Source organism: Diceros bicornis, chromosome 31 (genome assembly GCF_020826845.1).
Source record: "Diceros bicornis minor isolate mBicDic1 chromosome 31, mDicBic1.mat.cur, whole genome shotgun sequence".
NCBI classification, from domain to species: Eukaryota; Metazoa; Chordata; class Mammalia; order Perissodactyla; family Rhinocerotidae; genus Diceros; species Diceros bicornis.
Window position 1 is genome coordinate 6,798,316 of NC_080770.1, and position 137,249 is coordinate 6,935,564.

General features: G+C 50.7%; 8 protein-coding genes across 15 annotated transcripts; 4 read left to right on the forward strand and 4 right to left on the reverse strand.

Moving 5' to 3' along the window:
- Window positions 1–12,425: 12,425 nt before the first annotated feature.
- CTSF (cathepsin F) lies at window positions 12,426–17,352 on the forward strand. The gene is given in 14 exon segments (XM_058526319.1): window positions 12,426–12,668; window positions 12,892–12,990; window positions 13,279–13,374; window positions 13,376–13,513; window positions 13,642–13,717; window positions 14,307–14,420; window positions 14,542–14,687; window positions 14,776–14,872; window positions 14,952–15,032; window positions 15,832–15,951; window positions 16,036–16,100; window positions 16,201–16,291; window positions 16,668–16,726; window positions 16,807–17,352. Coding segments are annotated over 14 exon segments (1,467 nt in total). The 5' UTR covers window positions 12,426–12,458; the 3' UTR covers window positions 16,882–17,352.
- Window positions 17,353–17,487: 135 nt separating this feature from the next.
- Window positions 17,488–30,874, reverse strand: ACTN3 (actinin alpha 3). 2 transcript variants are annotated; one of them, XM_058526318.1, is made up of 21 exons: window positions 30,645–30,874; window positions 26,851–26,965; window positions 26,555–26,674; window positions 26,134–26,220; window positions 25,962–26,049; window positions 25,415–25,493; window positions 25,257–25,338; window positions 24,391–24,476; window positions 23,977–24,069; window positions 23,291–23,521; window positions 23,018–23,165; window positions 21,524–21,674; window positions 20,777–20,885; window positions 20,539–20,679; window positions 20,086–20,268; window positions 19,485–19,619; window positions 19,224–19,403; window positions 18,665–18,811; window positions 18,512–18,577; window positions 17,828–17,986; window positions 17,488–17,746 (listed from the first exon to the last, which is right to left on the reverse strand). In XM_058526318.1, exons 1-21 carry the CDS (start codon window positions 30,792–30,794, stop codon window positions 17,588–17,590), a joined length of 2,709 nt encoding a protein of 902 aa, XP_058382301.1. In that variant the 5' UTR covers window positions 30,795–30,874; the 3' UTR covers window positions 17,488–17,587. The 2 variants fall into 2 exon arrangements, with proteins under 2 accessions (XP_058382301.1, XP_058382300.1); XM_058526317.1 differs by having other exon boundaries at window positions 18,512–18,811.
- Window positions 30,875–31,681: 807 nt separating this feature from the next.
- Window positions 31,682–39,222, forward strand: ZDHHC24 (zinc finger DHHC-type containing 24). The gene is made up of 3 exons (XM_058526324.1): window positions 31,682–31,999; window positions 33,131–33,408; window positions 36,637–39,222. The coding sequence occupies exons 1-3, from the start codon at window positions 31,719–31,721 to the stop codon at window positions 36,930–36,932; spliced, it is 855 nt and encodes a 284-aa protein (XP_058382307.1). The 5' UTR covers window positions 31,682–31,718; the 3' UTR covers window positions 36,933–39,222.
- A 3,881-nt stretch (window positions 39,223–43,103) lies between these two features.
- Window positions 43,104–61,731, reverse strand: BBS1 (Bardet-Biedl syndrome 1). Of its 3 annotated transcripts, none has more exons than XM_058526322.1 (17): window positions 61,684–61,731; window positions 61,248–61,321; window positions 61,100–61,134; window positions 57,910–58,182; window positions 57,751–57,797; window positions 57,570–57,608; window positions 57,376–57,448; window positions 55,163–55,294; window positions 54,311–54,417; window positions 52,536–52,656; window positions 52,213–52,371; window positions 51,008–51,077; window positions 50,369–50,527; window positions 47,461–47,594; window positions 46,299–46,433; window positions 45,502–45,588; window positions 43,104–45,258 (listed from the first exon to the last, which is right to left on the reverse strand). In XM_058526322.1, the coding sequence occupies exons 1-17, from the start codon at window positions 61,728–61,730 to the stop codon at window positions 45,172–45,174; spliced, it is 1,779 nt and encodes a 592-aa protein (XP_058382305.1). In that variant the 5' UTR covers window position 61,731; the 3' UTR covers window positions 43,104–45,171. The 3 variants fall into 3 exon arrangements, with proteins under 3 accessions (XP_058382305.1, XP_058382304.1, XP_058382306.1); XM_058526321.1 differs by having other exon boundaries at window positions 61,248–61,324; XM_058526323.1 differs by lacking the exon at window positions 46,299–46,433 and having other exon boundaries at window positions 61,248–61,324.
- Window positions 61,732–62,427: 696 nt separating this feature from the next.
- DPP3 (dipeptidyl peptidase 3) lies at window positions 62,428–93,254 on the reverse strand. Of its 4 annotated transcripts, none has more exons than XM_058526332.1 (18): window positions 93,237–93,254; window positions 91,787–92,064; window positions 82,288–82,377; window positions 81,538–81,675; window positions 80,862–80,936; window positions 80,127–80,220; window positions 76,887–77,017; window positions 76,644–76,774; window positions 76,509–76,567; window positions 73,956–74,150; window positions 73,628–73,740; window positions 73,171–73,263; window positions 71,519–71,581; window positions 71,298–71,422; window positions 71,065–71,185; window positions 69,777–69,956; window positions 66,048–66,210; window positions 62,428–62,917 (listed from the first exon to the last, which is right to left on the reverse strand). In XM_058526332.1, the coding sequence occupies exons 2-18, from the start codon at window positions 92,054–92,056 to the stop codon at window positions 62,745–62,747; spliced, it is 2,214 nt and encodes a 737-aa protein (XP_058382315.1). In that variant the 5' UTR covers window positions 92,057–92,064; window positions 93,237–93,254; the 3' UTR covers window positions 62,428–62,744. The 4 variants fall into 4 exon arrangements, with proteins under 4 accessions (XP_058382315.1, XP_058382316.1, XP_058382317.1 ...); XM_058526333.1 differs by lacking the exon at window positions 93,237–93,254 and adding an exon at window positions 92,899–92,971 and having other exon boundaries at window positions 91,787–92,061; XM_058526334.1 differs by lacking the exon at window positions 93,237–93,254 and adding an exon at window positions 92,440–92,794.
- A 2,913-nt stretch (window positions 93,255–96,167) lies between these two features.
- PELI3 (pellino E3 ubiquitin protein ligase family member 3) lies at window positions 96,168–105,660 on the reverse strand. Its single transcript, XM_058526357.1, has 8 exons — window positions 105,554–105,660; window positions 104,268–104,420; window positions 103,650–103,721; window positions 101,438–101,567; window positions 100,688–100,789; window positions 99,706–99,900; window positions 99,193–99,381; window positions 96,168–97,857 (listed from the first exon to the last, which is right to left on the reverse strand). Exons 2-8 carry the CDS (start codon window positions 104,417–104,419, stop codon window positions 97,288–97,290), a joined length of 1,410 nt encoding a protein of 469 aa, XP_058382340.1. The 5' UTR covers window position 104,420; window positions 105,554–105,660; the 3' UTR covers window positions 96,168–97,287.
- LOC131395881 (uncharacterized) lies at window positions 104,639–105,811 on the forward strand. Its single transcript, XM_058527687.1, has 2 exons — window positions 104,639–104,726; window positions 105,048–105,811. The coding sequence occupies exons 1-2, from the start codon at window positions 104,639–104,641 to the stop codon at window positions 105,809–105,811; spliced, it is 852 nt and encodes a 283-aa protein (XP_058383670.1).
- Window positions 105,812–124,467: 18,656 nt separating this feature from the next.
- Window positions 124,468–127,378, forward strand: MRPL11 (mitochondrial ribosomal protein L11). Of its 2 annotated transcripts, none has more exons than XM_058526353.1 (5): window positions 124,468–124,630; window positions 124,995–125,090; window positions 125,529–125,622; window positions 125,708–125,867; window positions 127,083–127,378. In XM_058526353.1, exons 1-5 carry the CDS (start codon window positions 124,508–124,510, stop codon window positions 127,186–127,188), a joined length of 579 nt encoding a protein of 192 aa, XP_058382336.1. In that variant the 5' UTR covers window positions 124,468–124,507; the 3' UTR covers window positions 127,189–127,378. The 2 variants fall into 2 exon arrangements, with proteins under 2 accessions (XP_058382336.1, XP_058382337.1); XM_058526354.1 differs by having other exon boundaries at window positions 125,708–125,891; window positions 127,083–127,149.
- Window positions 127,379–137,249: the final 9,871 nt, after the last annotated feature.

Genomic DNA, 137,249 nt, shown 5'->3' on the forward strand with positions numbered 1-137,249 from the left:
CTGGGACAGACATCATCAGGTATATCCCAGCCAGGGAGTCATAAGTCCCAGCTTTCCTACTCATTGTTCTTGTGACCTTGGGCAAGGAACTCCATCTCCTTTTCATTCATTCATTCATCACACATTTGATGAACACTCCCTCTATGGCTGTGCTAGGCACTGAGGCTACATCAATGAGCGAAGCTGACATGGTTTCTGCCCTCAAGGAGCTCCTATTCGGGTGAATAGAGACCACACATAGAGGTGGAAGTAAAGGGGCAGAGAGGCATGGGGAGGCCTGTGGGTCACCCACGACCTGGAGCCTCAGGGACATCCCTTCCTGCCCCGAGAGGCTCAGCAGAGTGTAGGTTCTGTCTGAGCCCAACCAAGCCCTGTGATCTGGGCTTTCTGTGCCTCGTTTCATTTCACTCCCATCCCATCCCTGTGAGACATCATTATGCTCACTCTGCAGATGAGGAAGTGCTCAGAGAAGCAGAGCGATCTGCTGAAGGTCTTATAGTTAACAAGTGATAGATAAAAAATTTAAAACTTGTGCTTCCATGGACATCATAGAGAAAGTGAAAGACAGCCCACAGGATGGGAGAAAATATTTGCAAATCATATCTCTCATAAGGGAATTGTATCTAGAATATATAAAAAACTCTTACAACTCAATCATAAAAAGATGAATAACCCAATTTTTTAAAAGGCAAAGGATTTGAGATGACATTTCTCCAAAGAAGATATATAAATGGCCACCAAGCACATAAAAAGATGCTCAATGTCATTATTCATTAGAGAAATGCAAATCAAAACCTCAATGAGTTACCCCTTCACACGCACTAGGATGGCTATAATAATGATAATAAAAGGACAGTAACAAATGTTGGCAAAGATGTGGAGAAACTGAAACCCTCATACGCTACTGGTGGGAATGTAAAGTGGTACAGCCATCTTAGAAAATGGTCTGGCAGTTCCTCAAAGAGTTAAACGTGGAGCTACCATATGACCCAGCAATTCCAACCTCTAGGATAGACCCAAGAGAAACGAAAACTTATGTCCTCACGAAAATTTGCACCTGAATGTTCAGAGCAGTGTTATTCATAATAGCCCAAAGTGGAAATAATCTAAATGTCCATCAACTGATGAATGGATATAAGAACTGTGTTATCTCCATGTAATGGAATATTACTCAGCCATAAAAAGGAATGAAGCACTGGTACACACTACAACATGAATGAACCTTGAAAACATGCTAAGTGGAAGAAGCCAGAGTCATATGATCACATATCATATGACTCCATTTATATGGAATGTGCAGAATAGGCAAATCCATAGAGAGAGAAAGTAGATTAGTAGTTGCCATGCGCTGGGGGCAGTTGGGGGGAAATGGGGAGTGACTGCTAATGGTTTATTTGGGGGATGATTAAAATGTTCTAAAATGGATTGTGGGGATGGTTATACAACTCTGGTAATATACTAAAAGCCATTGTTTATATATTTTAAATCTTATACTTTAAATGAATGACTTGTGTGGTATGTGAATTATATCCCAATAAAGCTGTTACATAAAAACACGTGGTAGAGACTAGGTGACTCCAGAGCCTGTGTCTTTCTGCTACCATGTGGGGAGGGAAGAAAAAGGCACCACAAGGTTCTTTTTGACATTGGTGCCCCATCGGCTGTACAGAGAGCCCCCACTGCCTCCCCCTACCATTAAAGTCTTCTGTCCTCCAGGCTCCTAATTTGTGTCAGCCCTGAACCCTGAACTCAGCTAAGAGACTAGAGTGCAGCCTGGGAGGGAAGAAAGAAGAAAAACCAGCTCTATCGAGCACCTACCATACGTCAGGCAAGTCACTGTGCCAGGTAGGAGGTTTCCCACAATCCTCTATTTAATGCTCTCAAGGACCCCCTATCTATGGGCTCCTGTCCTTTTCACGGGGCCAACCTGCCTTGAGGGTAGGTGACCTGAGCCTTACTTCTAGGTCTGCCATTTAGGACCTGGGGTAAATCCCTTCTCTTGGTTTACATCTGTCAGTGGAGGGGGTGGCTGTGGACCATCTCAAAGGTCCGTTCCAGCTCAGACCTGCTGGATCTCCGTGAACAATTCAATGAAAGCTACTCACGAAAGAGTGAAGGATTCAGGATGTAATAACAACTAATGTTTTGAAGGGTTTACTACACGCAGGGCCCTGTTCTGAGGGGTTGCAGGCATTAACTCCTTTACTTTTCACAATAACCTGCATAAGGACCAACATCCGTGGTCGGGAGCCTCCCTGGTCCCAGTGTAGACAGCATGCTGCAGGGGAAGGAACACAGACTTTGAGGGAGATTCCCTGTAGACCTTAGATGACTTAGTCAATCTCTCAGAGTCTCAGAGGCCACGAGCTCAGGGGAATGAGGCTCTGGTGACTAAGGAGCGCTCCCCAAAGCACGGGCCTGGCTCAGGTGTTGTTTGGAGATCTGTCCATTTATAGTGAGACACCTGCTGGGGACCAAGATTTGGCGCCTGGGGAAGGAGACCACTGCCTGGAGTTTGGAACCAGCCTGGGGAATAGGGCAGCAGGTGAGGAGGCTGGCACTGAGGCATACCTTGGGAGTACAAGGGAACCCAGCCCCCGACACTCTGGACCAGAACTTGGGGATGAGTGTGCACTGTGCTAATCCCCACAGACGGAGGCCAGGGGAGGGGGCCTTGCAAGCTGCTCTCTGACTACCATGGCCCATGGGTCTGTGTTCCCCCACCCCAGGAGGGTCTGCGTGCCACCCCACCCCACCACCTTTGGACGCCTGTAACTTGGCCTGTGACCGTTTCCCGCCATACCACAGGACACTGGGTTTCCTTGGACAAACTTAGATTTCTCAAAACTCTCGCATCACAGGCTCGCCTACCCCACCCCACAAATGGTGGTATTGGCCTGGGCTTGGGTCTAGTTTCAGGTTTTAAATTGCTACACCTCATCTGACCAAACTCCCCAAAATAACAACTTGGCGGCTGGGTAAGGCAGAGATTTAAGTGGGTTCCACTGAGGGAGTTCTTAAGATGTCAGCCTCTCCTACTTCTAGGCCTGAAAGACCTGGATCACCTGGAGATGATTAAATTAAAAGATTAAAAGATAATTCCTGTGCAGGGTGTAGTACAGGACATGAAGTAAGCACTGGCTGTGCGTTATTATTATTGTTGTTGTTATTATTGAATGACTCCTCTGAGCTACGCCACAGTGAGGTGAGTTGGGTCATTCCGGGATTAGGGTGTAACAAGAATTTTGCAGGGCTCTCTAAAGCTGCTGTACCCTGATATCTTGGCCGCAAAGCAGTGAGGAAATGAATCAATTTATGCATGAAGCTCTGGAGCCCTTGGGGGTGGGGGTGGGGAAGGTCAGTACCCTAACTTTTGTCCTAATGATTCAGCTGGGGAGACCAGGAGGTGGACTAGAGCTGCTCACTCAAGGCCAAGAGTTGGCCCCTGGGATAAATTCCTCTCCAGGAAAGGAGTTTGGGCTTGAGATCTGTGGTGCAGAATCTCCATCCATGCATCCATGCATCCATGCATCCATCCATGCATCCATGCATCCATGCATGCATCCATCCATCCAATCATTCAAGAAATATTAGGGCAAGCACACTAAGGAGCAAGGCAGGGTCATTTTTTGACCCTTTTTGGTCTCAGTCCCTCAAACTTTTGGGGGACCCACCCCATTTCTTATCAATCTGATTAAATGCACCTATGCCCCACATTAAATAATATTTTGCTGTAAAATTTTTTGAAAAGAATTTTGTAGTTTTGCTTTTCAAATTATCTGACTTCACATAACTTATTTAAATTATGATTTGCTGTCATGTTTTGTGTGTGTGTGTGTGTGTGTGTGTGTGTGTGAGGAAGACCAGCCCTGAGCTAACATCCATGCCAATCCTCCTCTTTTCGCTGAGGAAGACTGGCCTTGGGCTAACATCTGTGCCCATCTTCCTCTACTTTATATGGGACGCCGCCACAGCATGGCTTGACAAGCTATGCGTCGGTGCGCACCCGGGATCTGAACCCCGGGCCGCCGCAGCGGAGCACACGCACTTAACTGCTACGCTACCCGGCCGGCCCTGCTGTCATGTTTTTAAGCAATCATCCTGTATACTTTAGACGGTCTTAGGTTGAGAAATTCTAACTCAAATCCTTCTCAGTTGTACCCAAATTTTTATGAATATTCAATTTAACAATAAAGTCAACAAAATGACTTTATTCTATAGGCATTTAATTAAAAAATAGCAATTTCTATTTTTAAAAAATTTTGGACTCAATAAAATTTTTTTCCAGTCTCCAACGTTTTCATAGCCCCTAGAAAGCTCAGAGGCCTCTGATGTCTCATGGAGAAAATGGCCCCGAAGGTCAAACATATGAGGGATAGAAACAGATGGGAAAGGGGCTGGCCTGGTGGCGCAAGCGGTTAAGTGTGCGTGCTCTGCTGCGGCGGCCCGGGGCTCGCCAGTTTGGATCCCGGGCGTGCACCGACGCACCGCTTGTCAAGCCATGCTGTGGCCGTGTCCCATATAAAGTAGAGGAAGATGGGCACGGATGTTAGCTCAGGGCCAGTCTTCCTCAGCAAAAAAAGAGGAGGATTGGCAGATGTTAGCTCAAGGCTGATCTTCCTCACAAAAAAAAAAAAAAAAAGAAACAGATGGGAAAAACAAGGCAGTCAAGGTCCTGCTCTCAGAGGTTTAGAGTCCAGCAGGAATAAGCAAAATAAGGACATGGTCTGATAAACGCTGAAGGATATAAAGTGTTCTGAGATAGAGGGAGGGGGGCTCCTTTAGATAAGGTGGTTCTTACTCTGAAGAAATAGCATTTAGGCTGAGACTGGACAGCTGGGAAGGAACCTGACCCCTACAGAGCAGGGGAAGTCTCTCCAGGCAGAGGGAACAGCCAGTGCAAAGGCCGTGAAATAGGAAAACGCTTAGCTTGTGGACAGGAAGGAGTCACTGTGGCAGGGGCATAGTGAGGGGCGGTGAGAGGGCATGAGATGAGTTCAGACAGGAGGGCAGGGACCAGATCACGCCCAGCCTCACAGGCCATGATAAGGAGTTTGGATTTTATTCGAAGTGCAGGGTGTCACTTAGGTTGGGCTCCCCGGGGAGCAGATTCTGAGATGGGGATCGGCAGGTGGGAGGTCTGTTAGGGAGTACTCTCAGGATCAACACCAGGGAAGAGAAGGGAAGGAGGCAAGTGGGAGGTCTGTTAGGGAGTACTCTCAGGATCAACACCAGGGAAGAGAAGGGAAGGAGGCAAGAATGGGCAGAGGGAGAAGTTCAGCTGCCATGTAGTCTCAATGGGGGCCTCCCCTGACCCAGCAGGGAGTTCTGAAGCTGGGATGACCCTTCAGATTTGTCGTTAGATGCAGCTGCCTGGGGGATGGGGCATGACTCTTTAGCCGAGGCAACCTCCGAGGGGCTGGCAGCACTCCCAGTAGCTGGGCACCAAATCCATTCCTGAAGGAGAATCTGGTCTGAGCATCACAGCCCACACCTGTCCAGTTTATGTTTAAGGAGGTCCCTCTGGCTGCTGCTTGGAGAGGGAATTATTGGAGGCAAGAGTGGATCCAGTCAGGGAAGCAATGATGGTGTGGCCATGAACCGTGGCCTTGGGAATAGAGATAAGTGGACAAATTTGGGAGATATTGGGACCTGGGATCCAGCACACCTGAAGACGGGTTGGATGTGGGACGTGAAGAGAAGGGAAGAATCAAGGACATTTCAGGTCTCTGGACTGAACAGCTGGGGGAACAGTGATGCCATATGCTGAGCTGGGGGATTCCTGAAGTGTGCTGGGGATGAAAATGATATGTTAAGTTTGAGATCCAAGAGTTGATGTCAAATAGGTGGTATAAGCTCAGAGGCCAGATCTCTGCTTTAATTTTGAGCTGCATCTAGAGGATGTACATTAGGGCTGATTTTCGTCCACTGATGCCGGACTCTTCTCTGGCCCTGCCTCCCTGGCCCGGTGGTTGTGCTTTGGAGGGCAGTGTCTGCGTGAGAGGTGAGAGGGCACAGACAGCGCACCCCTCAACTTTTGCCAGGGCTTGCGACGCCCAGAATGTCCAGGACCAAACTCAATAGCGCCACTGTGTGGCGGTGAGAAGTCATAACCGCAGTGGAGTCCCAGACTCCATCCCCTGCGTCGTGGGGAAAGAGGTCAGACCACAGCCAGTGCCCTTAGAAACCACTTTCCATGGTGTGCTCTTTTGAACTAAATAAATCACTGAAGATTCTGGACAACTTAGAGGTGGGAGGGAGAGGAAGAGCCTCAAAAGAAAGAGACAGCTAGGCAATGGAGTTTCAGGAATTATTTAAGAAAGATAAAAGGGTGTTACTGTACCCGTGCCAAAAAGGAATCAATTATGACAGCTACCGTTCAGTGAGCAGATATGAGAGGCTGTGTGAGCTCGTGCAGTCCACAAGGAAGCTGAGGTTCAGAGACGTCACATAGCGGTAGATGGTGGTGGAGTTAGGATGGAAACCGGGTTAGCCTACCAGTGGATCTCACGCCATTTAACAACAAATATTTTACAATGCCCTCTTTACATCCCCAGCATCTAGATTGTGGCTGATGCACAGTATGCACTTGGTCAATATTTGTTAAACGAATGAAATGAAATTCATAGATAATATCCTACCTACCCACATAATTTTAAAAATCAAGGGAAAATAAAAGGAAAGTAATTTGTGCCAAAGAAATCTGCATCTCCACACGTACATGCTGGGTCAGGATCACACTAGAAGAGACGATGAAGTGATCACTGTGAACTGGGACCGCTCCAAATACAGACTGACAGGCATGTTGCCTTCAGAGACTCAGCCTTCTGAAATGGTGAATGCCCTCTGTAAAGATCTCAGCTCATGCAAGGAAAATTATCCCCTTGATTTACACTTCAATAGCATTCCTGGGAAATTCAGTGTATACTAAAACTGTGCACGTAATATTATGTGTTTACATATAACCGAGTTAGGGTTCTTGGTGCAGATAATTATAAACAGGTTTTTCCACTTGCATAAATGACGAGTAGGACATTAGAAAGTTATGCAGGACGTGGAACAATTCTCGGTGATATGGGACTGTCCCAAATATTGACGGATGTCTAGCATCTCTGGTCCCTGTCTGCTAAGGACCAAAAGAGCCCCTATCAATGATAACCACAAATGCCCCTACAAATTTCAAATCCAAATTTCCAGGGACAGTAGCTCTCCCTTTGAGACCTTCAGTGCATGTAGTTAAAGCCCAGCCACCTAAGCTTTGTTTTATCGGCCTTCTCTTCTTTTGGGGCCCTGCAAAGACCTGGGCTTCCACATCCTCACTTCGCCCCTCCCTTTAGGACTCTCTCTGCAAGGTTTTTTTTTTTTTTTTTTTTTTTTTTTTTGCTAGAAGGTTAGAACTGATGTGATAAATGAGGTACATTTCTTTTTTTTTTTTTTTTTTTTTGGTACATTTCTATCCTCTTCCTATTTCTACAAAATGCTCAGAGAGGTGAAGTAACTTGCTCATAGTCACACAGCCAATTTGAAGTGGCAGAATCAGAATGACAACCAAGGTCAGTCAGTCTGACTCTAAAGCCTGTGATTTTGCCATCTTTTCTAATTCCTCCTCACTGTCTCCCATCTCCCAGTTCCAGAATAAGATTTCTGTTATCTTGGGGAACCAAGGCTTAGAAACTGAAGTATCTCACTTACCGGGTAAAATTTTTATAAGTTGTCCACCATTCTCAAAAGTCAGGAGGTGAGTCGTAGGAGTCTGGAATGGATTCAGACCATACAGTTGTTAACTGTCACTCTCATAAATCAGGTGAACATTCCCAGAAGGAAACTCGGCTGTTTGCCCCAGCTTGTCCTAGAAGGATCACTTCCATCTGGCCATGTCTTGGATTTTGGGCCATCCCCTAGAAGTTTTCATTGCTGGGCAGCATTTGCCTCAGTGTAAATGGCACAGACCCTCTCAAACCCTAGTAGCAGAAGAGGGTGAAATCAACTCGTTACCCTGGGACCTGGGGATGAGCTGCAAGCAACCGTCATTTCATTGAAAGCTCAGGTCTTGAAAGAAGTCTCACAAATTTTGCACACTATCCCAAATATTTTGCAGGCCTGTGCCAATAGAAAATAAATTTAAAATAAACTTCACCCCAGTGTAGAAATTGACGTATAAGGGCACACTTTTCAAACACAAGTGCTGATAAGATTCACCTACATATTCCAAGTTCCTCACCTTGGAACCTAGACCTCCCGAAGCAGAAGCGGAGACCGTGCATTGTCATCCCCTCCCACCCCTCACCCCCCACCCCCCGCCACTGGGAGACTGATCTGTTTAGTCCACTGAGCGCTTGGAGGAACAATGCTCTGTTTATCTTCTGGCTTTAAATGGCATGCCTCGTGTACCCTCCGGGTCTGCAGAATCTTTATAGGTGTTACAACTGGATTCAAATCCTGCTTCTATCATTGACCATTTCTGCAACTTGGACAAGTTACTGAATCTCTGTTGCTTTAGTTTCCTCCGTTGCATCACACTCGTCTCATGGGGTTGTTGTGAGGTTAAATGGGCTGATAAATGTACATGCTGAGAATACTGAGTGCCTAGCATGTAGTTAGTGCTATTAAACGTTGGCCATTAATATTGCTGTGGTTAATATTTTTATGTGCCAGGCACTTTTCTGGGGAGCACCAGTTGCAGACAGACACTAAGGCAGCCCCGATGATTCTCACCTCCTGATATTCACATCTCTGGGTAATCCCCTCCCCTTGAGTGTGGGAGGGACCTGTGATTGCTTCTAACCAATAGATTACAGCAGAGGTGATCGATATGTATGATTACGTGTATGTAATTATATTACACGAGATTGTAATATCCTCGATTTCCCTTTCTGGCTTTGAGGAAGCAGGTGGCCATGTTGGGAAGGCCCATGTGGCAAAGAACTGAGGCCCCAGTCTGGCAGCCCACCAGGAACTGAATCTGCCAACAACCACGTCAGCTTGGAAGCAGATTCTTCCCCAGGCCAGCCTCTGATGAGACTGCAGCCCTGGCCAGCACCTTGATGGCTAAGCTGTGCCCTGACTCCTGACCCATAGAAACTGATTTAATAGATGTGTTGTTTTAAGCCATTCATTTCATGGTAATGTTTTACACAGCAATAGATAATTAATACACCACCCCTCACCTTTCAAGCTCTTTGTTCCTGCCATTCTCCTCTCTCTCTCCTGAATCATCAACATCTCCCTTTCTATTTGGTCATTCCCATCAACCCATAAGCATCTAGTGTCTCCCTCTTAAAAACACTCTTTAGATGCCCATGCCCCCTAGTTATCACCTTGTTTCTCTACTCTCCTCCAGGGCAAAACTTCTGGAAATCTTTGTCTCCAGTCATTGTCCGCATTTCTCACATTCTCTCCTCAACCCAACACTCTTTTTTTTTTTTTTTTTTTTGTGAGCAAGATCAGCCCTGAGCTAACATCCATGCCAATCCTCCTCTTTTTTTTTTTGGCCGAGGAAGACTGGCCCTGAGCTAACATCTGTGCCCATCTTCCTCCACTTTATATGGGACGCCTGCCACAGCATGGCCTGACAAGCAGTGCATCGGTGCACACCCGGGATCCGAACCTGGGCCACCAGCAGCGGAGCGTGCGAACTTAACCGCTACACCACGGGGCCGGCCCCAACCCAACACTCTTAATGAGGTCCCCGATGACATACATGTTGCCCAATCCAAAGGCCACCTCTCTCTCCTCATCTTACTTGCCCTCCCCATGGCATCTGACACAGCCAGCCTCTCCTGTTTCTTGAGATACACTCTCTTCTTCCACTTTCTTGGCATCACCCTCTCTGAGTCCTCCTCTTCACTCAATGTCCATTTCTTCCCAGTCTCCTCTGCTGCCTCCCCTTTTTCAGCTCAGCTTCTGAATGTTAGCATGCCCCTGGTTTCAGTTTCCTTATTTGTAATTGTACAATTTCTCTCTCGAAGGTTGTTGTGAGAATTGCCCGAGGTAATACGTGTGGCTTAAAAAAAGATTTCTCCTCCCAACTCCATTAATTATAATTATGCTCTCTTGCCTCACTCTGGTGAGAAGATGAACCACCCTTTTCCCCAGACACTTGTCAGGTGGGAACAGACTTTGGGAAAGATGACTGTTTCCCACAAAGGCCAAATATGACACTCACGTGGATCTCTGGAAACCTGGATCTAAGAAAACCCCTAGTCCTGCTGCCTCTGCTGGGGCCTTAGGAATTCCTGTTTTTAATTCATTCATAATTAACTTATTTAATTCATTTAGATCTTTAAGGAGACGAAGTGTATGAGGGTGGGTATGTAGCTTTCCACAGACACAGGGAGGGGTCCTGGGTCAATGACGGCAGGCTTTCTGAGATTCTTCTTCCAGGACCATGAGGGCCATAGTCACAGGCTCCTTCCTTCTGGAAAGTGAAGCTACGCATTAAACAACAGTTGAGGGCCGGCCCCATGGCTTAGCGGTTAAGTGCACGCGCTCCGCTACTGGCGGCCTGGGTTCGGATCCCAGGCGTGCACCGACGCACCACCTCTCCCGCCATGCTGAGGCCGCGTCCCACATACAGCAACTAGAAGGATGTGCAACTATGACATACAACTATCTACTGGGGCTTTGGGGGAAAAGAAAAGGAGGAGGATTTGCAATAGATGTTAGCTCAGAGCCGGTCTTCCTCAGCAAAAAGAGGAGGATTAGCAAGGATGTTAGCTCAGGGCTGATCTTCCTCACAAAAAAAAAAAAAAACAGTTGAGTGACATCACGCCCACTTCAGAGAATGCCAAGGGAGTCACTAATTCATTCAACAAACAGTTATTAAGCAGGTATAAGTGGGCCAGGCACTGTGCTAGGCGCTGAGGAAACAGCAATGAGCAGAACAACAAGGTCTCTGCCCTAATGGGCTCCAGGCCCAGTGGAGGACACCCACACATGAACAGGAAATTGCAGTCCAGCGTGAGAGAAAGTTCCTGGGGCTAGAAGTCTAGGAGTATGCAGGCAGCGGCATCGAGCTCAGACAGGGACAGTGGGGATGGGTCAGGGCCGCCTTCCTGAGGTAGTGACCTCTAAACTGAGAGCTGGAAGGTGTCTGGGAGTTAGGCAAGCGAAAAACAGTGTGAAGGTTCTGAGGAGTGCAAGGGCTTGAACTTCTGAGGAGATGCACAAGGAGTCAGCTGGAGAGTCAGATGCACAGCATGGGGAGAGGACCGAGTTGAGACTGGACCTTGGGGGGCCGTAGAAGCCCCGTTGAGGACTTGGGACTGTCTCCTCTAAGAGAGACAAAGGGAGCCTCAAAGAGCTTAGACTGGGGAGAGCACCAGCAGGCAGAGGTCGGCATCTGCTGGACCTCCTCAAACCTCCCCTCCCCGACCTCAGCCAGGAGCTCAGAGATAGCCCTGGTCTGGCTCCAGCACTAATTTCTGAGTAATTGGAAAGTCATTTCACCTTTTCAGACCTCTGACTTGTAAGAAGTCATGTTTGGACTAATATCAGTTCTCCGCACTGTCCAAGCCCAAACTAACCCTCCACCCTCAGCTGTGATTTCCCCGATTCCCTGAAACTCTCTCTCCCGTTTCCTCTCCCCCAGCTGCAAACATCATGGAGCAAAACGTCTTTCTCTCCGTCTCACCAGACTGTGAGCTCTGAGCAGGCAGCACTGTGCCTCAGGCATTTGTTCGTGCCTCTTCTTGCTAGGCCCTGGAACACAGCCGTGAACGCTGGAAGGAGAAAAACAACAGTCCCAACCCTGTGCACAGTGCTTTAGTGGTTCCCGAATGCTTGCTTGTTTGCGTTTGATCCTCACAACAGCCTGAGGCCAGTCCAGGGAATATTATCTGCTGTTTTGCTGATGAGAAGAGGGGCCTCAAAGAGACAATCGAGCTGTGAACCCAAGTTCTGAAGCCAGCTCCCCGGGGTTCAGGGCCAGCTCTATCACTTAGTAGATGTTTGGTAAATCACTTAATCTCTCTAAGCCTCTATTTCCTCAATTATAAAATGGGGATAACACTCACTTCACTGGATTGCTACGCCTATTAAAGGGAGATGGCATATAATGCGTAACATGTAATAAGCATGCAATAAATGCTAGTTATTTTTTCCTCTCAGGCCAGCAACATGTCCCCTCCCCAAACAGCGGCTCCAAGACCTAACAGGATTATTCCAACGTCGGAATCATTCCCAGGCTTGGGCCGCCTGTCCCCAAACAGGGCAGACGCGAGGCTGCGTCGCTGCCCGCGGGGCTGGCGCCGTCCCGCCTGCGCCGCCAGCGCGCCCCACGTGCCTCGCGTAAATAAGCGAGCGCGCAGGCGCCGCCGGCCGGCGCCCATTGGCCGGCGCCCCGCCGCCCAGGAGCCGGGGGAGGGACGCAGGGCCCTCCGGCCGCCGGCTGCTGCGCCCCATCGGTTGGTCCGCGCCTCCGTGGGTCCGTGCGTGCGGTGCCCGGCCTCGCCCTCGCCATGGCGCCCTGGCTGCAGGTGCTGTGGCTGCTGGGGCTGCTCCCGGGCGCTGCCCCCGCCCCGCCCGGCCGAGCAGCCGGCGCTCAGGCCTGGGAGCCGGCGTCCCCGGAGCTGCTGGGGCCCGCCCGCTTCGCCCTGGAGATGTACAACCGCGGCCGGGCGGCCGGGATGCGGGCCGTGCTGGGGGCCGTGCGCGGTCGCGTCCGCCGGGTGAGGACGCGCCGGGGGTGGGCGCTTATGGCTGTGCGGTGCGCGGGGGCCCTGGTCTGAGGGGCGGCAACTTGGGCCTTGACTTGGGGTGGGGGTGCTGGACGCCTGAGAGTCGAACCTCTGGTGATTGAGGAGGGGTGGCGGCACCGGAGGGCTGTGGGCCCAAAGAAGGATGGACTGAGGAGGGAGCGGATGTGCCTGCCTCACCCGCCCCTCTGTCCAGGCGGGCCGGGGGTCGCTGTACTCCCTGAAGGTGACCCTGGAGGAGCCGCCCTGCAACGACCCCACGGTGTGCCAGCTCCCTGTGTCCAAGAAAACCCTGGTGAGTGGTGGGGCTCCTGCGATTCCCCGCCCCCAGGCTGAGTCCCGGAGCAGTTGAGATGATGGGTCAAGCCAAGAGGAAGGGATCTGAGGCAACAGCTACCCCACCTTGAGTCACTTCCCAGGCCCTGAGGGCCAGAGACCATGCTGTTAAAGGGAGAGTGTCGGGGTGTTGGCCGTGCCTCAGTCTCCACTGTGGGGGTGATTGCCTTGGGGGTGGGTCCTCATCTGCCGGCCTCCAGCTCCATCTTGCCAAGACCCCCAGACTGGCTTCCTCCTCTCTCTCCAGCTCTGCAGCTTCGAAGTCCTTGATGAGCTAGGAAAACACATGCTTCTGAGGCGGGACTGTGGCCCAGTGGATACCAAGATTACAGGTGCTGGGATAACCCAAGGATGCTGGGATAGCCCAGATCAGACTTCACTCGGGTTCAGCCTTGATTTCTTTGTTCCAACCCTATCCAGATGACAGAAGCGAGACTTTCAGTTCAGTCCTTCCACTGTTGAACAAGGACCCCCTGACCCAGGTGAGGAGGCTCTCTCTCTCTGGGGAGCTGGCTGCTGCCTTTTTCGCCCTTTCTTCCCCTCACCCTGGCCTGGGGCTCCCTTGTCAGTCTGAGAGGGACTCCTTGTAAAGACCCCTCTGCCTTTCCAGGACTTTTCTGTGAAGATGGCTTCAATCTTCAAGGACTTTGTCACCACCTATAACCGGACATATGAGACGAAGGAGGGTGAGGACCCAGCCTTGGCTGTACCTTTCCCAGTCAGATCAGGGCTTTCCCCCCAACTTGGCACCTTGGTGTTAGGGAAGGAAAGGACACAAAAGGCAGTGCGTCTTTTCAAGGGCCCCTAGATCCCCAAGTTCTTGCCCAGCTTCCCAGGACTGGGCAGCCACTTCAAGTGCCTGGCCCCTTCTCGTATCTGATTTTCCTGGTCAGAAACCACGGGCTTTCATCATTCTGGGTAGAGTGGGACAGGGGCAAAGGCCTGATTTTCTCTGCTGGAGGCCCCCCGCATGGTGGCTTTTTGCCACGGCCTCCTGTCTGGGGATGCTCTTTGGAGCCCATTTCAGTTCTGCCATCACACATGCGAAGTCACCTCAGTTTGGCCCCAAAAGTTGATCACACTTCCCACTCTTATCACTTGCAGGTCTGGCCCCCCACCCCTACCCATCCCAGGGTTCTGTCCTTCTTGAAAAGAGCTTCAGGACTGAACCAGAGGCCACCTATTCCCCAGGGAAACCTCTACCTGTTAGCCCCAAGCCCCTCTTATGATCTCCTTGGGGTCTGAGCCCCCCCTCTCCTGCTCCTTGGTCCTCAGAAGCCCGGTGGCGCATGTCCATCTTTGCCAGTAACATGGTGCGAGCGCAGAAGATCCAGGCCCTGGACCGTGGCACAGCTCAGTATGGAGTCACCAAGTTCAGTGACCTCACAGGTAGGGGTGGTGGCCAGAGCCCTCATGGAGCCTAGAAGAGAGAGAGCCTGCTCCCAAGGCCCCTGGTCGAGGCTGGCTTAGAATACCCTTCCCCCCATCCCCTGACCACCTTTGCCCACAGAGGAGGAGTTTCGCACCATCTACCTGAATCCCCTCCTAAAAGAGCAACCAGGCATGAAGATGCGCCGAGCCAAGTCCGTTGATGACCCCGCCCCACCTGAGTGGGACTGGAGGAGTAAGGGGGCTGTCACTGAAGTCAAGGACCAGGTTGGACCCCTAAGAAGTGAGGGTGGGACGTAAGGACTGCACCGGGGTTGCAAAGGGACCCAGGCCTGACTCTGCCGGTCTCTTGCAGGGCATGTGCGGCTCCTGCTGGGCCTTCTCAGTCACAGGCAATGTGGAGGGCCAGTGGTTCCTGAAACGGGGGGCCTTGCTCTCTCTCTCGGAGCAGGGTGAGCATCCCGCTCTACGTCCCTGTCCCCAGCCCAGCCCCTCTGGAGGGCTCCTCTGGACTGGCCTTCTGTCTCCTAGAGCTCTTGGACTGTGACAAGGTGGACAAGGCCTGCCTGGGCGGCTTGCCCTCCAATGCCTACTCGGCCATCAAGACTCTGGGTATGCATTAATGGGGTCAGGAGGGGCAGCGGGAGCCACTGCTCCCTCCACAAGAAGTCACTGTATGAGGGAGACACTGTGTGTGGGAGTGTGAACTGGGTTCGTGTCTTAATGCTGACCCTGATTGCCTCAAGACCTTGGGCAAGTCAGCTCTCTCAGAGCCTTAGTTGCCTCATCTGTGAAATCGCCCACACCTCATAGGATTGCCTTAAGTAGCAAGTGAGGAAATAGGTATGTGTCAAGTTCCTGGTGCGGAGCAGGGGATGTTGGTATTTTCGCTGGTTGGAGATGTGTATTTCTGTAATACTACTAAACCAGGTAGCGACAGACCTCACCCTTGAGGGGAGGTATTGGCCTAAACTGGCAATTCAGTTCAGCTGTGGCTGCAGTGGCAGAAGCATGAGGGGCTGAGGGACTGAGATGGCTGTACAGAGACTGGTCCGGAAGCCTGGCAGGGCTCTGGGCCAGGCTGGGAGCAGACTGTCAGAGCAGGACAAGCAAGCCCAGGTCAAGAGTCCCAGGAGTGCTGGGACGAGCGAGGAGTGAGAAGTGGGGAGTTGAGTTCCATCTTGGCCACGTTTCTCATTGGTTACTCGCCCACCCCCCTGACCTTCAGTCATGTCATCCCTAGAATGAGGCCGTTCCTCAGAGTGGTGGCCTGTGGCCTGGGGTGGATGAGGAACGGGGGAGCTCATGTATAAGGGGCTTAGCACAGCCCCTGGCTGGGAGAAGATGAGTGTATGGTAAACCGGGGTCCATGTTTTCTCTACCTCCCCAATCCACCCCCACCATTTCCTAGGAGGGCTGGAGACAGAGGACGACTACAGCTACCATGGCCACTTGCAGACCTGCAACTTCTCTGCAGAGAAGGCCAAGGTCTACATCAACGATTCAGTGGAGCTGGGCCAGAATGAGCAAAGTGAGTGAGGGATGGGGTGAGGACAGGCCAGGTGGGTGGGGCTGGGGCCTGGGTGTCCTTGACACTGCCCCTCCCCTGTCTCAGAGCTGGCGGCCTGGCTGGCCAAGAAGGGCCCCATCTCCGTCGCCATCAACGCCTTTGGCATGCAGGTAAGGCCCCAGCCCTGCTGCGCCTGCTCCGTCTCTCTCTGACTACTCCTCCACTTCTCCTTGGAGTTGGCTCCCTGCTCCTTATTCTCCCCCCACCCAGTTCTACCGCCACGGGATCTCCCACCCACTGCGGCCCCTCTGCAGCCCCTGGCTCATCGACCATGCTGTGCTGCTCGTGGGCTACGGCAACCGTGAGTTCTGTTGACCCCCTCTCGGCCTATCCACCCCAGGGCACAGGCAGAGGTTAGACCACAGCATCTCAGGACCTCTGGAAGGGAAAATGGGGGGAATGCCTAGGGACCCTGTCCTTACCCTGCCTCAGGCTGTGGGAAAACTGAGGCAGTGGGAAGTTGAACTGTTATGGATGAATGACCTGCTAGAGGTGGGTGGATGGGTGGATGGGTGGGTGCCCTCCCCAAACCCGAGCTGCACCAGGTCTCCAGGAGGGTGGCAGGTGGGCCTCTCTTGCTTCCTGCTCTTTTCCTAGTACCCATCACACAGTAGGCCCACAGCAGGTACTTGCAGAGTGCGTGGGGCCCTGACTCCTGCGCTCCGCACTGCTCCCAGGCTCCACAGTCCCCTTCTGGGCCATCAAGAACAGCTGGGGCACTGACTGGGGTGAGGAGGTGAGTCTCGCCTGCTTGGCCCCTGGCCCTCCAGCCCCCGTCCTGCCCTTGGGCCCTCACCACCCCCTCCTCCCTCCCAGGGTTACTACTACCTGTATCGTGGGTCCGGGGCCTGTGGGGTGAACACCATGGCCAGCTCAGCGGTGGTGAACTGAGGAGTGCCAGCTCAGGACGCAGTGCTGACTAGAGCAGCCCCTTCCCCAGCCTGCCCCGCATGTCCAGGCCCCTCCCCAGGAGGCACAGCTGGCTGAGGGACAGGCACCAGGTACCTCAGGGTGAGCAAAGGGCACTGGGCTATGGGCATGGCCCTACGGCCTCCACCCCACTCCCGCCCCGAAGTTCCTCAGCTGCACCTTTGCTGGATTGTGGTAGCTAGGAGGAACTTGGGTGAAGGATGATGTCTTAGCAGCCGAAGCTGGGGCAAGAACCCTGGGCTTGGGTCAGGAGCAAGTGCGAAGAAATCATTCTGGTCTTAAACTCAGCTCTGTCCTCAGCAGGCCCTGGCTTCCCGCCCTGGCTTTCCTCTGTCTGATGTTCTAAATTTTCTGGTCCCCCTGGATCTGGGGACAGTGTTCCCTTCCACATTGTAACCACCCTTCCTAACAGCAATAAAGACGTGTCCTGGGCCCTAGTGTAGTGTGAATGCTCAGTCCCTGAGGGCAAGGAGGGGTGGGGGGGCCCCTGGAGGGTCACGTTCGGGCAGCTGCTCCTGCCCAGGAGCCTGAGGGCCCAGCTTCTGCTCCAGGAACCAAAAGGAGATGGACAGAGGCCCCTCGATGGATCTTTATTCATAAACACTTGGGATCAGCCAAGAGGGAACACCCTCTCTCTGACTTGCGTGGAGAACCTCAGGGGTCGAGGTCAGAGGTCGCTCTCCCCATAGAGGGCGCTGGAGAAGGCCACATAGTCCAGGGCTCCAGCAGGAGCCCCGGGTCCCTTGTAGGACGCCATACGGCGGATGCAGTACTCAGCCTGCTCGGCTGGGAGCTCCCGCCGCAGCTCCTCAGGGGTGATGTAGTTCTGGGGGAGAAGAGGTGTTGAGGCCCACAGGTTCTGTTCCCTGCCCCAGCCCGCCAGCCCCCTCCCCTGCTGGGGACTCACCTTGTCTCCCGCCAGGATCTTGAAGGAGGCCACAACTTGCTCAGCCGTGTCAGTCTCGGCTGTCTCTCGGGTCATGAAGTCGATGAAGGCCTGAAAGGTCACGACCCCGGCTGCATTGGGGTCCACCATGGTCATGATGCGAGCAAACTCCACTTCCCCCTGCAGGGATAGAGGGCGGGCACCGCGCCCATGGGTGCTAAAGCCAGGAGCCCTCCTGATGTCCCCTCCTGGGGACTGACTGTCCAGCCTTGGCTTGACAACCCCAGTGACAACGTGCTCCCTTTCTCATAGACCATCTGCTGCAGCCTTAGCCAGCTCTGGCTTTCAGAAGTCCTTTCTACTAGGCTGAGATCTGCTTCCTGCCGTGGCAACCTGCCCTGTGGCCCATTGGTTCTGATCTTTTTTCTAGGGCTTTCTGTAGTGCTGTTTTTCTGAGGTAAAAATGTTGCAACCTCAGGCTTTGGAGTCACACAGAACTGGGTCCAAATCCTAGCTGTGTGTCTTTGAGCAAGTTAATGTACCTCTCTGAACCCTCGATAGCCCCTGTGTGAAATCGGGTAATTCTACCCGGCCGCATGGGTGTGATGAGCAGGAAATGAGATCACATATGTGAAAGTGGGAGAGACACAGTAGGTGGTCAGTATGTAGGAGAGGGGCACTGAAGGGATGCTGGGGGACACTCACCAGGTCGTAGCCCATGGAGATGAGGCAGGCCCGGAAGTCGTCAGGCTCCATCATACCGTTCCGCTTCTGAAGTGGGTGAGTGGATGTCAGGCTGGGCCCCAAACCCCACCAGCCCCCAGGTCCACCACCCCACAGGGTTGGGCCCCTGCTGACCCGGTCAAAGTGGTTGAAAGATGCCCGGAACTCGTTGAGCTGCTCCTGGCTCAGGCCCTTGGCGTCTCGGGTCAGTACCTGGTTCTCCACCTCGTTGATGGTGCGAGCGATGGAGGTGAGCAGCTGCTCCCAGCCCACGCGGATATGCTGGGAGAGCAGGAGACAGGCCAAGTCAGGGGGCGGCCAGTGCCTGGCCACTAGCTCTAGCTCCCCGCCAACCACTGTGTGACCCTGGTCCTCCTCCTCTCTGGGCCTCTGTCCCCACCTGGAGGTTCCACTGAGTGATCTCCAGTGGCCCTTCCTGCCTTAAAATTTGATGACGTTATGTGTTAAGTATTGATCAACCAGCCATGGCCAGTCCTGGCCTGGTTTTAACTGCTGTGTGACCGGACAGGTCACTTTCACTCGCTAGGTCTCAGTATCCCCGTGGTTACATTGGGGGACCTGGCCAAGCCACACTGGGGACCCTCCTGGGGCAGATGCGCTGTGTCCAACTGTGGCGCCCCCCGGCTTCCCTGGCCAGTGCCGCCTCCCTTCTCCTGAGCGGGTGTGGCCCCACCTCCATGCTGTAGACGGTGTGCTTGTTGTCGAACACCAGGCTCTCCTGCAGCAGTTGGTGGTCACCCTCCAGCCGGTCAATGTTGCTCTTGTAGTTGATGATGTTCTGCTCCTGCTGCCGCAGCCCAGCCATCTGCTCCTCCAGAGAGCCTACCATCCCTGCTGCCAGGCGCCCCACCTCCTGCAGGGGGACCCAGGCAGGATGAGGGCTCCCAGCTCCCTGTGGCCTGGCCCTGGCCCCACTCCCCCATCCGAGCCTTACCTCCACCTTCCCCTGGATCCAGGGCCCGACGGCATTGGCCTGGGCTGCAAACTGTCGCCGGAGCCTCTCGTTCACCTGCTGCCGTGTCAGCTCCTCCTGCAGCGTCTGGTCACGGCTGGGCACCAGCTTTCGGACCTGAGAAGGAGGGTGGTTGTGCCAGGGGCAGCCCTGGGGGCCGGGAGATGGCTTTGAGGGGAGATGGGCTCCAGTCCCCTGACCCTGCTGCTCTCAGCCAGACTGTCTGGGCTGTACGGACAAGCTCTTGGGCGAGTTACTCAACCTCTCTAGGCTTGTTTCCTCGTCTGTGAGATGGGGCCAATGCATCATTTATAGCTAATTTAGGTGGTTTCGTAAAGGATGTCCACACACCAGATTTAATTCTACTTCACATGAGGCCTGACAGGAAAATGCTGCAGTTATGGCCATTTTACACATGAGGCCAAGCCAGGCAAAGTGACTTGTCCGACGCTACGTGGAGTCTGGCAGACTCCAGATCCAAAGGTAGACTTGATTCTCCAAGTCTGGGGACACCTGAGGTTCAGGGTGGCTAGACTGCGCAGGAGCGGCTGGGAGGCAGGGGAAGACCCCAGGTGGCACTGACCGTGTCCCACTTGTTGTTGATGTCCTGTGGGCTGAGGTTGATGTAGGGGTTGGTGGTGCTGGGCCGCAGCCCGTATGTCTGGCAGATCTTCTGGATCTCGCCCTGGATGCCCAGGATGGCACCTCGCTCTCGGTCAGCCTCGGGCAACGTTGCCTTGAACTGCTCATGTGCTGTCAGCAGGCTCTGGGGGTGACAGGCAGGAAGCATCAGCCAGTGCCCCCTACTTCCCACAGGCAACAGAAAGGGCAGCAATGTGCCCTAGGCCATCCATCCAGTCCAGGGCAGGGCTGGCTTGTGAAGCCAGGCCTCCTGTCTCCCAGCCCAGCACTCGAGAACTGGGGTTTTCCTCCTGCCCCCATTCCCCAGGAGCCCAAAGGAGTGGCTGACAGGATTTTAGGCCAGCTTTCCTGTCATCCCATCCAGCCCACCCACACCCGGAGACCCTGCAGCCACCTGGGTTTCCTCCACCGAGTGCACCAGCCACACGTCCTGCAGGTCCTCCACAGCGCCATCCAGCCAGTTGTTGAAGGGCGCTGCCCGCCGGGCAAACTCCAGCTGCAGCTGGTCGATGGTCTCCAGGAGCTTCTCCATCCTCTAGGGGCAGCAGGGATGGCAAGTCAGCAGCCTGCCCAGCAGGCTCCCTCACCTGCCTCCAGTCTCCAGCCCCCAGCTCCCTGGCTCCCAAGCTCACCTCTAGCGCATCCCGCCTCTTCTGTGTCAGCGTGCCCAGGTTGTCCCACTGGTCGCAGATAGCCTGGCAGCGGCTGTTCACCGAGGCCGCGTCGTGGTAGTCCAGCTCACTGGGGGCGAGAAGCAGGGTGACTGTGGGGCCAGACCCCAGCCCAGATTTCCTCCTGCCTGCCCTCCCAGGGCTGGAACCTGTGCCCTGGGTGGTGGTGAAGGCATGAGAGTCAGGGCAGGTGGGAGTGAAGCAGGGCTTTCCTGGGGGGGCGTGGGGCGCCAGGGGTGTGTGTGGGGGGTGCAGGGGGTGGTCCCAGTGAGTTCCTGGGGGGAAGGGGAGCTCCTGGCTGGTCTTCCACTCCCTCAAGTAGCTTGGATGGAGGAGCGGAGCTTTGAGTTTTGGGGGCCACGTTATGCGAAAAGGGGCGGGTTTACAGGAGGAGGTGGCGAGGCCAAGGCTGATGGAGAGGACTGAGGGGAGCAGACCCGGACGGCTGCTGAAGGGAACGGGCAGGCTAAGCGCCAATGGGGAAGAGTATGGGTAGCAGAGCGGGGTCCGGAGATGGGGAGGGGGTTACAGGAGGAGGGACGCGGGACAAGTGGTGATGGTGAAGGCCATGGGTACCAAGGCAGGGTAACTGAACCGGGGAGAACGAAGTCTCTTGGCAGTGGAAGTGGGGCGAGGATCGGCGCTGAGTGGCGGGACCCGGTAGGGGCGTTGTCACCGGGGGCGGGCCCCGTAGCAGGCCACGCCTACTTGAGCTCCTGGGCCAGGGCAGCGATGTGCTCCACGCGGTCCTGGTGCGCAGCCAGGTCGCTCTCAAAGGCCTCGTGGCGCCGAAGCAGCGCCCGCACCTCCTGTAGTGACGCCGACTCGTAGTCGCGCTGGCTCAGCATATCCTCCTTCCCTGCTCGGAGAGAGACCCGGCTTCGGTCACCCAGCGGCCGCCACGAGCGGAGCAGGGCGTTTGAGTCAGGCTGTGTGACTGCGGAGAGTCCTCATCTGTGAAATGCAGGTGATCACACCTGCCCAACCTACCCTAGGGGTTTGGTCTGAGGCGCTAGTGTGATAAAGTGAAGTGAAGCTCCGATTCCAGGGCATGGCCCATAAATGACGTCAGCATCCCCTCCCCGCTTCGGGTGGCCTTTGGGACAGTTTTGGTAACTACCTCCGGATGACTCTCTGGGCCTGCTGAGCCCCTGACCCGGTTTCCCTTGCTCACCAGTGTCCCCAGCACCTGGCACGGTGCCTGGCACTTGGTAAACCTTTGATGAATATTTGTTGGATGAATGAATGATGAATATAAAAGTGCTTTGAGAATGACAATTACCATAATCACGCAAATAAAAACTATAATTATTATCATTGCGCAGTGACCATTTGTTGAGTGCCTCTGCATTTTGCAGTTTTAGAGGCTCACAGACCTCCTCAGGGTCCCATCAGTGGCTGTATATGTAAAGAATTCTTATTAGATCAAACATTGTTATTCATTATGCCTATAATCCATTATTAGTGTTTGTTCAGTATCTTTAGGCAAGACTCATTCATTTGTAGGATTAAAACCCCTAATGAAATACAGAATGAACATTTCATACGGAGTGATATATTTGACTCATGCAATATTTTGGCATTGGTCAACTTTGAGTCAAACATAAGTGTTGGGGGGCCGGCCCCGTGGTGTAGTTGTTAAGTGCGTGCACTCCGCTGCTGGCGGCCCAGGTTCGGATCCTGTGCATGCACCGATGCACCGCTTGTCAGGCCATGCTGTGGCGGCATCCCACATAAAGTGAAGGAAGATCGGCATGGATGTTAGCTCAGGGCCAGTCTTCCTCAGCAAAAAAAAAACAAAAAAAAGAGGAGGATTGGCATGGATGTTAGCTCAGGGCTGATCTTCCTCACACACACAAAAAATAAGTGTTGGGGACTCACCTTTGGATACCTGCTACATAGACAAACAAAATGCTAAATGACAAATTAATCAGAGCAGACTTGCAGAAGGCCGACAAATTAATCAGAGCAGACTTGCAGAAGGCCAGAGCCAGGAGGGAGCTGGGGCCTGAGTTTACAGATAAAGAGACTGTGGCCCAAAGAGGTCCAGTGACTTGGCTGCACAAGTCAGGGTGGGACCAGAAAACGGGTCTCCAGCCTCCCAGCAGAACACCTACACCTGACCTGTGCATTTTTGCCAGGACTCGGCCCCCCACCAGTCTCCACCCCAGGACACAATCAAGCGCCATGAGGGGTACCTACCCCGGGTCCAGGCCTCGTGCAGGGAGGCCTTCTGCTGGAACTTCTCAGCCAGGTGCTGGAGCCGCTGCAGGCGCCGGATCTCTGAGAGCAGCCAGTCCTCATAGCCCTTCTCCACTTGCTCCAGCCCCCGCCACGCGTTGGCGATGTCCTGTGGGGCAGGCAGAGGTGCCCTCCATCACGGTTCACCCATTGTACAGATGGGGACACAGAGCCCAAGGTCACCCAGAGGATGTGGGCAGAGCTGGGGTCACCCCCATCCCCAGCGTGGCTCACCGAGACCAGCTTGCCCTCAGAGGGCATGAAGGCCGGCCGGTGGCTCAGCCGCAGCTTGGTCTGCAGTGTGTTGAAGTTGATCTCCAGCTGGCACTTCTCCTGCACGCGGGGCGGCTTGTGCAGGCGCCGGTAGTCACGAAAGTCCTCCAGCTTGCGCTGCATGGCACTCATGCTGGGCTCGCCCACGCGGTTCTCCAGCCACGGGATGGTGCGGCGGATCCATTCCAGCAGCTGCCAGGGCCAGGCAGGGGGAGAGCAGAGAGCTCTGAGCCGGCCTGCCCACCTCACCCACCCCTCTCCACCTACACCCAGGCTGTGGCCAAAAGGCCGGGCCTCAGGCAGAGTGGGGGGCTGGAGGGCAGAATGGGGGGCTCCCCACTAGACAGGGAAGGAGTAGGATGGTTAATTTCTGAATCCGGGGACCAGTATAGGTTGGCGCAGAGCAAAGGGCCATGAGACTGCCTAAATATGAGTGAATGGATAAATGAATGAATGATGAGTAAATCAGTGAATGACCAGGAGCTTGGATAGGCAGAAACGGGCAGGGGATGGGTGAAGATGGCAGGAGAAGGCTGGGGGAGGTCAAGGCTGCTTGGAGGAGGGGGAAGCTCTGCAGACCTGGGGTTAGCCGGGGTTGGGAGAGCCCAGGTCGAGGAAGGGGAAAGGCCCTCTGGCCCCAGTCTCACCTCACTGGCAAGCTTCTCGTACTCCTCCATCAGCTTCTCGTTCTCCTGGTTCACGGCCAGCACCTTGCAGATCCTGTTGGCAGCTGTCTCTGCCTGCGGTGGGAGTGGGCAGAAGGGCTGGCATTAGAACAAGCTGCTGTGGACACCCCCGATGCAGCCTCCCTCTGTAAAGCCCTAAAACCCGGGCCCATGCAAAGGAGGGAATGGATGAGGGGAGCACATCTTTTACGGTGAGGAGGGAGCTTCCAGACCAGACACCTCTGCTCCTGAGTTCCCTACGGACTGAGTATGTGCAGCTGGGACAGTGGCACTCCCACCCACGTGGGGCCTGGCACCTCCAAATGTTGGGATGCTGCCCAGGTTGGGCCCGTGGGTGCAAAGCCCAGCTTAGCAGTGGCAGTTGAGGCCCTTTACCTGCTCGGCCCCAGCGAAGGCATGGTAGAAGCAGGAAACGTAGGTCATGATGGCCTTCTCATCGGGCTTTGGGGTGTTCACGATGTCTGGGGGATGGCAGCGAGGTGTTTATTGGCCAAAGCCAGGGGTGGGGCATGGACTCAACCAAGGCAGAGAGCTCCCTTGGGACGGGGTGGTGTGGAGACATTTAGTCACAGCCACCAGCTGCCAGCTACCCCAAACCCAGGGTCTTCCTCTTTCCGGAAGCCCTTTCTGATCACCCCAGAGCCCAGCAACCTCCCCCTGCGTGGGACGAGGAAGAGGGGATGAGTGAGCTGACACTGTGGCCCTCATGAGGCACCAGTCCACACCGCCTGGTGTCTCAAACCCTCCCATGACTCTGTCTGTCTGTCTTTTCCCCAAGTCCATGAACCCCTCAGAGGCCAGACCACGTTCTCATCCATCGGTGCCCACACCTCCAGGGCACCAGGCACAGGAGGTGCTCAGAAAATGTTTGCTGCTTCAATTGACTAAATGCCTTATTTGGGCAAAGGGACCAGAGGCAGCCCCTGCCCAAGAGGAGCTCCCAGTCTTGAGGCACCAACATGCTCCCAGGTGACCCAGGTAACCGGGATATGAGGCAGAGGGCAGAGCCATTACATAAGGGGAGAGGCAGGAAAGGCTGATTCCACTGGGTGGAGAGGGGCAGGGGGGTGAAGAGAGGGCTCCTGGAGACGAGGCCTGTGGCAGGAAGGATTCTGACCGGGGAGCGGCATGAGGGGCACAGCATTCCAGGAGGAGGGAAGAGCAGGCACAAAGGTGTGGAGGTTGGACCATGCCGACTGGTAAGTAAGTAGAGTCCTCGTCCAGGCTAGGCTTCCTCTCACCTTCTGCATCCAACATCTTGGGGATGTCCAGGTATTTCTCTGCCACCTCGAAGGCGGTGTTCAGGTTGCCGATGGGGTCATCCTAGATGGGTATGAGAGGTGAAAGGTCAGCTGAGGGCAGAGGTTGGGGAGTTGGGGCTGGGGTGGCGGAGGCCTACCTTGCGCAGTTTGGCGTAGTCAATGAGGTCTGGGCGGTGTCGGTGGATGAGAGCACAGAGGGCCAGGCCATCCTTCCAGCTGGACAGAGAGAAGGGGGGTCAGCCCGGGTTCAAGCTGAGGCTCTGTTCTACCCTCCCCCCAGCAGCACGTCTACCAAGACAACCTCATGTGTAAACCGGAGTAAAGTCCAAACTCTTTAGCTTGGCATTTGAGGCCCTTCATTACTTGGACCATCTCCTCCTAGCCCATCACAATTCCTTCACATACCCTCAGCCTGGGCCACACCAATTTCTAGATGTTTCTGGCCTCCAAGTCTTTGCTCACAAGGTTCCCACTGGCTGGACTACCCTTCCAGGGATGTCTCCAACGCTCCCTCCCGCAGGGATCCTCCCTTGCCCTCCTGGATTCAGTTCAACACTGACTGAGTCCTCTTAGTTTCAGACACTGTTCTAGGAACTTGGCTGTGACCTTTCCTCCCCTGTGGCTTGTGACGGGGCCCCAGAGCCCAGCAGAGGCCTGTGTGCGTGTGCTGACCAGCTGACAGACCTGGTGTGGAAGTTCTGCACGTTGACGTTGCGGTACGGCGCTGTCTTCCGCTGGCACCACAGGAGCAAGCCCTCCTTGGCCGAGGTTTCTGGGTGGAGATGGGGGGGGGGAGCATTAGCTGGGGAGGGGTCTGGGCCAGTCCTCTCGCTCTACCTGCTTCCCCACCGCTCACCCTCCACAGAGATGTCCTGGATGGCGAAGCGAAGGATGATGGTCCAGATCATGCCCAGGGTCATCTTCAGGTTCCCATCGACGATCTCTGCAGGGCAGGGGTGGGGACAGAGTCCACCTTGCATTCTGCTAGGCCTCAGCAACCTCCCTGCTGCCCATCCTCTGGCCCTTGTCCCCATCCCAGGGCTGGCACTTAGTAGGTACTCAATCATTCTACTTAAAAATGAGTCATCGAACACCTACTAGGTGTCAGGTCCTGTGCTAGCACTTTGGGTACATTTAGTCCCTACAGTCCCTCCTGTGAGGTGTGGGTGGTTATCCCCATTGCTGAGATGAGGACACTGAGGCTCACAGAGGTGACTTGTTGATGTCAGGAACGCCGCCCTACCCCCCGCCCAGGCCTCCTCCTGCCACCTTCTCACCTTCAGCACCAATGGACACCAGCTTAACCCCCTTGCTGGCAATGAAGTCCAAGGCCTTGTTGACATTGGCGATTTTGTGGAAGCGCATCTTGCCTTTGTCTGGCCTGGGCAGCCTCTCTCCTGGGTGTAAGAGGAGAGGTCAAGGGATCGAAGGTCATGAGAGGAAACTGAAGATATTGTCCTCAAACTTCCCTGTCCACCACCAAATTCCCTCCAGTGCTCTGCTGCCATATTCCCCCAGCCCTCTGGACTCCTCTAGGTCCTGGGGTCCCTGTGCCCTGATTTGCACCCCTCACCTGAAATGACTTCCAGGAGCAACATGAGTTTGAGGCCATTGCGGAAATCCTCCTCAATGTTCTCGATCTGGGTGCCGGCCTTGCGCAGGTGTGAGTTGCACCAGGCAGTGAAGGTCTGGGGGCAGAGGACAGTGCTCAGGCCCCTTGGTCAGGGTAGATCTCAGAGCCCAAAGCCCTGGATTCAAGTCCCCGCTCAGTCACTGACTTGCTGCGCATCTGGGGCCAGCCCCTTTCCCTCTCTGAGCTTTAGTTCTCCTGGAAGAGGAGAAATGGGGTCTGGGGCCCATGCAGGTCCCAGTTTGGACTCAGGGCGCCCTACTGCCAGCACTCCAGCTTTAGCTAGCCTCAAGCACCGGAGGGGGATTTAGGAAATTGTAAAGCAGACACTCCAACGTGTGGCACGCTCTGAGGCACAAGGGCTAATGCAGGCTGATACTGCCTTTCTAAAAGCTGAAAAATTCTGGGTTGAAGCACATCTGGCTCTGAGGGTTTTGCCCAAGGGACTGTGCATGTTATTATCTCAGCCCCACTGACCTCCCAGGGCTGTTGTGAATTGGCCTCCAAGTAGACCAGGAGGGTACAAGAGCTTTGCAGGCTGTAGAAGATCAGCTAGGCACTCAGGCCCAGCCTGACCTGGTTTCTGGAGGTGACCAACTTCTCTCTCCCCCCAGAATCAGCTCAGCCCCAGCCTCCATCTGGGATGGGAGGGCTGGTATACAGCTGTTTGTCTTTTGGGGATGGGGGTGACCTGGAGTGTGGTGCACAAGTTTCCACCAACCTACTCAGCTTCCAGGCCCTGGATTCTGCCATCAGCTGTAGAGTCCTTGGTAGAATTCATACTTGGGCTCCAAGTATGTAGCTGAGTAGTGAGTAGCTGAGCTACTCACTCTCTGTGACCTGGGGTGTGCCCCTTGCCCTCTCTTGAGCTCAGTCCCCCCATTTGTACAATTAAGGGGTCAGACTCCATGATGTCTAAGGTCGTTCTTCCTCCGACCTGGCAGCATTCTAGAATTCAGATCATGCCCCCACCACAAAGCAGAGACTCCTGGGAGGTGGCCCTGGAAGTCAATTGGAATTATTTCCCTTAGCCAGCTTCCCTTCCTCAGACCAGCCTCTAAAATGCCCTAGGTGCTGGACATGGAAGATGATGCTTTAAATACTTGAAGGTCTGTCATTGCTAAGGGAAGGGAGTGAGCTTCCTGTCACTGGAGGTGTGTAAGTGGGTGCTGAGCACTCATTGATGGGGCCCCAAGCACAGGAGAGAGCAGCTGGATTCTCTGTAGTTCCTTTCAGCTCTGGACTCTGAGATGCTCTGGTTCTGGATAGGGCTGGAGGAAAGGAAGGGCTGGGTGGGGCCTCCACAGCAGAGGAAGGGGCATTCTTTCATTTGACAAACATGATTTGTAATGAGCTGTGGTCCCTGCCCTAAAGGTGCTCACAGTCAATCAAAGAGTCATGTTGGTCTGAGACGTGCTGCTAAAGACTACTGTTGGGGAGTCGAGGGGAGGAGTTCAAATCAGGTGGGGGGCCTCTTGGGAAAGGCTAATATTTGATCGGAGCTGTGATGGAAGGGCAGGAGTCATTCAGCAGAGAAGGGCAGACAAGGGCATTCCGGGCAGCGGCAGCCACGCGGGCAATTGTCAGCGGTGAGAAACAGTTGCTAGGTTTGTGGGGTTACAGCTCTCCGGGCACTGCTGGAATGAAGCTGGGGGTGTTGGGGTGTAAGTGGTGAGAGGCAGGCCGGAGGGGCGGCAGGGGCCAGGTCATGCACCATCTTGGGTGCTAAGCCAGTGAGTTTGAACTTGATCCTGAGGGCAACAGGGAGTGAGGAAAGCTTTCAGGCAGAGGAGCGAGGTGGGCAGAACTGTGTTTTAGAAAGCTCATTCTGGCTGCAGAGTGGAGACAAATGGCTTGGCAGAGCAGAGGGGAGAAGTGAGGAGGCGGGGACTAGGACCAGAGTGAGAGAGGGAGGGGGTCAGGGTGGGGAACGGGGCAGGATCAGGATGAGATAGAAACATTTGTCCTGGCTGGAATATAAGCTCCCTGACGCAGGGGCTTTATTTTGTCCCCTGCTGAATTCCTGGGACCTAAAACAGTGGGCACATAGTAGGACCGCCTAAAAAAGTATTGAATGAATGTTTTTGAATGAAGTTGAATGAAGAGGACTCAGGTCTCAGGACGGAGGAGGTGGGAGTGCTCCAAGACATGGAGAAGGAGCAGGGAGGAGGTGGGGCTAAAGCTGAGCACAGAGATATTCACTACATCGTAATAGACAATGTTGGACCAGAAAGAAATGACCAGAATGTCCAACTCCAGGGGATGCTGATTAATTTACAGAGCATCTACGCTGTGCAGCCGTGGAATGAATGGGTGAGGTGGGTGGCTTTAGATTGGGTTGGAAGGATATTCCTGACATATTGTTAAGTGATGACAGCAAGTTACAGACCAGCATGTGTCTTAAGGGAGGCATGTGGACCTGGATCTGGGAGAGGCCTGGGTGAGTGGGGGTGGGGATAGGAGTTGTTGCAGAGCAGATGGCAGCTGGAGGCAGGGGCAGGGATGGCATCACTGGGAGATTGCTGGACCTGAGGACCACAGCCCTGCTTGGAGACAGGTGCAGGAGGAGCTTGGGGGGAGGCGTGTCACCGGGGGCACCCCAGCCGAGTCAGCTAAGCCTCCCGGCCCTGGGGTCATCTCCTGTGTCTAACCCAGCGGAAGTGCTCTAATGCTAAATCCTGGGATTCTCAGATCCTGTAAATTCCACTGAGCACCTCTGTTCCCTGCCCTTTCCTAGAGTCGTACATTATTGGCAAATGCTGAGCAGGGTCCAATGACCTCATGGTGTCCTCCCTACCCCTGGCCTGCCGCTCCCCAAAGTTTACCCACTCCAGCCCGGATCATTTTCTCTTTTGGGAACCCAGGTGTCCTGCCCCCTCCACTAGGGAAAGTCTGGGAGTGAAAATAGATCGAGGAGGGGGGCCAAGAGCCCTACAAGGCTGGGCCTGGGCAGCAGCTGCCCACATGCCCCTCTCTAGCTTCCCCCAAGGTGCTGCCTCAGCACAAAGCGTCCATCTGGCCAGAGGGTCAGGTTACTGCGTAAGGGGACCCAGGGCTCCCCTCCTCCCCACCCTTTTCAGCAGACTCAGGGCCCTGGGGCGGGGAGGGGTATCTTGGGAAAGAGTGGGGGTGGGGCAAGCAAAGGGCAAAGACCCTCAGGTTGGGGGGTCCTTTTTCTGACAGTATATGATTTGGGTCCTGTCTCGGCCCCTTTCTAGGCCTCAGTTTCCTCACTTGACAATTGGGATAGAGTGACCATGGGCGCCAGGATGGAGAGAATACAGAGGAGAGGGTGAGGAGGGATCTGGGATGGTTACCCCCTCCCTCACACTCCCAAGTCCACTAGTTGCCTGGCTCCAAGCCCTAAGGGTGGGGCCTAGGAATATTTAACTAGAGCGTGGGGGGTGTGGGGAGAAAGATTATTCTACCCAAATCCCTCAAACTTGGATCTCCCAACCCGTTTTTGCCAGCAGAAGTGGGGCAGTGGGCCCAGGGGAAAGAACTCTGGGGGATGGGGACCCCAGAAACTCTCCTTGTCATCCTAAACCCCTCCTGAGGGCTCCCAGCCCTCTCTTCCAGCCCTGGGGGACAGCAGAGGACTGATGGGCAGAGCCTGGGCTAGGGGGAGGCACCCCAGGTTAAGACAGCCTCTGCCTCTGACCTGCTGAAATGCCAAGGACAAACTGCCCGGCTTCTCAGGCCTCAGTTTTGCCATCTGGAAATGGGCGAGCACTCACTTTCCGCTGCTGCTTCTCCCAGGCCGGGTCCAGCAGCAGGTCGCGGTCCCAGTCCTCCTCCTGTTGCATGTACTCGCCGTCCCCGCCGCCGCCGCCCACGAAGTGCCCCTCCCCGGCCCCCAGACTCTCGGGCTGCATAACCATCATCATCTTGCTCAGGCTCCTGGCTCCGCTCCGCTCGCCGGCGCTCTCCAGAACACCGGGGCCGCGTTAAGTAGGGCCCGGCCCAGCCTCGGATCGGATTCGCGCTAAATATGGGGGAGGAGGGAGGGGCCGGATGGGGGCGAGAGCGCCCGGGTCCGGACCAGGCAAGAGGTTGCCCTGGGGCCAGGGGACTGCAGAATTTGGGGGCGCTGAGGTGGATCCCGTGGCGGAGATCCGGGGTTCGCGTTCCGGCTCGGCCGCTGGGCGCTGTGTGACCTTGAGAAAGCCACGGGCCTTCTCTGAGTCTGTTTCCTCATGTCTACAACGGAGATGATGATGATAATAGTGTCTGCAGACCTCTCTAGAAGCTGCCTTTTGGGCCTCCTCCCGACCCTCTTACTGCGCTGTGCCGGTGGGAGACCTGGAGCCCAATCCCCATTTCACAGTCAGAAACACCGAGGCGCACAGCTGTTTTGAATGTTTTCTGGGGTGATGAAGGTAGACACTCGAGTATGAGGAGGGGCTCTAGGCCAGTTGGATGGGCCGATGCAGGACTATTAATATCGGGACGGCTGGGGGCGGGTGAGGGGGAATGTGCTGATCCGGGAAACCCCGACACCACCAGGGCTGCAACTCCATCCCGGCGTGCCAGCCAGCGGGACCGGCGCGCAGGGCTCCCGCAGGCGGGGCGGGGCCTCCGCGGGTGGGCGGGGCTATAACTCCGTGGCCCTGCCCGGCTCTAGCGCCAACCGGATTCCAAGCATCTCCTTGGCTCATTCGGTCGTCCAATCACGTCTCTGCATCTGCCGCCCGCTCACCGCATCCCTTCGGAGCTTCTATTGGTCGTGGCAGACGTCCGTCTGCCACTATCCCCGCCCCAATACGGAAGCGGCGGGGTACTTGGGGTCCGACCGCGGGTGGGCCCAGGCCATGGGACCGCCCTGGGCGGGCGGCAGCGCGGAGTGGGCGCCCGCGCGGCTGCCCCTCGTGCTCACCGCCCTGTGGGCGGCGGCCGTGGGCCTGGAGCTGGCCTACGTGCTGGTGCTGGGTCCCGGGCCGCCCCCGCTGGGACCCCTGGCCCGGGCCTTGCAGCTCGCTCTGGCCGCCTTCCAGCTGCTTAACCTGCTGGGCAACGTGGGGCTCTTCCTGCGCTCGGATCCCAGCATCCGGGGTGTGATGCTGGCCGGCCGCGGTCTGGGCCAGGGCTGGGCGTGAGTGAGGCGCGGGATCTGGCGGGGGCGGGGAGAAGCGGGAGCCTTGGACAGGCTGGGCGGGGGGCCGTAGGACCTGAGGATGTTAGAACCAGATTACGATAGGATCCGCTTGTTAGAGCCAGAGAACTCCTTTAAAACCTGGGATGGTAGAGCCAGAAGGAGTATCATTCATTCACTTACAAATATTTGCTGAGCACCCACTATGTGCAAGGTACTGTTCCAGTCACCAGAGGTACAATAAAACAGATTCCTGACCTCCTGGAACCTGATTTCAATGGAGGAGGGGGCAGGTGATAAACTATAGGTGTAATAAATAAGCAAATTGTGTAGAATGTTAGAAAGTCGTGGTGGTATGAAAACAAAAAGAGCAGGGTGGAGGGGGTGCAAGTGGCAGTTTGAAATAGGGTGGTCGAGGTAGGCCTCATTGAGAAGGTGGCATTTGAGCAGACTTGAAGGAGGTGGGGGAGTTAACTATGTGGGAATCTGGGGGAGGAGTGCTACAGGCAGAGGGAACAGACAGTGCAAAGGCCCTGGGGCAGTCGTGTGTCTAGATTATTCCAGGAATATCAAGAAGGTCAGTGTGGCTGGCATGGAGTGAGAGAGGGGGAGGAGAGAGGTTAGAGATGTAAAGACCTTGTAGGACGTTGAAGACTGCTTTTTACTAGAAGTGAAATGGAGAGCCATTGGAAGGTTTTGAGCCGAGGAGGGACATGACTTAGATTTTGAAAGGATCAGTCTGGCTGCTGGGTGAAACTATACTGAAGGGGACAAAGGTGCAATCAGGGACACCAGTCAAGAGGCTGTTGCAATAATCCCGGGGAGAGTTCATGGTGAATTGGACCAAGGTGGTGACCATGGAGGAAGTGACAAGTTTGCTCCTGGATATAAGAGGCCAGAGAAGGGCCCAGGGCTGAGGATATCAGAGCTGGAAGTGACCTCAGACCTTCAGTGCTAGAACTGGAAGGGCCTGGGAAGTGAGGTTCAGCCTGCATTGACCTATGAAGACCCTGAGGCTCAGCTAGGGCAGTGGCCGTGCCTGCTTTCCCAGGATGGGCTCAGGGGCTGACCTGGGCATGTGAGGCACTCAAGGCTGCTGCAGGAACTGACCCTCTGCTTCCTTCCCTGCAGTTACTGCTACCAGTGCCAAAGCCAGGTGCCACCACGCAGCGGGCATTGCTCCGCCTGCCGCATCTGCATCCTGCGTCGGGACCACCACTGCCGCCTGCTGGGCCGCTGCGTGGGCTTCCACAACTACCGGCCCTTCCTGTGCCTGCTGCTTCATGCTGCTGGCGTCCTGCTCCACGTCTCTGTGCTGCTGGGCCCTGCCCTGTCAGCCCTGCTGCGGGCCCACGCGCCCCTCCACACCGCCGCACTTCTCCTGCTGCCCTGGCTCATGCTGCTCACAGGTGGGGAGCCTGGGACGCCTCCACAGGGAGGCAGAGGCCCTGGTAGTGGGCCATTCTGGTGGGAGATGGGATTTCCCGCTGGTTCTCCTGGCAGTGCCCTGGGACCCAGTCCCAGTGTCATTTATCGGGGTGATGGCAACCTGGTATTCAACTGGGTGTGCAGTACAGTAAAATACAGGGGCTCAACATGGGGACAGAGTTCTGGCTGGGAGAATGAGGGAAGGGTTCCAGGAGGTGTTGGCAGAGGAGGAAAGACTAGTGGGAGTCCACCAGGATGGGGAGGAGGGTTGGGATGGTGAGGGAGCATTCTAAGTGAGGGGGCAGTGTGAACCAAGGCTTGGAGGTTGGGCAGGGAGTAGTGAGGGCAATTTGACAGCAATTGTGAGCATTAAGGCTAGGAGGTAGGTGAGGACTGGCTAGTGGAGGGCCTTGATGCTGGTGTGAGGAGATGGCCCCTACTTGACTGGGCAGTGGGGAGCCAGTGAAAGTTACAGGCAGGGGAAGGTCCGGTCTTTGGTAGTTGGGAGGGAAAGACTTGGATCAGGAGGCTGATTGAGAGGCTGTGTTCTAGATGACACATTTATTTCTCTTTCCAATGACACTACCCAAGATAAAAGCCCACTGGTCTTTTATACTCTTTGTTCTCTGCCCCCCAAAATGCTTTGGGCTTTCTCTCCCAACTCCTTCCTCCTGACCTCTCCACAGTCTCCTCTGTCACCTTGTCCTGCAGTTACTTAATTCCCTGACCACTCTGAACAGTCACTGTGTCTCCTCATCCTATCCAGGCCCAGCTCTGTCCCAAGGACCCCCTCCCTGCAGCCTGGGAGAGGCCTTGGGGGCCCCAGTGGGGTTGTCAGTATCTTCTTCTGCCCACGCTGGCTTCCTGAGCAGCCTTCCTCTGCCCTGCCCAATGACCCCCTGCCTGCATGGAGACTTAGGCCTCCAGCTGCCCCTCCCTGCACCCCACCCCCTGTGGTCACGCTTGGCCTTCCGCTCACTCCCCTTGGTCACTGAAGATGGGCTCCAGTGCCCGGTCCCTCTCTCTCAGCCCTGGACCCTGTTGAGATCACAGGTGTCTAAACGTCTGGGCAAATGGCTCAGTCAGTGCCCAATGGCCCAGCTTCTTGACCTCATCCATTTCCTTCCCCTACTGTCAGAATCCAAAACGTTTCACCTCCCAAATCACCCCATCAGTCACCCCCCTCTCTGTTCCCCGCCTCCTCTCCTATCCATCTCCACTCTCTTACCCCACGATGCCTGTTCCGTGAGCTCCTGGCCCTCACCTTTCTGTCCATCAGCACCTTCCCTCTTCATCGCCCCCACTTCCGGCTTAGAGCCCTCATTTCCCCCATCCTCCCACCAACATCTCAAACCTCTTCTCTCTGTCTTCTGCTGGGCCTTCCTGGCTTCTCTGTGTCTGCCCCTGGCTGCTAAGAGCTGCCAGACGCATGGTTCTTTGTGGCAGGTTCGTACCATGCCACATTCGTGGCTGCTCACCTCAACAGGCCCTCAGCCGTGCCTGGCTGTCCTGGTTTCTCATAAGCTTGCTCCCCTAATGATTATAGCTCAAACCTTCCCACTTTCCTGTCCTCCAAGCCCCTACCTCTCTTGAAAATCCATCACAGAGAAAACAAGACATCAGATGGTACGTCCGGAATCGTCCTGTCCTCAGATCTCTGGGCCAGGCTGACGGCCTGCAGCTTCTCCTGGTGGCGGGCCCCGCCTCCCTGCTCGGAGGCCTTTCCTCCCGTCTCCCCCTACTGGCTGCCTTTGGGTTTTCCCAAAGGTGCAAACCCTTTCTTCACCCCACAGCCTCCTCCTCTCGCTCTTCTGTCAGCAGCCAAGCTTCTGGAAGGACTTGACTGGGCTCATGGGCCGCTTTTCTTCACCTCCACCCATTCCTTCACCTGCTCCAAACTGGCTTCTTTCGCCACCACTCTTCTGAGACTGCCACGCTCCCAGGCCTGTCTCCACAAAACCCGCAGGATCCTTTTGAGTTCTCTTCTTGCTTCATGACACCCGTCAGCCTCCTGGAAGGGCTCTACCCTTGGCGTCACCAACAGCCCTTCCTCTTTAGTTCCCTTTCTCTTCTTCATCTGCTCCCTGAGGACCTGATTTCCTGGTGCTGAGGTCGAGGCGCCATTCTCATCTCACTCTACACACTCTGGTGGGTCTCAGAACTGCCTGGGTACCGACTACCCACAGATCTGCATATCCAGGCTGGGCTTCTCTCCTGAGCTTCCAGAACTGTCCACTCACTTGTCTCGCGGGCACCTCTCTGTCCTGCCCTAGGACCTTCAAACAATGTTTTCTTCCCTCTTTACCTAGCAAATACCTCCTTAACCTTCAGGCACCACCCAAAATGTCACTTTATCAAAATAGATGACATCCACTTCCCTTACTTAGCCTCTTAATAAGTGTGCATGGCATTTTCCCCCCATAGGCTCTCTCTTTTATTGAAGTAAAATTCACATAACATGAAATTCATCATGGTAACCATTTTCAAGTGTAGAGTTCAGTGGCATTTAGTACCTTCAAAATGTTTTGCAACCATCACCACCATCTAATTCCAGAACATTTTCATCACCCCAAAAAGAAACCCTGTACCTCTTAAGCAGTCACTTCCCATTCCCCCCAGCCCTTGGCAACCACTGATCTACTGTCTGTCTCTATGGATTTGCCTGCCTGGGGCATTTCATATGAATGGTATCACGCATGTCCTCTTGTGTCTGGCTTCTTCCGCTAGTGTGACGTCCCGTGGCATCTTGTAGTTCATTAGTTCAGCAGATACTTACTACCTACTATAGGCCAGGATGGTAGAAGACGCTGTACTTTTCCACTGTAACACACATCACAGCTGCAATTAAGTAACTGACCAATGGTCTCTTGACTGTCTGTCCGTGAATTCCCTGAGGTCAGAGATGCTCTCTGCTGTTCATCCTGGTATTCACCAGTGCCTGGCACCGTGTCCAGCGCATGGGAGGTGCTCACAAGTTGGTGATGCATGAAGGAAAGTTGCATCTAGGGCAGGGGGCTGTGTCTGCCCAGTTCACCAGTGTGTTCCCATCACCTGGCATGGGCTGGCCAGGGAGTAGCAACTCGGTGTTTGCTGAGTGGAGAGTGAGCCCTGCTTCGTGGCGGAGGGTAGAGGTGGAAGGAGGCAGGAGCTGGGCTCTGGGAGGGCTGGGCCCCTGCTGCAGCCTGACCCTCTCTGCTCTCTCCTCGCAGGCAGAGTGTCTCTGGCGCAGTTTGCCCTGGCCTTCGTGACCGACACGTGTGTGGCGGGTGCACTGTTGTGTGGGGCTGGGCTGCTCTTCCACGGGCTGCTGCTGCTGCGGGGCCAGACCACGTGGGAGTGGGCGCGGGGCCAGCACTCTTATGACCTGGGCCCCTGCCACAACCTGCAGGCGGCCCTGGGGCCCCGCTGGGTGCTCGTCTGGCTCTGGCCCTTCCTGGCCTCCCCACTGCCTGGGGACGGGATCACCTTCCAGACCACAGCTGACGTGGGACTCATGGCTTCCTGACTCCAGGAAGAGCCAGAGCTGTACAGGGAGGGGGAGCAGAAGGAGGGCTCATAACTTATTTGAGGCTCACCCCAACCGTGGGAGGGGAGGCGGGTTGGTATGTAACGCCTGCTTTCGGCAACTCCAGCCCCATCCTTGCCCTTGCCCCTGCCCCGCTTGGATTCCTAGTGTCCAGGGCTTGGGCCCTGTGACTACTCTGCCTCTACCGGTGGCCCCTGAGTACAGTGGAGGGTCTGGCAAAGGGCTGCTCAGCCAGCCTAGCTGCCCCTTTGCAAAGTTAATAAAGCGCCCACTTGCCTCTTGGACTCCCTCCATCTTTGTGGGTTTCTGGTCCCTCACTGTTGCCTGTGCCGCTGTTTTGGTTCCTCTGATTGTCAGGCCTGGGAACCACAGAATGCCTGAGGATCTGAGGGGCCAGGGCTCTGCCTCCCAGGGCCTTAGCGGGGTAGGGGTGGGGGCACCAGTGGGCCAAGGCGGCATGTAGTGATTCAGGGTCTGAGAATCCAAAATTCTTTCCCAGGTTCAGTGCTTTATAGTTAGAAGCATTTCTACAACAGCAACGTCAGTGAACCTCCCTCCAGCTAACCTGGTATACTGGGCAGCAATTATGCGGGTGAAGAACTTAAAGCTCTGAGAGTTGATGTGATAAGATCATGGGGCAGTAAATGGAGGTTCAGGATTTGAACCCAGATCTCTGTGCTTTCTCCTTCACCCTTGCACAGCCGAGGGAAGTGAGCAGGAAGACTCTAGGCAGAGAAACCAGGGGGGGATGTTCAGGCATCTGTGAGGGAGGGTGCTGAGAGGGCTATACTCCTCCTCTCTTAACCCCTTCAGGAGTTAACCATTTTTATTTAAATATAGTAAATAGAATTCCCGTTAAATGTGGCAGGTTTAAACACATGGGTTTATCTCTGTTTCCTCTTAAAATCTAAAATGACAGTAAAGAAATAAAAAAGATATAAATTTAGAAGGACAAAGAAAGTAGGAGGGAGACAGCTGTAGACCAAAGAGCCTAAGGACATTTTGAAAGATGGAAAGTGGAGAGAGGTTCATTATTCTCTTAGCAGAGAATTGGAAGTTGAAATTAAGTGCTCCCAGAGGGAGGGGCCAAGAGGCAGCCAGATCGCCCCCCAGAGCCCTGAGAGGCACAGGCATTCCACCAGCACCATGGAAGGCCAGGTTTGGGGCTGACAGTAGGGACTGGTCCCAAGTCTATATGAGGAGCAGCTAGGTTGCCCCTCCCCCCGGGGCCCATCTCACCCCTTGCAGCCAAGCAGCTAGCCCCCTGGGGTGGAGGTGGAGGCTCTTCAAAGAAGCTTTGGGTCTCAGGGGCACTGGAGAGGGTGGGGATGAGAGGCTGGACCAAAAATGGGGTTAAGTGAAAGTCTACAGATCCTGCTGGGAGGGGGTCTTCCAGTGACAGGCAGGCTTGCCCGCCAAGAACCCTGAGAAGCCCACCCTTCTGACAGGCCGTGCCCACGCCCACAAAGGTTTGAGCTGCTAGGACTTCTTTGTTTTTCCAAATGGCATGCTCTATTACTATTTTTTAATTTCATTAGGAACTTGGTGTGCCTGGTGCTTTGTGCTGTTCATAAGCATTGGCAGACTTCCTGTTTGCTCTTCGGCTTTACCCTCACCCTCCAGAATATCTTTTCTTGTTTTTTTTATTAAATAGTGCGGAGGTGCAAGAGAGTATTCGTAAAATAAAGAGGAACACCACCCACCCCACCCCCACTTAAGAAATGGATACCATTTCCTTTGAAGTCCCTGCTGTGCCCTTCCCTGGTAGAGGAAACAGGAGCGGTCTTAATCATTCCCTTGCTTTGCTTTGTAATTTTACTGCATATGTTTTGTATTGGTTTTGCATGTTTTTGAATTTTATATAAATGGAACCATAACCTGTTTATTCTTCTGTGACTTTTCACTCAATATTATGTTTCTGAGATTTATCCAAATTAATTTGTATTAGCTGTAGGGAATTCCTTTTCCTTGCTGTAGAGTGATCCATTGAATATATCACAATTTATCTTTCTATTTTGTCCCACTGGTCATTTTATTTACCCCTGTATATGACCTTCTAAGATCTATTCTTGGCCCCTGCCCTTCCATATAAATTTTAGAATCAGCTTGTCAAGTTCCACCAATAAAAACCCCTTTGAGGAACCCAACTGAATCTATAGATCAGTTTGGGGGAAAATCGACATCTACATGAAATTGGGTTTTCCAGTTCATGAACATGGTATATCTCTCCATTTAATGTTTTCAATAAAGTTATACTTTTTCTCATAGAGATCATGCCTTCTTTTTGCTTAGATTTATTCTTAAGTATTTGATATTGTTATGCTATTGTACATGGTTTATGAAAATAGATTTTTTGTGTCCAGCAAACCTAAAACTTACAATTTACTTGTAAATTCTTCTGAGTGTTCTGTATTTATGATCATATCATCTATGGAAAGACAGTTTTGTTCTTCCTTTTTAATTTTTATACCTCTTATTTTTCTTGCCCCTTCTGTATGGGTGGAGGAAAGGTAGCAGGCACCCTTGACTTGTTTCTGACCTTAGAGGGAATAATTTCAATATTTCACCATAAAATGTTCCCTTTTTTTTTTTTTTTAATATATATAGAGGCCCTTTGCTAGGCTGAGGAAGTTCCCTTCTGTTCCAAATATGTTAAGAGTTTTTATCCTTTTACTTTCAATCATTTTCTGTCTCTTAAGAACAGCCTATAGATGGATTTTTTAAAGCTAGATAACACTTTGTCTTCTAATTGAAGCATTTAGTCATTTATATTTATTGTAATTAATGTACTTGGATATATTTCTACCACTTTATTTTGTGCTTTCTATTTGTCCCACCTTTTCTAGTTCTTTACCCTTTTTATTTAAAGTTATCGTTTGCTGGGTACGGAATTCTAGGTTAATAGTTATTTCCTCTCAATATATTGAAAATATTATTGTCTTTTGGTCTCCATTGTGGCTGTAAGTCAGCTATCATCTATTTTTTTGTTGTTGTTATTATTGTTCCTTTGAAGATACTTTTTGTCTTCAACTGCTTTTAAGATATTTTGTCTTTGGTTTTCTGCAGTTTTACTGTGATGTGCCCAAGTGTGGCTTTCTTTGTGTTTATCATAATAAGAGTCCTTGGGTTTCCTGATTCTACAAATTGGTGTCATTCATCAGTTCTAGAAAATTCTCAGTCATATCTTCAGATATTTTCTTTGTCCCTACTGGAACTCTGATTAGACCTCCCTACTCCATCCTCCTTGTCTCTTAATAGCCCATATTTTCCATCTCTATTTCTGGCATTCTGGATAATTTCTACAGATCTAACTTCCAGTCTTTCTTCAGCTGCTAAACCAATGTGTTGAGTTTTTTTTTTTTTAAAGTGGTTGTACCAACTCATCCACTGAATTTTACATGTCAAATATTTTATTTTTCATTTCTAGAAGTTCTATTTGGTTCTTTTACAAATTTTCTTGATGATTTTCTATACTTTCTTGCTCTCAGTTTTTTTCCTTTAAATGTACTGAAAACACATTTTATATTCTGTTTGGTAATTCCAATATCTCAAGTCTTTGAGGCCTGATTATGTGGGCTATTGTTTATGTTGGATTTTGCTCACAATGCCTTATTTTCTTGCAATTTTTGAGTTTTGACTGAGTTCATATTTCTTGGAATTTTATCAATGGGGATTTTTTTGAGATTGGGTTAAAAGTAATTTCCTCCAGAGAGGAAATGTGGTTATCAGTTGCCTGATGACAAACCAATACCACTTTAAACTAAATTTTCAGCTAGAGGTCTTTTCGACCACCCAGGTATTGTCTATCCAGATTGCAAACTTATTCAGGCTGGCTTGTGGTTAAAAATTCTCAGGAGAGGTTTTTCCCCTCTTCTACTTAGCTTGGAGTAGACTTGTAGATAGGCAATTTCTGTTGCTGGTTCTGGTGAGATTTCAAAGAACCAGCTTTTTGTTTTGTTGACTTTCTCTATTGATTTCTTGTTTTCAATTTCATTGATTTCTGCTCTAATTCTTTTTATTTCTGTTCTTCCACTTACTTTGGATTTGCTTTGCTTTTCTTTTTCTAGTTTCCTAAGGTGGAAACCTAGATTACTGATTTTAGATCTTTCTTATTTTCTAATATATGAATTCAATGCTGTAAATTTCCCTCTAAGCACTGCTTTCACTGCATCCTACAAATTTTGATAAGTTGTGTTTTCATTTTCATTTAGTTTTCAAAATATTGTTTAATTTCTCTTGAGATTTCTTCTTTGACCCATGTTATTTAGAAGTGTGTTTAATCTCCAAGTATTTTGGGCTTTTTCCAATTATCTGTTATTGATTTCTAGTTTAATTCTGTTTTGGTCTGAGAGCAGACATTGTATGATTTCTATTCTATTAAATTTGTTAAGGTATTTTTTATGGCCCAAGTGGTCTATTTTGGTGAATGTTCCATGTGAGCTTGAGAAAAATGTGCATTCTGCCGTTGTTGAAATAGTTTGTAGATGTCAGTTATATCCAATTGATTGAGCTCAACTGTGTCCTTGAAGAGATACCATAATTAAAGACTGAACAGAGACCAAAAAGAGTTGAGAGTTAAAATAATAGAATTTTAAAAACAATTCCAGAGAAGAGCTGAAAGATGAAAATCTCTCAGAAAATAGAAGAAAAAGACAAAATGAGAGAAGAGAGAGGAAAATCAGAGGATCAATTCTGGTCTTTCTGGAATTCCCATTTATCAGATGCTGGTCTTAATCATAATTTCAGAGAGAACAGAGAAAATGGGAGGAAATCACTTAAGCAACAAAATTTTCCAGAACTGAAGGATGAACATCTCCACCCCACAGCTCAACAAATAATGACACATGGATGGAAGGCATGACCTGACATTTGAGAACCTCAGAGAAAGAGAAGATGGGAAGCAAAAATGGCATGGAACTTCTCAACAGCATTACCAAAAATAAGAATACAAGGGAGCACTGCCTTAAAAATGATTTTCTTGCATGAAAATGATTTTCAACTTTGAATTTTATGACCCAAACTATCACATACGTGTATGAATTGAGTAAAGAAATTTTCAGACAAACACTGTCAAAAATTTTAACTCTAGTGACTTTTTTTGTGTGTGTGTGAGGAAGATTAGCCCTGAGCTAACATCTGTTGCCAACCCTCCTCTTTTTGCTGAGGAAGATTGGCCCTGGGCTAACATCCGTGCCCATCTTCCTCTACTTTATATGTGGGACACCTGCCACAGCATGGCTTGATAAGCAGTGTGTAGGTCCGCACCTGGGATCCGAATCCACAAACCCCGGGTTGCTGAAGCCGGGCACAGGAACTTAACCACTACACCACTGGGCTGGCCCTCTAGTGACTTAAAAGAAGGTACCTGTGGATATGCTTCACCAAGTGTGGGGTCAAAGAACTATGAAGGAGGAAGACATGGGGCCCAGGAATCAGGGGATCTAGCCAGGGACACAGCAAAGGGAATCTCCAGAAGTGCTTGCAGCAGTTCTAGAGAACAAACAGGCCTCAGTGAAGCAGGGGATGATGGGAAGTGAACTGTTCAGAAAAAAGAACTGTCAGACCGGGTGGGGGAAGAATTAGCAATTGGTATATACAGAAAACTAAGCAAATGGAAACACAGGGCAATTATTAACTCCATGAAAAATTAAAAAGTACAAAAAAAGGTAATTTAATTATAGCCCAGTTCTTGGTTCTGCAGTGAATAACTTTCACATAGTAATATAAATAGTAATCCGAACAGTGAGTATCTATTTACCTAAGAACTGAGGAGGTAAGGAGGGGGCAGAGTGCTGTCACGGGAGACCTAAAGCTTCTCTATTACACCAGGAAGCCAACAGACAGTATCTAAGATTGGTAAATCAAGCAAGAGTAGCACAAGCATATTTTAAAAAGAAATAGCTAAGAGAACTGAAAATGAGTGCTGCAGGGGAGCAGGACTGGGGAACGGGGAAAGGCTGTTGTCTTGTTATAAACTAATTCCATAGTACCAAGTAGGTACATCTTTTTAGATAAATGCTTAAAAAAAAAAACAACATCTCTCCTCAACCTTAATGTACACAATTTCCTGGCGCTCTAAGAAGTGAGGGCCCTGGATACTGGGCACTGTTTCTTGCTTCCTGTTGCTTTATGTACACTTGTCCACGTCGGTGCAGTTCATACATTTTTTAATAACAGGTACATGGCACTACATCATATAAAGTCACGTTAGGTGCTGGGTATAGAAGTTTCTCCACTTGTATCATCACGAATAGCTATGAATAGAACCCAGATCAGACTTTTTTGTTCCGAGTTCACACAGTTCATCACTTGACTAGGGTGAAAGGGACTGTAAGGTCATCTGGCCCAACACGCAACCCTGCAAAGTGATAGCCCAGCCCCAGCGACCCCGCTCCAGTGACAAGGGGCTCATTACCTCCTAGGGCAGGCAGGCCCTTCCATCTCTGACAAGCTGAGAAAGCTCTTCAGGTTAAGCTGAAATCACTCTGACAGCGATGCTCCCTCTACCTGTCTTTCCATTTCCAGGTTGAACCTCCTGCTTGTTCCAACTGTGCCTCAGTGGGCTTGATCTAGGAACCCTTCACCATCCTGACCCCGTTGGTCTATGTCTGCGAGTGGCGGGACCATGCAGAGAGGAGGGGGATGGGCTCCTTCTCTGGTCCAGGCTCCATGCTTCTCTTATCCTGGTCCCAGAATGCATTCCTTGGGAGGGATAGACGGTGGGCTGTGAGCAGTGTCCCCCCAGTCCCTCACTGTGTCTTGGGCACAGAGGCTGTTGCCTGGCAGCAGCAGTCAGCTTGAGGCCCTTGGTCTCAAGGGCAAAAGCTCTGCAGTTACTCCTGTCAAGTATCCCCTTTCTGGAGTTGCCTCCTCCTTTCCTCTAGAGGGGCTGCCACGCTCACAGGATGTGAGAGCTGAATCTGGTCAAACAGCCTCATGTGGGCAAAGTGAAGCCCAGAAAGATTTGGTTACTTCCCACAAGCCTGAGCTGTCTGCCACACGTGAGGCGGCACCTGGTCAGAGAGGGGAAGACATAGGTCCTCAGGGAGCAGGGTTCCCAGCACACAAGTGGCTCGGGGTAGCCCTGGCAGCAGCAGCCCAACAGAGGGCTGTGAGGCAGACTAGTTGGGGGCCCCAGGAGGCACCGAGGACAGGCACTGTGGGTCTCTGGCCCTTGTGGTCTAAACATGTGCCTTCATTCAGTCTTCGTGCTTGCTCAATGCCTCTGGTCCATGCCTTTCCAGCTAATTCCCTCACACCATGGCTACTGCCGGGTGAACTTTCCACTCACATGACTGATCTGGGAGTAGAAGAGCATCTTGATTGGCAGTTCTGGACTTCTGCCTCCTGTGCCACCTCCCCAGGGTCCCCAAACACCCTGCCAGGGCCCCACCTCTGGTCTGTCTAGCTTAGCTTTCTTCCGTGATGCTCTTTCTGGGGAGGAGCATCCAAGTCAGGAGCAGCGGCTGTGTGGTCTTCAGGAGCCTGGTGGGGGCTGGGGCCACTAGCTCCCTGCATGGGCACCCTATGCCCTCCTGCACCAGCCCCTCCCTTGGGAATCTTCATGGAGCATCAGAGGCCCGAGACCATGGCTGAGCCCAAGATTTCAGAAAAGCCCCCTGTGGGGAGGCAGCTATTCCCTGGGCCCCTTGCTCAGCTCACGAGGGGAGATCAGAGCATGTGTTTTGTCTGCAAGCTGAGCTGGCAGCAGCCAAGCCTCTGGAACCCTAGGGAGCAACAGGGGGCTCAGTCTCACCCAAGAAAAGCCTCTGATCGTCTCAGGCCCCACCCCAGCCAACTGTGGCCTGGTCCTGCAGAGTCGGATGAGTGACGTACCTAAGGGGAGCAGCGGAGGAGAAGGCGGGGCCTGTGCCCCTCGTCTCACCTTCACCACTTCAGGGCTCTTCTTCTGGACCTGGGTGTGGCTTCTGGAGAAGGTGGGGAGGACGGAGGAGCAGCAGGAGGCCAGTGGGCCAATGCCTGGGTTTTCCTGAGGGGGAAGGAGCTGAACCTCCTGGGTACTCACTGACCTACAGCTATAGGTTAGCCAGTGTTTGGGTGGTGAGAAAGGGGGCGCTTAGGAGAGGAGAGAGGAGCTGTCGCCCCAGCACGCTGCTGTGCGGGGAGTGGGCCTGGGGCCAAAGACTGCCCAGCTCAGTGGAAGGGGCAGGATCTTCCGGGTCCTGATTCCCCAGAGGCTTTACCACCAACCCAGGGGTCAGGCAGCTGCCAGCCCCTCGCTCACAGGCATGTTGATATGGGCACTCAGCAGGGGTGCGCTCTGGCCTTCTCGAAGCACCAGCACCTATGGAGGAGGTGCCTGTGGCAGTGGGGGGCATGTCCCCTTTACCCCCTGCTCCCTGCAAAGGCCAAGCCTGGCCTAACCTGCACTGGCCCTAATGACAGGCCACCAGGGTTCCGTCAAAGGGGATGGGGAGGCTGGGAGGCCTCTACGGTGCAGATACCCACCCTGACCCGGCAGCCACCTGGGGGCCTCGTCCACACTCAATCTGCTGTCCTCCCCAAGTAGTACCAAAGGGCGACCTACCTTGATAATGTCTGAGATGCCCTTGTCACTGAGACTCTCCACAAAGGTCTCCAGGGGGTAGTCAAGCCCTGGCACCAGCAAGGGGACCTAAGTTTGGGGACAAAGACAAGGAAATCAGCCCTCATGCCGGGACAGTGTTTGGGAGATTCCAAAGCACTCTCATGCCTGCTGTCACAGCTGAATTTCAGCATACCCTAACCCCAACCCTGGCAGGAGGGCAGGGATGATCGGCCCGTTCAAGGAGGACATACGCTCCGTCGGGGGAGTGAGTGCCTGAGGGCCACACGCACGTCCATGATTAAACCTAGACCTCCTGACCCCCAACCAAGTCCAGGGCTATTTCTCTCACATCCCAGAGTCTTTCTCAGTTCCTGGTCCTCCCAGCTTAGGATCAAATCTGGACTGGGGGAAAACCAGGCCCTTCACACTGTGGAAGCTTCTCCATGGGGCAGTGAGAGGCTCCCATTCCTGCTGCAGGAGTGGCTGTGAAGCAGGGTGGGCTCTGGGACCCCCAGCACCAACAGGCTTCTGAGAGAGGCACAGGTGGGAGCCGGGCTCTGGCTGTTCTCCCAGAACCTTCTGTGTGGCTCCCTGAGACCTCTCACAGGCTGGGAGAAAAGCAGCTGAGGCAGGTCTTGGGTGCTCTCCCCAGAGGCCCCTGCTGCATCCTGGCCTGGTGTGTGTCTGCAGCCACCTGCCAGCTCCCTCGCCTCTGACATAGCGGGGGCTCTGTGGACATTTAACCAGGTCCCACCCCACCCCTCCTCACTCCACGTCTCAGTGAGGGGGTCCAGCACCTTGAAGAAGGCCCGGGGCAGAGCATAGAGCACCTCGTTGTACAGGAAGCAGACCAGCAGCCCCAGGATGGGTCGGGCTGTCGAGGTGTTCTGCAGGTGAAGTGTGAGCTTAAAGGTGGGGCCCAGGCCCTGAACCTGTGGAGGTGGGGGGGAGTAGAGAAAGCTCTCAGGACCTACTGGTCTTAGGTGCTAAATACGATGTGCCCTGGTTCTGCCCGCTGGCTTCCTCATCAATGTCCTCAAGTCACCTTCCTCCAACTTCTCGAACGCATTGTCCATCTGCCCCTCCAAAGGCACAGAAGCCCAGAAGGTTGGCCCCAGTGTGTACAGGGATCAGCAGAGGCCCAGAGAGGGGAAGAGAGGGGAAGGGGCTTGATGGAGGCCACTCAGCAAGTTGGTCGGAGGCAGAGGTGGCCTGGGGATGCAGGCCCCGACTCCCACCTGTGTCCTCAGCATTGCCCCTGTCCTCTCTTCCCAGCGCGTGGCCAATCTCCCGCTCTCATCCTGCGGTGGCTGCAATGACTTCCTGTTCCTCCCTCTACCCTCTGTTGCTCTGTAGCCTCTTCCTCTCTAAATCTATCCACTTTCTTTAGGGAAAGAGAAATCAGAAACCCAGCTGGATCAGACAGCACACCACAGGGACCCACTTAGAGCTGGCTGGAGTCCTGATGACCTTGCGGTCACTTGTGTCTGAGTGTCGGGTTCCTCCTCCTCCTTGTGCCTGTGCAAGTCTTTAGGATGGCCCCTTCCCTCTACCGGGCAGTCCTAACACCTTGGGCTGCCCGCAGTTACTGAAATGAGCAGCTTTCTTCCCCGTACCAGAACGGCAAGAGTCCCTCCAGGCTCCTGGGAAGAAAGGGCCCAAGGTGACTACTTATGCGCCCTGGCCCAAGTCTGGGGGCTGGTCTGAGGCGCAGCATGGAATGCGGGGCTGGAGAGTGCGTCCCACTCTGCGGCCAGCCGAGGGGAAGAGGCAGCACAGGAGAGAGAAGGTGGCAGCATTCTCACAGAGGAGGACATGAGACTTGGTCCCTGGGCCTTGGGAAGGTGAGAAGAGGGCACGGGGCCTAGTTGGCTTGGAACTGGCTCTGGGGCTGAGGGGTTCCCATCTACCCTCTGGCCCTGAGGTGGCCCGACTCCCCCCCAACACCTGGGTGCTCACCACAGCGTGCAGCTTAAGCGGCTCCCGGGCGGTTGCAGACACGGGGCTCAGGCTGGACTCAAGGGCCTGCACGTAGGCGCGGGCGGCCCGGAGGCGCAGCAGGTAGAGGTCGGTCTGGAAGGTCCGGTGCATGGCTGAGGAGGGACACAAAGGGCCGATGCTGACGGTGGGAAGGGGAGGGGTGGGGGGTGGAGAGGGGTGCTCCTGTACAGGCTGCCATGGGGGGAGTGCAAGAGGAAAATACAGTGGGCAGGGTCTACAGAGGCTGGAAATGTGAGGAGAGGGAGGACTGAGGTCCAACAGCCCAGCCTTCTGGTGACACTGGATGCTGTGGACCACCCCCTGCTTCCTCCTTCCTGGTTCTCCTACCACCTCGCTGCCTGCACAATCTGTCTCCTTCACTGGCTCCTTCTATTCTGCCTTAAGGGCTAGTGTTCCCTTGACTCTTGTCCTTGGCCTCTTCTCATCCTCTGTCTTCCTCCTCTGGACAATCTATGTCCTGCCCCAGCTGTGACCACCTCAGAGAGGAACAACCTCAAGCTCCTAAGGGCAGGGACTCGTCACTGCCAAGGCCTCAGTGCCCAGCTCAGGACCTGGCCCGCGTCCACACTCAATACCATGTACGTCTCCAGCAGCTCGGCGCCTGGGCCTGCCTCTAGCTTCTAACTGCCTAATGGTCACCTCCACCCAGACGTCCCATCAAAACCTCAAATTCAACCCTGTGGAAACCAACTTCATTTCTCTACCTCCGTCACTGCATCCCCATCATCAAGTCACCTAGAGTCACCCCTCACATTTAATCATTTGCCAAGATGGGATGACTCTTCCTCAAAGCCATCTCCAGAGCCCACTCCCTCCCCTCCATTCCCGCTGTCACTCCTTTCCAGACTTAGCACCTGGGTCTGCCAGTCTGTCCTTGCTCTTTTATTTGTGTGTGAGGTGCCTTTGGCTTTCCAGAAGTTTTACATCCTTATGTTATCCCATCTATTAATCTTTCCTTTTCCTCTAGTCCTTTTACAGTTTTTTTTTTTGGTGAGAGGCTTAGCCCTGAGCTAACATCTGATGCCAATCCTCCTCTTTTTGCTGAGGAAGATTGGCCCCCGGCTAACATCCGTGCCCATCTTCCTCTACTTTATATGTGGGACACCTGCCACAGTATGGCTTAGGGTGCATAGATCCGTGCCTGGGCTCCGAACCTGTGAACCCCGGGCTGCCGAAGCGGAGCCTATGAACTTAACCACTACGCCTCCAGGCCGGCCCCTACAGTTTATTTTTAATTTACCCAGAATTAATTTTTGTATTTGGTATGAGGTAGAGTTCTAACTTTTTTTTTCTAGAAGCCAGTTGTCCTAATTACATTTTTTTGGACAGCCTCTTCTTTCCCCACTAATTTGAAACGACACTTTTAACAAACACTGACTTTCTACATATACAAGGGTCTGTCTGTGGACTTCCTAAATGGGCCACTGATCTGTATCAATTCCAGTATCGATACCACAGCTGCTAATTCCTACAGCTTCATAGTTCATTCTGCTATCTGATAGGCTAAGTCCCCCCATTCTTATTTCCCCCAAATTTATTAGATTTATTCTTAGAATCACCTGGTCAGGTCCTCAAAATAAATCCCACTGGGATTTTGACTGCAACTTTGCTAGGCTTCTAGATTAATTTTAGAAGCTGTTAATTAATCAACAGCTTTACAACTGTTTTAGGTCTTGCTACCTTGAGACTTGGTAAGTCTCCTTATTTAATTATTCAGGTGTTCTTTTATGTTCTTGAGAGCAGTTTTCTAATTTTCCTTATTAGACTTCGTACATTTTCTTGTTAAGTTTATTTCTAGGGATTTCCTCGCTATTGTGAATGGAAACTTTCCATTATATTTTCTAACTGGTTACTGTTGGTAGATACCAAAGTTATTGATTTTTGCATATTTTCCATTTGGTCACCTTAGAGAACTTCCCAATTATTTCTCTAATATACCAATTGCTTCTCTTGGATTCTCTAGGCTACAATAGCCTGCTAACTGTTTTCTTTATCCTCTAATTTATCCTTTAACTGCAAGCAAGGTCCCTTTTTAAACAGAGCTGGTTGAATTACTGTATTTTTCTGCTTAACATCTTTCCCAGCTCCCCACCGCCTAGAATAAACCAAAACGTCTCAGCTTTGCATTCCAGGCCCTTTTGGAGCTGGCTCTGACCTGCCTTCCCAGCCTCCCCTCTGGCCACTGGGCCTTCCTGCACTGTGCCCGCAGCTACATGGCGATGCTGCTTGAGTCCAGGAAGGGCCCTGTGCCTCCACCCAAGCCTTTGCGCGAATCGCCCTTCCCTATCCATCTCTGGCTGGTGGCCTTGTAATCATCTTTTGGGGTGAAGTCCAACGTCACCTCTCTCCGAAGCCTTTTCCAGTCTCCCAGGCAAACTTACTCTCTCCTGTGTGCCTCAATAGGAGACCACTTCTACACCTGTCATGCAACAAGAAGTTAGCAAGGCAGACTGAGCTCCTAAGGAAGGGACAAGGCTAACTCAAGGTACCCGACACAAGGCCTGGCATAAGCATAGGTAATGAATGAATGAATGCACGAATGAAAGAGCAGGAAAATTTGAATAGGAAAAGTAGAATTGGTCAAATTCTACTCCTCTCACGAGAATTCCTGCATCTAGAAGTGACCGCTCCCTCCTCTGATTTCTAAGGGCTCTCGCCCTCACCCCTAGCACCTTCCACCTTGAAGTGAAGTTATATGTAGGCAAGGTGTACTTCCTACACTGTCCCTGGGCTTCCAGAGGCACAAGACCCACCCAGTTCACCGAGGTCTCCGCCCACTGCTCAGGGCACCCAGGAGGCATTCACCCAGTTCTTGCTGCTTTGGAGCAACGGAGGAAGAAGAGGAAGGATCTGGCCTGAGTCTCACCGGTGCCAGCCTCCCGCTCTCGCAGTGTCTGATCCACGTAAAGCCGGGTCTTTCGGGGCACACTGAGTTTCGTGGCCTGGGCTGGTGGGGGGCCCACCTCACCTCCCCCCTCCACAAACACTGCTGTACGCTTCAGGATCTTGATCATCAGGCCACCGCCTAGGGGAGTGGGCAGACAGAAACAGATTTGTCCTCTCCACTTCTACCCTACATTCCCATTCTTTCTTCCCCAAACAATCTGCCTCATATTGACCCATTTCTGCACATGTCTGTGTTCCTGCTGAGACTCTGAGTTTCTGGAAGGAATGAAGTATGTCTTAATAATCTCCTATTATTATTTAATTCATTCATTTAGAAGTTATTTATTGACTACTGTGATGTTCCTGGCATTGTAGCAAGTGCTAGGGATAGTGGGGTGAACTGGAGACACAACCCCGCCCAGGGCTGGCCCCTGGGTAGTGATATCAAACGGTGATGAGCTGTCCCCAGTGGAGGCCCAGCCCCAGACAGGACGTGTGGCTGTAGGCCTTGCTTTCCAAACCCAGGCCCACCCATGCTTCACACCCACCTCTTCTTCCTTCCAAGGATCTGTCCCCTTCACTTCCAACTCTAAAACACTCGCCAGGCCTGACCCCTCACCTCGTGTAGTCATGACGAGGGTGTTATCTTCCCGCCCGTAGCGGCCAAAGCAAAGGCTGGTCACTGCATCCTATGGTGGAGACACCAGAGTTTAGTTGGGAAAATGTCCTGGAGAGGAGAGCAAGCCTGGGGGTGGGGAATAAGACTGGGAGACCCCAGATATGATACAATAGGTGAGATGTGAGGCGGGGCCTGGGGCAATGCTGCCTCTGAAATATTTCCTATATTTCTAAATCTCCCCTCCAGCCTCACTACCACGGCCATAGTTTCAGACTAAACATCACTAGGCTTTTAGGGTCTCCCAAAAGACCTGTCAACAGGTCTCCCAGCCCAGTCTTTCTCCCCAGTCTGTCCTTCACACCGCTACCTCTGCTGCCTTTCAAAAACAAATATTCTCTGCTAAAAAACCTCGAATGGCTTTCATCCTCCATAGTAGGACATTTCAGGCCTTCCACATCTGATTCCAGCCTGCCTTTTCCACTAGTTCTCTCCTCTTACCCTTTCCCCAACCCGCACACTGCCTGCCCTCCCAGGAGCCACTGGTCCAAATCGGTTGCTTTCAAATTTTATATTGTGACACAGGACACTTTATACATACATACACACAAGAGTTTCTCATGTGATGTACTCTGAATTTTCTTTTTTTTTTTTTTTAAATGTTGCTGGTTGTGACCCATTAAATTGATATAATGTCTCACAACTTACTGTTTGAAAAACTCTGGTCCAAACTCATCAAACTACCTGGATTCCTTAATCAAGAACACTCATGCCTCTCATGCTGTTTCTGTTCATGCTGTTTCTGGTCTGGAATGTTCTTCCTCCATTTACCCACTTAGCAAACTGTTTCGAGGCCCAGTTGAACTGTCATTTGTTCTCTGAAATGGCTCGTGAGTTCCATCCCCATTTATCCTTCACCAACCCCTCAGTCACTCAGCCCCCTCTGTGCTTTTTCAGTACTTTGCTCTGCTTCGGACTGCCTTGTATTTGAATTAGCTGCTCTGGCTGGCTGTCACCTTAGATCGTCAGCTCCCTGAAGGCAAGGATTTGGTCATTGTTTTATCCCCCCAATACAGTGAGTTGTGCGTATGAGGTGCTCCACAAACATTTTTGAAACGCATCAAAAGTCAAGGGCAGCAGGTGGAGTGGGACTGGAGAGGCAGCTGCGAAGCCCCGGAGGCAGGAGGGACAAGGAGGGAGCAGCTCACCGGGGCGCGGATGACGTTGAGCAGGGCCTTGTCGTGGTAGATGCGGACCTCTCCATTGGCCAGCCCGGCCATGACGGCCTGCAGGCCCCGGGAGCGCTGCTCCAGGAGGTTCATGGTCAGGATGGCTGCGGGCATCGGTACTGTCCACAGCCTCTTACCCTGGGAGGGAACAGCCAAGCGTCTGCAGGGGCGCAGGGTTTGGAGTGGATAGAGGGGTGGCTGGAGTTGCTGGGAAGGGGACACAAGGAGGGCTCGCCTGCTAAGGGGGACCCAGGAGACACACATGGAGGGGCTGGGGGGTGTTACTTGCCCGGAGGCCACACCTTGTGGGTGAAGCCATGCAGGCTATCTTCGGTGCTGCCCACCACCAGGACCTTGTGTACCCGGACAAGCCCCACAGGCTGGGCGCTCAGCTCGATGCAGTACTTGGGGCGCCTGGAGTCTCTGGGGAATAAAGACACACTCTCCCAGCCCCAGAGAAACCCTCTCCCCTTCCCTGGCTGACCCTCCTCTTTCTAAGCCCCACAGACTATCCTGGAAGGAACCTTGGCCCAAAAGCAGATGACCATGGCGTATTCCCACCTCTACCACTTAGTAGTTGCGTGACCTTGGATAACAGCAAGTGTGTTTTCCTTCCCGCTCTCCCTCTCGCCTTTCCTAGGGTGATCTGCACGATAACCCGGCATTTAGCAGTGTACAGTGAGTGTACCTTAGGCTAGACAAAGTGCTAGTGGACTTAGGCAGGTTAGTAATTTATCAGAAAAGCACGAGGAGTTTGCTCTGTGAAATGTACTGTTTTCAGTTTCCTGGCCTCTGAATCTTAGTTTCTCTTATCCAGAAAGTAGGGGTAATCCTGCCTACTGATCATGGGCTACGGCCCACCTTTCTTCATCATCAAGTCTAGGCCAACATCATATCCCATCTGATAACCCATCTGAGAGCCTCCCACTGGTCGCTGGGCCTCCTTCCAATCTACCCTTCCCCCAGCAGAGTAATCTTTTAAAAATGTAAATGGCTCATGTCATTCTTCAGATTAAAACCCCATAGTAGTTTTCCACTGCACTTCAGACAAAAATCCAAAATCTCTGCCATGTCCTACCAGGTCCTGCTGGAGCCAACCCCGGTCTCCACGTCACCTTCTTTCCTCCTTGCCCACCACACTCAGGCAGTACACGCCAATGTCTCTCTCACCTTGAGTTTGCTTAAGGCCTCTCTCTGCCTGCAACACTCTTTCTCTACTTTTTGAACAACTGGCTCCTTCTTAACCTTCAAGTCATGCCCACAGACAGGTGCGCACTGACCACCTTGACCCCATTATGTTCTCCCACTAAGCCTGTATTTTTCCTCCATAGCACGCATCCAATTTGCAATATTATCTTGGTTTGTTGACTTTAATATCTGTCTTCCCGTGAGGGCAGGGACTATGTTTATTTTGTTCATCAATATATCCCCAATACCTTATAGAATGCTCAAAAATATTTCTTTTTTTTTTTTTTTTTGTGAGGAAGATCAGCCCTGAGCTAACATCCATGCCAATCCTCCTCTTTTTGCTGAGGAAGACTGGCCCGGGGCTAACGTCTGTGCCCATCTTCCTCCACTTTATATGGGATGCCGCGTCAGCATGGCCTGACTGCCGGTGCATCGGTGTGCATCTGGGATCTGAACCCAGGCCGCCAGCAGCGGAGCGCGCGCACTTAACCACTACGCCATGGGGCCGGCCCCTCAAAAATATTTCTTGAATTAAAAAATGAATGTTGTAAGGAATATCAAACTAATGCATAAGAAAGTGTCACATACATATAAAGCAATATAACAAACCATCAGAGACTATTTTTATTTCTTCCAATTTCTGATCACATTGCTCATGTGCTACGGCCACCCACCCGGTCTCTGACTTTGCCAGCCCTCATCGCCCAAGCCTCCAGATAGCCCCCTATGCTCGTGGGCTCACCCTCCAATATGAAGTTCTCAGCTCTTTCCATTCCCAAATTCCATGCCCAAAGGCCCCTGCTCATCTTGCAAGGCCCTGAAACCACCAGGTTTTTGAGATGTTCCTTCTGGTCCCAAGGACGGCCCCAGAGACCATGGATGTGGCTACCTTCTCAGGATATAGATGTTCCCATTGCGGCAGGCAGCGGCAAGCCGGAACTCTACATCGAACTGGCCAGACACCTCCAGGAAGACAGGGACACCGGGTAGGCTCATCTGCAAAGAAGAGGCTCAAACATCCCAATTTCTCTGGAGCCCCGGTCCTTCCCTGCCCGAAGTAACTCCTCTGAGTTTGTTCCTTATCTGAACTCACACCCTGCTGGTCAGTTTAAACTTGTATAACTTTTCTGGAGGGAAACTTGCAACACGTAGAAAAAGCCTTTAAGTCTATGCCCTTTGAATAAACTATATTACTTCTAGGAACACAGTCTAAGGAAGTATTTAAATAAGTATGCACAGATGTTTGGGCAAGGAAGCCTATTGCATTGGCGTTAATAATAGTGAAAAACCGAAAACAAGTTAGAGGTACAATAGGTGACAGGGTAAATAAATTACAGTACATCCATATGATGGATACTGTGGGCCTTTGAAAAGGCTGGTATGGTTTCGTATAGATATAGAACGACACTGATGAGCCATTGCTATGTGCAAAGAGCAGGTTACATGATCCTTGTACCATAAAGCTATTTTTGTGGAAAAAAAAAATTTACATAACGTTATATATCTGTGTCTAAATATGAAAATGTCTGGAAAGACATATGCCAAAACTTTAATAGTAGATATCTGTGGGTGGTGAGATTTTTGGATATATATCTTTCTCTTTATTCTTATCTACATTTTATAATTTTTCTACAATGAACGTGTATTACCAAGAACTAACTGGGGCTGGAGGCATGGGGGATCAGGAGAAGGGAACGCAGCCCGGGCCTCAGGTGTGCCCAGGGCCAGGCCCCACACTGACCTTGGCCAAAATGGTGAAGGCCTCCGGGTCCAGCACCAGGAGCTCCTTGTTCTCGGTGCCCAGCACCAGGCAAGACACGGCATCCTCGTCAGCCAGGTTCTTCTTTAAGATGGTCATGGTGGTGATGACTGTCTGCAGAAGGACGCCAGGGGTCACCCAGGAGATCACCACACACCACCCCCAGACACTCCCAGGATGCCACAGGAGGGAAGAAAGAGGGCAAAGGAGGAAGAGTATCAGAGATGAGATAGAAGATTTATGTACAAAGGTCTTTAATGCAACAAACCTAACTTTTTAACAAAAGAAGATTTTCTAATTAATTACAAATTATCTGTATGATCAAAAACCAAATTATCTATATGACTGTAAAAAAGCAGCCACCAAAGAAAAAAAAAATCACATTTTAGAAGATTTAATGACAGGAAGAATGCTTCTAATGTATTGAGGAAAAAATAGGTAAAAAGTCATGTTAGTGTAATCCCACTTTAAAAACTATATGAATAGAAAAACACGCTGGGCCGGCCCGGTGGCGCAAGTGGTTAAGTGCGTGCGCTCCGCTGCGGCGGCCTGGGGTTCGCTGGTTCGGATCCCGGGCGCGCACCGACGCACTGCTTGGTAAGCCATGCTGTGGCGGCGTCCCATATAAAGTGGAGGAAGATGGGCACCGATGTTAGCCCAGGGCCGTCTTCCTCAGCAAAAAAAAAGAGGAGGATTGGAGGATGTTAGCTCAGGGCTGATCTCCTCACAAAAAAAAAAAAAAAAAAAAAAAGAAAAACACGCTGGAAGGCTAAACCCTTAAATCCAAACACTGCTTGTCTCTGGACAATGAGATCATAGGCGATGTCTAATTTCTTCATTGTGCTTTTCTATAACTCCTACAGTGGGCACATGTTCCTTTTGTAATTGTGATTGGAGAGAAAACAAAATAGAAGGGGATGGTCCCTTTTTTAGGAATTTCTCCTATGGAAATAATTTAGCAGGACAAAAATCTTTCTTTAGATAAAGCTGCTCATTGTATCATTATCTTTAAGACTGAAAAAGAGGAATAGTTCTCAACGCCTGGTGGAAGGAGAAAGGTTACAGAAATGTGGACGTTAGTAGTTTCCAATACTTGGAAGGATTGCCCCCTTCCCCCAAACTGCATCTTTTAAGCAATAATTAATCCACTTCCTGATTTTAAAAGTACTCAAAAATATTGCCAACTGTGGATCCGAGCTGCTAATCAGCAGGAGAGAACAATGTTTCTCACAGAACAATGGTCTGAGGCTAGCCAAAGCTGATGCATGTGCTGGTCAATGTGTTTGGCTCTAGTGGCCTCCAGAGGACGAGGATGGTTCCCATGAGGCTTTCTAAATGCAGAGAACAGCTCTGGGAGTCCGTTCCTGGACTGAGGGTCAGCACCTAGGTCAGCAACCACTAGAGTTCCTCAATGAATAGATTCATCAATAAAGTCATTAAAATTATAACTAGGAAAAATTAAGTAAATGAAAGGGAAATATTTCTTGTCCAATGACCTACATGTGAATAGTTACATAAACTATAAATGAAATCATGAATAATCAATGAAATAATCAAAGGGCCACTAAAAATGGCATTCTTAAAGACTATTTAATGCTCAGAATATAATGTTATGTACTCAAAGGAAGCAGGATATAAAAGCATATCTATGAAAGAAATGTACCGAAATGGTAAGAATGAGGATCTCTGGGTAGTGAGACAGTAGTTATTTATATTTCTCCTTTATACTTCTCTTTATTTTCTAAATTTTCTCTAATGAGAATAATCACCTCAAGACAATAAAAGTTATATAAGTGATATATGTACATATCAGTTCAAAGCTGTCACTGTTAACTGGAAATGTGGAAGGCCCTGCCGCTTTGTGACCATGGCAGGGAAACTGCAAAATGAAACTTAGTCAGGTATGGTTACAGAATTGACCACTCTTGTTACAAGGTCTTTTAAAAAAACTGTCCAGGGTCCTGCCACGTGGCTTAGCAGTTAAGTGCGTGCACTACGCTGCTGGCAGCCTGGGTTCGGATCCCGGGTGCGCACCGACGCACGGCTTGTCAGGCTGTGTGTGTGACGTTATGTGCGGCGTCCCACATAAAGTGGAGGAAGATCGGCATGGATGTTAGCTCAGGGCTGATCTTCCTCAAAAAAAAAAAAAAACTGTCCATATTTTTTATAGCGAAATGAGAAAGGAAGGGCGTTACCTGCCGCTTGATGGCCTTGGACTTGTGCTGGTTCACAAATGCCTCCATTTCGCTCAGCTCCAGCTGCAGAAACCTGGACACACAGAGAACTGGCGTCTGCCTGCCCTGTGCCTGGCTGACCGCCACAGGCCACTCCGCAGCCACTCCCTTCCCCCTGGAGCTTCTGGAGCCCTGGCCCTCCAGAGGGCCCTTACCTGAGTGACTGTACAGACAGAGGCACCTCCGCCTTCTCCCTGCAGGGAAGGGGATCATCATAGCAGGTTTAGTTGAGGAACAAGGCCCTGGGGGTCAGACAGAGAGCTCTGGGGTGAAGGAGAGGGGGTGGGCGAGAGAGGGTGGGGTGGGAGGCGTATGAAGGGGAAGGTGGGCTCTCACCGGATGCCCTCCAGCATCTCCTTCAGGGTCAAGTGGTCGATCTGGTCCTGTGACAGCATGAGAAGGTAGAGCCTCTGAGTTCCAGAGCCAGGCAGGGCATGAAGACGACCCAGCGGCTGCCATCTTTGCCTTCTTGTTCTCATCCCCCACATCACTTACCTGCTTGGCCTGGTTCCAGAGGTCTTGTTCCAGGGAGTTTGGAGGCAACTGGGGCAGGGTGAACTTGAAGTAGGGCCTGAGATTCTTATACACATAGACACAAGGGCCTGAAGCAAGGGCCAGAGCTGGTGTTCGGGGCTCGTGTTGCTCCATGAGGAAGGTGACAGCAGCGGCCGGCAGTGCAGGGAGTGGGCTTTCAGTCAGCACTGTCGGTCCTTTAAGCACCTTCAGGTGGGGCTGCCGCCCACCTGGGCCGAGGTCCCCCACCACCAGCTGTGGAGAGAGGCTGGCTTATTCCAGGCTGAGGGTCTAAAGGCCCCTCCACTGACCCTCTTCTTGGGCTTGGCCTTTCTGCTGGTGCACATTCATTCATTCCCACACCAGTGTAGCATGGGGGCAAAGGCTTTGCAATTAAGTCTTACAAGCTGTGTGACCTTGGGAAAGTTGATTAAACTACCTGAGCCTCAATATTCCCACCTGCAAAATGGGAATATCTACCTCATGACACTTGTAGTAAAAATGAAATGAGATAATAAATTACAGAACCTGATGAGTGCTAGTGAGCAGGAAGTGGCAGCTGATGCTTTCATAATTCCTTCAGTAAACATTTCTGCAGGGCATGCTCCACGCCAGGCACTGTTCTAGACACTGGGACAGTGGGGGAGGTCAGTGAGGGGCTGGGAACTCATATCCAAGGCTTCTGAGGCCTGGCTTCCAGATGGGAACAGAGCTAAAGAAGCAGAACCGGAGTCGTCCAGTGGCGCAGCAGTTAAGTGCGCACGCTCCGCTGTGGCGGCCCTGGGTTCGCAGGTTCGGATCCCGGGTGCACACCGACGCACCGCTTGCTAAGCCATGCTGTGGCGGCGTCCTATATAGAGTAGAGGAAGATGGGTACGGATGTTAGCCCAGGGCCAGTTTTCCTCAAGATAAAAGGGGAGGATTGACATCGGATGTTAGCTCAGGGCTAGTCCTCCTCACAAAAAAAAAAAAGAAAGAAGCAGAAGCAAGCCTGCATGGCAGGATGTGCCCTGTGGACCTAGAGAGGAGAACCAAGCTCCTCAGTCTGTTTTCCACTCTCCAAGCCGCTGTGGCTGCCATGCCAGCCCATTCTCCTGAGTGAGGCCTTCAAGGCTCCTCTGATCTGGTTCCCAACTTGTTTTCCATCACCTTCCCATCCATGCTATGCTCCAGTCAGAATGGGGGCTGCCAGAGAGTGTCTGGATTCTGTGCATGTTCAATGTGCCAGGAGCCCCACCAGGAACTACTGCCTCCTTTCATTTAATCCTCTCAACAACCTGTGAGGTAGGTCCTATTATTAGCCCCACTTAACAAATGAGGAAGCTGTGGCTTAGAGATGTTAGGTAAAAATCACATAGCTAGTAAATGGTAGAGCTGGGAGTGGAACCTAGGTCTGTCTAAATCCAAAGCCAGTGGTCTTAACTACCATTTTATATTGGCCTCAACTTTCTAACTTCAAATTTACTCTTTCCAAATATGCTATGAACTTCCAAGCCTCTGTGCTTCCACTTGTGCTGTTCCCTCTGCCTGGAATGCCTTTCCCCTCCTTTCTTCCATGGCTTCTTGATCCAATTCGTTCATCCTTCAAAACCCAGATCATGTTACTGCCTCCTGGTGCCTCCAGATAGATTTCACTATTCTCTCACTGCTGCTCCCATAATACTTTCTAAATATTCGATTTTAACATCCACTCATTTACCCCACAAATACCTAATCTGTGCCAGGCACTGGGCTAGATGCTGGGAATCAATGGGAAGCTAGCCATTACACAAGTTACTACATGAAAGAATTTAACATTTCCCATTAGTTATTGGTCTGTGATTTCTATGCCCTTCACTACCGTAAACCCAGCACCAAGCACACTCTAGGTGTTCAGTCAATATCATGGATGAATTAAGGATGAGTCTGTATCTCCTCCTGACTACGTATTGATTCATTTCTGCATTTGCTGTCTGCACCACTCCTGATACTGTCAGCTGTCAGTAGGGGCTCACTGAACGCTTGCCGACTTGCTGAACGCTTTAGGGACAGGATTGGGGGTGAAAGCCAATGAGTCCTACTGCACTCTCCACGTAGGGTATGATTTCAGGGCTATCTTCTAGCTGCCCGCACCCTTTGTGGGTTCATCGTCCATGGTGAGGACTGAGCCATAGCGAACACATGACTTGGAAGGTGACAGACCCAGGTCTGCCACTTACAAACTCAGTAGGCTTAGCCTCTCTGAATCTATTTTCCCATTAGCAAAACGAGGATAAATAATATCTATGAATGTGAAAGTGCCTTGAAGAGGGTCTGGTCCAGAAATGGATACTCAATTCATGTTAACTTCGTTTCTTTAGCACAATATGTTTCTCAACCTTACCTGTACCTTTTATTTTATTTTTTTTGTGAGGAGGACCAGCCCTGAGCTAACATCTGATGCCAATCCTCCTTTTGTTTTGCTGAGGAAGACTGGCCGTGGGCTAACATCCGTGCCCATCCTCCTCTACTTTATATGGGACGCCCCCACAGCATGGCTTGACAAGCGGTGTGTCGGTGCACCCCCGGGACCCAACCTGTGAACTTAGGGCCGCTGCAGCGGAGCGTGTGCACTTAACTGCTTGCGCCAGCTGGCTGGCCCCTACATGTGTCTTTAAAATTTTTATTTCTTTTTACATTTTTATTTATCTTTAAATTTAAAATTAAATTTAAAACAACCTTTTTATTATGGAAAATTTCCAGTGATATACACAAGTAGAAAGATTTGTGTAATGAACCTCCATATACCCATCACCCAGCTTCAACAATTATCAGCTCATGGCTACTCTTAAAATCTAGGCCCTTTTGATAAATATAAAACTCTCACTTCTCTCCCTGCTACTTTCCCTCTAGATTCTAACGCTCTGCCTCCAACCAAGGGGTGTGTCCATCCACTAAGAACTACTTAGGTTAACTAAATTAAGAGGCTTTGTGGTAGAATCCCCAGCAGCATTCAGTTCTGCGTTATTTTCTGCAGTCTGTATTATGACATCAATAGGTTTTCTTCACCTTCCACATAAAAATAAAATTTAACACTACATGTACTTTTTCACAGTGCACGTGAATTCCAGATTATGCCGAGCCTCTTCGGAGCCTCAGGAAATCTCACTCTGGTATTCCCCCGATTGTCTTTCTGCTGGGGTGATATGCTTACCTTGTATTCCCCGTCCCCATGCAAATCTGCCAGCGCTGGAAAACACAAAAGGGCCATCAGCTAGGGTCTCAGAATCCTAGAGGCTTCCCTACCATTATCTGACTCCTCCATCTCCCCAGAACCCGGGGTTCTGGTCCCAGAGACTCACCCAGGCATGCGGAGAAGGTGTGGATGTTGGCCACGGGGTCGTAGTGCGCGTCCAGCCATTTCGAACTGGCCTCCCTGCTGGGAGAGGAGGGAGAGAGTAGGGGAGTGGGTCCCAAGGGAGGCGAAGAAAACTTGGAGGGAGCTGGTCTCTGAGAGTGATGTGTGTAGGGAGCTCTGAACTGGGGGTACAGAAGGTCTGCGTCCAAATCCGGGGTCCACCACGGGCGCACTTGGTGACGCTGTCTCACACGCGCGCGCGCGCGCACACACACACACACACACACTCACTCCTTGGGCCTCAGTTTCCCTTTCTGATCTCTAAGAGCCCTTCAAGGACTGCCAGCGCTGTCCGAGAACCGCAGGAGCCCAGATCCCAGGGCCCAGGGCACCCTCTTTACGTCTGTAGCAGAGGAGGCCTTGAGGACCCCAGCCTTCACCTCTCAGCTCGGCTGCCATCGGAATCCGACGGAGACGCGGCGGCCATCTTCCCAGGCGTCGCCCTGGCAACCGGCTCCGCGCCCGCCGCCGCGCAACGCCCAATAGCGCCCGGACTCCGGGAAGCCCGCATACAAAGGTTCCGGGCGCGCAACTTTCTGGTCCGGGCGCAAGACGCAGGGTGCGCTGGCCTCGGCTGGGTTTCTGCCTACTGAGGCGCCATCCCTCATCCCAGCTCATTTGATTTATCTTTGCTCCTTCCCAGCCAGAGCTTCAGGGCCCTGCAATCTCTGGGTCAGCGGCAGGGCTTCGAGGTCCTTTTTAATAGCAGCAAAACTAACTCCTCCGCTCTTCATCTTCATGGTTAACGGCGTTGTAAAGGGGCCGTGCCCTTTCTCCCCGCCTTACTGTAGAGATCCAGGCTCAGAGACACAAAACACAAGTCCCAAGAGATTAAATCCTAGGATTCCGACTGAAGTTGGAGGCTTCCAGTTTTTAGGCTCCCAGAATATTTTAAAATACAAGAAATGCCACAAAGGAGGGCTGCAAAAATTGTGTTATGTTCCTCTCTGTGACCATCTGTGTCTTCATTTAGAGGTAATGTCAAAATGACCACCCGCATTGTGGATGGGAGCCTAAAAATGACCCTCCTGTGCCCTCCCTGGGCCTGGATCCCACTACCCTCCAAAAGCAAAAGAGAAGTGAGCCAAAGGCAAGGAGGAATCACACAAATCGCCAAGATGGTGGTTGTTTCTAATATTTATTTTTCTGGTTATAAAAGTGACACGTGAGGAGCACTGGCTGGGAGAGAAGGTCTGAGTCCTGCCGGGTCTGGACAGGTCACGTCTCAGAATTCCATTTCCTCCTCTGGGAAGCAGAAGCCCTGCGTTGCCCACTCCACAGAGGGCAGTGCCCATCGAATGAGATAACACAGGGGAAGCAGGTGGTAGGCTGGAAAGTGCTGACAAATGCAAAGAGTTAGTGTCACCACCCTCGGCTGAGGTAGCACTAAAGTCCGAGCTCCTGGGCCTCCCCTGGCCTCTAACACGCGCACAAATCTTCCTCAAGCCTGGCCAGGTGGGGCCTCACTGGGCCCCCTCCAGAACCGGGCATCGGCTGTGGCCAGCTGGGTGAGGACCTCCTCCAATTGGGGCCCATCCTCCGGGAAGCGCTCAGAGAAGGATCGGATGAGGCCAGCAGCCGAGGCCTCGTACTCAAGAAGCTGCACTTCTGAGCCTGGGAGGGAGATGGAGAGAACACAGCAGAGGGAAAGGTCTTAATACGGAAGCAGAATAATAATCATAATGGCGATCATAACCTTAATTATAGGAGCAGCTAGTTCTTCCTGAGCTCTTACCATGTGCCAAAAATTGTGCTCAGTGTTTTAGGTCAATTATCTAATGTAATTCTTACAATTACTCTATGAGGAAGGAAATATTAAAAGGGGAGCATTCAATGAATTGGTGGATTCATTCATTCATTTGCTTAATAAAGATTTATACCAGGTGCCACGGTAGATGAGACAGACACAGTCCTTGGCCTCCTGAATTACAGTCCAGCAACTGCTTCATCTCTGTCTACTTGTGGGACATTGGGCAAGTCTCAACCTCTCTAAGCCTCAGTTTCCTCATCTATGAAGTGGGGGTGAGCACAGTACCTCTTCTCTCAAGGAGCAGTGGTGATTGAATATTAATGATGCATCGAGTGCTCAACAAAGGCCAGCTACCACCAGTATCATTATTTTTGAGTCTATTTACTCATCTGTTAAATGGGGCTGTTCCAAGGGCACTCATTTAACCCATAGGCTGTTCCGAGGGTCCCCTGAATACTCATGGGAAGCATTTCCCTCTTACACACTTCCACTGCTCTACCCACTCCCAGCACCTCGTGCTCTCTGGCATCGTGAGGGGTATGTAGCTAAGAGCACAGGGTTTAGACAGCCCAAGTCCAAATCCTGGTTCTGCCACTCACTAGCTGTGTGATCTCAGACAGATACACAGCCCCTCTGTGTCTCAGTTTCCACAAAATGGGGATAACTCCCTCATTGGATTGTTGGGAGTTAATCCATGGAAAGCTTTTACCCAGTGCCTGGCACATGGAAGGCCACAAAAGTTAGCCATCACCACCACCACCATCATCATCATCATCGTCACCATCACCATCATCATCTGCCTCATCATCGTCATCACCACCACCACCACCACCACCACCACCATCATCACCATCATCATCATCATCACCATCATCATCATCATCATCACAACCTTTGAAAATCCAACCTGTTCCTCAGGCCTACTTTAACCACCACTTCCTCCCCAGAACCTTCCCTGATTCCCTCGAAGGTGGATGCGATCTTCTTTCCTCTAAGTGTTCAGACCACTCTTTATGTCCCTTGGGCGCTCATTAACGCTTCTCATTTCTCTGTGTTTTATCATTCCTAATGGGCTTGAACTAACGAGGAGAGGGCCTGGGCCCAAGCCACCTCCTTTTTTTTTTTTTTTTTTTTTTTGCTGGGAAAGATTCACCCTGAGCTAACATCTGTTGCCAATCTTCCTCTCTCTTTTTTTTTTCCTCCCCAAAGCCCCAGCACATAGTTGTATATTTTAGTTGTAGGTGCTTCTAGTTCTTCTATGTGAGCCGCCGCCACAGCACAGCTACTGACAGACAAGTGGTGTGATTCTGTGCCTGGCAACTGAACCTGGGCCTGAAGCGGAGCGCACCGAACTTTAACCACTATGCCATCAGGGCTGACTCCCGATTCACCTCTTGATCCCCAACGGCCCACATAGAGCTGGACAATCAAATCAATGATGATACCGTCCATGTAACAAGCACTTACTATGTGCCTGGCATGATTCATTCATTCATGAATCTCTCAGACGTTGAGCAGCTCCTGTGTGCCAGGCCCTGCACTATGTGCTGGGGACGTGCCTACTGTCATGGAGACGAGACACACAGGAAAATGGCAGATGATGGGCACATGACGAAAATGAAGCTGAGTGACAAAACAGAGAGACCGACAGGGTTCTTTAGGTTGAGGGGTCAGGGTCAGCTTCTCCCAGGAGGTGCCATTGAACAGAGACCTGAATGACAAGAAGGACCGGCCAGCCAAAGATCTGGGGGAGGACAGTGCCTAGCAGAGGGAAGAGTGAATGCAAACACTACAGGAGGGGAGCGAGCTCAGGGGGCTGGAGAAACAGCAAGGCCCGTGTGCCAGGGGGGCGGGGAGCCAGGGAAGAGGGGTTGCTGAGGCCAGCAAGGGGTCAGCAAGGGGTCGGGGCCAAATCCCATGGAGCCGCTGGAGCGCAGGGTAAAGAGGTTGGAAAAAGCCTCTTAAATGCTTTTGCCTCACCAGTAGGAGGTAATTCTTTCATTTAACTCTGACAGCTGCCCGGGATATATGGGAGTGAGAGCAAACACTCTTAATTTGACTCTTGGCTCTTCTAGTAAAAAGCTGTAAGCCTTGAGCAAATTACTCCCTGTGCCTCAGTTTCCTTATCTGTAAAATGGGGACAATAAAAATGCCTCCCTCATTGGGTTACTGTGAGGATTTAGAGGTTAACCCATGGAAAGCACTTAGAACTTGAAGGAGGTACGTAACTCGGGTTCACTCCAGCGTCAGCACACCGTCAACACCGGCTTTATGAATGAAGACACCGAAGCCCAGGAAGGTTATATGACTAGGCCAAGGTCACAGGGCAGTTCCGAAGCTCGTGCTCTAACCACCACACGGCACCACCTGTTCTTAGGAGCCTCACGTGACAGGTGTCGGGAAAGATGAGTCAAGGGGTGACAGGAAAGTGAACGCAGCAAGGTGCCGGGACCTCAAGGGCTTTTAATACCAAAGGTGCAAGTGTGATGCACACAGGTCAGGGCTTCTGGAAGTGGAATCATCACCTAAGGGAGAGTGATGGCGGACAGGGATGTGGATCTCTGTCCTGTTCTCTGCCGAGTCACATCATCCCCTGGGTTCCATTCGTCCTGCTGGGGCCCAACTCACTGCCTGACCTGACCCCGCTCCTGGGCACCGTGATTCTCCGGTACCATGCCTGGCTTCCTCGTAAGTGTGGGCTCTGTCTGTTCCACTAGCCCCTGCTCTGCTGGCCTTCCTCGAATCTGTTGCCCTCTCACAACCAGTGTGACCCCATGTGTGTGGGGTGGGGGCGGTAGTGGTGGTGCTGGTGATGGTGGTGGTGGTGGCAGAAGCCAAAATTTGGGCCTGAGGCTTGGCATGGGGAGGACTGTGGCACGGAGGGAGGAGCCACCCCAGGTAGCCTCCCCTGAGCCCGGGGCCACTCCAGGCCTCCTTTGTGCTCCCACAGTGCCCTGTGTGGCCCCCATTAAAGGAGGCTCAGGAGTCCATTACCTTCGAGGCGAGTGTTGGGCTGAACAATGAGCTTCCGAGCTTCCTTGCGGAGCAGCACCGTGTCCCTGAGGGTGAGGAAGCACTCGGGTGGCGCGTCAGTGACCGCCGCATACCCCTCGTACAGGGCCCGGCCTCCGGCCACATCCCCCGTGGACTTCAGCACCTGTGGGAAGGCAAAGGAGTCAGTGCCTATGATGGGCGCCCACCCTGCGTCCACAGGGCTCTGCCAGGGGCTACAGCCGACTGTGCTCAGCCCTGGACCATATCCACCGTCCAGTAGCGCGACTGCGCCGAATGTGTGAGAAATGCAGATCAGGGGCTTCCCGCAGAGTAAGTGCCTGTTAAATGGAAGTAAATGTTTCTCATCTGATTGTCTCATCTGAGCTGTAGACAAGAAAGGCATTACCATCATTCTTTTTTGAATAAAACATTTCACACACACAAAATATACAGTATATATGTTATAAAGAATAATGACACCCATGCAACCACCACCCAGCTCAAAAGTTAGTCCAGGGGCCGGCCCCGTGGCTCAGCGGTTAAGTGCACGCGCTCCGCTACTGGCGGCCTGGGTTCAGATCCCGGGTGCGCACCGACGCACCGCTTCTCCAGCCATGCTGAGGCCGCCTCCCACATACAGCAACTAGAAGGATGTGCAGCTATGACATACAACTATCTACTGGGGCTTTGGGGGGAAAAAAAAACAGAGGAGGATTGGCAATAGATCTTAGCTCAGAGCCGGTCTTCCTCAGCAAAAAGAGGAGGATTGGCATGGATGTTAGCTCAGGGCTGATCTCCCTCACCAAAAAAAAAAAAAAAAAAAAAAAAAGTTATTCCAGTCTCTCTCTCCTTTGACTGCACCATGCAGCCTCCCTGATCTGAGGAAATAGCCCCCAATTCTGTGCTTAGTATTGTCTTGCTTTCCTGGAGTTTTATTCTCAGCGATGTAATATTTACAAATCTGCCTGTAGTCTGTGATTTGCTTTTCCTGCTCGAATTATATTTCAGGTTCATCTGTGTTTGTGCCTGCAGCTACAATCCACCCTTCTCACTGCTGCACAGTAGTCCACTTATGAACACACTACAATTTAATCTCTTCTGTTAATGTGTAACTTGTACTTTTTTTTTTTCGTGAGGAAGATTAGCCCTGAGCTAACATCTGTTGCCAATCCTCCTCTTTTTCCTGAGGAAGATTGGCCCTGGGCTAACATCCGTGCCCATCTTCCTCTACTTTATATGTGGGACGCCGCCACAGCATGGCTTGATAAGCGGTGCATAGGTCCGCGCCCAGGATCAGAACCTGCGAACCCCGGGCTGCTGAAGCGGAGCGTGGGAACTTAACCACTACGCCACCGAGCCAGCCCCTGTAACTTGTGCTTTTTGCCATTCCGTGCTGCTGCGGACATTGTCGTATGACGAACAGATGCGGGTTTCTCCAGGAGAATCTATGGTGTGGAGGTCAGGTGAAGGCTCAACCTTAAAGGACGATGCTCACACTGTTTCCCAAAGCTGTCTCACTAATCCACCCTCCCAGGAGCCGTGAAGGCAGCCCTCATCGCTCAGCATACCAGGTTGGTGTCGGCAGTTTTTCGTTTTTGCCAAGCTGGTGGATGTAAGTCTCTTGTCGTTCAAGCTGTAATTGCCTGATTACTCATGAGGTTGAACATCTTCCTGTGAGTTGGTGGGCTATTCATTTTCCTTCTTTCTTGTCTGCTTCTGGGTTGACTTTTAGAGTTACACTCTCTATTTCTACTCTTTTAGAGTTTATAGAAATTACAGCATGCATACTTCATCAAGTCTGAAGCTATTTAATATATTTATCCTCCTCTCAAATTATTAAAGGATCTTATAGTACCTACTCCAATCTCATGACTATATGCTGCTGTGGCCTAGTATTTAATTATCTTTTTTAACCTCACAAATTGAACTTTTGTGTGTGTGTGTGTGAGGAAGATCAGCCCTGAGCTAACATCCATGCCAATGCTCCTCTTTTTTTGCTGAGGAAGACTAGCCTTGGGCTAACATCTGTGCCCATCTTCCTCCACTTTATGTGGGACACCACCACAACATGGCCTAACAAGCAGTGCGTTGGTATGTGCCCAGGATCCGAAGCCCGGGCCGCCAGCAGCGGAGCGCGCGCACCCAACTGCTACGCCATGGGGCCGGCCCCTCACAAACTGAACATTTTTATTGCTTTACAGAGTTTATGGTGTTTAGGTTTACCCTCATGTTTACTATTCACATTACTTATTTCTTCTTTTGTAAAACTACTGCTGAGGACACCATCCATTCTGCTGAAAGATTCCTCTTGTACAGAGACCCAGCTGGTTCAGTCTCTAGAACAGAACGCTCTCTGTCACAGTTCAATACTGGCCTAGGATTTGGCAGATTTGATTCCTTCATTTAATGACTTACTGTTATTATTAATGAACCATTTTGGAATGATTTTAGCTATACAGAAAAGTTGCAAAGACAGTACAGAGTTCCCATGTGCCCCTTACATAGTTGGTCCATTACTATTAACTCAACTCTAGACTTTATTTAGATTTCACAAGTTTTCCCACTAATGTCCTTTTTCTAGTTCTGAATCAAATCCAAGACACCACATTGCGTTTTGCATCTAATGATTTTTAATTTCTAATTTTATTTTACTTTAACAGCCAAACACATATCTTTTATGAAAAAATGCCTTAAATCCTTTCTGGAAATAGGTGGGAATATAATCATAGAGATATTTGCTGGAGTAAAGGCTGGGTCTTCTATAGGTTGAAAAAGCCGGCAGGACCCTGTTCCAGTGGAAGGTACTACCCCATAAAGAGTAGCTTATCAGTGGTGCTCGAATTTTGTTGAGTGTCAGAGTGACCTGGCAGGCTAGTAAACATGCAGATTCCTGGGCCCTGCTCTCAGAATTTCTGACTCAGGAGGTCTGGGGTGGGGCCCAAGAGTCTGCATTTCTAACCTGCTCCTGGGTGATGCTGATGCTGCTGGTCCCTGGACCACACTTTGTTTCACACTGGCTCGGATAACACGACATTCTATTTGCTCAGCTCCATATGTATGTTGTTTCATTTAGTTCCTGCCAGGTAAGGCAGGTGGTGTATTCCACTTGACAGATGAGAAAATTAGGGCCCAGCGAGACAAAGTATGTTCCCCCAATTACACAGCGGGTTAGTACTGGCAGCAGAAGCTCAAAGGTCTCCCCACTCTAAGCACCCCTACCAGGGAGGGAAGCCAGGTCCGTGCTGACCACTGTGCTTCACTCACCAAGCTCCGGGCCTCCCTCCGTCCCTCAACACAGCAAGCTCATTCCAGTCCTAAGACCAGCCTTTGTGCTTTCTGTTCCTTTTGTTCTCAGACCTTCTCATCGCTGGCTCCTCCTTGGCACTCAAATTCCAGCTTAAATGCCACCTCCTCCAAGAAGCCTTCCCTGATCACCCAGGCTAACATGGCTCTGCGATCTCACTCACTGTCACATCACCCAGTGTTACTGTCTTTACAGCTCTTGTCATCATCTGAAATTATCTTGTTCACTTGTTTACATGTTTATTGTCTACCGTCCCTCACAATAATATCAGAAACTGCTCACAGCTTATTCTCAGTGCCTGGCACATGGTAACATTTGGTATATAGATTCGTCCAGTGAATGAATGGATGGATCAGGAGGCTATGAAAATAGTGTCACAGGATGGGGAGATAGGGTGAGGCTGGAAGCAAGAGGCCTCCACTTACCTGGAGTCTCCGCAGGAACCGCTCTAGGGCGGGCTTGCCCACGGACCGTATCTTGCCGCGGTCAAGGCGGACTCGGGCATCTGGGCGCCCATCGGAGCCTGTGGTGGGAGTGACGGTAACGAGTCCCTCGCCAGCCTCCAGCAAGACCCTCAGGATCACAAACCGGGCCTGCATGTGGGCCTGCCAGGGCCAAAGAGAAGGAATCATTTGTAGCCCTGAGATAAGACATACCAAGAGCTGGTTCCAAGGCCCCATAGGTAGTGTGTTCGTTAATTGTCAATTACTATGATGGTTTTATTCTCCCCAACTCTGTGGGTCCTTTTCTGCCTGTTCTTCTCCCCTCAAATGCTTCCTCCCTCTTCTGCTCACAAGGGAGGGCAGGCTGCCCTGGGGGACAGGGAGGCCATTGCCAGGCAGGACCCGGAGCCCTGTGCAGCCGCTTGTCGCCCACCCTCTGCTGCTCCAAACCCCACCATGATGACAGCAGTCACCCCAGAAGGTCCCTCGCCACCAGAACCCCGAGCACTTTCTCCTCCACAATCTTGTTTGTGTTCAACAGGGGGACCAAGTAGGCATCATATCCCCAGTTTACAGATGACCAAACAGATGCCCAGAGAGGTTAAGTGACTTTCTCAGGGTCACACAGCTGGTAAGGGAGAGCCAGGACTCAGACCCAAGTTTCCTGACTCTAAAATGTGTGTTCTTTTGATGATATAAGATTGCCTCCTCAAAACATACTTATTTGACTTTTTGGAACATTTCTATTGCTTGCCCTATTTCCACAGTACATCTCATAACCAACCGGTGCAGCCTGATGGCTCTGGAGGCAGGCTGCTTGGATCTGAACCCTGGCTCCGTTACTTACCAGTGAGTTACCTAATCTTTGTGCCTCAATTTCCTCATCCCTAAAATGGGGGTAATAATAGTACCTACCTCCTGGGGTTGATAATGGGAACAAATTATCAAATGGGAGTTAATTCACATAAAGTGCTTAGAACTGCATGTGGTACAGAATAAGTCCTATGCAAGTCATCTAGTAATAGTCATAGTAAAATCATCTCATCTGATTTGTCCTCAAAGGTGGGCTGGGAGGTTGTCACTACCACTTCACAGACGGGGACACTGAAGCTCACAACAGTGATGTGACTTGCCCCCATATGCAACGGAGTCTGGGATTAAACCCTGTTCATGTGCCTCGTGGGTATGGCTGTCCCCTCCCTACACCCAGAACCCTGATCTTGGCCCCCACCGCAGGCTGCCCCGCTCCTGAGGGCTCCCCCGGCCCCACCTGTCTCCAGCTGGAGGTCTCAGGGGTGTAGAACTCCAGCGCGAGCAGCCCGGCCCGAACCATGTTGAGCCAGTTCACGTAGATCACATCTTCTGCATCAGCCCCCTCAAAGCCAAAGATCCTGGGGAAGGAGGTGGGGGGGTGGGTCTGAGGCTGCCTAGGCCCTTCCTGTCCTCCCTGCCGGCACCCCCTCAGCGCAGAGGAGTCCCGCCCCCCACGCCTGCTGCTCGTACTCCAGCACTTGGGGGTGGAGGCAGAGGTAGAGGCCCACGCTCTCGGCCCGGCACTCTTCGTAGCTGGAGGCGATGGTGCTGAACTTGCTGTCCCAGGTCTCCCCGCTCCGGTACCAGCTCTGAATCTGGTGGGGAGGCCCAAAAAGCGGTTTAGGGGCAGCTGCCACCCCACCTGTGCCCACCCTCCCAGCATCCTGGGGCTCCGCCAAGGCCACCCTCACCTGCTCCCCCGTCTCGGGGTTGACCACTGTCTCCTGGTCAAAGTTGAATGCTCCTTTCTCATCCTGTGGGAGAAGGGTCATAAACATGGGGCGGGTGAGGAAAAGGTGCCCCTGCTCCGGTCCAGGTCTTCAGCCCCAGGATCCCAGGGCCTGAGGCGCGACTCAGAAAGGTGAGCCAGGGAGCAGCAAGCCGACGACAGGAGCAGCAGATCCACTGACATACCGCTGCCTCCGATCCTGAGTCCTGTGACACCGGCTGCCCTCTTAGCCCCCAGGAGGTGGAAGAACCAGAGCCACTGCCCCACTGCATAGAGAGGGGCCTTGAGGGCCAGAGAGAGGAGGGACCTGCCCACAGTCATATGAAGACCCAGAGCATCTCCAGAGCCTAGTCGGAGATGTCCCAGTGGGTGGGCCAGAGAGCTTGGCTGCTCCTCTCCGACGTGCCTCCTGGCCCCTCTCCCGGTGCTGGCAGAGGAGCCCCCAGCACATGATTCTCTACCTCGAACAAGGGTCACCCTCACCGTCCTCTCCCTGTGCCAAGTGTCTTTCGTGCATCATCCATTTAATCCTCACAACCACCCTCTGGCGGACATTCTATTATTAGCCCACTTCACAGAGGAGGAAACTGAGGCTCAGAGACTAAGAGCTCCAAAGCGGAATCAGAGCACATAACCTCTGTGCACCGTCTCTTAACAATAACATCCATTTCCAGAGGGCCTACCGTGTGTCAGGCAAACCGCAAGCCTTTCTATCCGGCTTCACTTTTATTCCTCACATCAGCCCATACAGCAGGGGTCAGGAACCCCATTTTACAGATGGGCCAACTGACGCTCGGTGAGGGGAACTGACTTATCCAAGAACACAGAGTAGCCACATTTGTCCCCACTTTCCTGTGACTTCAAAGCCTGGACAAGGCCCGATGCCAGGCTGCTGCCCCCATCAGTTGCTCTCTGAATCCCCCTGACTTCCAGGCCCAGCTCCAGCCATTCCCCTTTCAGGGAGGCAGCCCCACCCCAGAGGGAGCAGGCCCAACGGAACTCCACTCCCTCTGATGTCCTCGCCCAGGCCATCTTGGGTCATCTCTGTGCAGCTCCGCGCTGGGGGTCCAAAATGGGCTCTTCTCAGCCTGCCAGCAAGGCTGTCTGTCTTTCTCATATTCCCCAAGTATGTGCCAAGGGGGGTCCAGCCACTCTGGCCAGATGGCAGGAAGGGGCTGCCCTGGGGAGAAGGGGCTCCCTACAATACCTGGAAAGGTACAGGCTCCAGGGAACAACAGTGCATACACAGACAGTGCTGCAGCCTCAGGACTGGGAGCATCCAGAGACCGCCCCCTCTCAGCCTCTCTGTCCCCAGGGCTGCCTGAGTCACACTCTCAGGGCAGGTTTCCGTGGCCTGGGCCAAGCAATTCCTCCGAAAGACTCTGTGGTTAGGGGACCTCAGCTGGACTGTCCTGCAGGTCACACTCAATCCTTGCACCCACTCTGTCCTTGCAGTTCCTGGGACATTTGGGGGAGGGCGAGACAGGGACTTCCCTCTTAAGGGGCCATTTTCTCCACCTGACCCAAAGCCCCCAAAGGTAAAGACCAGAGCAGCTTCACCCCTGGGAGGGCTGATCACGGGGAGGGGGGCTGTAGGCCTGGGCACGTGCTCACCTGCACGAAGAGCTTGCCGCTGCCATGGCCCAGCAGCTCGTGCAGTCCCACCTGCACGTCAAAGGAGGGTCCCTTCCAGCGGAGGTACAGGTCCTGCCAAGGCAAGCAGAGACCCACGCTGTCCACTGTCCCACCACGGCCACGTAGCCTGCCAATGCCCCCTCTGCCAAGCCGAGGGCCCGTCATGATGCACGCGTTTGGTAAAGGCCTGCTACACGCCAGGCTCCACGCTGGGTGCCGCACGGCCCATCATCCTCCCAACACCCAGGAGGAAGGGACTGCCTCCACTGATTGACAGGCGAGGAAACCAGCTCTGAAGTCACAAGGCCACACGGCCAAGAAGTGGGAGAGCCAGGACAGAAGCCATGCTCTTTCCTCTCCACTGCACTGGAGAGGAGCTAAGGTCAGCTGAGGTCAGGCCAGGCCCAGCCCTGACCCTCGCGCTGCCAGTGCCCACCTTGTCATCCTCCTCCAGGAAGGTGAGCTTCTCCCGCTGCGTGGTGTAGGACACAGCCAGCACGTTCCCCAGCGACACGTTCTTAAAGCCTTCTGTCTGCCTCAGGTCATCATCTGGAAGAGAAGGCGGGGAGGGGACCAGGGAGAAGGGGCAAAGGTAAAGGGTCGCAGACAAGAAGTCTAGACAAGAGGAATGGGCTGGGATGGTGAAGTGAGCAGGTAATTTGTGGCCAGGGTGAATGTGTGGAGGGGGAGTGGGCAATCCTAAATGGAGGCTCCTGGGGGCTTGGGGGCGACTGTCCTGGTTTGAGGGGCCCGAGGAAGCTCACAGTTGGGGATGTTGATGCCGGCGGGGATGCCGGAGCCAGCGAAGGTGAGAACATCCAGGGAGGTGAAGTCGGGGGTGAGGAACTTGTCCTTCTCGAAGGCTGGGGGCCAGGGCAGCTCCTTCAGCAGCTGCTCTGCGCTTGCCACCAGCCATTCAAACTTGGCGCTCATGGCCTTGTTCACCATGGCCACGAAGCCTGCAGGAGAGGGAGGGGCGCCGTGGGTTGGCAGGGTGCGGGAGGGGTCCCACGCTCTACTCAACCCTCCTACCCCTCCAGCCATCATGCATTTATTGAATGCCTGCTGTGCGCAATGACCCTGTGCTGGCCACTCGGGAGAGCAGTGACCCAGGCCTGGGCTCTGCCTTCCTGGAAGTCATGGTCTAGGGTGGGTGGGGTGTGGAGAGAAGGCTTCACTGGGTAACATCTGAGATGGATCTTGAAGGAGTTTGTGGGGAACACAGAGGGGGTGGTGGGGAAAGGATCAAATTCCCAGCGGAAGGAACTGCATGAGCAAAGAGAGATGCTCTTCTCTTTGGGGGACCTGTGAGCTGTCCTGCATGGCAAGAGCTTCCGGCTTGTGAGTGAGGCTGCTGCACAGGAGGACTGGGACTGATCCTTTTAGATTTAGTGCAGTTCGAGTTCCTGGCTCTAAGTAGTGTTTCCAAAATTGCACTCCACAGAACAGGTTTTCTATGAGATCCTTCATAAAGAAAGAGCTCCCTGGTCAAATAAGTTTGGGCAATGCTATATACTCTATTTCCAACTTCTTACAGGTTCCTAATGCACATCTGCATATTAAAGGTACTGAAGAGCACTGCAGACAAGACCCCTTGCTGCTTAGCACTGAACCTTTCTTGGTGTAATTCCTGTTAACACTGCATGGACTAAACCTTGGAAAGGCCTGGCCTAGACTATTGGCTAGTCAGGCTCTTGAGAAGAATGGGTTAACCTGGCCAAGAGTCAGGCTTGGCAAAGCCTCCCTGTCTGGATCCCCCTGTCAGGTGGAATCGTCACACCAGGCCAGGAAGGCAGGATGATCAAAATGGCAAAGAAGGAAAAGCAACCTAAATGTCCAACAACTGGGGATTGGTTAAATAAATTCGGGGGCAGCTATAAGATGGCACACCATGCAACTGTTAGACATATAGTATAAGATCAAATGTCGTGGGAAATTATTTATGATATATTCTGAATACTATGCAGCTATTAAAAAGAACGTGTTAAGTCTATAGGTACTGATATGAAAAGATATGCAAGATATACTGTTAAGTGAAAAAAGTAAGTAGCAGAACAATACATAGAGTATAACCTCATTCACCTGGACGAATTAAAAGTAACGTGTGTGTGTGTGTGTGTGTGTGTGTGTGTGTGAACGCTTAAACAAAGGTCTAGAAGGATCTGTACTCAACTGTGAACCGTGGTGACCTCTGAAGGGGAATGATGTAGGGGAGGGTAGTAGTGGAGGGACTTCAATATTGTTCCCATTACTTACAACCAACATGGATTTTTAAATTATACCCATACCCATACACACACACACGTTTATAAACACTTATAGCTCTATAAAAAAGAAAAGACAAGAAGTATAGTCCAAATTTAACCTTGGGGTAGGTGCAATCACAGTTGACTGTAAAATTTTGACCATGAACATGGAACATCTTTCTAATAATCACAGTAAGTTACGTGAAGAAGGAGCTTCTGAGATGGAGGCTGCTTAAGAGGCCCTGGGGTCCCAGCCCGAGAAGGCCTGGCTGAGCTGCTGCTGGTGAGTCAGCACCCAGACAGGAAAGCTGCAGCTGTGCACACCTGTCTCCCCTCAGGCCCCCGGACCGCATGCCCCTCATGCCTCGTCCCTGGGCCTGGATCTGTGGACTCAGATCCAAGGCCCCTGGACGGCTGTTGAGGCTTTCCTCTCTCCTTCCAGGCTCATCTGTCTGGCTTCTGGCAGTTGGATGCTCCAGCCTCTAGCCAGGGTCTGGGGAGGATAAGGCTTGGCAGAGACAAGTCTAATCCTCAGGCTGGATGCCCTGCCTTGCACAGGTAGGTCCCATGGGGGCGTGGGCAGGGGGCCAAGGCAGCAGGGATGACAGCAGCCGAGTCAAGTTCACAGACATAATGTTAATTGTGCTCCCATTCACCCGGGGCCTTTTATGTGCCTGGCATTGTGCTGAGCAGTCTGCATACAACACCTCACTTCCCAGGACACCCAAAAGGGAGTGCCTGATGCTCAGGGGTGGGGTTCATTGGCCCAAGGTCACACAAGCCGAGCTTGGAACAGATGGAGCCTGTGCCCAGACCACACACCAGCACAGCAAAGTGGCTCAGACCCAGGGCGCCTGTGCCTCAGTTCTCACATCTGTCAAGTGAGGACAGAAATCCTCATGGGATGATGGTGTCTATATGAGCTAATATAGGTAAGTACCCAGGTAATACAGGTAACTCATCAACACTGGCTGCTGTTTCTGTTATTATTACTGCCAAGCAGGGAGGGGAGACCCTCAGGCGACACGGGGTAAGGGTTTCCAACCTGACCTCCCTCCTTCCAGAAGTTACCTTCAAACTCTCCACGGGAACCAAAGGGGTCTCGGTAGCTCTCGATGAAGCCGATGTAACTGGGGGAGAGAAGGGCAGAGCTGGAGGAGGGGCGGGCAGGAGCAGGTGGGCGGGGGTGAAGGCTGGGCACCTCACCTCTCCACAATGGGGCCTTTGTCCTGGATCCAGAAGCGGGAGCCCCTCTTGTGGGCCTCAATGGAGCCCTGGGTGAAGCTCTCTATGTACTGGGCCAGCATCTGCTCCTGGTGGCTGTTGGCTGCATACGCCTAGGGGTGAGCAGGGTCCGTCAGCCTCAGGCCACCCGCCCATCCCCATCCCCCTGCCTTTGCTGCCCTGCGGGGTCCGCAGCCCGCACACCTCATTCCCCACCAGCCCTACCTTGGCTTTCTCCAGGTGTTCCACCACCTTCTGGAGGATGGGCGCATAGTCCCCCCGGGTCACCTGGAAATGGCTCCCCCGGAACGCGTAGCTCTTCAGCTTGGAAGTCATTTCGGAGTCCAGAGAAGCCTCTGAGGGAACAGGGATCGCTCAGGGAAAAGGCTAGTGGGAGACACACCAGCACCCCACCCTCTCCCTACGACACTCTTACTCTAAGGTCTCACACACGTATAAAGCACTTAGAACACTTCATGTTATATAATATATATATACTTTAGGATGAAACTTTATACTAATTTTTGTAGGCCAAAAAGTACATATTATGTAACACGAAATGTCCTAAGTGCTTTACATGTGTTAACTCATTTAACACATCAACTCTGGGGAGAGAGGGAAATTATTATCTCCACTTCATAGATGGGGAAACTAAGGCACCAAAAGGTCAAGTAAGTTGTTGAAGGTCACATGGCAGCATGTGGCAGAGCAGGATTCAAACCCAGTTCAGCAGATTGTATCTTAAAAGACAGCCATACCCTAAACGTAATCACAAGGGGCCTTATAAGGAGACAAAAGTGTGAATGGGAATTGGAGATGTGATGACAGAAGAAAGAGGTTGGAGGGATGTGGGGAAGGGGCCATGAGCCAAGGAAGGCAGGCAGCCTCCGGCAGCTGAAAGAGGCAAGGAAACAGATTTCCCCTGCAGGCTCCAGAAGGAACTGGAGTCTTGATTTAGACTTTGGACCTCCAGAACTGTAACAGAATAAATTTATGTTGTTTTATGCCCCTAAATTTGTGGTGATTTGTTACAGAAGCAATGGGATACAAATACACTGTTGTGTATTGTATTTTGTTGGTTGTGTCTGATCCCTATAATAGACTTCTAGGTTATATGAAAAAAAACATTTTTTTAAGATAGCCACAGTATCTCCCATCTCCCAATGTGACTTCTCCCATCAGGCCGAGGGGACTATATTCCGTCCTCTTGAAGTGGGGCAGGCTTGTGACAACACAGAAGCAAAGCCACGCGACTGCCAAGGCTAGGTCATAAAAGGTGACACAGCTTCTGCCTGGCTCTCTTGGGACGCCTGCTCTTGGAGTCCAGCCGCCGTGAGCAATATGAAGTAGCCACGGGAGGCAGTCGGGTTGATGGGCCCAGCTGAGGTCCCGGCCGACAGCCAGCCAGCATCTACTGCTGGACGTGTGAGTAAGGGAGCCTGCAGATGATTCCAGCCCCTAGCTGTCGAGTCACCCCCAGCCTCCAAGTCTCCCCAGCTGAGGCCTCAGACATGGTCAACCAGACATGAGCTGTTCCTACCGTGCCCCATCCAAATGCCTGGCCCACAGTGCATGAACACGAGAAGGTGGGTTTATATCACTAACTTTTGGGGGTGTTTGTTACACAGCAACAGATAACTGATACACTCAGGCAGCCTCGCCCCAGAGCCACACTCTTAACCACTGTCCTACACTGCATCTTATACTAAAGTATAGGCCCAGCTTATATGCTGGTGTGATCTACTCCTATTCGTTTGAACCCAATATCCTTTTCTCTAGTCAAACAGAACGACTTGCTAATCCCTAAACCCTCCCACCACCCTGCTCTGGCTCCTGCTGTTCCGTCCACTAGGAGGGCAGTTCCTCCCATCTTCATTCAGTCACACATTGAGTATCTTGAGTATCGACCAAGTGTGAGCCGCTGGGGAGACAAGGGTGAATGAAACACGCAGTTCCTCCTCTCAAGGAGCTTGTGGTCAACAGGGCAATCATTGGGAAATTACTGGGGGTGCTGATGGGAAAAGAGAAGGGCCTGGACTCAGTTATGGGAAGACAGGGGTAGGTCCTGGAGGAGGTGATGTCCACGCATGGCCTACAGGATGAGCAGGTGGTCATCAGGTGAACATCTAGAGGGGAGGGAGGACATTCCAGGCGGGAACGGGGAACAGACTGTGCAAAGGCCTGGGGAGGGTTTTCAGGGAATTGGAAGCTGCTGAGCATGGCTGGGGCACAGGGTCTAAGTGGGAGGCTGGGGGCCGTTATGAGGCTAGAGGCTGAGAGGTGGGAGGTGGGCGGGGAAGGGAGGGCCAGGTTGCAAAGATCGTCATAGGGGCCTGGAGGTTTCTGTCCACACTCCATCCATTTCCTCCTCACTTGGTAACAAACCCCAGTTTTCTTTTGAGAACCCCCCACCACTACCATCTCCAGTTCAGGTGGTGAGAGGCGCTGACCTCATCACCTAGCTCTGAGGTAGGCTTAGGACCAGGTCTCGCTAATCAGAGACCTGGCCCTTGACCACAGGGAATTGGTTCACAGATAAATACGGGACCCAAATAGAGAAACTAGAGCCACTTCCAAACCTTATGAAGAAACTCCTGGGAGAAAAGGGCCTCTTTCTAAAGAATGACCAGGCTGGTGGCTATCAGGCCCTGTGTGGGGAGCAGCCTGCTGTGGATGAAGGCATAGAGAGCCAAGCCAAGAGATGGACAGAGAAATTTCTGAGAATACTCTCTGAGCAGCTGGATCCAGCTGTGCCTGAAGCCATCATACTCTGGGCTTTTTAATTACCCAAGCCTGTAAAGTCCCCTTTCGGTTTAGGCAAATTTGAAATAGGTTTCTTCACTTGTAAGCAAAGAGTTCTGAATGACAGAGCCCTTAGAAGTGGATTTGGGCTTTAACCTGAGGGTACTTTGAGAGATATTTAAGAAGCAGAGTTTAATAAGTTCACCATCTCCACCTTTCCATATTCTCCCTAACCTCCAAGACACATATGGTCACCTCTTCCATTAAGCCTTCACTGATGTGAGGTTTGGATTTCTCCTCTAGGCTGTTATGGGATGTATGGTCTAGCCTGAATCCCCACTGTTTACGTGGATCATTATCTTCTGTGCCACTGCCTGGAGGATGGGCACCATGCCCAACACATAGCCCCCATCAGAGGCTTGTGGCAGTGACATTCGCCAAGTGGAACAGAACTCCCCCCCGACCCTTGTGTCTCCCCTCATATCTTTACTGTCACCCCAGCACCGGGCTAGGAGTGCTCACCTCACAGGAACCACCGCATGCTGAGCACAGCACGGAGCTGGGTGCCCAGTGAGTCTTCGATCAACACCCGCCATAACTATTACCACTGTTGTTCCCAGCACCTACCCCATGACCTGCCCACCCCTGTCCTCAGTTCTGGCCCCTCCACTCCAGTCCAGGAATGTTAAGGAGGGAGCAGAAGGAGCGTGCAAAGCGGCTCACCTGGGCCAAGCACGGATGCCAGCCGCACCTCGTAGCGTGGCTTCCCATCCTGGTCAACCTCCTTGAAGAGCCGTGTGTTGTAGGCACTGAGGTTCTGGAAAAGACCAGGGCAGAGGTTTGGGGGAGGGTACATCCAGAGGGTGCTGTGGAGTGGGGAGCAGGGGGAATGAGTCACACCAGGGAGAGGAGATACAGAGGCAAAGTAGGCCTGGGCCTCCGGGAGGCTGGCCTGAGTCGGCTGGGACGGGAAGGAGCAGGGTGGGTAGACTCTCCTGCTCCGCTCAGTACACTGAGCACTAACTTTTACTAAGCACTGACTCGACTGTGCCAGGCACTGCATGACCTCAGCTAACCCAGGGCTATGTGAGGCAGGCCCCATTTCACAGACACACAACCTGGTCGCACAGCTGCTGAGCAGCTGAGCTGGGCGGTGAGACTGACACGGAGACTCCAGAGTCCCGTGGGCAGTGGCGCTGATGCTCTGTGCCGTCCTGCCCTGAGGCTGTCCGAAGGCCCTTCAGCCTGGGGTGGGGCAGGGGCAGCTCCATTGGGGCACACATGGGGATGTCTTCCTCATTCGAGCCAGGATGACTCTTAGACAAGGGGTTCCCAAGTCTTCTCCACCCGGAGGACCCAGGATGCCCATGTCTCTAGGCCCAAGCTCAGACCCAGAATGGGTGCCAGTGGTGAGGGGGCCCCATCAAACCACGGCCCCAATTGCCCCAACCTGCAAACCTGTGAGTCCAGAAAGTCTTGGGCCAGTTTGGCATCTTCCATGGTACAATCCCCAGAGAAATAGGTGGTGATTCCCTGTTGGGGAAGGCGGCAGACGAGAAAGAGGATTTGCTGAAGTCAGGGGGCTGCAGGGGTGGCTGGCGAATCTCTGCCCAGAGCACCCTCTCCAGCCTCAGGCTTCCTGCACCTCCTCTCAGCAGCCTCCGCCCTGTCCCCCTCCATCTCTTTCCAGTGGGAAAAACTGTAACACAAACAACAGACAGAGGCCCATCTCCGGCCTTCCTGCAGCTCTGCTCCAGCCTCGCACAGGCTGGCCTGCCCCTAAGGCTTGCTGTGCCCCTCACCCCACACAGTCCCAAGCAGCCTCCAGAGGTGGGAAGCCTGGGCCCCCTCCTTTCCCATCCTCCTCTCCTCAGCGCCCTCCAGCTCTCAGTTCTCTCCTTCCCTCTTCCTGCACACAGCATCCCAGGATGTCAGAACTGGGAGGGCATCCAGAAACCATTTCATCCAATCTGCTTCCCATTTTACAGATGACAAGACTGAGGCCCACAGTGGGGAGCATCTTTGCCTCAAGAGTTTGAGGCAAAGCCCACTGCCTCCCCATCAGGTACCCGTCCCTCCATACTAGGAAGCCTCAAAGGACGTCCTCCACTCCTCTGTACGGTTGGGGCCTCACCTCCTTCCCCAGCCCGAGGTGTCGAAGCCTTGACTCCAGAGAGAACATGAGGTCCCCGCAGGTCTGCCAGAGGCCCCTGACTTCTTCTGGGTGCTGCTGAGCGGCCTCACTCCCCAAGATCACACGTTCCAGTTTCTCCTGCAGGGGAAGAGAGGCCATTGGCCCAGCCACACCACCCAAACCTGCCTTCTGGAGCCTCCACATCCACCCCAAGCTCTTCCCCCACAGTCTAAGACCTTCCAGCTCAAAGTGTGGTTGATGGACCAGCAGCACTGGCATTGCTGGGAAATACTGAACCTCGGGCCCCACCGTAGACCCGCTCCATCAGAAGCTGCATTTCAACAAGACTGCCAGGCAACTCGTGTGTACACCAAGGGCTGAGAGCCCCGGGGTAAGAGCTGCCTCTGCGCCAGTTGGGCTCGAGCCCCACAGTCCCAGGGAGGGACTCCCTGTGCCCAGGCTTCTCCTCTGTCCCCAACAGTGATATCCAGCAAGCTCCACTGTTGCAAGCACCTAACAGTTCACAGAGCACTTCCACATCCTCCCCTTGTTCGGGCCTTGGGTCAGCACGGTCAGGAAGAACCGTCGTTTCTCCTTTATATATGAGGAGGCTGCAGCATCCAGGGAGGCTGGGTGGCTCACCCGAGGTCACGTAGCATGGCAGCAACAGGGTCAAGGCTCTGCCCAGGGCCCCACTCCCACCCCACCAGCCCCGACTTCCCCACCTTCCCCAGCCCTCCCTCAGCTCACCTTGGGCAGGTTGGGCACAAACTTGGTGTCGCCAAAGGACTTGTAGTTGCCCATGTTGGAGTAGACACCCGCGGCATAGACCAGGAACGCCTAGGGGGAGGTGGGCGTCAGAGACCTGGAAGCACAGCCTCCCCTGCCCTAGGGAGGTTCCCTCCTGAGATGTGAACCCCCAGAGGAACCAGGATGGGTGAGGCTGGGAAATCTGGGGGCAGCACCCAGATCCCAGGAGGCCCCAGTGCGGCCCCGACATACTTTCCCAGACCAATCTTCACACACCCATTGTCCGGCCAAACTGGTCTTGTCAGCGGCTCCCAGACACACCTAAGGGCTCATACACCTTTGTTTCTGCTATGTCCAGCTCCCTCTCAGCCACCTCCAGCCATCCCATGTGACCTTTAAGGCCCAGTTCAAACACTACCTCCTCCTGCAGAAAGCCTGTCCTCTGCCCCCAACCTGTCAGGCAGCTGGCATCGGAAGCATCAAATGTTAAGAGCTGCAGGGACCTTGGTCATCTACTCTATGGCTCGTGCTGGCCCCAAATCCAGTCTCCCTTCCTGTGGCAACACAATCTCAATCCTCCTTTCAGGAGGGAAGGAATCTTCCTTCTCCCACTGCAGGGGTGGGCATAGGCTCGGGCTGGCCAGTAAGAGCCCTACCCAGGCAATTTCCCAGTGGCAAAGAGCTTCTGTTTTATACCAGGGATCATCAAGCTTAGAGCCCCTGGGGTTCCCCTACTGGACTGAGGAAAGAAGCGAAAGCTGAGAGATGAAGATTGCATTGCAATGGTATCTGTGAGCCCCTGAATCTAGCCATACCTGAAGCCTCCCCTAGTCCTGGACTTTTCAATTATGTGAGCCAATAACTCTCTTTTCTTAAATAGGCTTTGTTTTTTAGAGCACCTTTATGTTCACAGCAAAACTGAGCAGAAGGTACAGAGATTTCCCATGTACCCCCTGCCCCTACACATGCACAGCTTCCCCCATTATCAACATCTCCCACTAGAGTGGTACATTTGTTATAACTGGTGAACCTACACTGCCACATCATCACCCAAAGACCAGAGTTTACATTAGGGTTCATTCTTGGTGCTGTACCTTCTATGGTTTGGATAGATGTATGACATATATCCACCATTACGTATGACACATTACTCTGTATCATACAGAGTATTTCACTGCCCTAAAAATCTTCTGTGCTCCACTCTCCCTGCCCCCAGTGCCTGGCAACCACTGCTCTTTTTACTGTCTCCACAGTTTTGCCTTTTCCAGAATATCATACAGTTGGAATCATACAGTATGTGGCCTTTTCAGATTGGCTTCTTTCACTTAGTAACATGCATTTAAGTTTCCTCCATGTCTTTTCACGGCTTGAGAGCTCATTATTCTTTCTGAATAATATTCCATTGTCTGGATGGACCAGTTTATCAATTCAGCTACTGAAGGACATCTTTGCTGCTTCCAAGTTCAGCAGTTATGAATATAGCTGCTAAAACATCCGTGTGCAGATTTTTGTGTGGACATATGTTTTCATCTCCTTTCAAGTTTTCACCTTGGTAAATAACAAGGAGTGTGATTGCTGGATTGCATGGTAAGAGATGTTTAGTTTTGTCAGAAAATGCCAAACTGTCTTCCAATGAATGCGAGTTCCTGCTGTTCCACATCCTTGCCAACCTTTGGTGTTGTCAGTGTTTTGGATTTTGGCCAATCTAATAGGTGTGTAGTGGTATCTCATTATTCTTTTTTTTATTTTTTTGCTGGGAAAGATTCACCTTGAGCTAACATCTATTGCCAATCTTCCTCTTTCTTTTTTCCTCCTCAGAGCCCCAGTACATAGTTGTATATTCTAGTTGTAAGTCCTTCTAGATCTTCTGTGAGCTGCCAGCACAGCATGGCTACTGACAGATGAGTGGTGTGGTTCTGCGCCCGTGGAACTGAACCTGGGCTGCCAAAGCAGAGCACGCCAAACTTTAACCACTAGGCCATCAGGGATGGCTATCATTATTTTTTTAATTTGCAATTCCCTAATGACATATGACGTGGAACATCTTTCCATATGCTTATTTCCCATCTGTGTTTCTTCCTTGGTCAAGTATCTGTTAAAGTCTTCAGCCTATTTTTTAATCAGATTGCTTGTTTCCTTATTGTTGAGTTTTAAGAGCTCTTTGTATATTTTGGATAATAATCCTTTATCAAATATATCTTTTGCAAATATTTTTTCCCAGTCTGTAGCTTGTGTTTTCATTCTCTTGACAGTGTTTTTCACAGAGCAGAAATTTTTAATTTTAATCAAGTCCAGCTTATCAGTTATTTCTTTCATGGATTGTACTTGGTGTTGTATCTAAAAAATCATCTCCAAATCCAAAGTCATCTAGATTTTCTCCTATGTCATCTTGAAGGAGTTTCACATTTAAGTCTGTGATCTATTTTGAAGTAATTTTTGTGGAGGATGTAAGGTCTGTGTCTAGATTCATTATTTTTTTGCATGTAGATGTCCAGTTGTTCCCGCACCATTTCCTGAAATGACTATTTTGCTCCATTGTATTGCCTTTGCTCCTTTGTCAAAGATCAGTTGACTATATTTATGGGGGTCTATTTCTAGGCTATTTTATTCCATTGATCTATTTGTCTATTCCTCTGCTAATACCACATTGTCTTGATTACTGTAGCTTTATAGTAAGTCTTGAAGTTGATTAGCATTGGTCCTCCAACTTTGTTCTTTTCCTTCACTAGTGAGTTGGCTATTGTGGATCTTTTGCCTTTCCATATAAACTTTAGAATCAGCTTATTGATAGCCACAAAATAACTTGTTGGGATTTTGATTGGGATTGCGTTGGGTCTATAGACCAAGGAGGGAAGAACTGACATCTTGACAATATTGAGTCTTCCTATCCATGACATGGAACATCTTTCCATTTATTTAGTTCTTTGATATCTTTCATCAGTTTTGTAGTTTTCCTCATATAGCTCTTGTACATACTTTGTTGGATTTATAACTATTTCACTTTTTTGGGTGCTATCATAAATGGTGTTGTGTTTTTTTGTTGTTGTTGTTGTTTTGTGTGAGGAAGATTAGCCCTGAGCTAACATCTGTTGCCAATCCTCCTCTGTTTGCTGAAGAAGACTGGCCCTGGGCTAACATCCGTGCCCATCTTCCTCTACTTTATATGGGACGCCACCACAGCATGGCTTGACAAGCAGTGCATCGGTCCACGCCTGGCATCCAAACCTGCCAACCCCGGGCTGCCAAAGCAGAGTGTGTGAATTTAACTGCTATGCTACCGGGCCGGCCCCAATGGTATTGTGTTTTTAATTATCAAATTTGACTTGTTCATTGATGGTATATAGGAAAACAACAGGCTTTTGTATATTAACTTTGTATCCTGCAACCTTGCTATAACTGCTTATTAGTTCCAGGAGTTTTTTGTCAATTCCTTCAGATTTTCTACATAGATGTTCACATTATCTGCAAACAAAGGTGGCTTTATGTCTTCCCTCTCAATCTGTATACCTTTTTTCCCTTTTCTTGCCTTATTATATTAGCTAGGATTTCCAGTACAATGTGAAAAGCAGCAGTGAGAGGGCACATCCTTGCTTTGTTTCTGATCTTAGTGGGAAGGCTTTGACTTTTTCACCATTAAATACGCTAGCTGTAGGCTTTTTTGGAGTAGTCTTTATCAAGTTGAGGAAGTGCCCCTTTATTCCTAGTTTACTGAAAGTTAACATGAATGGGTGTTGGATTTTGTCAAATGCTTTTTCTGTATCTATTGATATGATCATGTAATTTTTCTTCTTTACCCTATTGATGTGATGGATTACATTTATTGATTTTTGAATATTGAAACCAGATCTGCATACTGGGATAAATCCTACCTGGTTGTGCTGTAAAATTCTTTTCATACATTGCTGGATTTGCTAAATATGTTGAGGATTTTTGCATCTATATTCATGAAAAATATTGATCAAAAATATTGAACTATTGACTGTAGTTTTCTTTTCTTGTAATGTCTCTGTCTCGTTTTGGTATTAGGGTAATGCTGGCCTCATAAAATGAGTTAAGAAGTATTCCCTCTGCTTCTCTCTTCTGAAAGAGATTAGAGAATTAGTATAATGTCATCCTTAAATATTTGGTACAATTCACCAGTGAATTCACCTGAGCCTGGTGTTTTCTGTTTGAGAAGGTTATTAAATTGATTCAATTCTTTAATGCCCATGGGATCTGTAGTGATGTCACTTCTTTCATTCCTCATATTAGCAGTTTGTGACCTCTCTCTTTTTTTCTTAGACTGACTAGAGGCTTATTGATTGTTATGGTCTGCATGTTTGTGTCTCCCCCAAATTCATATGTTGAAACCTAACCCCCAAAGTGATGGTATTAGAAGGTAGGACCCTTGGCAGGTGATTAGGTCATGGGGGCAGAGCCCTCATCGTTGGGATTAGTGCCCTTATAAAAGAGACCCCAGCAGAGACCTAGCTTGCCCATTTCACCATGTGAGGACACGGTCAGAAGTCAGCAGTCTGCAACCCAGAGGAAAGCTTTCACCAGAATCTGACCATGCTGGCACCCCGAGACTGCCAGCCTCCAGATCTCTGAGAAATAAATTTCTGTTGTTTATAAGCCACTCAGTCTGTGCTATTTTGTTATAGCAGCCCAAACGAACTAAGACATCAATTTTATTGATCTTTTCAAAGAACCAGCTTCTGGTTTCATTGATTTTCTTTACTAATTTTCTGTTTTCATTTTTATTGATTTCTGCTCTAATTTTTATTATTTATTTTCTCCTGCTTACTTTGGATTTAGTTTGCTCTTCTTTTTCTTATTTCCTAAGTGGAAACTTAGATTATTGATTTTAGATCTTTATTCTTTTCTAATATATGCATTCAGTGCGATAAATTTCCCTCTAAGCACTGCTTTCACTGCAACCCACAAATTTTGTTAAGTTGTACTTTCATTTTCATTTAGCTCACAAAAAATTTTTTGTGTGTGTGAGGAAGATCAGCCCTGAGCTAAAATCCATGCTAATCCTCCTTTTTTTGCTGAGGAAGACTGGCTCTGAGCTAACATCTATTGCCAATCCTCCTCCTTTTTTTCCCCCAAAGCCCCAGTAGATAGTTGTATGTCATAGTTGCACTTCCTTCTAGTTGCTGTATGTGGGACGTGGCCTCAGCATGGTCGGACAAGTGGTGCGTCGGTGCGCGCCCGGGATCCAAACCCATGCCGCCAGTGGCGGAGCACACGCACTTAACTGCTAAGCCACAGGGCCGGCCCTCAAAATATTTTTTAATTTCTCTTGAGATTTCTTCTTTGACCCATGTGTTATTTAGAAGTGTAGTGTTTAATCTCTAAATATTTTGGGATTTTCCAGCTATTTTTCTGTTATTTATTTCTAGTTTAATTACATTTTGATCTGAGAGCAGATATTGTATTATTTCTATTCTTTTAAATTTGTTAAGGTGTGTTTTGTGGCCCAGGATGTGGTCTATCTTGGTGAATGTTCCATGTGAGCTTGCTAAGAATGTCTGTTCTGCTGTTGGATGAAGTAGTCTATAGATGTCATAACCAGTTGATTGATGGAGTCATTGAGTTCAACTATGTCCATACTGATTTTCTGCCTGCTGGATCTGTCCATTTCTGTAGAGAGGTGTTAAACTCTCCAACTATAATAGTGGATTAATCTATTTCTCCTTGCAGTTCTATCAGTTTTTGCCTCACATATTTTCATGCTCTGTTGTTAGACACATGCGTGTTAAAAACTGTTATGTCTTCTTGGAGAACTGACCCTTTTATCATTATGTAATGCCCCTCTTTATCCCTGATAACTTTCCAGGTCTGAAGTTTGCTCTTTCCAAAATTAATATAGCTACTCTCACTTTCTTTTGATTAGTGTTGGCATGGTATATCTTTCTCCATCCATTTACTTTTAATTTCTGTGTGTCTTTATATTTAAACTGGGTTTCTTGTAGACAACATATAGTTTTTTGATCCACTCTGACAATCTCTGTCTTTTAATTGGTACATTTAGACCACTGACATTCAAAGTAACTACTGATATGGTTGGATTAATATCTACCATATTTGTTATGGTTTCCTATTTGTTGGCCTTGTTCTTTGTTCCTATTTTTGTCTCTCACTCTTTTTCTGCTTTTTGTGGTCCTAACTGAGCCTTTTATATGATTTCATTTTCTCTCCTTTCTTAGCATATTAGTTGTACTTCTTTTTTTACTTTTTTTAATAGTTGCCCTAGAGTTTGCAATATACTATTTACAACTAATCCGAGTCCACTTTCAAATAACACTATACCACTTTATGGGCAGTGTGAGTACCTTATAATAACAAAATAATCCTAATTCCTGCCTTCCCTCCCTTGTATCATTGCTGTCATTCATTTCACATATACATACAAATATATACCTAAGCGTACATAATTGAATATGTTGTTGCTATTATTTTGAACAAACTCATCTCTTAGATCAATTAAGAATAAGAAAAATAAAAGTTTTATTTTACCTTCACTTACTCCTTCTCCAATGCTCTTCCCTTCTTTATGTAGATCTGAGTTTCTGACCTATATCATTTTCCTTCTCTCTAAAGAACTTCTTTTAACATTTCCTAAAAAGCAGGTCTACTGGCAACATGTTCCCTCAATTTATGTTTGTCTGAAAGTCTTTATTTCTAAAGACCTCACTTTTGAAGGATAATTTCACAGGGTACAGAATTCTAGGTTGGTGGCTTTTTCTCAACACTATTTCAATCCACTCTCTTTTGTTTGCATGGTTTCTCAGAGATCAGATGTAATTCTTATCTTTGCTCCTCTATAGGTAAGATCATTTTTTCCCTCTGGCTTCTTTCAGGATTTTACTTTTTATCTTTGATTTTCTGTAGTTTCCAAATGATATGCCAAGGTATAGGGTTTGTGGAGGTTTTTGCATTTAATATCCCGCTTAGTGTTAGCTGAGTTTCCTGGATCTGTGATTTGGTATCTGACATTAATTTGGGGAAACTGTCAGTCAGCACTGTTTCAGATATTTCTTCTGTTTCTTTCTCTTTTTCTTCTCCTTCTGGTACTACCATTACATATTTGTTACATCTCCTGTAGTTGTTGCACAATTCTTGGATACTCTGTTCTGCTTTTTTCAGTCTTCTTTCTCTCTGCTTTTCAGTTTTAGAGGTTTCTATTTGAGATATCCTCAAGCTCAGAGATTCTTTCCTCAGCTGTGTCAAGTCTACTAATAAGCCCATCATGGGTATTCTTCATTCCTGTTAGTGTTTTGTGATCTCTAGCATTTTTGCTTCTTTCTTAGAATTTCCATCTCTCTGCTTACATTGCCCATCTGTTCTGGCATGCTGTTTACTTTATCCATTAGAGCCCTTAGCATATGAGTCATAGTTGTTTTGACTCCTAGTCTGGTAAGTGCATCATCCGTGCCATATCTGAGTCTGGCTCTGATGCTGCTCTGTCTCTTCATACTGTGTTTTTTGCTTTTTGGAATGTTTTGTGTTTTTTTTCTTGCTAGCCAGAAGTGATGTACTGGGTTAAAGGAACTACTGTAAATGGGCCTTTAGGAATGTGGAAAGGCGTGGGAGCAGGAGAAGCATTCTACAGTCCTATGATTGAGTCTCAGTCTTTTAGGGAGGCTTTGCCTCTAGACTGTGAAGTTCACATACGCTTCTCAGTTCCTTGTACCCCCCACCCTCCTTAGGTGGGACAGGATGGCTAGAGCAGGCTGGAGTTGGGTATTTCCCTTCCCTCAGGTCAGTTAGGCTCTGATAAAACCCTAGCAGGGTTAGACCTAAGGGCAGACCATGTTAAGAAGAACAGAATGTTCTAGTGTATTTCAAAAATGCTTTCTTTTCCCCTCCCTCTGCCAGAAGCATGAGGGGCTTTTTCTCTGAAATTTACTGTGAGCACTGGTCAAGCTCTCGGAGGTAAAATCCCCAAAAGCGTGGGAACCCCCTCAAGACTGGGTCCCCCTGGAGTTTTTAACTCACAGAGTTGTCCAGACTGAGCCTCCAGCAATTCGTCAATTACAGTTCAGGTTTTCCTACCCCCGCATTGGTTCTGGTGGAGATTTCTGCCCATGAACTTCCGTTAAGTTGTGATTCTCTGTCTACCTGCCTGTCTGTCTCTCCAACTCTGGGGGCAGCAGTCTGCCCTGCTACTTCAGTTCTCTTAAGGATCTAAGAAGAGCTGCTGGTTTTTCAGTTTGTCCAACTTTTTACTTGTTGTTAGGACAGACTGGCGACTTCTAAGCTCCTTATATGCCAGACCAGAAACTGGGAGTCAGGATTTTTTTTTCTTTTAAGCCAATTTGAGGTGGGTTTTTGCTACTTACAAACAAAAGAATCCCACTGAAAATGGGAATACTTGGAGAGCGCTTTTCCATTTATAAGCACTTCCCCAGCTATTAGCTTTTCTAATGAGTACGTCAAGGCCTAGAGACGGGATGTGATTACTCAAACTTCAAAACAGGTAGGAAAAACAGCCTGGGCCTCAGCTCAGAGATAAGCAATCCAATTCCTTTATTTTACGTATAGAAAAACAAGCTGTATTCTCGTACATTCTTGATGAAGCTTTTTTAGAAGATGATTAATAGCACCAATCAATTGTAAATGTACAGAGACTCTGACCCCCAATTCTACTTCTAGAAATAGATCCTACTCACACATGTGCACCAGTATGCTCATTGTGGTACTGTCTGTAGGAAGAACCGGGAACAATCTGCCCAGCCACAAAGAGAAGATTAAATTGATTATCACATGCACTGCTGTGGAATGCTTCACAGCCAATAAATAAGAATGAGGTAAATTTATAAGTACCCTATGGAAGTTCTCCAAGACATGGTGTTCAGGAAAAAAAAGCATGTCTCATAAGAACATGGAGAGCGTGATCTCATTTATGTAAACGAAAAAATAAGGAGCTGATACATGGGCATGTGTACATGTGTAGGTATACAACACAGACAGAGGACTGAAAAGGCTGTACACCCCACCAGCCTCAGTGGTTACCTCTGGGGAGGGCACTGAGAATGATCTTCCTGTTTTGTTTTGTGTCTTTCTGCATTGCTGCAATACTTAAGAATGCATTCATGTATTAACTGGCCAACAGACCCACAAACCAAAACCAGGGGACAGGCAGAACATTCTGCCCAGGAACACACAACATGGTAGAGGATAATCTGGTCAGAACTCGACTTCCTGATTCCTACCCTGGACTCATCCCTCTACCATCTCTGAATCTCCACGGCTGTTTCCTTTACTCACAGCCCTTGTAATCCCAGCAGCCACCATTTATCTTGGAGTCAGGTCACTACAACCCTAAGAGGTACAGACTACCCTTGTGCTTAGTTTGCAGATGAGAAGACTGAGGTTCTAGGAGGGGAACCTTTGTATTTGTAACTTTTGGTCTAATCCAAAGAGAGAGAAAGACCTTCATACTCCTGCTTCCTGATCCCTCACACCCAGAAGCCACTCAGGAAATGTGGGTTGGTCTGAGAGAACTGACCTGATACTCCTCCTCGGTAAGGCCCTCAGCCAGGGCATGCTGGCGCAGCTGGTCAGGGTCCTGGGCACGGAAGAGGCGGCTGAGCAGGGCATAAATGTAGGGGGCCTCAGGGGAGGTCTGCAGCAGCACAGCCAGGCCTCCATACCAGGCGGCCCGTGACAGGTGGTGGGCATAGAGGCGCTCTGTGGGCGACAGCAGGCGGAAGGCCTCGCGGCAATCCAGGCAAGACACGCCGATGTCATTGGGCAGGATGTACTGGGTGTCCGCCATGGGCCCTGCTGAGAACCATCACCATCATCACAGCCATCATTTATACACACCAACTGCACACCTGGCTCTGCACTCTCAGGGTCTCATTTAATCCTCCCAAAAGCCCAGAAGAAAGGGAATACCATTGTACCCATTCACCAGATATGCTAACTGAGGCTCAGAGAAGGTTAGATGACTCAGCCAAGGAGATTACAAAAAACAATGGTGGGCCATATTTGGCCTGTGGCCACTCAATCTTAAAGATTGAATCCAACTACCTAGTATTACAGATGGGGAAACTGAGGCCCAGAGAGGCCAGGAGCTTTGCCTAATCACACAATGGAGGAGTTAGAAGCAGAGTCTTGCATCTGTAGACTCCCAGCCCAGGCCCCTCTCGGTCTCACCTCCTCCTTCTCTGACCTCTTAGCCTCCTCTTCCGAATTTTCCTGCAGATTCTTCAATTCCACCCTCCACCGTGTTCACAAGCACAGAGTCCCAGGCTACCAGCTGGAAGACCCAGGTTCAATCCTGGCTCAGCACGAGACTCCTAAAAGCAAGTCAATTGTTTCTGTGCCTCAGTTTCTGCCTCTGTACAATGGGGGTGATAACCCCAACCTCACCAGGTGGGTGCGCAAATTAGATGAGGTCACACCGGACAGAATCCACCTACAGCCGTAAATGACTTTCCATGTACTCTTTTCTGCTCTCACTGCTCCCAGGATCTGTCCCATTTTCATCCCTCTGTCTTTTCTTCGGCCCTCCATCTTCCTACCCTGTGCTCGGCTAGGGGAGCTACAGAGCCACAGAAGTTCAGAGCTGGAAGAAAACTCATTTTACAGATAGGGAGATTGAGGCCAAGCAACTTACTGACGGTCTCACAGCCCCGCTGGGACCCGGGGGTCTCCCGACCCACAGCATTCTCCATACCGCCTTCCCTTGCCGCCTTCCCTTGCCGGGAATGAGTTTCCCGCCTCCCCCACCACTCCCGATGCTCCGCCCCAAAGAGCACAACCTCCTGGGTTCTGAAAGCAGTGTTAACCCCTTGCTGCCCGTAGCCTTCCTCGGCCTCCAGGCCGCGATGAATTTCTAAGGAGTACCGGATGGGGGGGCAGAAAGGAAATTATTTTGCGCTCGGTCCAAACTCGCCCTGTCCCCCAAGGGTGACACACTGTGACCCCGAAACCCGGGCGCCGCGCCTCACCTGCAGCAGCTGCTCTGATTGCAAACTCACTTCCTGCTTCCGGCTCCCCCATTCATCGGGGCTCCGCGAACTCCGTCCTGCTGTCCAATAGTCGAGCCTCGGAGCCTGGATGGGCGTCGGCTCCAGTCAATAGGCGCGCCGAGGCAAACTCCGCCTGCCCGCCCACTCCCCGCCCAGGCGCTACGGGGTCAAGCGCGTAATGGCCCCTGCGGCCTTGGCCTTTGTCCGCAGGCGCGCGACGGCCAGGAACCTACGTGGCCGGCTTGGCCGTGGCCTAGTCCCGGCAGACGGGGCTGACAAGCTCCCCCGACGGACGGAGCATGAGGGATTCCCACCCCCCGCCCCAGCCCAGGCCCCGCTCTCCTTTGGGGTTTTTCCAAGTCCCTCAGCCTCAGTGTTGCAGGTGGGAACCGCATCATGGGAATGATGTGGCTCCCCCTTCCTCAATGGATTCGAGAGCCAGGAGGTGGGGACCGCAAACCGCTCAGTGTGAGCAATCAAGGAATGCAGGCTAGAGGCGAGGGGGCTCCTGCCAGGGCCGAGATGGTCCCACCCGTGTGGGGTGCGCAGAAACGCTCCCAAGTGCATCACTGCACCGCCACCGCCTCACCTCGCCGTGGGCCTGGGGGGCAGCCGCTAGACATCTCTGAGCCTCGGTTTCCTCAGCACAAAGGGGCGAGGGGCCTGGCAGGTTCTTGGTGCTGGCCGTGTGCCTGGTAGATGAGAAAGCCTCCTGGGCTGCCCAGGGCAGAGCCGGGCCTGAGGTCCACTCTTGCGTGTCTGAACAGACTCACAAGAAGACAGCCTGGTGGGGCACTGGTGTGCAACTGCCTGGCACCCCGCGTTGGGGGCACTGTGAGGGCCCCAGGTCAGAGTGGGGGCAGAGCCAGGCCATGTCAGGTCAAATCAGGCCTCTGCTGCCTACTGGCTGTGTGTCCTTGGGTGGGTCACTTTACCTGAGTCTTGACTTCCTCAGCTAGAAAACCGGGCTAATAATTGTCTCTACTCCAAGGGATGTTGTAGACTTGAGTGAAGTGTTGACTGGGCAGTGCCACCCCCTAGTGTTGTGCAGAGAGGGGTGTGGGGAGAGGGGATGCCTGAAATCCACACACCCTCCTTGCCAGCCTTTGCCACACCTGTGTCTAAGCCCAGAGCATCATCTGTCTACCACGGGCACCAGTTTCTTATTCACAAAGTGCCCAAAGCCCTACTTGACAGAACAGTGCTAGTGACTGTTGGCTCTGATGATGATTATCATTACAGGGAGGAGCTCAATTAATTGGTCTCTGTCCTTAAGAAAGTCATCCCTCTTCTTCCCTGTGCCTCAATTTTCATTGTCTTTAAAATGGGTATAAAGTCTTCCCTGACTTGGGGTGAAGTTGAAATGTACACCAGTAAAGGAGGTAGTGCTGTCTATTGCTACCAGCGGGCAGCTCAGGCCAGCAAAAGATCCCAGTACTCCTGAGACCCCTCAACCAAGCTGCATTTTATGGCCACTCACGGAGGTCCTGTGCCAGCAGCTTGACATAGAGGATCTCATTCAATTCTTGTAAAGCCCGTGAGACAGGATATCATCATTTTACCCATTGTACAGATGGGGAAACTGAGGCTAATAGGTTCATTGACTTCCCTAAGGCCAGCCAGCATGTCCTCAGGTATCCCTGAACTGGGATCTAGCCTTACTTAGACCTTTCACCACACTGTCCCCTCCACCGGCCCCAATACACACACACACACACACACACACAGAATATCACACAAAGCAGTCCACTCACACCCTTGGCTCTTTGCCATGGGACTGAAGAAGGGGTAGGTGAAGTAATATTAAGTACATACTATGTTACAGGTGCCCTGCATACATTCCCAACCATCTGGTGACGTAGGGACTATTACTCCACTTAACAGTTAGGGAGACTAAGGCTCCAAGAGCTGGAAAGGGGCAGAGCTGGGCCAAGACCAGGCTGTCTGACCCCCTCCACCACTACCCGAGTTCTCCCTTGGGTCGTACCTGTGCCCTTTGCTTCTCTCTCCTCCCAGAGTCTGGGATTCTCTACTAGAAATGGGATCAGAGTGTTCCCCTGTCTGGTTTCCAACCAGATCAGAAGAGAGAACAACTGGGATTAGTTGGATTCCTAGTGCTTTTCATGTGTGGAGGAGTTGCAATGCTCCCACATTCATCCCAGCATCCCCATCTGAGCTCCCCCACTGTGGCAGTATGATGCTCTGGAAGTAAGAATCTGATCACATCCTTCTCTCACCACCCACAGGTGCCCTCTGTCCTCAACAGCCCCAGGTCTGGTCTCTGTGGCCCCAGCCAGGTGTTTGGCCTGGGGCAGGTCCCTCTCCTTGGAATCTGTACTCCTTAAGGCTCTGGCAGATGTCTTCCACCGGGAATAATGCCCAGGTTAGGACTGTACTCAGAGCCTCTTCTTCAGATTTTTCTATTTCCGGAACCTCCATCTACCTGTCTTCCTAGCTCACTCCCCCTAGGAACGGTCTGGGGGCAACCCCAGCAGCATCCCAAACTTGCCTTAGCTATCAGAGAGAGGTGACGCTTAGCTAAGATGAACAGGGGTCCAGTTCAGTCTTGGCCTCCATGGAACCAAGTCCCACCAGGCCCCAGCCCAACATCCCCAACCCTCATTCATCTTTTTTGTCCCTGCCACACCTTTGTCCATGCTGTTCCCCTTACCTGGGCTGCCTCCCAACTCCTCCCGCCCCCGTCCAAGGAAAGCAGCACAGTGTGATGAAGAGGGCAGGTTCTGAAGCCAGACAGGCAGCCGTGGATTCGAATCTGGCTTGGTCACTCTAGCTGTGTGACTTGGAGCATGTGCCTTAATCTCCCCGCACACAGAAACAGTAACACCTCCCTCCCTGGGTTACTGTGAGGATTAAATAACAAAACCTCCAAGAAGCAGAGCCCGTGCCTGGTGAGTGCTCAATGAACGTAGTTATTATTCTCGTTAGCACGGTGCGGGGCACACAGTGGGCATTCGGTAATGGCAGCCCTTGTGTCACAGCCAACGCTCTGGAACCGCGAGTCCTCTCTCCTCCCTCAACTCCTGACTGCCCACAAGCGAGGTTCCCAATCCTCCATCCAGCATCTTCCCCGTCAGCATGGTCCCAACCTCTTGCTCCAGCCTCCCTTCTGCCTCCCTGCAGCCCCACTCAGCCACTCTGAACCCCTCACTCAGCTCCCTGCTTACTTAACCTGAGCCTGTGCTTGGCCTCCCTTCTGCCTAGAGCACCCCCCTTCCTGTGGGGGATTCTGATGCAGCCATTGGGGCTGAGCTCCTACACACCTCCTCAGCGAAACTTCCCTCACTTTTCCACCCGCCAGTGAGACCTGCTCCACAGCCCCTGATAATTCTCTGATCCTGGCACACAGGAAGCCATGCTGTCATTCGGCAATTTGGTCTGTCATCCACTAAACTGTGAACTCCACTGGATAGGGAACCAGGTCTGATTGTCTCTGTGTCCCCAAAGAACCTTGGCATGGAGTGCAGCCCACAGTGGGTATCAGCAGATGCCAGCCCCAGCCTGCCACCCACCCATCACTCGCACGGGGGCTGGAGGCACTGCACGCATGCAGGACACGTGGGATTTGTGAGGGCAGCTGAGCAGCAAGGTTTATAGAGGAACCCAGGGCAGCAGCAGGGTGAATATCTGGAACTGGGTCGGCAGGCTCAGGGTGCAGCCAGCCTAAGCTAAGGGTCAGGGGCCCATGGCCCCTTCACTCCCCCAGGGGCACAGTGTAGGCGGCACGATGTGGGATGCCCCAAGAAGGGCCAGGGCATAGAGGTGGGCTTCCCTCCATCAGCCCGGGACAGAGCCAGTACTGAGGGCCCCATCATTCTGACTGGGGTAGGGGTCTCGGGGACCCCCTTGGGGGCCAGAGTTAAAAGGAGAGGCGCACAGCCCATCCAACGTGTCCATCTGGTGTGGCTAGGTGCCAGCAGACAGAGTCCCACATGCAGAGCTCCCTCTGGGCTGCAGGAGGTGGGGGACCTGGGTGGGCAGGCAGGTGCAGCAGCAGGGGACCCCAGGTAGTTTAGTCCAGTGGCCCCTGGAAAATGAGGCGGACGCAGCCATGCTCGCCAGTGAGCCAGGCCCCACAAAAGGGGCAGGCAGCGTGGAAAGCGTGGGTGCCATGGGGCAGTGGTGTCTGGGCCCAGTAGCGGGCAGTCTTCTCAGAGCAGACATGGCCGCAGGGTGCAAAGGCGTGGCTGGGTGGCCCAGGGTCCAGGCAGAGGCCGGCCTCCTGGCCAAGCCAGAGGGGCACGTAGGGCCCCACGAGGCGGCAGAGTGGACATTCGCGCTCCTGGGGGCCCCGCTCTCGCCGGCAGCCCCAGCCGTGGTAGCCGTGGACATGGCCGCAACGGACGTAGACCCAGGGCTGCTGCTTGTCGGGTGCTGTGCGGCCACGGGCTGGACTGGGGAAGGCCAGAGTGCTGAGGCCCACAGGACACTGGGGTCGCGCCGCGTTCGCCTCCTGCCGCTGGGCCTCCAGCTGCTTCAGCGTGGGTGCCCGCAGCAGCCCTGCCGGCGTGCGCCACAGTAGTGTGGCCCCACACAGGTCGATGAGGGAGCCATCCTGCAGCACATTGGACTCGTTTTCCACCTGCCAGGGGCAGCAGAAGGGCCTTACTGCCCAAGAGGCTCCCAAACCCCCTGCCATTGGGTAGCCATCACCCCAGCCAAGCCATCAATCCATCCCACTGAGCCTCCCTGGAGAGGGCACCCTGGACCAGCGGGGCAGCTGGGGCAGAGGACGGGGGAGGGCTGGGACTGAGGAGGGGAGATGAGTGAGAAGCCACGTGGGAGGGCAGGCAGGGGCTCCCAGGCAACACCATCCCTCACTTTCAGCGGGATGTGGGCCTTGGTCACCTTATCTGTCAAATCAGGAGGTCTGGACCAAAATCGGGTTTTTCTAAAACGTTTTCCCGTGTTCTCTCCTAATGGCAGAGGCAGGAAACGCCTCTATCGGAAACACTGGGGACTTAGCCCAAAGCAGCTGTCCGAAGGGCTGTGGTTAGAAGCAAGGACTCTGGTGCTGGAGACTGGGTGTGAATTCTGGGCTCACTGTTTACTAACTCTGTGTCTCTGGTGGCGTAACTCAACCTCTCTATGTCTTAATTTCCTAATCCTCCAGATGGATTCCACTTCCCCAAGAATCAAGTGGTTCTCATGAATCAATCACTGTACACACTTGGGACAGTGCCTGGACCATAGTGGGTGCTCAGTGAGTGTATGCTAGTGAAACAGTCACATACATGATTTAAAAAATAATGTCTCCCCAAGTCTCCCGCTAGAACTGACGCTCTGGAAAGATAAACTATGCTTTTCCTTGAGGTTCTGCATCTCCTTGCCGACACCCAGGAAGAACTCTGCGTGACCCATGTGAGGAGCTTGGCCACACAACCTTGGGCACGTCCCTTCCTCTCTCTCAGACTCTCTCAGCTCCTAATATGAGTTCTCTGATCTGTACCATGTGCAGCGTTACTGTCACCTGTGTCAGAAATACTCCAAGGCCCTTTCCCACTGGGAGAGGATAATAAAGCTAAACCCATCTGAACGTGACAGACACATTACAAACTGCCAACACTTTCGGCTATAAACTGCTCACACACAGGCCAGGTGTGACACTCACAAGAGGGTGTGATTTTTTAAGCTGCCGGCATCCTCAAAGCCGCTTGGTACTGCACTGTGCGTGTGTGTGTGTGTGTGCTCCACTTCACATCACCCACGGACCTCCAGCAGACTGTGGGCTACGCTTGGGGACACTGATCTGGTCCTCTCTGTGGGACAAGTGGCACGTGCCCCCAGATGGAGCCTGTTGGGGCTCCCTTGTGCAGGAGGACTGGAGATCCTCTCCTGGCGTGGGCAGGGGGAAGGGCAGATTGGGAGGGCCTGGGAAGAAAGAAGAGGTGAGGCAGGGATGGAGCAGGTCACCTACCAGCTTCCCCCGCTGCTGTGCCGAGCGGCTGTCCCTCAGAGTATACACGTTCCCACAGACAGAGATCTCCCGCCAGACACCCGGGGCTGAGTCCTCAGAGAAGCCGCCTGCTGGGTGCATCACCAGGACCCCATTGGTGGTTAAGCCGTCCATCAGGCCGTCGGGGGTCCGCCATTTGGCCGCCCGCTCCTGGGACCACATGTGGGATCAGATCACATCTCCGAGTGGCCCCCAGCAGGCTGCAAGCCAGGGGTGCTGCCCCTCTACCCTCCAGGTCAGAGGTGGCCTGGACTGGACTGGAATTGGTGCTACCTGACTTTGGGCATCTCCTGACCTCTCTGGGCCTCATTTTGCTCATTTGTTAGGTGGCGTTGCTAATCCCTACATAGGTCATGGTTATGATGATTACTGCGGGCTGGATGTAGGATCACCCCAGGATGCTGCCCCTCCCCAGCCTACTCCTCTGCTCACTCTCAGATGAAGCGCCGGTCCCTGCCTGGGGGGCTCACTCACTCCAAGGAAGATGTTGCTGGAGGCATCGAAGCCAGCGGCATAGATGCGGGCAGTATAGGGCGGCCGGCGGTCACAGAGGATGCGGCAGGCATAGCGGGAGATGGTGCTCTGGGCAGAGGGGCCCTCAGCAGCTCCTCCTCCGGGGGACGTGTCTGTTACCACAAAGTCGATCATGTTCTCCGTGGAGCGGCCGATCTGTGAGGGAGGGGAGGGCAAGCACAGGGATGCTGTGTGCACAGGTCAATCCCACGGGCTTCCCACCCCAGGGTTCCCGGCAGTTGCTCTGCGTGCAGGGTCATCAACAGTGAGAGGGCAGCACCATCCCAACTCCTGGGGGTCTCCAAATCCAATCGCCAGGGTCTGGGGCTTCTCCTTCTCTGTCTCCCCAACAGCTCTGGGGAGCACCCCACTCAATAAAAATTAGTTGATTTGATGATAGAACAGTGCAAGGAGCACTCAAATATTAGCAGCAAATAGTGAATTTTTAAGAAGTATTTACTATATACCATGCTAAGCATTTTATGTGCAATATCTTGGTTAATCTTCCTAACAATTCCATGGGGTGGGTACTATTAAGGGCCCCACTTTACAGATGGGGAAACCAAGGCCCAGAGAGGTTAAGTGACTCTTGCCCAAAGTCACCCAGCTACTAAGTGATGGAGCTGGGATCTGAAGCCAGGCAGTCCAACTCTCATACACACTCTGAACCCCTGAACTGGATGGCCTCCTGCAGCCTGGGAGTCTGGTCTTGGCTGTGAATCTTGATGCAGCCACTGACTTGCGGTGTGACTCTGGGAAGTCAACAGCCGTCACTGGGATGTCCTGCTTCCTCACCTGAAGAGTAGTCGCCTGCACTGAGTGCCCCCAAGCACCTTCCCCACGGCCTTTGGTCCTCCAGCCTCACCCCAGAACACCTGCAGAGCTGAGTGTTGAGGCGTGGTGGCCCAGTGGCCAGGAGGCCTGTGGAGGGGCCCGAGCGTACCTGGAACATGTCTGTGTCGCTGTCATGTGTGTACTCGACTATGACCGAGTGGCTCCGGGACAGTGTGTACGAGATGCTGTGCTGGCCACGGTTACTCAGTGCCTGGCAGGGAGAAAGGAGAAGTCACTTCCCAGCACACGTGGCCATGAGAAGTGTGAGCCACTAAGCCAGAAGCTGGAGCCCCAGACCCCACGGCCACTCCCAGAGAAGGGGCGGTTCCACCCTTTGCAGAGGGTATACTGTGCAGCCGGCTCTTTACCTAGTTACCTTAGTTGATAGCTACAGCCCCCCAAGGAGGTGGCATGGTTATTATGCCCATTTTACAGTTAAGGGAACCGCAGCTCAGAGAGGAGAACAAACTGGCCTAAAGTCACACAGCTGGAAACAGCAGAGCCCAAATTCTAACCCAAATCCTCTGAAGCCAAAGGCTTTTCTGTCGCCATTATTGTGTGACTGTCACATCCCCTCTCTGAGCCCTGGCTGCCTCTAAAATTATGCTGATCATTTCCATCCAATGGATGGGCTCTGGCAGTCAAGGAAACACTTTGCAAACTGCAGAGGACTGTGCACACTGTAAGGGATCTCCCATCAGCACCATTTCTCTGGTAGCCCAAGGAAGGGAGTGAAGACACAGTGGGCTCCCCTGCGCCAGTGGAGCTGTGGGCAGGTAGGACTGGGAAGGCTGAAGACCCAGGACTTGGGCAGGGAGGGCAGGACCAGCGCCCAGGTCTGCTGGGACAAGCTGCTTGCCTTGGAGACGAGTGGTGTGGAGATGTGGTGCATGACATCTGGCTTCACTCCGTTGGCATGCGGCCGGCGGCTCAGCGCCAGGCGGCTTCGCCGGCGGCCCTTGTCCCCACTTGCCAGACACCCATTGTAGCTGTGGATGTGGGGGGTTAAGAAGAAAGGGTTGCAGGGAGAGAGAGAGAAAGTGAGCCCCTGAGAGACTAGGAGGAACTGCTAACTTCTGGGAAGATCCTACCTTAGTAAACAAGCCCCAGAACCACCCGAAACTAGAAGACTCTGCTATGTCAAATCACTGCCTTTGGGAGAGGGGTCGGAGTTAGAAGGTCTTCAAAAGGCCTTTCATTCAACTAACCAGTGTTTTCTGGACACCTGAGCCCTGTCTGGCCAGGTGCTAGGAGCTGGGGTAGCATAGATGACACACAACGGGTCAGTTCTGTGTCCTCAGCGGCAGGGGAGGGAGGTCCTCAGCTTTTCAAGGAACCTGGATGCCACCTGCCATGACCCAGGCACAAGCCAAGTGAGCCACAGGCCCAGAGGCAGGAGAAGGCAATTCTGGCCTCGGGATCAGGTTTCCGGGAGAGGCAACACCTATACTGGGCCTTGAAGAACTGGAAAGGATTCACCTTTAGTAAACTGTCATTTATTACACCACACGTACTACTGGAAACCAGAAAGAAAGAAAAAAAAAAAATAGACCCACAATGCCACTACCTCCATATATCCATACACGTCAAATTTCTACCTTCCTTTCCAGCTCTTGTCCGGAGGGAATGACTGCGGAAGGCAAAGATGGGGTGAGTCATAGCCTTGATCGCTGCCATGTACTGGAGCCTCCCGTTTTCCTGGTGCTTCACGTTATTAATTACCTAATGGAATCTGTGCGATGTCCTGCCAGGCAAGTATCCTTCCCATTTTACGAATGAGGAAAATTGAGGCTCAGGGAGGTGAAATGACTTGTCTGACGTCCCAGGTTAGTAAGCGGAAAAGTCTAGATTTGAACTTGGGTCTGTCTGACTCTGGCCTCTCTTAGAGAAGCTCTTTTAGATGGAGGGCTCACCCTGGGCAAAGGCCCAGAGGCTGGCAGGGTTTGGTGAAGTCAGCGAATGGTGACTTGGGTGGTAAAGCGCGGTAGGGGAAGATGAAGTTGGGGGAAGAGCCCTGAACACCAGGCTGAGGAGTCTAGACTTTATTCTGTAGGCACTGGGGAGCCACAGAAGGTTTTGCAGCAGGGAGTGACAGGATGAATAGCTGCCAAATACAGCCAAGGACCACCTGGATTAGAATCTTCTGGTGAGCTTGTTCAAATACAGATTCCCTGGCCCCACCCATGGAGATTCTGATTCTGTAGGTTTGGGAAAATACCATCAATGGGTATGTTCAACGTACTCTCCAGGTGGCTCTGATGTATAGCCCGTGTGGGGCTTCAGGGCTCTGCGGAGAACAAACAGCTGTCAAGAGGGCCTGCACCTTTGGGTCTGCACTCTCCCCCGGCAGTGGCCTCGCCCTCAGCTGCAAAGCCAGCCCTTCCTTTGGGACACCAAGCAGCTGCTTTTCTAACACAAGCACCCAAGAGGAGTATCACTTTTGCCCTTGTAAGCTCTTCCCACGTATGGGGGTTGGGGCAGTTCAGAACACAGGCTTGGGGCTCAGACGGGCCTAACTTAAATCCCGGTTCTTCCACTTATCACGTGACCTCTATAAACTGGGGCTAATGTATTAGGACCTATCTCACAGGTTTATTGTGAGAACTAAAGGAGATAAAGCATTTAAAAATGCTTGGCACAGAGTTTGGAGTATATATAGCAAGCCCTTGATAAATGTTAGCTATTATTACTACAAAAATGAAAGCACATGGCATGTACCTGTCAACAAATAGTACCCGTTATTATTTCTAAATAATCATCATAATGATAACATTACATATCAGATATTTTCTTCAGGGCAGGTGGCAGAGACAGAGGCCAAAAGAAGGTACAGATGGGGGAGGAAGAAGAGGGATCTGTGCCCGGGGAAGAGTTAAGTGGGTGGTGCAGGGACCCTGGTCAGGCAAACACCAGGAAGGCATGAGGTCTACCCAGCCACCAACTCACGTCGCTTCCTCTCTCCTGGCCTCAGTTTTCTCATCTGTAGTGTGAGGGTCAGCTGTGGCTTAGTGAAAGTGCACTAGACCTAGAGTAAGAAAGACCTGGGTCCAAATCCCAGCCCTGCCACTTACCAGCTGTGTGCCCTTGGGCCAGTCACTTCCCCTCTCTGAGCCTCGGTTTCCTCACCTCCTTCCTCACAGCATCTTTGTGAAGATTGAAATGAAATAATGTCCATGAAAGGGCTTGGCACAGGCCTGCCTCCCAGAACACGTGACACGTGCCAGGCACTGTTCTACGTGTTTTACAGAGATCACCTCATTCATTCCTTCCGACAACCCTCTGAGGTATTATTATCATCCTTATTTTTAAAATGGGAAAACAGAGGCACAGGGAAGTTAAGCAACTTGCAGAGGTAGGATTTGAACCAAGCAGTTTTGCTAGAGAACCAGAGTTCTTCACCCTGGACTACACACACTTGGCGCTCTATGAAAGGCAGATGATGTTACTTTTTTCTGATCTAACTTTTTTCTGAAACATCCATGGGTAGTTAGAGTTGTCTCAGTAATTTATGAAAAATGGGAAGATAAAATAACAAGAATTGAGGTGGGTTTGGTCAACTTTGTCTCTCAGCTGGGAAGGTGAGGAGGGACAAACAGCAGAAGGCCACATATGGGGAGAAGTGGGGCCCTTGGCCTGGCTGCCCTGGGGGGTGCCTGGTGCCCCACCCCACCTGGACCAGGGATGCTCACCCCAGAACGATGAGTTCACCATACTTGATGGGCTCCACGCCTGGCTGTGCATCTTCACTGGGAGGAGAGAGTACGCAAGTGCCCTGGTTTCCAGGGTGCCGGAGGTCTGAGGCTCTGGGGGACCCCACTTCAGGGTTTCCTTCCAACACCATCCTGGGCACAGTGGGAGAGGAAAAAAAGAGCTTTGCAGACTTCCACCCCAACCTCCCTCAATGCCAGCTCTGGCCTGCTGCGGGATCACTGAGGCTAAGATCAGAGTGACCTTTCACCCCATCTGTTGCTATGGCGACCACTTCACCTCTGCCTCCCCTAAACTGCTCTGGGGGGTTGCTGGGATACCAGAGAAGGGAGATGGATGAGATGGAACCAAGATGGAGGGGCAGCACAATCAGAAGGTCAAGATTTGGTACAGCCAGAAGGACGGACCAACTTGGGGTGGCCGGGACCTCAGTCTCGGATGTGCTTGAAAGAGGGGGCACCCCAGGATTTGGGGCCCTTACTCCTCATCTTAGACTCAGTTCTTGGGTTTAGCGCTCAGACCCGGGACCTCTGAGTAGTTCTTCTGTCAGGTTCTTGGAATCTATCTGTCCATCTTAATCTTCCTGCTCCTTTGCAGGTCTAGGCCTCTGTCTGTCTGTCTGTTTTCTCAATGACTCTCTGTCCTCGCCGCTGTCCTTTTCGCCGTCTCTCTTCCATCCTCCTCCCCAACTCCGCCTGTCTGGCCACGTCCACCTCCCCATCCATCTGCCTCAGTCTCCCCTTCTTGGCCTTGCCCTGCAGGCAGGCCTCTGGACCTCTCCCGGGTGCGCGCCCCCTCCCTCCCTCAGGTGTCTGTCTGCAGTCCCCCAGCCGCCCGGGTCTCTGGAGGCCTGTGGGGGCGGCTCTCCCCCTTCCGGCTCCGGCTGCAGCAGAGCCCGTCTCCGCAGGAAGCCTGTTTGGAAAACATCCCCGCGCAGAACAGACTGCGCCGGGGCAGGCCCGCGCCCCGCGCCCGGGGCAGGCACAATGACGGCCCAGCGCATACGCAGATACACACCCGGCGGCCCCTCCACACAAACACGCGCGCGCACGCACACAGTCCCGCACAGTCCGAGCCCCGCGGGCACTGCCCGGACGGGCGCAGAGCCCACCCCGGCCCGCGACCGCAGGCGCCAGCGCGCAAACAGCCACAGGCGCCCGCCCTCGGACCCACTCCCTCTGCCACCTCCAGACACGCTAACACGCCCCCCACGCCCGTCGGGGCCCGCCTGGCGCAGCCCCCGCCCCCTCCGCCCCGGCGGCCTCACCTGGCCGCGCTCCGAGCCCCGCTCGGCGCCGCTCCCTCTGCGCCTCGCCCCTGCTCGGCCCCGGGGCCGCTGCGGCGGGATGGGCCCGGCCCGCGGCGGCTCCGCGCTGCCTCGTCACGGGGACACCCGCGGCCCGGGGAGGGGGACGAGTGCGAACCACCACGCTCCGCCCCCTGCCCCGATGCCCCGCCCAATTGGGCCCGCCCCCAGGAGAGCCCCCGCCCCATCCTAGACTCCACCCCTTGCGGAGAAGCTTAGCCTTAGTCGGCGGAGCCCCGCCCCTTCTCAGGAGACCACGCCCCTTTCCCGGGCCCCGCCCCGGGCCCTGGGAAGCCTGCCCACCGCTCTGTCTCAGGAACTCCCTCCACCGTCTTCGGTGGCTCAGGGACTCCCCATAGTCTACGTGACCCCCTCCCCCAGTTGGGGCTCCCCAGACCCCGTCCTCATTTCTGGGGACTTCGGGGTTCTCCCGGAAATCCGGGCGCCCCCTCCCCCGCCGCACGCCAGGGCCTTCGCAGTGGGCGGGAGGCCCCTTTTCCCACCTTAGGCCCGGGACTCCCCACCTTCCCTCCGAGACCCCGCCTCCCATCTGGGGAAGCCGCAGGATTAGATGGGAGCGGGGGCGGGAAGGAGAGAGAGAAGGAAAATACCAGAGGAGGCGGAAGAGGGGGTGTGCGTCAGCAGGGAAGTCGAGGAAAGCGGCTGCGTTTGATTCGAGTCGCAAACCTGTCTTCCAGCCCGGCTCAGCCGCTTTCTCGCTGGATGACCTCCGGCTGGCTCTGGGCCCCCAGGTGTCCAGAAGCACATCCATCCTGCCGCCCTCATGCACACACGACCCGATACGCCACAGAGGGGATGGAGACCCTTGGGGGCGGGCTGCCCCTTCGGGGCCTTGGCTTGCAAGAGATCTCGTTTATCAGTCTGTGCTAGGTGCTATGCTCTGTGCTTTGAGCAAAATAAGCCCTTTAATTCCTGGGAGGCAGGAATTGTTATGACTAGGGAGGGCAGGCTGGGGCTCAGAGGTGCAGAGCAGGAGAGACCAGAGATGCATCAGAGAAGAGCCTTACAGCTGATTATCTCTTGGTCTCTTTGGCACTATAACCAAGGCCTAGGGGAAGCCCAGAGGATGGACCCTTAACCTGCCTCTTTGGAGTGAGTGTTTTATTGAGGAAATCAAGGAAGGCTACCAAAAGGAGATGGCCTTTGGCCCCAGTCATGAAGGATAAGTGAAAGTTTGTCCTCACCTTCCTGAGAGGGAGCATCCTGCCCACCTAACTTGTTGCTTGTGAAGCTCCCAGTCGCAGAGACTCCCCCTGGGCCCCACCACATCCACACAGCCCACTAACTCCCCCACCTAAAAATAGTCCAAGATACCAACTGCTTTGCCAACTGTTCTGGGGCCCCAGCAGCCAGATGAAACAAGAAAGCAGCAGACAGCATGTCCTTTAGGGACAAAGGCACTCATTAATCAAAGCGAAACTCCCTGGGAGGCCACCGCCAAGCAGGCTGGACTGTTGGGCTGCAGCAGCAGATCATGCAAATCCTGCACCACAGATTAGCTCCCATCCCTGAATGCCTACAGTATGCCCGCCTTCATGCCAGGTATGCACGGCCACCATAGAACATGGGGACACTGGGACAGTCTCACTCCCCTTTGCACTCCCAGCTTCCAGCACATTGCCTGACAGAGCAGGCCCTCAGTGAAATAGTGCTGAATTACTGTTAGAATCCCCAGTTTACAGATGAGGAAACTGAGGCTGGGGGGGGATACATGCCCCAGGTCACACAGCCAGGCAGGTATGGACCTGAAGTTTGACCAGAGCCCTAGTGCTATCACCTGACACCAGACTGCAGGGAGGAATGGCTGAGAGAAATTGCCAGGATTCACCACAGGAGGCAGAGATTTCTCCTGGAGTAGAGCGCTGGGATCAGAGCCTTGTGGTGGGCATGCGCAGACCACAAGGGGCTCCGGGAGCCTGGGGTGGGCCTGATCCCAGCATTGGCCATGTTGGGCAGAGGAAGGGAGAGTTGGGACACCACCAGCAGACACAGATGCCCAAGTTCCAGTCACCGCTTCTGGATCGAAGTCCCACGCTCTGTTCCAAGAACTCCAGCTTCTTAATCTCTCTAGGCCTCAGCTTCCCTACATGTAAAGTGGGAATAATAATAGCAGCTATCTGTCGTGGGATAAGAATTTGCAGTAGTGTTCTGAAATCCCTTTGTTCGGCCGCTATCTTCTCTCTCCTCAATCTAGATCTTGACCCTATTGCTTCAAAAAAAGGGGCAAAAAAAGGAACAAGATACCACTTTTGTTTCTTCAATTCTTGGGTTCAAGTGCCCGAAGACGAGGGGCTGGCATAAACAGTTTGGAAGAATATTTGTGTATCTAGTTGAGGAAGAATGTTGAAAAAACAAAACAAACAAAAAGCCACAACAATACCCTTTCTCTGGGCTAGGAGATTTGGAGGGGAGAGAAGGAAGAGCTGAAATGCTGGGCTCTGCCCTTGAGGCCTTGTTGTAGGTGGGAGGGTGGGGTTGGGAAAAGACAGAACCCTTGGTTGGCTTTGGGAATCCAGAGCAGAGGAGGCCTGGGCCTCATTTCTCAGGCTGGAGCTTTATGGGGTTTTTTTAACTAATTTTTTTGGTGTGTGAGGAAGATCAGCCCTGAGCTAACATCCGATGCCAGTCCTCCTCTTTTTTTTGCTGAGGAAGATTGGCCCTGGGCTAACATCCGTGCCCATCTTCCTCTACTTTATATGGGATGCCGCCACAGCATGGCTTGACAAGGGGTGCATCAGTGCACACCCCGGATCTGAACCTGCGATTCGGCCGGAGCGCGTGCACTTAACAGGTATGCCACTGGGCCGGCCTCCAGGCTAGAGCTTTGGAGGGGATCCCCGGGAGCAGAGGGAGGGTAGCAGTGGGCGGGGCTCGTGCCTGTGCCTGTGCCTGTGAGGGCTAGCCCACTGAGTCTTGGATGCATGAGTGGCAGAGGAAAGCCTTGAAATTTCTGTGCCCAAGAAGGGCAAAGCTCAGAGAGGCTGTTGGGTCCTAAGGGGTCTCACAGCTGACAGGAGGTAGGCTCAGGGTACCTGGATTGACAACCAGAGGCCAGTAAGATGCAGGTATCTCAGTAGATGCTAGTAAGATTCCAGGGACACTGGTCCGCAAGCCTCTGGCTTCTCCCAGTGTTGTGATGCCAGGGAAGTCTTCTAGCATCTGAGAAGCCATTCCAAGTAGAAGAGAGTTGAGGAGGGTGAAAGACTCAAAAGGCATGAGTTTAAATCTGGAATGACTGAGAAAAGCTGAAGCTTACGAGATGACATTGTCTCCCAACAGGTGCAATGGAGACTCGAGAGAGAGATGATGTTTAGTTCTGGAACAGGGGTGAGCAAACTACAGCGCACAGGCCAAATCCAGGCTGGTGCCTGTTTTTGTAAACTATGTTTTATTAGGGCCTTGGCACGCCCGTTTGCTCATGTATCGTTTATGGATGCTCTCATGCTACAACAGCGGAGTTGAATAGGTGTGAGAGAGACTGTATGGCCAGCAAAGTCTAAATATTTACTGTCTGGCTCCTTACCAAAAGAGTTTGCTGACTTTTATTCTGGAAGGTGGTAAAAGTTATAATTTATGCCCCGTTTTATAATGAAAGGATTGATGGCTTAAACATACACACTTGACACCTCACATGGGGTTGTTGTGAGGGTTAAAACAAATGGTGCTTGTAAACAGCTCATCTCAGTGCCTGGCTGTATAGTTATCTATTGCTGCATAGCAAATTACCTCAAGACTTAGTCACTTAGGATAATATACATTTACTATCTTACACGGTTTCTGGCAGACAGAAATTTGGGAGCGGCTTTGCTGAGTGGTTCTAGCTTGGGGTCACTCATGAGGTTGCAAGTCCCATGTCAGCTGGAGCTGTAGTCATATGAGAGCTTACCTAGGGCTGGAGCACTCCCTTCCTACAGGATTCTCTCACTTACCTCGCAAGTGAGTGCTGGCGTTTGCAAGAGGCTGCCCATTCCTTTCTGTATAGACTTCTCCTTAGGGATGCTTGAATGTCTCCACATCCTGACAGCTGTCTTCCTTCAGAGTGAGTGATCCAGGAGAGCAAGGTAGAAGCCACGGCATTTTTTTTTTGCCTAGCCTCAAAAGCCACACACCATCATTTCTGTAATATCCTGTTGGTTATGCAGATCAGCCCTATTGGGTGTGGGAGAGAACCACACGAGGGTGTGAATATCAGGAGGCAGGGATCATTCGAGGGCATCTTGGAGGCTGGCTACCACAGACTGCCCTCTGACTCTCCTTCCATATTGAAAATAGACTACCTCCCTCCCCAACCCCCTACTCCATCTCATCCCATTATCGAATCAGCTAGAAGTCCAAAATCTCTTCCTTTTAATCCAGGTCCAGGTGTGCATAAGGCTCCTCAGGTATGGTTCCTTGGATACAATCCCTCAAGAACAGTTCTTCTCCATCTGAAGACCTGTGAACTAAAGAGAGAATTTATCTTCTTCCTCTTACACACCCAACAAACAATGGTGGGACAGGCATAGGGTAATTGTCATGTATGCCCTCCTGGCCAAAAAATGGGAATATGGGAGGCACACAGGAGTCACTGGTACATAGCAATTCTGAAACCTAGCAGGACACAAGCTGGCAGTTTTTTGATTAAGACTCCAACGCCTGGGAAGAATTATCCACGGCTCTTCGTTCCGACCTCTGGGCTGTTAACTTCATCCTCTGAGTCATCCTTCCTGTGTTTGCAGCTGAGTAGTTTTCTCAGCCTGCTTCCTGTCTGTAGAAGTTTGGGGGATCCTAATGCTTCTTTTCCATTTATAATGTGTCCGTCCTTTACACTTCAAGTTGGCGGTGTTTCTGCCAATATGATTCTAAGAACTTGGTAGATTTCTACGAATCTTATTGGGGCTCACTCCATTAGACTTGGCCCATAAATCTCTTTGAGATAAGCCCCTCTTTACCTCGGGCTTATGCTGATAGACAACTCCTGTAAGCTTCCTGAAAGACTTATTGGTTAATGGAAAGGTTCTACTGCCTTAGACCTTTCTGAGGTCTTAACAAGGGATTTTACAGCCATGCTGTGGGCTTCCACTTTATACCATATTTTCCTGACAATGCCCTGTATTTGATTTTTCCCCAGAAGCCATTTGTTAATTTTAGCATTGTTTCTGTCTGGAGAGGCTGGGAATTCTCTAAATCATCAAATCCTAACTCGTTTTTGTTTCAAGTGCTTCTATCAGTTTGTATCTCTCCTCTCACCTTTTACTCTAAGCAGCGAGAAGAAATGAGATGGTACCTTCAACATTTTGCCTGGAAGCCTCCTTAGCTAGATCATGCAGTTCATTGGGTACATTTTCTACTTTCCACATTACCACAGGTGACAGTGTTGCTAAATGTCCTTTGCCTGTATAGCAAGGATCTCCTTGCCTTGAGTAGCCAATAACATTTTCCTCACTTCCTTTAGCCTTTACTGTCAGCTTATCAAAGACCATTAGGCTTCTACTGAATGTATCCTTGGGTGCACAGAGTCTTAAAGTGGCTCCCTATGATCCCCAACTCCTGATATTCACACCTTTATGTAATCCTCTCCCCTTGAGTGTGGACAGGACTTGTGACTTGCTTCTAACCAGTAGAATTTTAAAAATGGCAAGATGTACATGATTACATGTATGTGATTGTGTTACATAAGTTTGTAGCATCTGTCTTGCTGGAGTCTTTCTCACTCCTTTGCTGGCTTTGAAGAAGCAAGCTGCTACTTTGTGGGCTGCTTATATTGGGATGCCCATGTGTCAGGGAACTGCAGGTGATCTCTAGGAGCTGAGGATGGCCCCTGGCTATCAGCCAGCAGAAAACTAAAGCTCTCAGTCCTAGAACTTCAAGGAATTTTTCTACCAATAAAAGATGGTCCTTCCCCAGTCGAGTCTCAGATGAGACCACAACCAAAACAAATGCCTTGATCGAAGCCGTGTGAGACCCTATGCAGAGTCCCCAGCTAAGCCGTGCCCAGACTCCTGACCCCACAGAAACTCTGAGGAAATAAATGTGTGTTATGTTAAGCTGCTAGGTTTGTGCTAATGTTATACAGCAATAGATAACTAACACAAAGATTTTCAGATTTTCGCTAACACTATCCTCAGAATCTTTCTAGCCTTTGCTCACTACCCAGTTCCAAAGCCACTCCAACATTTTTAGGCATTTGTTATTGACTCCACTCCTGGCATCAAATCTACATTAGTTATCTGTTGCTGAGTAACAAATTACCCCAAACTAAACAGCTTAAAACAATAAATGTTTATATTGTTACACAATTTCTGAGGATCAGGAATTTGAGAGCAGTTTAACTGGGTGGTCCTGGCTCAGAGTCTCTCATGGGCTTGCAGTTAAGAGATCAACTAGGGGGGCCAGCCTGGTGGTGTAGCAGTTGAGTGTGTGCGCTCTGCTGTGGCGGCCCAGGGTTTGCAGGTTCGGATCCTGAGCACGCACCAATGCACTGCTTGTCAAGCCATGCTGTGGTGGCATCCCATATAAAGTAGAGGAAGATGGGCACAGATGTTAGCCCAGGGCTGATCTTCCTCAGCGAAAAGAGGAGGATTGGCAACAGATGTTAGCTCAGGGCTAATCTTCCTCTCTCTCACACACACACACACAGAAAAAAGAGATCAACTAGGGCTTTACTCACAAAAAGCTTAACTGGGGCTGGTGCATCCACTTCGGAGGGAGCTTGCTCATATGCCTGTAAAGTTACTGCTGGCTGTTGGTAGGAGGTCTTGGTTCTTCTCCACATGAACCTCTCCAGAAGACTTCTTGAGTGTTCTCACAACATGGCAGCTGACTTCCCCAAAACAAGTGACCCAAGATTGTAAGACAGAAGCCATAATATCACATAGTGTTGCTTCTCCTCTACTCTGTTGATAGAAACAATTATATGCCTGCCCAGATTCAAGGAGAACTTAAATCCCACTCCTTGATGAGAGGAATATCTAAGAATTTTCAGCCACATCTTACAACCACCATACCCAACCAAACCACCTGCTGAAATGTAGGACCCTTCTCCCCTTCCCTCACATCTGATTGGACCATAGCTTGGCCCCTGACTTAAAGGCGGTCCATCTATAGGCTATAAGATATCCAATGCCCTTACCAGTTATTAAAGGACAAGTCACAAATAAATTGTGTATGTTGATATAATGAACCAATGAGGATGGATAAACTACAGGCATATACAAGAATATGAATTAATCTTACAACATAACATGGAGGTTTCACTTCTGGAAGGACAGAGTGAGGACCCCTGCAGATGCCACCCCAATCCCCAGCCCCACCATCAGTGAAACTGGTGAAAATTAAAAAACAACAGCAACTATTTAAAGTCTCCGGAAATGGTCTTAAGAGCTTAAAGTAAATGAAGAAACATTTATTCAAGAAAATCTACTATATTTGTCAATTATACCTCAATAAAGCTGAAATTTTAAAAATTAAAAGAAAGAAAATCTACTAAAACTCAGTAGGAAAAGAGAGTCTGTGGTATTTAAACCAAGACCTGCTGCCTCCCTACTCTTCCCATCTCAGTAAGACAGAAACCCTCTCCACACTGGAGAAGCCAAGAACACAGGGCTCCCTGCATCCTCAGGTCCCAGTCGGAGGGCTGTCTTCCCAGGAGGGGCAGGATGTCACCAACCCAGCTACCTTTTGTTGAGGCTAAGTTCTGAGTGAGTGTGGCTGGAAGATGGAGCTTCCTTTTTCCACTCAGCCCCTACTTGTGGGATGGAAGCTCAACCTTGGGCATGGCATTTCTGAGAATACTGGAGCCCCAATCGCCAGCTTGTGGAGCAGGTTCCACTGGGGGTGGGGGGAAGCTGAGGAGACCTGGGGCTGCTGCACAACCCGTCCACCATGTAGTAAATCCTGAAGTGGAGGGTCACTCAGGGAGGAGCACATCATTGTCCTGCCATCACCAGAGCCCAGGCTCAGAAATTTCCCCTAGGGGCAGAAGCGGATAGTAAAAGCAAGAGTTCCAAATCCCTCCCCAAAGGAACTGACTTCATTTGCAAGAGGGCATGGAGAAATTTCAAGTTCAAGCCTAAGGGCACTCTCAAAAACACTAGAGGTTGCAGTAAAAGGCAATTGGGAGGAGATTGATAGACTCTGGATACAGAGGATAAACTGTAGGCTGCTAATTTGCTGGAGAGAAATGGGGAAAGAAACCAACAGGAGGAATCCCTCTGGAGTCAGAACAAATCTGAAACACTGACCTCGGGAACTGTTCCTTCAAAGACTCTGAATTTGATTGGATCAGTTTGTGGAGCAATTTGTGTCCCAGGATGTTGTTGAAGACAGTAGAGAACTCAGCTGTCAATGAGTGGAACTTAACAACTGGATGTGGTCAGGGCAAGAGTCAGTCAAGGAAAACCCTCCCCAAACCACTGTCATCCCAGGGTGACTGTGGGCATACCCAAAGCTGCTCTCCTTGAGGACCAGCAACAGGGGCTTTATACTCAGGCTGCGGGAAGGGGGAGATGGACTTCACTAAAATAATCCAGCCAGTCACTAAACAAGCAAACAACAATGACAAGCCCTAGAGGAGATGCACCAGTACCAAGTTGCTACAATATATTATCTAAAATCTTCTGTTTCCAACAAAAAATTATAAGTCATGCAAAGAAACAGGAAAGGATAACACAAAGACTGGGGAAAAAGTCAAGTGTTGTTAGGATGTGGGGAAATCAGCACACTCACACACTGCTGGTGGGATTGTAAAATGTTGCAGCCACTGAGGAAAACAATCCGGCAGTTCCTCAGTTAAATATAGAGTTACCATATGACCCAGCTATTCCCTTCCTATACGTATACCAAGAGAAATGAAGACATATGTCCACACAAAAACTTGCACACAAATGTTTATGGCAACATTATTCATAATAGCCAAAAGGTGGAAACAACCCAAGTTTCATCAATTGTTGAATGGATAAACAAAATGTAGTATATCTATACAATGAAATGTTATTTGACCATAAAAAGGAACAAAGTACTGATACATCTACGACCTTGAAAACACTATGGATGGACCTTGAAAACAGGCTAGGTGAAAGAAGCCAGTCACAAAAGACCACGAATTATGTGATTCTACTTATAGGAAATGTCAGAATAGGGAAATCTTTAGAGAGAGAAAGTGGATTAGTGGTCTTAGGGTAGGAGAGATGGCAGAATGAGTGGTGGTGGCTAAAGGGTACGAGTTTCTTTTTGAGGTGATGAAAATGTTCCAAAATTGACTGTGACGAGGGTTACATATATCTGTGAATATACTAAAAACCACTAAACTGTACATTTTAAATGAGTGAATTGTATAATATGTGAATTATATCTCAATATAGCTCTTACTATAAAGAAAAAAGAACAAAAACAAAAAAAACAACATTGAGTAAAAGAAGCCAAATAGTAGAATTCATACTCTATGATTCCATTGATATAAAGCTCAAAAAGAGCCCAAACTAAGCTATATCAGTTCAGGATGCACACTTAAGTGGTAAAAACGAAGAAAGGCAAGGAAGCATAGCATAGCATAAAAATCAGGACGGTGGTTATAATTGGGAAGAAGCACACGGGGAGCATTAGGGTGCTGTCCAGGGTGCTGCTCAGTTTCTTGACTGAGTGGTCCTTACCTGGGTACTTGTTTTATAAAAGTTTGTTAAGCTGTATATTTATGTTGTATGAGATTTTTGTTTGTTTATGATATTTTGTAATAAAAATGTTAAAAATAAGATGAGCCAGTTCAATCAAACCCTCACAGTCTGCAATTTGAATGAGTAGGGACTTGTTCCAGGTGAAAAGTCAGGAGGTAGAGGGAGCTGGTGAGGCTGTGACAGACATGACCAGAGTGAGTGAAGAGGGGGCAGAACCCGAGGGAGCTGAGGATGCCGGTGAGAGCACACAGGGCGGCAGGGCAGGTGCACAGAGAAAAGGAAGCAAAAACCATGAGAGGAGCTAGGAAGGATCCCTAGAGCTTCAAATCCTGATAACCTTCTGGTTTATTCATTTATTTACCCATTCATCAACCATGTTATTAGAAATCTACTTTTGGGGCATCCCAGTGAACCCACTTCTCCATAATCACCAATGATGCATCCCCAGCAATCATGTCTATTTCTGTGACATCATCCCCTGGCCACAGCCAAACAGAGTGGGTGCCAACCTGACCCAGGATGGGCTGATCACATACCATCTGCTGGGAATTTGGAATGGAGATTCAGAGATAGCCATTTTCTACCATAGGGTTAAGAATCATGGAAAACTGATTTTGCGATGCCAAAGCTTCACCCTTGGTGGGCACTTGACCCAAGTCTCAAAACACAGTGGGAGATAAATGAATTAACTGCTTTGCCACCCACCTGATACAAAAACTACCACTTTTGTCCTAGGACATGAGACTCATCCATACCTACCACTTGGCCTCTATTTGGACAGCTCCATAGTTTTTATGAATGTCTGTTACTTTCAAACCCCACTTTTGGCACGAATTTCATATTATTTATGGGTTACATAAGGAGGAAAAAAAGAGAGACTCTATAATTAGATATAAGAGTGTATTACACAATCCTAGTGTCATAGATATTTGATATACTTTTTGGCTGTCTCTAATGTGAAACCTTTTCCCGTGCGTGTGTGTGTGTGTGTGTGTGTGTGTGTGTGTAATTCCAACTTGATGAGACAGCCATAAAATTTGAAAATACCAGTACTGGGGCTGGCCCCATGGCTTGGCGGTTGGGCGCGCGCGCTCCGCTACTGGCAGCCCGGGTTCGGATCCTGGGCGCGCACTGACACACCGCTTCTCTGGCCATGCTGAGGTGGCATCCCATATGCAGTGACTGGAAGGATGTGCAACTATGACATGCAACTATCTAATGGGGCTTTGGGGGAAAAAAAAAAAGGAGGAGGATTGGCAATAGATGTTAGCTCAGAGCCGGTCTTCCTCAGCAAAAAAAGAGGAGGATTGGCACGGATGTTAGCTCAGGGCTGATCTTCCTCACCAAAAAAACAAAAACAAACAAACAAACAAACAAAACCAGTACTCCCTTTCCCAGCATCCCTTGCATCTATGGTGCTGGGTGCAAACACGTCTTAGATTCTTCCAATCAGAGGCATCCGCTTTAAACTAGTTCCAAAGAAGGAGCGGTGGTGGAGGTGGCAGTGGCTAGGTCCAATTTCAGAAGTAGCAGTGCAAGTGGTTCCCACTGCAGAGTCTGCAGCCCTCTGTCAGTGGTGCCAGTGGTGTAGGTGCTGGGTTTGTGCCTGGTGGGGGGTGGCAGGCAGTGGTATTCTTAGGACCAGTTTGTGGCATGATTTTGGGTGGTGTTCCCACTTGCCTGAGTACTGAGCCTAGTTCCCTGGGCAGCCTGGAGATTCTGTGATTTACCCAGTATCCCTTCATGAATTCTCTTTCTGCCCAGGTTGTCCAGAACTGGGTTCTGTGCTTGAAATTAAGAACCCTGACGGACACCCCTACAAACCTGAACACTTCTCCTTCCTGAGAAGTGGCAGTAGACGGTGGGAAGCTGGAAGGCATCATCTCTCCTCATTTCTTGTCTACTTATCTTTCTGTATGTTGGCATCATTCTTCCCTCTCTGCAGACCAACATACTTGGCCTGAGGTGAGAAATGGCTGCGTCACATCTCCCGGATTTAGATACCTTCTCCTTTCAAGAAGCCAGCCCAGACTGAGAATAGAATTTCTAACTTTATTTTTTTGTGTGTGAGGAAGATCAACCCTGAGCTAACATCCGTGCTAATCCTCCTCTTTTTGCTGAGGAAGACCAGCTCTGAGCTAACATCCATTGCCAATCCTCCTCCTTCCCCGCCCCCCAAAGCCTCCCAGTAGATAGTTGTACGTCATAGTTGCACATCCTTCTAGTTGCTGTATGTGGGACACGGCCTCAGCATGGCCGGAGAAGCGGTGCGTCGGTGCGTGCCCGGGATCTGAACCCGGGCAGCCAGTAGCGGAGTGCGCGCACTTAACCGCTAAGCCACGGGGCTGGCCCCAGAATTTCTAACTTTTAATTAAAAATTACAGAGGGAAGAACTCTGGTCCAGCTTGAGTGAGATTCTCACCTCTGGCCAGTCAACTACAGACAGGCAGGGCCATGGCATACAAAAGTGGTTGCTGGAGTCCAACCCTGTGGATTGGGGGTGCAGTTTCAGAGAATGGGGAACCTCCAGGTCATGGATTGGACCCAACGGCATCCACTATTAAAAGCAGTTAAGTGTAGTGAGTTGGGGAGTGGAAGGGCAAAGGGCCAGGAGGGTGTGAGGCTGGAAGATGAGTTCAACCTAAAGTCTAGCAACCCTCGAGAGGCAAGCTGAGAAGTGAGGATTTTACCTTCTGGATTATGTTGAACTACTCCGAAGATTCTGGTGATCGAAGTTTTAGATATTCAAGGTAGGAAATTTTTAATGTACATAAAAATAGAAATAAGAAAAAAAGAAATAAGAAAAAAAATCATTCTCGATTTTACTACCCACAACCACTATTACCATTTGGGTTTATTTTCCTTCCAGTCTTTCTTCTCAGTGTGTGTAGACAAACACACATAATTGTAATCACACTCTATACACACAGTTTGGTATTCTGCTTTGAGCACTTAGCATATCATAAGTGTATTTCCATGTTATTAAATATTCTTCCTACACATGGCTAGGATGGTTAGGGATGGCCTCTTTGAAGAGGTGGCATTAGACGTGAGTTCAGAAGGATAAGGAACCTGTCTGGGGGACAGTCTTCCAAGCAGAAGTAATAGCTTGATGGGTTTGAGGACGTATGTAAAGAAAAACTCCTTTTGTGTTTCTTCTCTACTGTCACTCAATCCATTCTCAAACTCTCTGGCAGACACAAGCTTGGTGTCTTACAATTTAACTCAGTTCTGACACTGGAGGTATATACCTGAAGATAGTGCAGACCCCACAGATTAAGGACCCAATCCCACAAGACTGCCCTCACTTCAGATGCCAATTGCAAGTCCAGGTTATCACCTGTGCTTCTGACCAATTGGCTGTAAATCAGAGGTTCCCATGACCCCCTCCTCGGGTTCCATTATTTGCTAGAAAGGCTCATAGAACTCAGGAAAACAGTTTACTTACTATTGCTGATTTATTACAAAGAATATTTCAAAGGGTACAAATGAGCATCCAGATGAAAGAGATGCAGAGGGCTAGGTATGGGGGAGGGATGGGGAGCTTCCACGTCCACTTGGAGAGCATCGCCCTCCTAGCACCTCCACATATTCACCAACCAGGAAGCTCTCAGAACCCTGTCCTTTTGGGTTTGTAAGGAGGCTTCGTTAAGTAGACATGATTGATTAAATTATTGGTCATTGGTGATTAATTCATTCTTCAGCTCCCTCTCCCCTCCCTGGAGGTCAGGGGGTGGGAGCTGAAAGTTCCAACTCTCTAATCATATTGTTGGTTCCCCTGGCAACCAGCCCCATCCTGTGGTTATCTAGGGGCTTTCCAAAAAATCACTGTATTAACACAAACTCAAATGTGATCAAAAAGGGCTTGCTGTGAATGACAACAGACTCTCCTTTCACCTTTTTTTGTGTGTGTGAGGAAGATCAGCCCTGAGCTAACATCCGATGCCAATCCTTCTCTTTTTTTTGCGGAGGAAGTCTGGCCCTGGGCTAACATCCATGCCCATCTTCCTCTACTTTATATGGGATGCCGCCACAGCATGGCTTGACAAGCTGTGCGTTGGTGTGGGCCCAGGATCCAAACCTGCGAACCCCCGTCTGCCACAGCAGAGTGCGCGCACTTAACCACTTGCGCCACTGGGCCGGCCCTGTTCTTTTCTCCTTTATAGCTCTTATCACTTAGGAAATTCCAAGGGTTTTAGGAGCTCTGTGCCAGGAACTGGGACAGAGATCAAATATATATTTCTTGTTATAAATCACAATACCACAGCAACCAAGGAGGTCAGTGTGGCTGGAGCGGAATGAGGGAGGGAGGAGAGGAGAGGTGGTCAGAGAGGGATGGGGAGGGGGCCAGATCACATTGGGGCTTGTAGGGCAGGGTAAGGAATTAGGACTTTACTTGGGTTCCGGTGGGAAGTCATTGGAGTAGGTGAGTGATGTGACAACATTAGGGTCACTCACTAAGTGAATGACAAAATCTGACTTATACTTTAGAAAGACCCCTCTTGCCTGCTGGAGAAGGGTCTGCAGAGGAGCCAAAGTGGAAGCAGACACCTATTAGGAGGCTGTTGTCATCCAGGTGAAAGATTTTGGTGCTGAGACTAGGGTCACAGAGGTGGAAGTAGAGGAGATAATATACTCAAGGATTGTGGCATTTGTTCCACAGATATTTCCCAAAGACCCACCGCACGCCAGGTCCTAGGTCAGACATTGGACATATGGAAACAAGCAAGGTGTAACATCATTTCTGAGGGTCACACAGGCCACTGCAGTGCCTTTCTATTGTTTTTGGCCATGAGCATTAGTAAGAAATACATTTTCATTGTGGCCCATGATACACACACAAACACACAAAAGGGAAGCACAAGTTTCGTAGGACAATAGGCCCTGTCTAAGGCCAAGGTGTCGACAGGTCTGGCTTCTCCTGAGGCCTTTTCCCTTGGTTTGCAGACAGCGCCTTCTCGCTTTGTCCTCACGTGGTCTTTCTTCTGAGCACTCGAGTCCCTGGTGTCTCTCTGCACATCCAAATTTCCTCTTCTTATAAAGAAGATTGAGTGTCAGTCAGATGGGATTAGAGCCCAACCTAACAGCCTCATTTTAACTTAATCACCTCTGTGAGGCCCTATCTCCAAATACAGTCACATTCCGAGGTTCTAGGGGTGGCCTTCAACATATTACTTTTGGGGGGAGATAATTCAGCCCATAACAGGCACCTTCCTGAAGGATAAGGAGGCAGAGGGAGCCAGGAAAAAAAGGGGAGAGAGTGTCCAGGTCTCTATGCATATGCACAGGCAGGAGAGTGCAGGGCAGCGGGGAAGTGTGCGTGCTGTGGTGTGGCTGGAGGGTACGGTGTGAGGTAGGGAGTAGCAGGTTGGAGGGGTTGGCAGGACTAGATCCAGGGCTTTGAATCCCATACCAACAAGTGTAGACTTTAGCTTGTAGAGTGATGAGGCTGAGCAGGATCCCCTGGGGCACTGTGAAAAGTGGCGCTATCCTAAGAGGGAGATCCCAGACAGCTGCATTTTAATGAGGTCTCAGATGGACGAAGACCCATCCTTCTCCCTCTCCCTTCTCCTTTCTCTGTCCACTCTTCCATGCTGCTACACGAGGCTCCCAGGGAACCAGGCATGGGGCTGAGCATTGTTATGTGTGATGGGTACAGATCTCAATTCATATTTCCCGTGTGCAAGATACAGAACTTTACTTTTCTCTGACTCCACTTCATCTCTGTTTCCATTGGTGGAAATTTGGAGTTCCTTCCCCTTCCCCGAGCAGGACACCTCTGGCACCCAATGCTCTCTGTTCACACAGGTCCCTGTCAAGATGGCCTGACTGGACCTCCACCCTGAGAAGGCCTCGGCCTGGTCAGCCTTTCCTTCTAGGGCTGGTGGCTTCTCTGCTCTCTCTCTGTCACACTTCACAGCATAGGAGCCTTTCTGCCACACAAGGACACAAGCATTTCTGCCAAGCCTTCTGTGGTTACTACACAGCTGTTCCCTCCCCAGCATCTTGCTGCCTCCTTGGGGAATGGGATTAGCCACCCACTGACCCCTGGCCTTAACTACTTTTCTGGAATCAATTAACCCACCTGGGAAACAGGCTACAGACCTTTCCTACATCTGTCCTCTCATCACTCCATCTCCCCTTGCTCTTTCTCCTTGCAGTCCAGTGAATCTTTTTATACTGTGTACATTGAGGGTCTGCAAACCCCTTACTTGCAAACATTTTGTTCAGGCTTTTCCATTTTCTGTGGCGCATAGGCTCAGTTTTAGCTTCTTTTTCTCAAAGTATTTTCTTTTTCTCAAACTATTTTCTTGCTGCTTCAGAGATGCCTCACTCTCCTGGTCTACCTCTTAACTTTGTGGCTGCTCCCTCTTGGTTTCTGTTGCTCAATCTTTCCTCCCTCTATTCACTCTTTCAATGCTGAATTCTCTTCTCATCTCTTTTCCCCACCCCAGGCAATCTCACTCCTGACCCTGGCCTCAAGGACTATCAATCTCTATGCTACAGATGCCAGCACTTCTGTCTGCAGCTCAGGCTTCTCTCCCAGACCAGACCCTGTAGCTGGGTATCACACAGACACCTCCAAACCCAACTGTAGCTCAAACCCTGTAGCTCCCGTGTTTCCCACATCAAAAGTGAAAGGCGTTATCATTCATTTGCCAAACTCTCCATGCCGGAATCCTGGGCATCACCCTTGATGCCTCTTTCCCCCTCCTCCCACAAATTCCCCATGAAGCACTAAGTGCTGTTGATTCGCAAGGCAGACTAGGGAGTGGTTAAGTGCATGAATTCTAGAGCCAAATGGTCTGGGTTCAAATCCCAACTCTGCCACTTTCTAGCAGTGTAACTTTGGACAAGTGACTTAACCTCTCTGTGCTTTAGTTTCCTCATCTATAAAGTGGGGATAATAATAGTACCCTTACCCTGTAGGGTTGTAATGAGATTTAAATGAATTACTACTCATAAAAATGGACACAGTTCGGGGCCGGCCCGGTGGCGCAAGCGGTTAAGTGCGCGCGCTCCGCTGCGGCGGCCCGGGGTTCACTGGTTCGGATCCCGGGCGCGCACCGACGCACTGCTTGGTAAGCCATGCTGTGGCGGCGTCCCATATAAAGTGGAGGAAGATAGGCACAGATGTTAGCCCAGGGCCGTCTTCCTCAGCAAAAAAAAAAAAAAAAAGAGGAGGATTGGCGGATGTTAGCTCAGGGCTGATCTCCTCACAAAAAAAAAAAAAAAAAAAATGGACACAGTTCATACTGCACAAGCATCTGTTGACTAAGATAAATTCTGTCTTCTAAGTATCTCTTGAATTGGTCCCAAGCCACCATCATCTCTCCACCATCTTCCTGCCCTGGCCTAATGGGTCTGCCTGCATTCAATCCTTGTCCTCCAGTCCCTTTACAACCCAGGCCAGGGTCACCTTTTCAAATGCAAATACGATGCAAATGCTTAAGTCTTCACGGCTTCCTACTGCACAGCCCACACTCCTTCACAGGGCTGACAAGGCTTGTATAATGTGGTCCCCACTCACCCGTCCAGCCTCATCTTTGCCACTGAACACTCTGACCTCACACGTTTCCAAAGGTAGATGAGGGAATTGTTTACTTATAATCCGTCAGAGCCGGAATAATAAAAACTGTCCTTTCATTGCTGGGAAGTGGTAATTGCACCCAACAGAGCCCAGTTTGTTTCAGGCTGCATTCTTGGCTCCCTGAGCACCTGCCATGTCCCTTTGCTTCTCGATTCCTTCATTTGGAAAGGATTTATTTCTTGATTTGTAAATAAAGGCTGGATGGTGTGGGGCACCCAGAGATAAATCATACCCAGCTTGGCTTGCTCCGGGCCAGACCATCTTCTAAGTGCTTTACCTGAATTAACTAATTTCCTGTGAGGTAGGTACTATTATTAGCCCTATTTTATTAGTGAGGAAATCGAAGCACGGGGAAGTTAATTATCATGCCCAAGGTTTTACAACTAGTAAATCAAAGAGCCAGCTTGGTTCCAGAGCCTTGATAAGGCTAATGAGGCTGAATGTTATAAAGAACCTAACAGACTGCAGAGGCAGGAATAATCACGTGTAATTAGTGGGAGTCTAACACAAATTCATAATAAAGAAATTTATGTGTCTCACAGTTTAGTGTGGTCTTACGTGGATTATCTCATTTCACTAGATGAGAAGGTGCAGAGTTGAGGTAAAGAGCACAAGGTCTAGAATCAGATAATCTCAATATTTCCTTCCCAGCCCAGTTACTTACAGAGTAGGCCCCCTATTTGTGCCTCAACTTTCTCACTTGTAAACGAGGTATAATAAAGCAATTTACCTCATGCCATTTTGAGGATTAAGTGAGGTAATAATGCCCTGAAACTGCTTATCACAGTGCCTGGCATATAGCAAGTGCTAAAAAACAACAAAAACAAGTTAAATGATATAATAAGATGCTGGCTTATTTTACTGGACACAGGTGATGTGTCAAACATGTTCCTGGTCTGTTAAGGCTCACAACTCTGTGAAGGTTTTGTCTTCGTTGTACAGTTAACAGCACATGCTTCCTAGGTGCCAGGCATTGTTCTAAAGCACTTTGCTAACTCAGTCCTCACAACAAGCCCCAGGAGTAGGTGCTGCATATTATAATCCCCATTGTAGGGGGAGGAGACTGAGCATAAATTAAGTAACTCTATCAAGTTCACAGCCAGCAAGAGGAGCAACCAGGTGGTTTGCCTCCAGGTTCTGTACTTTTATCCATATTGCCTTTCAACAACAGGTGAAGAAACAGGCTCGGAGAGTAAATAGATGCCCACTCCTAACAACACGCTCTAGATTCATTTCAAGCTCAAGGATAATCACCATGTCCAGCAGATAGCGCCCCAGCGCACAACAGTCTGCGGGATTTTTCATAAGCGGTCAAAACTACCATACCCACAATGCTATGCGGGGGTTAAGGTCCCCCTTCTCCAGTTTAGCTGCTCGAGGTACTGCCTGTGTGCTCTCCAGGAGGAATGTGTGGACCCGAGCCATTCGGGTCCTTCCCCTATCTTCAGATGGCAAGTTAAAAGTTTTCGTCTCTTTATCTCACCCTCCTTGTCTTACTAGTTGGAGGGCGGAAGGATTGAAACAACGCTATTTGTTGGCTTCACCTGCCCTAACCTAACGTGAGGACCCTTGACCTCTGATCCAAGATGGCGGCGCCCAGTGCCATAGCCCTGCTTCTGCCCTGAAGCGAACTAAGGCCGGGAACCCAGCATCATGTCGAAGCTAAGCCGGGCCACTCGGGCCCTCAGGAAGCCCGAGGCCGGCGGCGTGATCCGGACCATCGTACGGGCAGGCCAGGCCATGCCCGGGCCCCCACTAGGCCCCATCCTGGGTCAGGTGCAGCCGCGGCTGGAACTTGGCTTGGGAGGCATCGGAGGGTGGGAGCTCGTACGCGGGTGGAGGGCGCAGGCGCTGGAGCCAGGGAGGCCTCGGTTCAAAGCTCGGCTCTGCTTCTCACACGCTTTATGTCCTTGCGTTAGTTACATAGCCTCTGCGCCTCAACTTCCTCAGCGGGCTGTTGTGAGGATAAAGAAGGATGTGCATACAGATCATCTGGCATATGAAGTGGTAGTTTAATCTGGGTAGGGGAAAGAGAATGGGAACATAGAGAAGTGAAGTAGGAGGAGAAAACAGACGGAGCCTCGTGGGTGGTAGGAAGCTATCTCTTCCTCCTCACACTAACCCCGTGCCTACCTCACAGCGAGGCGTTTCCATCAACCAGTTCTGCAAGGAGTTCAACGAGAAGACAAAGGACATCAAAGAAGGCATTCCTCTGCCTACCAAGATTTTTGTGCAGGTGCGGAGTCAGGCCTCTGATCCCCAGTTTCCTTCTCAGCCCCGCTCTTCTCCCTAGGTCCTGGAGCTGGTCACCTGCGATTGCTCCTCTGCTTCTAACTTGGGGCAAGTCTCTTCCTGTTACTAGGCCCCACTTTCCCCATTTACACGGTGGAGACTAGACTGTGTCTTTTCTGAGCCCACCCTGCGGCGGGGCAGTTCTTCCCTTCGCCTCGCCATCTCACTGGGGCTTCCAGAGCAGAGTTGGGCCTGGAAGAGAGGTGACAGGGATGTTTGCTGCAGATTTATTTTTTCTGTGCTTTTGTGGTCAGTTAGAGGGACACCATCGGAAGATGAGTCTAGGGAAGGGGGGACAGGAAGTTAAAAGTTCTCTGGGCTAGGGCGGCAGGGGTTGGGGGAAGTAGGAAGAGATAGTCTCATATTTCCTTTTTCCATTAAGCCTGACAGGACGTTTCAAATCAAGATTGGACAACCTACTGTTTCCTACTTCCTGAAAGCAGCTGCTGGGATTGAGAAGGGGGCCCGGCAGACAGGTGAGTGTCAGGGTAGGCACTTGGGATTCTGGGGGTTCTGGAAGGAAGCATGATACCTGAAGGGCTACTTGTTCCTTCCTCCCAGGGAAAGAGGTGGCAGGCCTGGTGACCTTGAAGCACGTGTATGAGATCGCTCGCGTCAAAGCTCAGGACGACGCCTTCGCCCTGCAGGACGTGCCCCTGTCCTCTGTTGTCCGCTCCATCATTGGCTCAGCCCGTTCCCTGGGCATTCGTGTGGTGAAGGAGTGAGTGTCCTGGGGAGGCGCAGTGTAAGAGGAGGGCCTGGAAAGTTCTTGACTCTGGCCCAAAGCTGAGAGGGCCCATTATAGTGGGAGAGTCAGCTTCTGAGTCTAAGGACCTTAGATTCTTGGAGGTGGGGGGCCTCATTCATTCATTTGGAATACATTTAAGTACTCATTATGTGTTAGACATTGTTCTGGATATCGGATGCAGCTAGGAAGGAGGTAGCGCATACTTGGCCCTACTCCTCACAAGCTCACAGCCCAGGGATGGAGGCAGATCCATAAATGGAGCAGTAGACTGCCGGATGGTCAGTGTTGATAAAAGGAACTACAGGTGTCTTGAGAACAGAGCATACGGCCCCTGATTTTTCCCAGTGTGTCAATGAAGGCTTGTAGGGGAGGTGACATCTAAGTAGAGACCTGGAAAAGGAGGTCAAAGACTGAGGGCAGGGGTTCCAAGAAGTAGAATAATCCCTGTGGAGCATGGAAGGTGAAAGAGCGAAGGAAGGAAGTTCAGGTGATCTGGGTGCACAGTACTGGAGGCAGAGTGGGAAATAGTATGCGAGAGGCGAGGCAAACAGGGACCAGTCGGGTCTCAAGTTCAGACTTGACCCCAAGGCCAACAGGGGACCCGCTCCTGGGGCTTTGGGTGAGCTCAGGAATTGTTTCCTTGAAGTGAGATGTTGGGCGGGAGAGCATTTAGCTCAGAGAACAGCAGGGGCAGCACTCAGCCCTTTATTGGCCTCTTGCTGCTGGTGTCACACCTCATGCCAAAGCTGACGGTTGCTTGTTTCCCAAGAGGAGTGGGGTTAAGCATGGAACATGCACAGAAAAGCGTAGATGGATTTTACTTTTCTCAGATCTTTACTTTTACTGGGAGTGCGGAAGTGAGTAAATCCCTGCTCTAAGGGAGACACACACGCATAGCCCGAGGACTTCATTGTACAAATGTTTTGAGACACAGAGGAAGGGCCAGTTAATCTGGACTGGGATGTAGCTAAGGACTCAAAGGACGAGTAGGGCTTTAAAAAGGGAATGAAAGGCAGAGGTGGTGGGGGTGGTGGGGTGGCGTTCCTGGCAGAGGAAGCAGATGAGCAAAGGTATGGAGGCTGGGAAGTCCAGGAGGGGAGAAAGGGTTCTGAGACTGTGACACGGGCACTGTGAGCTCCCCGCCAGAGACCAGCCATTCACTTACCATCTGTTTTTCTGCACCTGCAGCCTCAGTTCAGAAGAGCTGGCAGCTTTCCAGAAGGAGCGAGCCGTGTTCCTGGCTGCTCAGAAAGAGGCAGATTTGGCAGCCCAGGCAGAAGCTGCCAAGAAGTGACCCCTGTCCCCCACACTCCAGGATTTTGAAGGCAGCAGCTGGGAAAGGGGCCAGTTCGGAAGGCTGTGACAAAGGGGAGGAAGGGAGGTCACACCAATCTGATTATTGTTTTTCTGACTTTAAATTATATATTTTTACATGTATGGCTGTATCAGAGGATCAAGCCTGAATAAACGTCCTTTGTCACCGATTCTTGACTTCTGCCTTGGGACCCCAGGGAAAGGGAACAGTACTGACGGTAGCCACCATGGACGGACATTAGCTGCCCTAGGAAGTAGGGGTCTTCATGCTGCTTCTCAGGTGTGTGATCTGAGGCTCAGCCAAGCAGAACGACTTGCCCAGGTTCTGAATTGGCAGAGGTAGAGTAGGATCCTGGCCTTCCGATTTGAAATCCTGTGTTTTCCCCCTTTCCAAGGGTGAGAGAATGGGCAGGGTGGGTGGGGGCCACGGATGCTGGCGCTTGGGTGTACAGAAGCAGCAGATGTTGCTTTTGCTCCCATCAGAAATATCTCTTAGCTCTTGGGGACTTGCCACCTCAATAGAAACAGACTCCAGTGGGGAATTCAGGTCACAGCCCCAAGCAGGATTACTGCACAGAGTGCCCCAGATCCAGGGGCTGCTTCAGGCCCCTCTACTAAGCTGACCCTGGCTTTGGGACAGGTGTTAGTTGAACATGAACTATAGTGGGGTTCATGGCTACAGACCCTACCTTCGGTAGGTACCTGCCCAAGGTGGGAGAAATCCCTGGGAAGCCCCTGGCTTTTTGTTTTCTCCATTATTCAGAACATCAGGGACCCTCGTCCTCAGAAAAGAGAGGAGGAGTCAGGAGAAATGGGCTTCGCGTTTACCAAGCACCTCTTATGCACTAGGCACTTTGCTTTACACTGAGAAGATTTGAAAAGCATAGAAAAACACAAGAAAGTAAAAACCTCGTGTAATCTCACCACCCAGATGAGACTCCTGCAAATATTTTGGTGTGTATCTTTTCTACTCTTTTTTTCTTGTGTGTGTATTTATATATAATGCTTTTTAAAAACACAAATTGGGGTAATACTCTAGATATTGTTGTGTTCCACTTTTATTTTTAACTTGGCGATTATTTAGGACTTTTTTATTATCTTCCTAAAACAATTTTTAATGATTACTTAGTATTCTGTCTTATGGGTGGATCATGATCTATTTAACCAAGTCTTCAACTGTTGGGTGCTTTGTTGTTGGCTTTTAAAAAAAAAATACATACAACCCTGTGATGAACATCATTTGGTTCTCTGCTTCAGGGTCTCCCAAAGCTTCAATCAGTCTGTCAGCTGGGACTGTGGTCTCATCTGAGGATTGACTGAGGAAGGATCTACTTCCAAACTCAAGTGTTTGTTGGCAGCAGTTAGTTCTTTCTGGGTAGTTGGACTGAGGGCCTCAGTTTCTTGTTGGTTGTCGGGCCAGAGGCCACCCTCAGTTCTGTGCTCCCTGGCTTTGTGGTCTTGAGCAAGTTACTTAACTACTCTGTGCCTTAAACTTCTCATCTATAAGATAGAGAAAATAGTGCTTACCTCAAAAGGTTGTTGTAGCCCAGAATAAACCCATACATATATAGTCAATTAATTTACAACAAAGGAGCCAAGAATATACAATGGGGAAAGGACAATGTCTTCAATAAACGGTGTTGGGAAAATAACACCATTCACATGCAAAAGAATGAAACGACCACTATTTTACGTCAGACACAAAAATTAACTCAAAATGGATTAAAGACTCGAACATAAGACCTGAAACCATAAAACTCCTAGAAGAACTAGAAGAAAACATAGGTGCCTTGACATCAGTCTGGGCAATGATTTTTTGGATTTGACACCAAAAGCAAAGGCAACAAAAGCAAAAATAAACAAGTGGGACTACATCAAAATAAAAAGCTGCACAGCAATGGAAATCATCAAAAAAATGAAAAGGCAACCTACCAAATGGGAGAAAATATTTGCAAATCATATATCTGGTAAGGGGTTAATATCCAAAATACACAAAGAACTCATACAACTCAATAGAAAAAAAATCTAATTAAAAAATGAGCAGAGGATCTGAATAGACATTTTTCCAAAAAAGACATACAGATGGCCAACAGGTGCTCAACATCATTAGTGATCAGGGAAATTCGAATCAAATCCACAATGAGATATCACCTCATACTTGTTAGAATGGCTATTATCAAGAAGACAGGAAATAACAAGTGTCAGTGAGGATGTGGAGAAGAGGGAACACTTGTGCACTGTTGGTGGGAAGTAAACTGGTGCAGCCACTCTGGAAAACAGTGTGGAGCTTTCTCAAAATAGAACTGCCATATGATCCAACAATTTCACTTCTGGATGTTCATCAATAGAAAATGAAAACACTAAGTCAAAAAGATATCTGCACCCCCATGTTCATTGCAGCATTATTTACAATAGCCAAGATATGGAAACTACCTGAATGTCCATAGATGGATGAATGGATAAAGAAAATGAGGTAAATATATGCAATGGAATATTATTCAGCCATAAAAAGAAGGAAATCTTGCCATTCATGACAATGTGGATGGAACTTGAGGGCGTTATGCTAAGTGAAGTAAGTCAGACAAAGACAAATACCATATGATCTCATTTATATGTGGAGCCTAAAAACAAAAACAAAAAAAACCCAAACAAACAAAAACCTGAACTCATAGATACAGAGAACAGATTGGTGGTTACCAGAGGTGGGGGGTGGGAGGTGGGTGAAATGGGTGGAGGAGGTCAAAAAGTACAAACTTCCAGGGGCCAGCTTGGTGGCGTGATGGTTAAGGTCTTGCGGTCCGCTTTGGGGGCCCAGGGTTCGCAGGTTCGGATCCTGGGTGCGGACCTATGCACCACTTATCAAACCATGCTTTGGCGGCATCCCGTATAAAGTAGAGGAAGATGTGCACTGATGTTAGCCCAGAGCCAGTCTTTCTCAGCAAAAAGAGGAGGATCGGCAACAGATGTTAGCTCATGGCTATTCGTCCTCACCAAAAAAAAAAAAAAAAAAAAGTACAAACTTCCAGTTATAAAATAAAAAGTCATAGGGAAGTAATGTAAAAAGAAGGGGGTTTGTGGTAAAGATTAAATAAATTAGGGGCCGGCCCGGTGGCACAAGCGGTTAAGTGCACGCGCTCCGCTGCAGCGGCCCAGGGTTCGCCTGTTCGGATCCCGGGCGCGCACCGACGCACCGCTTGGCAAGCCATGCTGTGGCGGCGTCCCATATGAAGTGGAGGAAGATGGGCATGGATGTTAGCCCAGGGCCAGTCTTCCTCAGCAAAAAAGAGGAGGATTGGCAGATGTTAGCTCAGGGCCGATCTTCCTCCCACATACAAAAAAAAAGTGAAAAAAAATAAGATTAAATAAATTAATGCATAGAAAGTATTCAGAACAACGACTGGCGTATTGCAAGTCCTCAATAAAGGGCAGCAGTTGTTATTTCCGGGTTATTTTCTTGAGCACACATGCATACTCGAGTGTCGTTACAAAGCAAGCAGCTTCTCTGGCGTCACATCTCCCTTTAGCCACTGCCCCATTTCTCTGTTTTCTTTCACTGTAAGACCTAAAAGAATTGTCTAAACACACTGTCTATACCTCTTCATCTCCCATTCACTCTTTGCCTTGTAATGCTTTTAGTCTTAAAGTCTCTTGTGTTTGTTATTATATATGCCTATACCAATCTCTCTTTTGTTTAGAGTTAGTATGATTTATCTTTTTTACATCTGCTCAAACGTTTTCTATCCTTATGTTCTAGATGTTCTTGTAACAGCATCAGTTGGTGTGATAGCCCCCCTCCAAAATGGTCCCCGAAGATCTCCACCTCCTAGTAACTGACACTCTCCTACAACTTTCCAGGGTCGGGCTATGTCACCAAGAGACTGTGCAGAAGTGATGTTATGTCACTTCCGATATTAGGTTGTAAAAGACCCCACAGCTCCCACCTTGATTGCTTTTTCTCCTTTATAGTCATACCCATCCCCTCTCCCCCGCTATCTGTAATCGCTGGCACCCTCTAATCTGTTCTCCACCTCTATAAGAGGGAGGTCTTTGTTCTCATTTCTAGAATGTTATATAAGTGGACTCATACAGTATGTGTCCTTTTGAGGTTGTCTTTTTTCTTGGCATAATGCCTTTGAGATCCACCCAAGTTGTGTGTATCACTAGTTCCTTCCTTTACATTGCTGGGTAGTATCCCAAGGTGTGGATGCACCAGTCTGTTTTATCATTCATCTATCTAAGGACATTTTGTGTTTTCCACTTTTTGGCTGTTACAAATAAAGCTGGTATGAGCATTCCTGAAAGACTTTTCATTCCTCTGGGATAAATAGCCAGGAGTGTAATTGCTAGGTCATACGGTAAGTGTATGTTTAGTTTTTAAAGAAACTGCAAAATTCTTTTCCAGAGTAACTGCACCATTTTACATTCCCACCAGCAATGTATGAGTGATCCAGTTTCTCTGCATCCTCACCAGCACTTGGAATTGCCATTATTATTGTTCTCATTTAGTTGTTCTAATAGGTGGGTAGTGGTATCTCATTGTGGTCTTAATTTGTGTTGTCCTAATGGCTAGAGTTGTTGAATATCTTTTCGTGTGCTATTTGCTACACGTATGTGTTCTTTGGTGAAATGTCTCTTCATGTCTTTTGTCCATTTTCTAATGGATTGTTTGTTTGTTTTACTGCTGTGTTTTGAAAGTTTTAGACAGGAGTCCTTTGCCAGGTAGGTGGTTTGCAAATATTTTCTCCCACTGTGTAGCTTGCCTCTTCATCCTCTTAACAAGATCTTTCACAGAGCAAAAGTTTTTGATTTTGGTGAAGTCCAATTTATCAATTTTTTTCTTTTATGGATCATGCTTTTGGTGTCATGACTTCGAACTCTCCACCAAGCCTTTGATACCTAAAATTTTCTCCTATGTTTTTCTCTAAAAGTTTTATATTTATGGGGTTTTTTTTTTAGCTCTCTGTCCACAGCATGAAAACTTTTATTTACTATAGCCATGTCCTCTTAAACTGTATCCAGAGTACAGTTATGTTTTACATTTAAATCTGTGACCCATATTGAGTTAATTTTTGTATAAGATGTCAGGCTTATGTTGAAGTTCCTTTTTTCCCCCTAAGGATATCTAATTACTACCCCAGTACCATTTGTTGAAAAGACTATCCTTCCCCCATTGAATTGCTTTTGCAATGTGACAGGCCGATTTTCCTTACTCTGAAAAACTGGGGGAATTCAGGTCTGGCCCTCAGAGGTATTGAGTTTAGCATTCCTCCCCATGTGGGTTTGAAATCTACACATGTCTTGATGGCGAGACTGGTCATGGCTTTGCAGCAGGCTGTCTTCTTATTAAAGGTCTCTCCCTCTTAGCACCATGAGTCGATGGGAGATTCTATTTTGCCTTTTAGCTTTTATCTCAGCCTCTCAGTCTCCCTCAACATTCTAGAATTTAGCAAATATTCCATGGGGGAAAACAGGCCACATATTTGGGGGGTCATCTGGTTTCCAGTCCATTACATCAGCTCCTCCTGACCACCCAAAAGCTTACTCCCAGTGGATTCCCTCTGCCTGGACTAAACGCAGTCAGCCTGAACCTCGAACAAGGAAGTGTCTCCAGGGAAGATGACTCATGCTCATCAGCTGCACATGAAGGCTCTTTTCTCTCTGGAATTTTAGTTCGTCTAGTTCTTGTTGTTTCTACAGCTCTATGAGGTTTTAGCAACATGAATTTTACAACTTATTAATGTTTTTCTAGTCATCGCAATGAAACATTGTATAATAAACCATCATACGTAAGTGGCTGCCACTGTGTATGACACAATTATTCTCCATATGCAGTATACGTCAACAATTTTTCTTCAAATACTGATTTTTAATGATATGTTTTTGTTATATCAATAGTGTGATTTTCTTTCCTTCGAGGTGCTCAAATAACTGAGATAGAAAATAATATTTTAGATTGTGTACTTTCACTAAAACTTGACCTAGTATAGATTATAGTAGCTTGTAATACATTAAATTACCCAGATCGCAGGCAGTTGGTTTTTAGACAATGTACAAATGGGCCATTCAGCACATTGTTTTATAATCTTTGCCCCCCCCAAAAAATGATGCTTGATATGGCTCTAAGACTTGCTGGCTCTTCCAATTTTCCAATTGCAATTGTTTTCTATTTGAGTTTTAAATTTTAGTTTTCACATTTTTCATTTCTAGAAGGTCTATTGGTTCCTTTTCTTCTGCTTTATCACTGTTATCATTTCACGTTCCCTGCAGATCATCTTGACTTTGTAATTCTTTCTTTAAACATGCAAAATATAGTTGTTTTAAAGTCAGTGGCTGGTTATTCCCATATATGAAGCCTGGGCAGGTCTGTCATTGTTAGTTCTTGCTCCTATAGTCTTGGTTCCTTGTGTGTCTGGTTATCTTTGACTGTGTCTTGCTCAATGCCTGTGACAGGTTATTTTTGGAAGCTCCTTGAGGCCTAGGATGGATGTGCCCTCGTCCAGAGAGGTTTTGAATTAGTCCTGCTAGGCATCAGAGGACACTACAAAGTTCTTGATATTCATCTCATCGCAGTCTAAATAAACAGCAACCCCTCACCCAGTTACTAAAGTCAGAGGCACAAGACTCCTCTCTTTTCTTCATCCCCGCTGTAAATCCGTTAACAAATCATGTTAGTTCTGTCTCCATAATATTCCAGACCCAGCCACTTACCTCCATCTGTGTCTGGTGAAAGCTCTCATCTCCCCTTGCCTGGATCACTGCAGAAGCCTAATGGTCTCTCCGCTTCTCCTCCTCCAACCCATTCTCCACACAACTGTCAGAGGGATGGCTTAAGCATGTGAATCCTATCGTGTCACTCCCCTGCTTAAATCTCCTCAGTGGATTCCTATCACACATGAAATAAAATCTAAGTTTCTTAACATGGTCGAAAGGCCCTGAGTAATCTTTTTCCTCTTCTCCAACCACTCTTCTTCTTGCTGGCCGTGATCCAGCCACACTGAATTTCTTGCTGTTCCTTAAACAGGTCAAATCCTTCCCCGTCTAAATACGTCCGCTCTTGCTTTCCTTTGGCCTGGGACATTCTTATTCCTGTTTCTCATCTTTTAGGTCTGAGCTCAACGTCACCTTAGGAAGGGCTTTCTGATGCCCCGCTCTAAAGCAGAGCTGTGGTTCTCTGCCACAGCCCCTGGGTCTTTCCTTTATTGTACATACTGTATGCTCTTTTTTGACGTATTTACTTTTTGTTTTGTCTCCCCAAAACCGGAATGTATGCTCTGTGCGCCCAGGGACCTTGTCTGTCTTGTTCACTGCTGCATCTCTAGCACCCAGAATGGTTCCTAGCACGTTAGGTGTTGTAAATATTCATCCCATGAAAAAATCAGGCTGCAGGGCCAGGACTGAAAAGCTCAGTCTTTATGACCCCCAAATTTGAGCCCTTTCTCCTGCATTCTGCTCCCAGGGCAGAGTCTGGTAGTAGTGGGAAGGGATGCCTGAGAGTCAGATCTGGCTTTGCAGTGACTTCAGGGGTGCCATTGGGCAAGTCCTTCCCTTTCCCGAAATCTCAGTTTATCCACCTGTTCTAAGCTAGCTCTGAGCCACGAGGACCCTGCCAGTGAGAGGAAGAGAAGCAGGTACTTCTCTGTCCACCAGGTGGAGCCATTGGCTCTTTGAATTTTTTCTCTCCGCTGGACTTGGCTGCCGGGATCTCTGGTTCTGACTGTCAGGGTCCCTTCTCATCAAAACGCACATGCTCTGCTATCCCCACACCACCGCCAAACACCAATGACGTGTTTCTTTTTTCTCACATATTTTTTTAAATTTTAATTTATTTAGTTTTTAAAGGAACTTTTTATTTCAGAATAGATTTAGAGTTACAGAAACACTGTGACAATAGTACAGAGAGTTCCCGTATACTCCATACCTATTATTTCCCCTATTATTAACATCTTAAACTTATATGGTACATTTGTCACAATTAATGAGCCAATATTGATACATTATTATTAACTAAAGTCCGTACTTTATTCAGATTTCCTTAGTTTTTAGCCTATGTCCTTTTTCTGTTCCAGGATCCCATCTAGAATCCGACATGTATTTCATTATCATGTTTCCTGAGGCTCCTCTTGTCTGTTACAGCTTCTCAGACGTCCCTTGTTTTTGATGACCACCAGCGAGGTTTTTGGGTGGGACCATAGTTTGTCTCTTGAGCTTATGGTCACTTAAGATTTGAAGCTGAGAGTTACAACCTTGGTCTCTGGGAAACTTAGGAACAAAGTTTTGTGGTAGAAATTGGTGACTTTCTGCTCAGATCCTTGGGCTGGTCTTTAGAAATGGTCCTCTCGATGAAACATTTCTGGTGCCTGCCATGCACCCAGCCCTGTGCTCGGTGCCAGGGAGGAGTGGAGCTAAGACAGGGTCCAGTTCTTTTGTCCAAGTTAGAGAATAGATGCACAAGAAGGCAGAGGGCAAGACTCCACCCTCCCGTTTCACCCGAGGATGCATGCAAGGTGGAAAAGGGGTGACAGGTCTCTGGAAGGTCTTCCTTCCCGTGGGACCCTCTGAAGGGCACGGCCACAGAGCTAGAGGATTTGGAATGAGAGGAGGTTTAGGGGAGTCCTCAGTGGTGTGCTCTCAGCTCCTGGAACCCAGCCCCCATATTTCTCTGGGAGTTTCTTTCCTCTTCTTGAGAAAGAAACCTCCTCTAAGCCTTTGTGGTCACCATTGCCTTCTAATTCACTGTAATAACTTAGGTCTGTTCTGTGCTCCTCAGCTCATAAAGAGACCCCGTCGAGTCCTAGCAGCATCTTAGGGAGGTGAGTGCCATTTTTTTCAGCCTCAGGAGGCTGTGAGGAAACTGAGGCTCAGGTCTTACTCAGCAAATAGTTGGTGGAGGTGGGATTTGAATCCAGGTCTTTGTGTCTCCTAATGTTCACTTTTTCCCCCACCACACCCTGCAGCTGTTGGGCCCAAATCTTAGAGGAAAGCAGTATTTTTGGAACCTTTTCTCTTTATCTCTTGGCCAACTAAGTTATGTTCTGCTCAGAAGTTGGCAGTCTGTTCTAGCTTGCAGACCTGGAGGGGAAGAGGCCCCTGCTCCAGCCCAAGCCTGCCCTTCTCGGGTAATCTGGGATGGGACCACTTGAGATGGTGGTTTGCTGGCTGTGGGGTATGAGGGGACAGCCCAGGGCTTGGATGGAGACCACGTGGGTATGTTGTCCACCTGTGCCTCTCACCAACTGTGGGGCAAATCACTTTTTACCTGTGATCCTGTTTCTTCATCAGTGAGATGGTCCTAATATGCCTGTCCAGAGGCTTCACTGCAGTGAATAAGGGATATGAAAGTGTTTGTCAGCTGAAAGCCCCAGACAATGATAACAGAGGTGGTTATCGTTTGCTGTGAGAAGATCCAAGACCCCAGAGGGAAGCTGCTTCCCTGCAGAAGCAGGCTGAAGAAAGAAGCTCATGTCCTGAAACTTCAAACCCATGTCCAGGAAAATGCCAAGCAGAATCCCCTATTCACCCGCAGACCCTTCTGCTCCTGCAAACATGGAGCAGGGAGGAGACCCCAATACCCTCTAGTATTGGACATCAAAGCCTCTTGAAGGCAAGAGGTAGCATCTGTCCCAGCTCCAAACTCTTCATCTTCCAGCACAAGGTGGGCCGCACACTGTACACTCAGATGTTGAGTGAAAAAATAAATGAGTGCATGAGTGAATGAAGAAATGCCAGGGCTGTCAGGAGGTCCAGACTTTACCTCCTGACCCCCAGGCTCCCATCTGGGCCTCCCAACCTTCTTGTCCCCACCCTTCCCTTTTCACAGCAGTGCATGACACCAGGGGTACCAAAAAGGCAAACTGGACTTTATTATAAAGTTGGCTACAAAGTCACCGCAGCACCACGAGGTGGCCACCTGGGCATGCCCAGGCAGTCTGGTGGTCGGTGAGTCCCGCACCAGGTACACGCACTCGTGCAAGCACACGTGTGACGGCGGCAGGTCTGCCTTCCTCCATCGGAAAGGAACGTAGCGTCTCTTCGCGCCCCCCA

Coding starts and splice junctions, on each gene's coding strand:
- ACTN3 (XM_058526317.1), bottom strand. CDS start 30,794: ATGATGATGGTTATGCAGCCCGAGAGTCTGGGGGCCGGGGAGGGGCAC. Junction 20,886..21,523: donor GCCCTGGCCCAGGAGCTCAA/GTAGGCGTGGCC, acceptor TCTCGCCCCCAG/TGAGCTGGACTACCACGACG. Junction 17,747..17,827: donor AGATCCTGGCGGGAGACAAG/GTGAGTCCCCAG, acceptor CTTCTCCCCCAG/AACTACATCACCCCTGAGGA.
- ZDHHC24 (XM_058526324.1), top strand. CDS start 31,719: ATGGGACCGCCCTGGGCGGGCGGCAGCGCGGAGTGGGCGCCCGCGCGG. Junction 32,000..33,130: donor GGTCTGGGCCAGGGCTGGGC/GTGAGTGAGGCG, acceptor CCTTCCCTGCAG/TTACTGCTACCAGTGCCAAA. Junction 33,409..36,636: donor CTGGCTCATGCTGCTCACAG/GTGGGGAGCCTG, acceptor CTCTCCTCGCAG/GCAGAGTGTCTCTGGCGCAG.
- BBS1 (XM_058526321.1), bottom strand. CDS start 61,730: ATGGCCGCCGCGTCTCCGTCGGATTCCGATGGCAGCCGAGCTGAGAG. Junction 50,528..51,007: donor CCTCGTCATGACTACACGAG/GTGAGGGGTCAG, acceptor CCACTCCCCTAG/GCGGTGGCCTGATGATCAAG. Junction 47,595..50,368: donor AGAGCGGGAGGCTGGCACCG/GTGAGACTCAGG, acceptor GTCCCTCCTCAG/CCATGCACCGGACCTTCCAG.
- DPP3 (XM_058526333.1), bottom strand. CDS start 92,953: ATGCTGTGGGTCGGGAGACCCCCGGGTCCCAGCGGGGCTGTGAGACCG. Junction 92,062..92,898: donor GGCTGTGAGACCGTCAGTAA/GTTGCTTGGCCT, acceptor GGTTCTCAGCAG/GGCCCATGGCGGACACCCAG. Junction 71,582..73,170: donor GCGGCAAGCTCTTCGTGCAG/GTGAGCACGTGC, acceptor CTTCTCCCACAG/GATGAGAAAGGAGCATTCAA.
- PELI3 (XM_058526357.1), bottom strand. CDS start 104,419: ATGGTGTTGGAAGGAAACCCTGAAGTGGGGTCCCCCAGAGCCTCAGAC. Junction 99,901..100,687: donor GCGACACAGACATGTTCCAG/GTACGCTCGGGC, acceptor CCTCCCTCACAG/ATCGGCCGCTCCACGGAGAA. Junction 97,858..99,192: donor CACAGCAGCGGGGGAAGCTG/GTAGGTGACCTG, acceptor TGCCCCTGGCAG/GTGGAAAACGAGTCCAATGT.
- LOC131395881 (XM_058527687.1), top strand. CDS start 104,639: ATGGAGGGGCAGCACAATCAGAAGGTCAAGATTTGGTACAGCCAGAAG. Junction 104,727..105,047: donor CCGGGACCTCAGTCTCGGAT/GTGCTTGAAAGA, acceptor CTTGCCCTGCAG/GCAGGCCTCTGGACCTCTCC.
- MRPL11 (XM_058526353.1), top strand. CDS start 124,508: ATGTCGAAGCTAAGCCGGGCCACTCGGGCCCTCAGGAAGCCCGAGGCC. Junction 125,091..125,528: donor CTACCAAGATTTTTGTGCAG/GTGCGGAGTCAG, acceptor TTTTCCATTAAG/CCTGACAGGACGTTTCAAAT. Junction 125,623..125,707: donor GAAGGGGGCCCGGCAGACAG/GTGAGTGTCAGG, acceptor CCTTCCTCCCAG/GGAAAGAGGTGGCAGGCCTG.